General features: G+C 37.1%; 8 protein-coding genes across 12 annotated transcripts in view; 4 read left to right on the top strand and 4 right to left on the bottom strand.

Annotated features, from left to right (window-relative positions):
- The window catches only part of LOC115426667 (homeobox protein MSX-2-like), a 3,325-nt gene extending 681 nt beyond the window's left edge, over positions 1 to 2,644 (top strand). The window contains exon 2 of the mRNA XM_030144802.1: positions 96 to 2,644. Coding sequence (XP_030000662.1) covers positions 96 to 544 — 449 coding nt within the window. The 3' untranslated portion in view covers positions 545 to 2,644. The remainder of the gene's footprint in view (positions 1 to 95) is intronic.
- Positions 2,645 to 25,646: 23,002 nt separating this feature from the next.
- Positions 25,647 to 28,907, bottom strand: LOC115427449 (D(1) dopamine receptor-like). Its single transcript, XM_030146004.1, is given in 3 exon segments — positions 25,647 to 26,847; positions 26,850 to 28,160; positions 28,392 to 28,907. Coding segments are annotated over 2 exon segments (1,116 nt in total). The 5' UTR covers positions 27,796 to 28,160; positions 28,392 to 28,907; the 3' UTR covers positions 25,647 to 26,677.
- A 20,992-nt stretch (positions 28,908 to 49,899) lies between these two features.
- Positions 49,900 to 51,863, top strand: pin4 (protein (peptidylprolyl cis/trans isomerase) NIMA-interacting, 4 (parvulin)). Its single transcript, XM_030146340.1, has 4 exons — positions 49,900 to 50,051; positions 50,284 to 50,351; positions 50,615 to 50,734; positions 51,455 to 51,863. The coding sequence occupies exons 1-4, from the start codon at positions 50,015 to 50,017 to the stop codon at positions 51,611 to 51,613; spliced, it is 384 nt and encodes a 127-aa protein (XP_030002200.1). The 5' UTR covers positions 49,900 to 50,014; the 3' UTR covers positions 51,614 to 51,863.
- A 396-nt stretch (positions 51,864 to 52,259) lies between these two features.
- On the top strand, positions 52,260 to 57,617 carry faf2 (Fas associated factor family member 2). Its single transcript, XM_030146339.1, has 11 exons — positions 52,260 to 52,365; positions 53,263 to 53,331; positions 53,461 to 53,595; positions 53,800 to 53,876; positions 53,977 to 54,115; positions 54,237 to 54,322; positions 54,567 to 54,658; positions 55,158 to 55,335; positions 55,663 to 55,834; positions 55,974 to 56,117; positions 56,358 to 57,617. Exons 1-11 carry the CDS (start codon positions 52,303 to 52,305, stop codon positions 56,538 to 56,540), a joined length of 1,338 nt encoding a protein of 445 aa, XP_030002199.1. The 5' UTR covers positions 52,260 to 52,302; the 3' UTR covers positions 56,541 to 57,617.
- Positions 57,618 to 57,862: 245 nt separating this feature from the next.
- Positions 57,863 to 70,727, bottom strand: rnf44 (ring finger protein 44). Of its 5 annotated transcripts, none has more exons than XM_030146333.1 (11): positions 70,408 to 70,727; positions 66,851 to 67,042; positions 66,282 to 66,504; positions 65,890 to 66,057; positions 65,230 to 65,403; positions 64,887 to 65,048; positions 63,468 to 63,583; positions 63,215 to 63,323; positions 62,105 to 62,226; positions 61,903 to 62,002; positions 57,863 to 61,809 (listed from the first exon to the last, which is right to left on the bottom strand). In XM_030146333.1, the coding sequence occupies exons 2-11, from the start codon at positions 66,955 to 66,957 to the stop codon at positions 61,747 to 61,749; spliced, it is 1,344 nt and encodes a 447-aa protein (XP_030002193.1). In that variant the 5' UTR covers positions 66,958 to 67,042; positions 70,408 to 70,727; the 3' UTR covers positions 57,863 to 61,746. The 5 variants fall into 5 exon arrangements, with proteins under 5 accessions (XP_030002193.1, XP_030002194.1, XP_030002195.1 ...); XM_030146334.1 differs by lacking the exon at positions 70,408 to 70,727 and adding an exon at positions 68,101 to 68,590; XM_030146335.1 differs by lacking the exon at positions 70,408 to 70,727 and adding an exon at positions 68,239 to 68,590.
- A 13,647-nt stretch (positions 70,728 to 84,374) lies between these two features.
- On the top strand, positions 84,375 to 105,129 carry cdhr2 (cadherin related family member 2). Its single transcript, XM_030146331.1, has 31 exons — positions 84,375 to 84,643; positions 85,632 to 85,688; positions 86,864 to 86,923; positions 87,027 to 87,166; positions 87,279 to 87,326; positions 87,407 to 87,496; positions 87,620 to 87,700; positions 87,809 to 87,931; positions 89,239 to 89,385; positions 89,606 to 89,681; positions 89,769 to 89,875; positions 91,662 to 91,868; positions 91,966 to 92,115; positions 92,323 to 92,484; positions 92,566 to 92,627; positions 92,733 to 92,976; positions 95,936 to 96,175; positions 96,269 to 96,338; positions 98,403 to 98,999; positions 99,090 to 99,170; positions 99,441 to 99,490; positions 99,570 to 99,721; positions 99,805 to 99,907; positions 101,836 to 101,924; positions 102,031 to 102,099; positions 102,447 to 102,582; positions 103,279 to 103,400; positions 103,520 to 103,633; positions 103,729 to 103,812; positions 104,114 to 104,177; positions 104,266 to 105,129. Exons 2-31 carry the CDS (start codon positions 85,634 to 85,636, stop codon positions 104,413 to 104,415), a joined length of 3,873 nt encoding a protein of 1,290 aa, XP_030002191.1. The 5' UTR covers positions 84,375 to 84,643; positions 85,632 to 85,633; the 3' UTR covers positions 104,416 to 105,129.
- Positions 105,130 to 105,881: 752 nt separating this feature from the next.
- gprin1 (G protein regulated inducer of neurite outgrowth 1) lies at positions 105,882 to 108,806 on the bottom strand. Its single transcript, XM_030146332.1, has 2 exons — positions 108,642 to 108,806; positions 105,882 to 108,167 (listed from the first exon to the last, which is right to left on the bottom strand). Exon 2 carries the CDS (start codon positions 108,135 to 108,137, stop codon positions 106,011 to 106,013), a length of 2,127 nt encoding a protein of 708 aa, XP_030002192.1. The 5' UTR covers positions 108,138 to 108,167; positions 108,642 to 108,806; the 3' UTR covers positions 105,882 to 106,010.
- Positions 108,807 to 111,879: 3,073 nt separating this feature from the next.
- On the bottom strand, positions 111,880 to 126,174 carry sncb (synuclein, beta). The gene is made up of 6 exons (XM_030145790.1): positions 126,009 to 126,174; positions 124,830 to 124,963; positions 121,816 to 121,845; positions 121,480 to 121,565; positions 114,210 to 114,296; positions 111,880 to 112,674 (listed from the first exon to the last, which is right to left on the bottom strand). Exons 2-6 carry the CDS (start codon positions 124,948 to 124,950, stop codon positions 112,645 to 112,647), a joined length of 354 nt encoding a protein of 117 aa, XP_030001650.1. The 5' UTR covers positions 124,951 to 124,963; positions 126,009 to 126,174; the 3' UTR covers positions 111,880 to 112,644.
- Positions 126,175 to 144,179: the final 18,005 nt, after the last annotated feature.

Below are 144,179 nucleotides of genomic sequence, written 5' to 3'. Positions count from 1 at the left end.
TCAACCAGTTTAGTCCTATCATAGTTTATGAAACCTGAATTAATACAGAGGTACATAAAGAGGTTCATTTTATCTTCACTTTTGTCATATCTTAGGGCAGCTCAGTCCAAACATCTGTTCTTTGAGGAAGCACAAAACCAACCGCAAGCCTCGCACCCCCTTCACCACCACACAGCTCCTGGCCCTGGAGAGGAAGTTTCATCAAAAGCAGTACTTGTCCATCGCGGAGAGGGCTGAGTTCTCCTCCTCACTGTCACTGTCGGAGACCCAGGTCAAGATCTGGTTCCAAAACCGACGAGCCAAAGCCAAGAGGCTGCAGGAGGCAGAGGTGGAGAAAATCAAACTGGCAGCTGGTGTAGGGCCCAAAGCCATGTTCTACTCAGGCTTCTCATCTTTAGGCCTCCCCGTCAGCGTGAACCTGCAGACTGGACCGGCCTCGCTGTATGGACTGGGCTGCTCCTACAGCCGCAGCACCCTGCTCCCAGCTGCACATCTGGCCATGTACGCCTCACCGGTCAGCCGCCGCCTGTTCAACTTCTCCTGAAACAAAGAGCTGTTATACAGACTGAATTCTGGGAAAAGAAGGACAAGACTGTCATAAAATCATGCACCTTGTGAAAGAGTCAATTATGGACGAGAGATGAAGCTGAAAATTAATCTTCAGTGGTCTTGAGAATTTATGAATATTTTTTTTCATGAGTCTGTTGAAGGACAAGGACAGAGCATCCTAAAACCTTCCTTTGCTGTTTGGCAGCGCTGATGCAGTAGGTCAAGATAATTAAGGGAATATTGATCGGACAATGTGTATCTCGTATTGTCTTGAATACCAAATTTCATTTATTTCCTCTTCGACTCTTCTAGTTTCCTAGCAAAGGAAGCATTATTTTTCACTCGATAGCCTCCAATATACCTGAAAGACAAATCCTTCCAAAGTGAAACATATTTATTTTTTAACAGCTGTTTGGTAGCTGGTAGATCAGGTCACTTCATAATGCATAATGTAGCCTACTTTTGAAAAAGTTCATTTGTATGACATTAAATTAAAGCTTTCAGTGAACAAGCTGCATAGTCTTTGGTTGTTTGGGGCTGATGTATCTTAGGCACTTGACAAACTTTCACTTCACTTCAGTCTGGAGGGCATCTGCTTCTGACTTTCAGCTGCTTTTTTTGTCTTGCTTACTCCACAAATAATCAGCACATGTGCTGTTTTGCCAAACTAATGCTTCTAAGACCTCTTCTTATCCAACTTCTACAGAGAACAGAAATGCTCAACGCCCAGTGTACATGCAGTTGATGTGTAGAAGATGATATTTTAAGGCTTTACTTTCTATAGGAGTAACCCCGCCAGACTGACTTTGTCTTTTGTTCAGGAAATGCATCTTTATCCCATCATCATCCCTCACTTCCCATAATCACCTTGAATTATGACCTTGATATAGGTTCATCCGTGAGAATACTGACTGCTCTCTTTGGCCTCCACTGTTGATTTTTACATAAAAAAAATTATGCCAAATACAGGGTTAAATTTAGAGAAAAAAAATATTAGAGCTACTTTTCAGTACATACCATAATTAGCCATAGCAGCCTTAAATATTTAATAGGTAATAAATGTATGTTTGCAGCATTGCAAGCAGTTTTGTCAGTATATCACACTGTTTGTTGGAGCTTAAAGATCAAATTTTATATTGAGGTTTTTCCATTCATTAATCAAGGAACCTTGGATGTAAGGACGCTGTGCATGACGGACCAAATCATATTAGTCAAACCATTATTTAGTATCATAATCTCCTCCAGAGCTTTACACTAAAATGCAACTCATAGGCATGAAGGGGAATGAGGTGTTGTACAGTAAATAAGGGTGGATGTAAAACTGGGTGGCCCAAATGAAGAGGTGTTGTATTCTTTAATAGCTATTTATCCATCCAAATCTCCTCTGAATGTGTGGAATTATGTTCACAGAAAGGAATATTTGGGGCAAATAGCATATCTGGCGTTGGCATAATTGCAAACATGTGTTTCCATATTGCTCTTGGATAATGCAGAGGTTGGGGTTGTATTCATTTGATGTGAGCTCTATCTTTAAACTGTATACTTTAAATGAACTCAGTCGGTTTGTGTGAACTTTGCAATACAGCATAGCAGACTGTCCCTTCACAGTCCCTAGTTTAATTGTCCTTGTTCCTGAATTCTGGTTCCAAAACTCTGTGAAATTATATGTGTAGACTCAGTGATAACACAGCAGTGCGTGGTCTCTCTCTCCCTCTCTCTCTTTCGCCTTCTGTAAACTTGGAAAAAGCTTGTTACCATTAGCACATATTTCACAGGCCATTTGCTCCCCTCCATTTTGAAATTAAACCCGGCATTAAGCTGATAGTGAGGTCTTTAATGGGAATGATTGCCCAATAACCTCAGTTTCTAGTTTCTCATGTTTTAAATGTGAAACCTTAGCAGAGGAAATGACCCTAGCCCAGAAACTCAGCTGACCACTGATTTAGACAAAAAGAGAGGTGAGGTCTAGAGAATCCTTATTTGTCAGTATATTATACTTATATTGTACAACACACATTGAAACTGTACCTCAGCATTTAACTGAACATGCAGGAACACACCACATACTGCAGACTACACTGCAAAAATCAAAATCTTACCAAGTGTATTTTTCTCATTTCTTGTAAAAATATCTCATCGCACTTAAAATAAGACATAATCACCTAAAGAGTAGCTTGCAAGTGAGATATAAGAACTTATTTTCAGACAATAGATCTTGAAAATCTTATTTCAAGAAATCTCACCAAGATAATTTTCACTTGTTACATTGGCAGATTTTTTTGCTTAATTTCAGATTTTTTTGCTTGAATTAAGCAAGCATTACCCATGGAACAAGTGAAAATTATCTTGGTAAGATTTCTTGAAATAAGATTTTCAAGATCTATTAGTTCTTCTATAAGATCTTTAATATTTATAAGTTCTTATATCTCACTTACAAGTTACTCTTTCTGTGATTATGTCTTATTTTAAGTGTGATGAGATATTTTGACTAGAAATGAGAAAAATACACTTGTAGGAGCAGTGGGCTGCCATGTCAGGTGCCCTGGGAACAAATGGGGGGGGTTTACTGCCTTGCTTAAGGGCACATCAGTCAACAGCTTCTCTTCAGTCACAAGCCACTTCACAACCGTTAATGCCACGACGTCTCCTAACTGTCTGACAATTATCCAATAAGTCATGGTGGTGTTATGACCTAGCGTTTTGTTAGCCTCATGGCATGATTGCCTAAGTCCTATTTGTGACAATCTGTGTACATTTACTCTCCTAACACTGTCACTTTATTTTGTGTCATCAACTATGATTTGAAAAAAATATGACTTAGGCAATTATGCTATGAGGCTAATGGTATGTAGGTTTTAGGTTCAACTTTACATAAGTCTATCTATTAATTATGCTCATATATTTATTTAACAGTATTTGGTAGGCAACATGGTGGTGCAGTGGATAGCGCTTGTGCCTCACAGCATGAAGGTCCTGGGTTCAATTCCAACACCAGTCAATGGGGGTAGAACCTTTCTGTGTGGCGTTTTCCCCGAGTCTGCATGGGTTCTCTCCAGGTACTCTGGCTTCCTCCCATCGTCCATAGACATGCACTGATAGGTTAATTCAGGGGTGTCAAACTCATTTTCTTTCAGGGGCCACATTCAGCCCAGTTTGACCTCCAGTGGGCCGAACCAGTCAAATAATAGCATAATAGCCCAGAAATAATGACAACTCCCAATTTTTTATAAAGAAAAAAATAACATTAAATTATAAAATCCTTTACATTTTACAAACTATCCAAACAAAAAAGATGTGAATAACCTGAAAAAATTTAAATTTCTGAAGAAAAATAAGAAATGATTAGAAAAATTTGATCAATATTTATACATGCATCTACCAAGACACAAAACAGACAGAATATTGTTAAAATTGCACTTATTTTTCTTTAGACATTTCAGGTTGGTCATATTTGTTCAGGTTATTGATGTTTTATTATTGAAGGATATCAGAATTTTATGTTCTTTGCAATAAATCAAAGAGAAAAAAAATGGTGTTGCCATTATTAATAGGTATAATGTCATATTCTTTTTTTCACATTAAACCAAGAAGAAAATTTGGAGTCATTATTTCTAGGTTATTATACTGTTACTTTTGAGTTTGACATCCTTGACTGTTAATATCTTCTGCACTTTGCACAGTCATCCTGCGGGCCAGATTGGACCCTTTGGTGGGCTGAATTTGGCCCCCGGGCCGCACATTTGACATCTGTGGGTCAATTGGTTAATCTAAATTGCCCATAGGTGTGAATGTGAGAGTGATTGGTTGGCGACCTGTCCAGGGTGTACCCCACCTTCACCCATAAGTAACTGGGATAGGCTCCAGCGATCCCCACGACCCTAGTGAGAATAAAGCGGGTTCAGATAATGAATGAATGAATGAGTATTTGGTCACTGTAATGAGGTTCAACAGCCTGATTTAGTCACCTTAAATGTTCTGCATCAGATTTTCCCCTTTTAGTAAATATCCTCTCTGTGTGTTTGCTTGGATTTTATGTCCCTTTTGTGCTCCAGTGGAGGAAAAGATGGTACATAGAGTGTATTTACACAAAAGCCAGAGTTTGCTCTGTCAGTGTACATACCAGTAGGAAAGGATTTAATGGTGACTCGTCTCTAAATGTGAACTGATCATTCAAAGGCCTGAGTCTCCATTTGTGTCTGCTATTATATTGTCTGTTCATTCTAATCTCATGCCAATTTGAGTGAAGAATCCTACCTTTTTTATTCATCAAACAGCAAATAGATCCTGCACGTCTTATTTTAATGCATGAGTGTGTTTGCAGTGACTCTTGTTCTTTGCTTAGAGCTCTCGCACTTCTTATCTAAATCCACTAGGTGTAGCAGCCTCCCATCTGTTGCTGTACCCTGGCTCCTTCCGGGCCTTATATAGTATCATGTGCTCTCATATTAATAGACTTATTCTTGGCGTTTAAAGACATTTCAGAACACTTTAGGTAACAACAGATCATCTTGAATCCAGAACTACATGTTACCTTACTTGCAACTTACAGGCTCTTAGATAATGTCTAGTTAATTCATCTTGAGTGCACTGCTGAATAAAAGATGAGACTCTTATGAGTTGGTCCATTGTGCTGGTTGTAAATGGCACGAGTTTGGGAATTAGGGATTTCTGAGGTTCCGTGCTGTGGACCAGAAGCACCTGGGTCCTTAGACATGCATCATTGCAAAACAACATATTGCATTAAGTCTGCTCAGATTGAGAATGAGGCTGATAAAGACCCAAGGTGATAAAAAAGAAGCTGATGTCAGATGGTTTACTGATGTCCTCGATTTTCTATTTGTCAAGAATGCAATAAAAGCAGTCGTCTAAATGCTGTCAGTCTGTTGTTTCATTAAACATGGCAACACAATTTATGAGTCTTTAATTAAAGGCAAAACAAAGCAGTTGTGTTGGACAGAAGGCAAAGCCAGTTTGGAATTTGGTACTGCCCTTCTCCTCTCCTGTCCCAGCCTGTTAGGCCAAACTAAGGTTCAGAGGAACATTTCCCCATCGAACTGCACGCAGGCGCCAAGCTTAGATTAGACATTCGCTCCACTGCACATCAGAAAAACACACATTTGAGGATAACTTCTCACAAGGGTGCCAGTAATGTGAGATATGACAAAAAAAGAAAGAAAAAAAAAAAAAAACAAGAGAGGAGGAGAGTGAGAAGGGATTTTTTTTTTTCCATTTTGCACACCTCGCAGGCCAGAGGTGCAAAGCACAGACATTTGTGTTGTTGAAAGTGCTGTCATTAGAGTACATGCTTTCATCTCCTCTTCAAAGCTGTGAAGCAGGTGTGTTTCCCAGAACAATCCCCACTCTATCCTCCAGCTTTACTTTAGATTTTCAAGTTCTTCATAGACGTGGAAAATATGGTCAGAAATGTTACCAAGATCAAAATTATCCTTGCATTCCTCATCAAAAATCATCGCAGTGAATCTCACATCTTTATTGCTGAAGAAAGCGGTCTTTTACTTGCAGTTTTAAGCCATTATGTATAGTCAGAACATGAAAAAACACTACAATACAATACAGTATTTCATAAATTTAGAGGCAAAAACCTGCCAAATAATTAAAATGAACATGTTATATATTTTTTTTTTCAACATCATAATATGTGTGAGTAAAATTTAGTAAAATAATAATTAACTGAAACATGTTGCAAGTGTTGTAGCTGACAAGTTTAAAGTTTAAATATGTATTTAAATCACAATATTTAATATAATTTTGTGGCAATTTTCTTTATGTAATTATTCATATGATAATCACAACACATGCACCTTGTTTTTCTTAATCTTACCTTGTATATATCATGTACTGCCTGTATATATCCTTATTTGTTGTACATATTTCTCATCTGTAGTATAGTTACAGCTTTTTGTATATTTCAGAAGTTTTTGTAGTATTTTAGTAGTATATGTGTATTTAATATTTTATCTTGTAGCTTTTGTACATTGCTTACATTTTTCAGTATTTTATGTGATATTTTATACAGTCCTTTTTTTTTACACTAATTGTTTTTGCTATGAAACAGAACAGAGTGCTATTCAATTCTATTCTATTCTATTCAGCTAAAATTTGCTTAGAGGTCCTATTTATGTCTTTGTACATAAGAAATCAATATAAGTGAATCCCCAAAGGAACTTTGTGTTGGTAAATGCAAGTTATGCAAATTTACAGGATTTCAGTTCTGTTGCAACATGTTGATGGTCATATGAACTATGTTTTCAGGTTAAAAATGTCCAGTTTCATCACAATTAATGCTATATTTTCATGTCACAAATGGCCAAGTTATATTTTAACTGAATTTACCTGAAAAACAAATATTCTATTCTTTTAGATTCCCCAGTTTTTCTTACAAGATTATGTACTACATATCACATGTTTTATTTTTACAGGTTGCAATATGGAGTATGGTGCTGATCCATCCTGCTTATGTTATGCAAATACATACATTAAGAATGTCACATGTCACTTTTAAATCAACGGTTTTCTAATAATAAGCATTTTTATAAAGAAATAACAATTCTATATTGTTATTTACTCTTTAGTATGATGATAAACTATACAATAAATAATTATGATACTAGTTTTTGCACAGGGATCATTTGTGGAAACGGTGACATGGCTGCCTACATCAGTATGATGGGATCTATAACAACCATGTCACATCCGTCCACTGCCACATTTTGTGTTTTTGTGTCAGCTGTTATTGTTTTAGATCCACAATACTAGCATTTATGGATAAGAGGAGAATTAGCAATAGTAAGTATATAAGTTTATTACTAATAAAGTACTGGTACTGACCAGATCATCATGGGTAATGTCACGTCCGTCCACCAGCAAAAGTTTTCACATACACGTGCTATTCAAAATCCAGTATTTCTGAAAATATAGCTTCCACTGTCAAATAATATCAGTAGTCTGTGCACAAATGTATTAGCATTATTTCAACACAGTTCTATGCGTTTCTTACACCTTTTTTTTTGTGACATAAATGGCCACTCATTTGACACCCTAAGTAAATTCTATTCTATTCTATTCTATTCTATTCTATTCTATTCTATTCTATTGATGGTATTTTCTAGCACCAGTTCTTCACTTTAATATCCCAACTTCTCTTTTTTTTCTGTCTCCGCTTTCTACCATCCTTTGCCACTTGAACAAAACATGTTGCCTTTCTCTCCCTCTTCTTTGGGACCAGTTGTTAATAACAAAAGTAAAGGCTTATTCACAGTCATGATATAATTAGTTCCTGTCCTCGTCCCTGCGGTTAATTTGCAGGAGCACCCTACACAAACTGCTGCAACAGGCTCAGACACAATAACAACTTGACTGACTCCTCACGGAGGGAACTTGATCTTAAGAGCAACACATACACACAGACACACACACACATATATATACACACACAAACATACACAGCAGGCAGTCCTCGTCCTCTGCGAACCCACCTCTAGCAGTTTCTGTCTTTTGTTTACTTCTTTCAGCTGGTTTTCAAGAGATATTTCTCTCAATCAGGTCGGCCGAACAACATGACCCATTTCAACATAAAGACACACCTAAAAGCTTTGGCTTTGAGGTTAAAAGACAGAAAGTATCCTCTGGGGTTGCAGTATTTTTTTTTTTTAAAGATCTGGGGCAGTGGAGGCAATATGAGGGGAACAAGTCATCTAAAAATATGAACAACTCCAGGATATTATTTGTTATACAGTATATATGTTCAGTGGGCTAAAACGAGCAAACGCACACACACACACACACACACACCTACACACACACACACACACACACACACACACACACACACCTCCCTCTTCCCACTCCAAGTGTTTTTCTGTCTCTAACTCTCAAAGCATTTTTTTTCTTTTTTTCATTTCCTAGGCTGTTGTTGTTGGATAACAGATATCATCCCCTGCAATGCATTAGCCTCATATTGTGTATTGTGTGTAACATTACTATATGTGTGTACACTCGTGTGGAGCCATGCTGTTCGTTGGAAGAGCATGAGCACATCTGGGACTCAGTGTTGCTGTTGACCCTTGAGTCTAAAGAACAGCACGGACATGATAGAGTAGTGTTTATTTATATGCAGTACATAGTATCCTTTTTTTTCTTCATTTTTTCTTGAGCCCATGAAGAACCAAATCTTTGAGATTATGGGCCATTTGTGGTCTGAAGTGGCTCTTCAACATAAGACATACCAATGTCATCTGAATTAGCCTCTTGCCGTGACATCCATACATTGCCCTATGGGAGGTTCGTACCCCCCATCTGAGCCTTTTCAGAACACTGCCATCTGTAGCCTTCACCATTGTCTGTGTCTCCTCACAGATCTGTGCGTCCGCTCTGTCTCCTGAGATCCTGTGAGTCATCAATCTCCCCCTTGGCCTCCTTTGTACTCAAGGAGAGCAAGCCCTCCAACACTTTCTGGTAACTTAATAACATACACGCTGACATGAGATATGCACTAATATAGACAGAAATACAAAGACTGTTTCACACATAAGCATGCAATACAGATTAAATTCCACAGATGGTTAGAATACTGAAATCTGAGTTACCGTAATTCTGAAAAGGAGCAATAATATAGTAACTCTTCATAGAGGTTCATACCTGTCCCCACATGTTTGAGAATCTATAGAAGAAATCTGTGATTTATGTCTGCAGGTCAAAACAATAATTTACTATTAGATGCTTCTTTGTCGTGGAATGAATTCACAGAATATCTGACAGGCTTAATTACTGTATATTGCACTTTACAGCCTTTAAGAATCCAGTTTGAAGATGCCATAATCTGATCCCAGTAATACATGAAGACTGAAATATAAGATGTATCAGTAAGTGAATACATTTATCCTCTTGATGAGAAGCCCTGTGATATTCTATATCTTCTTACAGTCAGCAAAAATCCCTGAAAGACACCAAATGAAGGGAGAGCTGATCTAAGCGTATAAAGTTCTAATGTGAGACGAGCCAAAGGCAAACTGAGGAAGTCCAAAAGTAGTAAGAGTCAGAATAAGTCATTGTTTATCTGGGGATTTGGTTACCTAAATCATCATATTACACTTTAATATTAGTATATGTGCCAGAGTAGCTAGTTTCATAAGCCATATAATCCCACAAAAGCAGGCTTGTCCTTCTGTATATTGAATTATTGATTAACAGAAGGTGGGCTTAGCAGGGGTGCAGACTTCCAGATGGGACAATTAAAGAAGATTAACACGGTCCCCAGAAAAACTGTTCATCTTCACTTCCTCTCCTCCCCGCTGATGTTGATATAAACCTGTTACAGACAAATCCTCAGAGCTTCAATTCTACAAGTATGTGTTTTAATACATCGTGTTTGCTTAGATAAGCTTAAAGTTAATCACCATGCATTGCTTTATGCATTCACTGTAAAAAGACTAATAGCAGCCCTTCAGATTAGTTGCCTTATGTTCACATGCAAATGAGGAGAGGTCCGTGCTTTAACTTGCGTCTAAATGAGATTTATGGAGGGCTAAACTGCAGACAATTTCCTTTTCTTGTCATGTCAAGCTTTTACACTGGTGTGATATAGCAGCAGGGTGGAGTAATGAATTGGACAACCAGAGACAAATTTGGGTTCATCCACCTTGCTAATGTGTCCCTTAGCAATTTAACTGGATTTCTACCAGCCGCAAGGAGATTGTTCGGTCGTCGATCCCAGCCTTTGACCTCCGTGCGAAACAACAGACATTCCCTATGGGAGTCCTATTTCATTGTTACATATACCCTAGAGTGGCTTCCAGCAGGTTATATAGGTTAGAGCAGCGTGTGGTCAGCTGGTGATCGTTAATTTATTAAATTTTTTTAGCTCCCTGTTTTATTGCCCATCATGTCGCTGCTGTACAAATAAGCAGAAGGCTAAACTGTCTGCTTTTGGTATTTTAACTTTTGACTAGAATAAAAAGTAGCAGCTTGTCAGATACAGGCCAGTGAAAATTTGTCAGCCTTCATCTCTCGTCTGAGCTTCTCTTTCGCTGATGTCGCTGAAGGTGATAGAAAAGATCTTTCAGCTGACTAGAGTGTGAAATTCACACTGTTATGCAGGGGAAGCAGACGTTGTAATATTATTGTTTGGCGGTCTGACTACAAATGAGAGATCCAAAATTGTATTGAAGTGTTTGTGTGTGTGACTATCTGCTCGTGCTCGTTTGGTCCCATCTGAACTTTCCAGAGGGGAAAACAGGCTCCTGCTGTGCTCCTGTTTGACAAGTGTATAAATAGATCGGTTTGTGTCTGTGATCGGCTCCTATGGAATTGAGAACCAATGCGCCTCCACAGTCCCATCCTGCCGCAATAATGAATGTTTGAGGTGTTTCTATTCCAGGACGCCGTGTGAGTGAAGCAGTTTCTGTCTCCTGTGTTCCCCTGACCCATTTCCCTGGTCAAAACTTTAATTATTACTTCTCAGATGATTCATTCATCGTGTCCATTATCCATTCTAGCTGCGTTTCAAATGATAAAAGAAACTGTCACGATTTGTTCATCTTCTGTATTTAACGCGGTTTTTCATCTTTTTTCAGCTCTGTACTCTCATCATCTGCAGTCCTATCTACACGTCCAGTGGGGATTTCTCTTTTGCAGGGAAAACGTGATTTTGTTCCCAATAAAACACTTTTATATTTATATTATTATGTAAGACAAAGTCATTCATGTAGAATCACAGATGTTGCCGTCTAGAATTTTAGATGGAAAACATTTAAAATTGACTCGTTAATAGGCGACATCAAATCAATCATCAGAATTAGTAAAGAGTTTGCTCGGTTTATATGAAACAAAACTCATATTGCTGAAATGCATTTAAATTTTCAGTGTTTTTACAATCTCTGAAGTGAAAATAAAACCTTTGGAAATATGAAGTCAATTCAAAGAGCTTTAAAATATGTAAACATGACCTAAATGTTAGAACTGTATATATTCATACCAATGGTGTGAATGATTTATGTGACCACTAGAGGGAGTAGTGAGTGACTCTGCTGGAAAACTAACACTACTGGGCCTTCGACCAAAGTGTCAGAAACTAAGATGGGATCAGATAATGGGATCAGAACCATGGAGAAACAAGTTTTACAGGCACAGAAAATGACAAAGTGATAAAATCTAGAGGCACTGTTAAAATAAATGAAAAGAAATGAGTTTGATGATGAGATAGCAGTGTGTCTTTTACGTGGAATGTTTGATTGCAAAGCTTATGAACGTATAAAGTCACTATGATTTTATTATCTTTGCCAAGTTTCCTATTTGTTGATCCATGGTTCAGACTAAACTGTGTCAGTTCTGACCTTGTTTGGACGATTCCAAATAGCTCTTTGGTGCAGCTACTGACAACACAAACTGTATGTAAAACAGGTGATTTGTGGTCTTACTGGGGCTGTTTTCTGTCTAAAAACAGAACTACTGTAACAGAGCTATAATGTAAACTATTGGCTAACGTAGTAACTTGCATGAAGATTCTACGACATTATTTTGATCAACTGTGAAAATAACCAGCTGGGTTTTCTAAGAGGAAAACTTGATGATACAATAATACAGATGTGTGTAAACAATGAGCTTTATACTTTATTCAGTGAGTGATACAGCTTTGATTCAGTCGAGGTTTTGTTAGTCATAATCATGTTCCAGTATACGATTTCTCATTGCTGTTGAGAGACTATACCATGCATAACACCTTTAATCCTCACTTCACAGAGCCCACTCATAACAAAAAGGATAGAATTTGATGTTTCAGAGTTGAGGTATAAACAACAGTCACCAAGCTTAAAATTTAGCCACCCACAGTGAGTCATTCGAATAGGCACACAGTGGAAAATGAAGCATATCATGGAAAATCATCCATGACAAATGCATTTTTCATGCAGTGAGGAGAATATGCTGTAGACAAATGGATGGTCAAGAAGAGTGGAGACCTGCCTTGAGTATATAACTATGGGTTAGCGCATAGCAACCAGAGGCTGGTAGAGGTCAATCATAGCAACCTCTGATGAATGCCAATTTGCAACAAGATATGACTGTGTGGCATAAATATTTAAGTACTAAAGTATGTAGCCTTTAAATCAAATATTCACATTTTTCTACAAGCTGTCTGTAATGTATCTTTAATGTTGTTCAGTTTCATTTGTTTGGTTTTTTTTTAGCTAGCAGCAATTTTTGTAGGTGAGTTTTTACTAAGTAGTGGACTAACTCACTTTGAGATTTAAGAGAATTTCTATCTCACTGTTTACACGCAAAATCAAGCAGAAGCTAGACGGGACAAAACCAGGGGCTAATCTCAGATGTATGTATCTCTGGAGTTAAAGAAAGGGACGAAAAAGGATGCAGAGGAGGAGAATCATCAAGGAAAACTAGTATGGAGGAAATGGAACACAACGATCTACTGGGAGTGAGATGAGAAGCAGATAGAAGCTGTTTTGTTTCTCTGTTATCGTGGGCGATGTAAAATTGCCTGAAAATAAGAAATCCGATTAGGTCAGGTGACAGGGAAGTAGCAAAGAAGGTCCAGAAACGGCTGTCTGTCAAGATAAAGGAGGGAACGAGCCACAGGGGGACGCTGGAGCAAACACTTTGGTAGAAAAATGCTAGTGATATATGCAGGTGCAAGACAATGACCACTGGCAGCCGGTTTGCCAGACAACACCAATGACTTTAACCTGTTCTTCAGCAGTTATGACAAAACCCCCTCCCCCAACCATTTATTCTCACCTCTTCCCTGTCAGCAGAATGTGCCAGTTCATTACCTCAATAATGTTCTCCAATGACCACCAAACCACTTCCTCCCCTCAATTTATCTGCCTGTGCCCCCTAACGTCCTGGACTCAGCTGCATGCGGACTCTACATCATCATCATCATCATCATCATCATCATCATTGTGAACCAAGTTGTAAGAGTTATGAGGGTAAAGGCTCCGTAGATGCTGCACACCTTTGTCTCCCAGCTCTCTGGAGTTTCTCTGAGGACCTTCAACTTGAGCCTCAGTGTCAAGATTTGCATTTATGTTGTTGGTGACATGTGGTCTGGTTCTCGCACCAAAGAAGTCACACTGCAGTGCCCCATCGGACTACAGACCACAAACACTTATCTTCTGAAAGCCTTTGAGAGACTCAAGGTTAGGCAATCACCAAGACTGATAATAAAGGCCTATTTATGCTTAATGTTAAATATACCTACATTTATGGACAGAATGTTCTGTCTGTCCTCTGTCCTCATTTTGTATATATTTCTATCCGTCCTCTGGGAGCTTACGGATGTGTACCGTAACAGACAATATAGAGCAGTACCAACCATGGGGGCATTGTTGTGATTGGAAGAGAATCATTTCCAGAAATGCCAAAACTTTTCAAAGAACGACTGTGTGAGTTGATGAAAAACTAACAACATATTTACAACAACTAACCCTTCTCAATATCAACATTAGTAATACCTCCTCTGTCATCACCATGTTTGTTATAGCTGACTTTCTTCCTCTTTTCCATCTCACAAAAAACTCTTTTCTTCTTCGTGGTATTTGGCCAGTATGTTAATTCAGGGTGGTGCCCTCTGGTGGATTGATTGGCGAATTCTCATTCCAACACAGTGGAATGGTTCGAATCCTGGCTGCGACTGTCCACACGTCGAAGTGTCCTTGGGCAAGACACTGAACCCTAAATTGCTCCCAATAGGGCCATGGCGGCAGTGTGTGCATGAATGGGTGACTGAGGCTTTGTAAAGCACTTTGAGCACCATGAAGGTGTAGAAAAGCGCTATATAAGTGCAGTATAAAGGCAGTGATGTTTACACAGTTTGAAATGGACGTGCCTATTTACGTACATAAAGTGAACATAAATGGGTCTTAACATGTATAAAATAACACCACTACCTGCAGAACCAACAGCCATGTAGACAAAGCAGGAGGAAGAGTGAATCCTGTTCTTTTCCATGGGCTTCAACACAAACCAGACAGTCTAAGCTACAGTTAGTTGCAAGTTATATGCAAGTATATGCAAACACCCTGTCCCATTATCAGGTGACCACTTTGTCCCCTTTTCACTTTGTCCACCACTGAATTCAACTACAACACAAAGTCTTGTCATCTTCAAACATCCCCTGAAAACTTGGAAATTATTGTATGTGTACAAAATGGAAATAACAGAACACCAGAAGGTGGGTCGATCACTTTGTTGACTGGTATGTAGCTACAAGAACTGGCAGTGGATTTGACAAAGTCACGCTCCCCCCTTGTTTTCCTGTTCATTAGGAAGTGGATCTGGAGATCACTTCAGGCTAGAAATGTTTTGGTGTATACCTGGACAGTAAAGTTGTCGTAGTTAAGATCTCAACAGAAATTTATGAAAAGAAGGCTGTCCTTCCTACTTAGGCTCTGGTTATTCAGTCTCTTACATATTGTGGATATTCTGTGGTCCATGATGAGTGTGGGGGGGCTATCTTCATATGACAGAAGAGATGTAAACTGACGGTCGCAGACGCCAAGAGACTCTGTTGCAGGAGAGGAACATGGCACTCAGGGAACTGCGGCACACTGAAGAATACTGTTGAATTTATAGTCTATTATAGATAATGTCAGTCACCCACTCAACAGTGTTGTGTTATACAAACAGCACAATGAGCCGCAAACTAATCAGTCTAAAATCATTCTTCCCTTATGCCTTCAGACTAGAATACTCCTTCCTTTATCACTGCCCCCACAATAATACTATTTAGTTGTTTATATATTTATATTTTTAATCATATTATTGTACTTTATTGTTATATTATTTCATTTTAGTTCTATTAGTTGGAGTTGTTTGGTGCTTTTAAACATTATGATGAGATTTAATAGTTTTAATGTCATGATATTATTAGAGTGTTTATATATTCGTGCAATTGAATCATATGAGATTTCTCCCTGGACCATTAAAGTTCCTGATTCTGTTTCACATAATGGTTATTATGTTTGCCTAAATCCTCCAACGCACAAGAACAGTTATAGAATTTTAACATCTTTTCCGACTGTCTCCAACTGTTGGGCACCATAATATTATTGTACAATAAGAGTGTACCCTAAAGATAGTTTAGAAAATATATAGGTTTTAATATCCTGTCCGATGGTGCTTAGGGATCCTATTGATGTGGAAACACAAAACAGACAACCGTAATGTGATGCTTTCAAGCAGAGTAGATGAAATCTTCCTGTCATAGACCGCTCCCAGTTTCTTCCTAAAATCTCAGTCTTCTTATCCCATCATCCTTATCCCCTTTTCCCCTTCCATTTCCTGCGTTTTCTGTCCCTCTGCTGGGGATGTTTGTTCAGCTTGTCACTCTAACATCATTTCAGTGGGATGAGGACGATACAGTTTACTGTCGCTCTGTTAATCTCCTTTTCAGACACACAAAGCACAATGAAAAGATTTCCCTGTCTTTTAACTATTAATTTAATGCGTCTGTCTTTGAGTTTTACAAATGAAACTATATTTAGCCTACTTATAAATTTAGTGTATGCAGCCAAAACACTATATTTGTGCAGTTCACTGTGAGGTGCATAGCAACATACTAAACATCTTATGTACCGTATAAAAAAAAAAGTTCCTTTACGTAGCATATTTATAGTCACTCCCACACACCATCCTGCTACCAGAAATAACCATGAGAACATTAAATACGTGGGGAAAGCCCCTAAGTAATACACTTTGATTTCTGTTTGGGTGGTTTGCTGAAAAAAAAATTATCATGCACAGATATTTTAGGAGATTGGCATTGCCTTTTACAAAAATTGAAACAACTGATATAAAAAGTCTTCAGCAGCAACACAGGAACTGATCAGCTGGGGAATAAGTGGCACATTACATAAATCATATTAAGAGGTTAACTTTTGTTGATCATGTCATTTTAAAAGTTTTTAGGACATTAGAAAAGTATGAAATAATACCCGCATTATACACAATAGGGTTTTAGTATTATAATTTAGGTCTTATGTGTATAGCAAAGGTTAAAGGTCTCAGCATGTACCCATTCTACTATAAACAGCTTCTTGCAAATTAGCATTAACACTTAGCACCTTAGGAGCAGTGAGCTACCTCTGAAGGCACTTGAAGACCATCTCCAGATGTTCATCAGTAGGGGTTAGTGGTCTGACAGGAGAATTAGTTTATATATACCTGTTATTTTTTTATTGATTTGTTTTTTTATGGCAGAGGATACCAGAGGACCTAGTCAACCAGCACCCAATATATTAGCATTAGCAATAGTATTATTAGAATTTAACTCCAAATGTAAATTCAATCCAAATACCGTATATTTTTTTGGGTAGAATAACAATTAAGATTTATTCCACAAACTCATCTTTAAAGGAGTGATATTTGGCTTTTTTTAAATGGAATTATGCATTTTAAAACATTTCCCTGTGGTCTACATAAACTGTAAATGCTATGCTTGGGTTTGAATTCTTCATTAATTCAACTCCACCCGTCCAACTTCAACCCTATTTCTGAGTAATGACACCAGAAAGGTCATTTTGAGCACTGGCCCTTTAAATGCACGTGATCCCACCCCCTCCAGGTTGTTGGCTGTGCTGCTCTGTCCCGTTCAACCAACAACTGAACACATTAGGTAATCGGCTCAAGATTTGGACATATTTTCAGAATGGACTAAAACTGCTGCTGCTGATGAACAGTTACAGTGTACTTGGAGAAATGTTCGTCGGAAGTCTTGACCTTATACGTGCAAATGTCATGATGTAACTAGTTACAGATGTAACAAAGTGAGAAGGAATTAAAACAGGTTGTAGAAATCCACTCGATTTTTGCCAAAATGAATATAGCACCTGGAGGGTTCAAATTCAAACTTATTGAACTATTAGGGTCCAAATACACAAATAAATGTACCAAAGACTAATAAAAGTTGGTTTAGAAAAATATGACCCCTTAAAAAAATCCCAATTTGCTGTCACTCCAAAATTAAGAACCTCTCTATGAAGTAGGACCAGTGTTGGTTTTTTTTCTCCATGACTTAAGATTGCTATTTTTTTTTCATTTTCTTATCTTTGGTCAGGGACAGCCAAACATTGAACAGTGTATATTGGGCTTTTGGCACCAACAAGCATCTGTTGAAGAATGAGAGCCATTTTGGGATGTGGAATCCAGTTCTAGAAATGCATCCACAACTCAACCCCAGTGATGATGTAAGAGTACACACAGCGTACTCGAGTTCGTACCGTACTTGGTTATGTTCACACTTTTTCCGCAGATGTTGTGTTCACACACGCATACTGGAGCCCGTGCCTGAGTACGAATGGGTGTTACAGGGCTGAAACAGTAGGTGGCGGTGTGGAAGGAAGTCTGTCACTATCCTACAAATGCAGAAGTCAGAATAAGACAAACCCTTACCTATCTGTTAGCCCAGGGGTGTCCAATCCAGGTCCTCAAGAGCTACTATCCTGCATGCTTTAGATGTATCCCTCTTCCAACACACCTGATTCCCATGATAACCCTATCATCAAGCTTGGCAGAAGCCTGATAACGACCATCAGGTGTGCTAGAAGAGGGAAACATCTAAAACATGTAGGATAGTAGATCTCGAGGACCAGGATTGGACACCCCTGTGTTAGCCTGTTTGAGGCAAAGTGAAGCAGAACGACCTTCGTTGTCCTTGATATATTACCGAGTGGTTTGGTTAATAAGGCGACTCCGAGCCGCGCGGATCCAAGGCTTTTTCAGGAGACAACAGGAGCGCCGTCTATGGTCTTGTGATGATTATCCCACTTTTGTTGTCGGAGTGGTGATTAGGTCACTTCTGGACTTGGGCACGGATCGCATTTACATGGCAACATACCGTGCTGGAGTACGGGCTGTCTGGACCCAGAACTACCTTCTCAACTGGACTCAGGCACGGTACTCGAGCACAGAACGATTGCATTCACATGGATAAAATTAAGCGGACTTGGGGATCCAGCATACTCAGATATGGACTCGAGTATGCAGTGTGAAAACGCCCTAACACTAGCTAATAGAATTTTAATCAAAGTGTGAGGGCATGCCTACAAAATGTGGAAAAGTAGCCTAAAGTGCAGAATGAGCTGCTTTTTGATTGGGTTCTGTAATAGATATGAAGGTTTTCTGCAAATTTGTATTGATTCTAAATGAGATACTCAACATTGATATCAAATGAGTTTTACTGTTTCAAGCCAAATTTCCACAGGCTTTAACCTCACTGCAGTACATTTGTAAGCTTTTTCTGTATTGTTTTGCGGATACACTCAGTCCTAAGATGCAGCACCCATCACTTACCTTCAGCCCAGGTGGAAGAGACAGCCTCCTCACATGCTCCTGTACTTGGTAGTCAGTATTTACTCTGTTGCTCAGTCTCTGTCAGTTCCTGCTGCTGATGTTTTGGTCCTAAAGAGATAAGACACATCTGCTCTCCCCCACAAGCTAGCTCACTAGCATTAGCATCTTCACAATTCACCCAGGGGGCATCCTACAAGCAGGAGCATTTACATTGGCATCATTAATAGCATGATCTCCACTCAGAGCCATCTCCCGCAGACAGCACCTCTTTGCTGCAAAGCCGGGGAGTGTGGATGGAGTGGGCATCACCCCTATTGTAAAAACTATTCATCAGACAGCCTCATTTGCAGCCGTCTTATTATTCATTGTATAATCTACTCAGCATTCACGACTTGGCTTAGTGCTCATTTAACATGCTTTAGTAATGTGTTCTCTCCACACAGGCCAGAAATGTGGGTAATAGGAACAATTTTGTGACCAATCAAATCCTGAATTTAGAGGATTTGATCAGGCCAAATTTAGCAACGGTAAAGACGTCATAATGTTTGGTCTGTCTCCAGTAGGGGTCGCTCCATGGCTCTGCTAAACTGCACACTGTAGCAGTTTATGAAGGATTATATCCCCTGATATTTAGCTTAGCTGATTTAGATAAAAATTAAAGAACCCTGGGAAAGTGGAAAACCTGACAAAAATGGCTCCACCTCATTATCATTACTTATTCTCACTCACTCGTATTTCCTGCCAATTACATATGAGCCAGAAATTAGTGAAAAGAATGTGAATAAATTAAGGAGGAGGCATAACAAATGCAGATGATGTCTTAAATTAAACATTGAGCAGAAGCAGTCTCTGTAGGGTTTGATGAAAATTATGTGAATCCTAGTTTTATTTTTCTAATCTTATTTTTTAAATGTCATATGAGTCTTTTGGGTGAATCACATCCCTTTAGTAGAATTCACTGTAGAGATTTTTTCCCATTTTACAGCAACTGCAGCAACCTGTTTTAGTGGATCATTGTGACTATGCATAGTCACAAATACATGTATTTTAACAAGATTGAGTCTGCCCCAGATTAGTGTAATCAAATTTATATTTTCTCTTTTGGAGTAAGTACTGGAAGTCGGGAAGTCTCCAGTTGTCCCATCTCGGCGTCCTCAGTAATAACCCTCCTCCTCCTCAATGAGTCTCCTTTTTCCTCCTTCCCTTGCTCCTTTCCCAGTGGTGGGGTCACGGGGCCTGTCCTCTCCACTGGAGCCAGTTGGAGTGACGAATGGCAACACAGCAATGCCAGCGGCCTGCAGCACAAACAGTAAACACAGTGAGGGTGGAGGAGAGGCAGAGGGGTGTGATAAGACAGGGAAATGAAGAGCAAGAGTAAATAAGGAAGAGGAATAGAGGGCTCGCTGCAAAGGACAAACTCTAAAGGTCAAAAAAATGTGTGGGCGATCTCTGACAAATCAGATCTCTTCCTTAGATCTTACGTTTATCCCATTGCTTTCAAATCTAAAATGAGGGATTGTCTCCTGGATATAAGTGTGCTGCAGGAGTGGGCTATTGTGGGCTTGTCTTCTTTATCTCACCCTGTTCTATCAGTTGAAAATTAATATAGAGCTTCTGTTTACCTCACCTGAGAAGAAGACCAGATGGAAACAAAATGATCGACAGCATTTTTTCAGCATGCAAAGTGCATTCACGTCTGTCAGCATAAAACGACGCTGACGTCACTGCCACACTCTCTCTCAATTATCCTTATCTTAGCTTTGTGTGAGGTATTAAAAATGCATTAGACTCTAGCGCAATTATGATAGCTCTGCCAGTTGTGAATAATACATATTTAATGGCGAGTAATGCAGATTATTGCAAACAGTTTAATTGCTTTTTAATTCCCTTAAGATCCTGCCTGAAGTGAAAGGGTGATCAGGAAATCATTAAGTGCATTAAATATCCACTTGTCACGTGGGCAGGTGTATCCAGCTATTCTAAAACAGCATGTGACCACAAAGGACAGTTTCCTCTGAATGTGATATCAGTGTGACTTTGGAGGGGGTTCTGTGATATTTACAGAGCATCCTTTGAGTGTCTTTTTTTAAAGTTGCCATTGCTTGATACTTACATAAGACACTGTCTCTCCCCTTGCCTCTTCGCTTCTCTCTCTCTCTCTCTCTCTCTCTCTCTCTCTCTCTCTCTGTCTCAGTAAATCATTTCCTCAGGGCCTGTCATTAGCATCATCTGAAGTTGCCATGTCTAACATCACTGCTCCAATGTGCCAATCTGAAAAGACAGTATCACTCTGAGAATTTCACAAGATCCATCTAGAGGAAAAAAGATAGAGGAGGAAACTCATTCCTTGTGTTTACGGAGTGTGGCTGACATTGCAGGGACTGTGGTTTGGGCGCTGTAGCAGGTGATAGCAGTGCCACGCTATATTCACAAACACACTCTTACACATGCACACACACACACACACACACACACACACACACATACACATGCTGTCTTGTCGCCACCTCAGCCATCACTCTGAATGATGTCAGTCAAATTAATTGCTGTTCCCTTCCCGTGGCACGCTTGAGGAGGTTTCACAGAGGCAAGGACAGTCCGGGACCCAAAGAAAGCAGGCTTTAAAGGACAAATTTATATGAGTGTGTGTTTGGGTGTGAGAGAAAAAGCCATCATTTCAAAATTTATAGGTTTTCATATTTCTAATGAGCTCGAACTTCATTTGATTAAAAGATCTGCCGTGTAAATCTTTTGAGACTTGCAGTTTAATGAGATTTGTTTTTTGCTTGTGTAATCGCCTTAAATTGCTCATCTGACAAAACACAGCCGCTGTTTTTAGGCTGAAATTCATCTAATTCAGACTTTTATGCATATGAAGGCTGAGAGGTTCAAGGACTTTATTAAACATAACTTCATTCAGCTTTGTTATTTTATCGTCTGTGTGCAGTGGCCGGTGCGGAAGGAGTGTTCATCTTGGTCACACAAAGTTCAAACCCTTCACATCTGTTCCATCGCTCCCCCTTCTCACATCCACTACTTCACTTCCCCTTTTCACTCCCCATTCAACAATCTGAATAGATCATGGTCGGCAGGCTCGTCTGACAGGTGCAACCGGGGTTTTTCCTGGGTCAGAAGTGATACCTTCAACAGGATCCATTTTTACTAGCAATTTTAGGAGTTGTACTAATTACCCCGCCCCCCGAAGGGGAGGCACGGAGTATTGTTTTTGGTTCTGCTTGTTTGTTTGTTTGTTTGATTGTTAACACTCTAGCAGCAAAACTATTAGCTGAATTCATACCAAATTCAGTTTATAGATTGCCAGTGACCCAGAATAGATGTTATTACATTTTGGGAAAAGTTGGTCAAAGTTTAATTTTTTTTTTTTGCATTTTTTTTAAATCTTTTTTTCCCCATTTACTTACAGTCATGGAAAAAATTATTAGACCATCAAAAGTCATCAAAAACAATGGTTATGCAATCAAGTACTAACTCCTGTGTGTAGCAAGTGACTAAAACAGACAGAAAAGAAAACATGGAATGCCTTAAAGCACTGTTTTAATAGTGCAATGCCATAGCTATTGATGTAAAAACTGAAGTGATTTTGGTTATTATCAAGAAAACCATGGAAAATGGACAGATATCAGCTCTGGAATTAAATTCTTATGAGATATTTATGTTGTTATCATTATATGTGTCAAACAAATGTATCTTTAGTGGTACTAGGTATTAAAATGAACAGGAAATTAAAGAAAACAAGGAGTGGTCTAATAATTTTTTCCATGACTGTGTAATTGGCGAAATTTCAAATGTCTGTAGCAGCAAAACTATTGGTTGAATTCATACCAAACTGGGTTTGTAGATTGCCAGTGACCAAAATAAATATGGTTACATTTTGGGGAAAGTAGGTCAAAGTTAAAATTGTTTTATGAATTTTTAAAATCTGTTTTCTTCCCCCATTTCCTTATAATGGGCGAAATTTTGAAATGTCTATAAAAACATCATTTTTGTCAATTTGCTTAAAACTTGGCACATATATAGAGGCAAGTGATATGCTGACATCAGCACATGCATAGACATGACGACATCAGCTGGATCGATGCCAAAATAAACTACAGTACATGTGAGGGGCGGGGTTTGTTGTGCCTGGCACCACTTGTTATGTCATTGAATTATGTTACTTTGTCATGATGTAAAATCAGTGAATAGACAATCAAGTTACAGTTACTACAGATTTACTGATTAATCTTTTCGCTCCTCAGTGTCAGACAGCAACATCTGAGCATTTTCAACCTTAACCTCCTAAGACCCAGGAAGTGTCAGCAAAGTACAAGCTTTTTTTGTTTTCTATTAAATAAGTGCCTATATTGGAAACATCATGATGCAACACTTTTTCAGATGCAATTTTTAAAATTCTTATGGAATGTCCTTTATGGTGGACAGTTTTCTTTTCTTTTTTTTTTTGTATAAAGCTGTGAAACTCTTGTCCACAAATGTGGACAGAAAACCCATAGCTCGGTCTTGGGAGGTTAATGTTACACCTGAAACAGTAAATCAGTGGGTGAAAGTGTGTCATCAAGCTCAAAAATCCTAATTTTTGCTGCAAAGGGGTTATTGTCCTTGCAATTTAATATTGGTAAGCACGACACTGTTTAGGGGCAAAAAAAAGAAATCTGGAGTTGAATTGTGATAGGATGAGCTGCCATTATATCGTGACACTTTATTGAAATTCATATAGCATACACCTCATTGTACCTTAAACCAGTCACTTTATCATCTCTGCTATACCTACCATATCATAAAGTTAAGTTCTTCAAAACTAAGAGCGGACAAAACTGGATGATTTAATTTAAGTTTTGCTCGTTAGTAAAGAAGGAAGGCACCTGTCAGAGATTTGTTAAGAGCTAGAGGTGGAAAGATATTGGATGTTGGTGGCCTCATAGTTCTTTATGCAAGAAAAACTCTGAAAACTTGAATATATAGCGTCTAAAATGTAGATACCTGTCCTGTTTATGATCTCACAGTCAACTAATGATGGCACCATATCAAGGCTCCAGTCAATCGTGTCGGGGTGAGAATGTCTCAAAGGGAAAAAGGGACAACGGTTCAGATAAAGTGAGGACACTCTGCCTATCCTGCTTTAATATTCAAGGCTATTCTCGACTCCAGATTGAGCCTTTTACTTTCCTAATGACAGCAATACATCACCATATTGGACAGATGCATGACCGTTAATGTAAGAGTGAAATTTTGGCCCATTAGGTTTTACTCTGTGTAGCACTGCATAAAAGGCGCTCAAGGAAGTTTGATGTGCAGAGGTCAAAGATATAAAGCCAATCAATCAAAATATAATAACACAGTGATAAAAATGGACATATATATACACTCTCATTAATCTGTGCAGAGTACGCTTGTGACACGGAGGCAAACACTGCACAGATTAATGAAGTGTCGCTTGTGATTGAATATGCTGTTGAATCCAAAAGAGCATGTATTCAAGGTTTAAATCTCTGTAATTCTATCAGTAATAGAGCGTGTTAAAAATAAATACAGCAAAAGAAGTGAGAGGTAATGATGGCAGTGCATCCTTTTCTACATAATCAGTATAACCACTGTTTACACTGGTACATATATGTTTGCATTGTTTACACTGTTACATTTGCACATTTTTATACTACTTTTATATATATATTTTTTTTAAATTTCACCCTTTCATTCAGTATATCTCTAATTTGCATATTTATTTCTATTGCACACTATTGATATTTGATATTTTTTAATATATGTCTGTAATTTTGTGTTGTTATTTAGCTGTAAGTGCACTGTCGCTGGAAGAGACTACATTCAATTTCATTGCACAACTGGTGTAATGACAATAAAGTCTATTCTATTCTGTTCTATTCTATTCTGTTCTCTTCTATTCTATTCTATTCTATTCTGTAATTACTGAATAACTGCTGTGGATTATTCTGTTCTGAAACCTTGCATCTTAAATACACTGCACTCAAGATTGTTGTAGTAACACCTGAAATGACAAGAAATATAAGTAGACATGATTGCGAAACACGTTTTAAACACCTCAGGCAAACTCACACTTTAAGAGAAAGTGATGATAGAAATATTTACCACGAAAGCAGCAGGTTGTAAACTACATATTGATGTTGGGATGGGCTCAAATCTTTTGACTTCGCAGTTACAGTTTTCGGGATAGATCATGTACTTGTCAGAAATCTAAGCCTCGCAGCATGTGCAAGATTCATCTCCAAAGGGGAGACGTTACTAAAATGCATTTACATTGTCGACCCAGAATGACTTTTCATCCTTTGTAAAGTCTACTTTTTAAAAAAAATTCTTTAAAAATTTTACTAATGCATACTGTGTTAGCATAGTGCGCTGTGTTGAAAGGATAATCATGACACCAAACCATCTGAGAAGTAATGCGAGGAAGCGTTTGTAATTTGACCTGAAAAAACTGAGGTAATTGTAAGGCTTCTTGCTGACTTTGTGACATGCGACTCTTGTTACTTTTCCCTTTTCACTCAGTTGAAAAGAGCAGAGCTTCACTGTTTATTGTGCACCATAAATAAAATTCAGTTTATTTCACTGGATTTGAACAAATTAATTTAGTCTTGGTTTTTATGTACCCAGAGGTGACTTTAATAATCTTACCCTTGCACATTATTACTCTGTCAAATGTCACTGTATTATGACTGTGTAGTTCCCTTTTGTGGTTATAGTGTTTACATAACCACAAAGAAAAAAAATGACCCAAGCAGTAATAAACCAGAAAGATATTTTAATGGTTTTACTTTAATCAATAAATTAAAATGAACGGACTCCAACATAATTAGATGGATTAAAGCTGCGATTCCAGCACAACACTCCAAGACACCACAAGTCAAGCAAACCTTTTTGTTTCAGTCTCTGCTTTTTCCTTAAAAGAGGTCATCAGCTGCTGTTTATGAAAAATACAGGCGGCACAAAGTAATGTGAGACGCATCCATAAAACCACTCTAAGCAGTGATACAGAAATAATTTATCAGGTGTGTGTTGACTAAATTTGAAGTTATGATGATATGACATTGGGATGAACTCCAAAAAAAAAAAAAAAAAATGTCCTGTCTGATGTTTATGCCAGTACACTTCAGTTTCCAAATCTCTAAAATCACAACATTGACAGAAATAAGCCTGAATGTAAAATCAAATTGGTTTCTGTTCTAGCTTTAATGCTAAGTCACTCGTGGATGTGGTTTACCTACAGGTTCATTTGTGTGGAAACATGATTTAGGTCGACGCTATAACTGATCCTTGCACAGGAAGTTAACCTAATGAGTAACGTTTCTATTTGCGGCCATGTCGTTTGCTGTTGTGAGAATGCTGTGTACTGCAGTTACACTGCATTTGGAGGAGCCTGTTTTGACAGTGTTTGTGTTTGTGTACGTGTGTGTGATGCTATTGAAGAGAGCAGTGTCTGACAGCATTAGGGTGCAGGCTGCCCAGTCAGGGGATTATCTATCCCAGGGGCGTGTCAGCACCGCTGTGCTCCCAGCTCCCTGGTACAACAGAAACAGACTTAATCTCAATCCCCAAATCCCCTTGCATCGTCAAGGGAGATCCTTCCATCTGAAGACAGTGTGGAAACCAGGCAAGCTCACACTGAGAGTCAGACAAGGCCACTCGCCTGATGCAAACATGGGTACATATAGCACAAAGAGGAATGTCCTCATTTGGAGTCAATCAGGCCGGCCTCAGCAGGACGGCTTGGACTCTTATTAGGGATGAGTCAGTCCTGTGAGAGAGTCGTGAGTCATTTCTTGTTTAGACTGACCGTCTCCATGTTGTGGCCTCCTGGATACAGTCTGTGGCAGCCCAGCAGGATGGAGAAGGCCTTGCGGAAATCTGCATTGAAGGCATAGATGATGGGGTTGAGAGAGGAATTAGCCCAGCCGAACCAGACGAACACATCAAAGGTGGTGGGCTGATACAGGGGAACGCCTCCCCTCCGCTGGACTTTTCACAGAAGGGCACCATGCAGTTGAGGATGAAAAATGGTAGCCAGCAGCACACGAACACCCCCATGATCACTGACAGTGTCTTCAGCACCTTTGTCTCCCTTTTGAACGTCATTTTAAAAGAGCTCTCGGACTCTGCGATGCTGGACCCTCCGCCCATGCTGTCGTGTCTGTTCTTGGCACTTTCTGCTGCTCGCTCCAGGGCAGAGATCCTCCTGATCTGTCTGTGGGCAATGCGGTAAATCTGGGTGTAGGTGGCCACCATGATGACCACTGGAATGTAAAAGCTTATCAGAGAGGTGGAGATTGCGTAGGTCCTGTTCAGGCTGGAGTCACAGTTTTCTGGGGGGCTGTAGGATGTAGCATTCGATCTCAGAGAGCCAGAGGAGCCAGTGACAGAGGTGTAAGATGTAGTCTGGGCTTTGTGCCAGTTGAGTTGCACCGGAATAAAGGAAATGAGAACAGACAGTGTCCAGGCAACACCGATCATTACGTAGGCCACTTTGGGTGTCATCTTCCTCTCATAGCGGAAGGGGCTTGAGATAGCCCAGTAACGGTCCAGACTTATCACACAAAGATTTAAAATGGACGCTGTGGAGCACATAATGTCAAAAGCCACCCAGGTGTCACAGAAGGAGCCAAAAGGCCAGAACCCAGCGATCTCTGTCACCGCCTTCCACGGCATCACCAAGATGGCAACCAAGAGGTCTGACACTGCCAACGAGATCACGAACAAATTGGTGACTTTAGTTCGCAGATGGCGAAACTTGGTGACAGCAGCACAAACTAGAGTGTTTCCCAACAAGGTGGTGAGAATGAGCAAAGACAGGAAACACCCAGTTAGGACGCGGCTTGATGGTGCCTCATCCAAAAACCCGCTGTCAATGACAGTTGTAAAGTTCATGAGATCCATCCTGGAACATGTGTGGATTTGGGAGCGTGAGGTTATGTCATGCTGAAGGTTAGAGCTACATCGTATCCAGAATAGTAGAATCTAGGAGGCGTCTTTGCTCCAGCATTTCATCTCCTTCTCTTCCTCCATCATTGTATCCTCTGACATGTGATGAAGCTTGAGATGTTTGTTGTGAATTCCCCCTGGGTCAGGCATTTGCCCCCTTGACTTTGTGGATTAGATTTGACATCATCCGGGCTGCAGAGCTGAAGAGGAAGTGGAAATTCCTTAGTGTAATGGCTGAATGTGAGCTCTATCCTGTTTATTTGTCCCAAACTCGGTGATTTCAGGAATCCTCTGTCAGCTTATTAAAGTCATCAGCAGCTCTGGGGAGGAAAGAAATCAATTACATAACATCAGGGATATTTGTATTATTTGTTTCTACCACACCAATACTGATTATACTTTAATTTATTTATTTTTTATCCAAGCTGTGATTATATTTACTTATATGCCAAATAAATATCCAAAATCTCCTTGAGCTAAAAGCATGAGTCTAAACCTATATTTATCAAAATTGTGAGTCTATAACATTCTATTTTAGGCATCTCGCTCACCTTTTAAATAATGAGACACAGTCAGCCGAAGCTTGGTTTTGTTTTATAAGAAAAATTGTCCCGTTGCTTCCATAAAGCTCCATGGCGCAAATTCCAGCCTAAGGGCATCCAGTCTCCGTGTCCGTCAAAAAACAAATCGCACGACAGTCGGACTATGTCAACAGGAGGCTCAACATCACAAATGAATAATAAACGCAACGTGGTTCAGATGTCACTCCATCCAGTGCAGTTCTTGCTCCGTGCGTTCTCAGTGCGCGTCTGTGACCAAATCCCACAGACTGTGCGTTCCGGCGGTTCAGTTTCAGTCCAGTGGGCTGACGTTGTCCCATTCAAGAAAAAGTGAGGTAGGATGGAAAGCATGTGACTGTGGCCCTTTGGCAACCAACTGTGCTGTAGTGTTTAATATACAGCAAAGTATATAGGGAACACTCCAATGCATGGATTAGAGTGCAGATAATAAAGGTAATAACATAATGCAGACTAAACCAAACTGCTATCCTCACCAGAATACATAACCCTTCTTCTTAATTTCAAATAAATCTGTTCTGTGCTGTAGTTTAATTAAACTAAGATGCTTGTTACAGAACTAAATCAGGATACCAGCCAAACATGTTGTGCAAGTGGGTCGCTGAGGCCACCTAATGGAGATAGAGTAGAATTGCATTTGCACTCCAGAGCTGAAGGTGGATAAATAACTGATGGAGGGTTGACACTTGAATGCAGCATATTTTAACCCTTTCATGCATGAATTATGAGACCCTTTGTCAATATTTTTTCTTGAGTGTGTTTATTCCTCTTTAGGCATGAAAAAAGCAATGCAATTGATTTTTTTTTTTTTTTTTTTTTTTTTTAATGAACCTATTTTTCGTGGAGTTACAAAAATGTCCACTCAGCTGGACACCATGCATTTAATTTTTGAAGCAAAGAAACGTGCATTTAAAGCTCATCATTAGAAAGTGATCTACTGTGTGAAAACTATGACATAAAAACATTTTTAATGAGTGCTAATCATATGTTTTCTCCCATTTTTTTCATACTCTAATACTCGTTATTACTCATTTCATGGAGATAATATCCTCCTGAGACCCAGGAAATTGACAATTTTAGCTTTTTTACACCAAAAAATTGTCTTGATTGGAAACTGCATAATGCAACAGTTTTTTCCAGATACATTTTAAAAATAATTTTTATTTATTGATTGAATTTTTTATATGGAATGTCCTTTGCAATGGACAGTATTTTTTAAATTAAATTGTCAAACGTTTGTCCCCTACAGAGGACAAAATGCATTGCTAGGTCTCAGGAGATATGCAAAAAAAAAACATTTTGTTTCAGAAAACTGTTAATTACAGTTTAATAACAATTAGCAATTGATTTACGCTAAAACATGTTACTGCAGATCAGGTTTATCAAGAGCAGCAAAGTTACAATAATTGTATGAATTGCAGTGTTTGGGATGATGCATAAGCTCCACTATGTTGGCTGATATGGAACTAAAACAACAAAACCCATGAATAAACGATAGAACAGCTGTAGAATAACTGTCCATTGTAGTGACCACTATGCAAGAAAGGGTTAATGAAAGAAACAAGGGTTTTGTGAGAGACACATTTATGCCCAGAGGCAGAATTAGAAACCTACATCATTATCCTCCTGCCAGTTTCATATGTAGACCAGTGTCACCTTCAGCTGTAGTAAAACTTCTGTCTGCTTTGACTGATAAATCAAACATTGCTTGTGAAATATTTCTAGCAACATCTGCTGTCAGCATGCTCTCATGTTGTATTCAGTTGAAGTAGGTTTCTTGCAGAGGATGGGTTTGCACGCACAACAGTGACATGCATTTTCTGTTCTGCAACCACAAAACCAGCACTTTTTTTTAATGTCCATCCATGTCTCTTTTATTAACAAGCATTATTCTGAATCTATATTTAAGATGTAAACTGAGTCTTCACATTATTTATATGAAATAGTGATGGTTATTAGACAATCAGTGAGACACCTTATAGTGGTGTAGAATGACAAAAAACCCACACATTTTCATTTACAATCATCCATGCCTGAGTAGTTAAATTAGATTTTTGTCATTATACACTGAATGGAACTTATACAGCCAAAGATTTCTCCAGTTACATACTCTTTATCCCCTTAAATCACAGGTGTCAAACATGTGGCCCGGGGGCCAAAACCAAAGGGTCCAATCTGGCCCCTGGCATGAATTTGTGAAGTACAGAAATTACACTGAAGATATTAGCAGTCAAGGATGTTCAAATAATTTTAGGTCAATTCCACCTAAAGTGGGTCAGACCAGTAAAATACTATCATAATAACCTATAAATAATGAAAACTGCAAAAAAAAAAAAAAAAAAAAAAAAAAAAAAAAAAAAAAAGAAGGAAAATTACACAAATGTGTTTACATTTACAGACTAGAAGCACTCGGAGAGCGCAGACCTCCGCCAAGGCTGATCAGTGGCCCCCCCCCCCGTGGGCCCCCCCACGCCAAGGAGGTTATGTTTTTGCCAGGGTTTGTTTGTCTGTCTGTCTGTCTGTCTGTCTGTCCGTTAGTGTGCAACATAACTCAAAAAGTTATGGACAGATTTTGATGAAATTTTCTGGTCTGTGCCCCCCCCGTGGGCCCCCCCACCCCCGATCACCACCAAAATTTCATCATTTCTTCCTTATCCCATTTCCAACAAACCCTGAAAATTTCATCAAAATCTGTCCATAACTTTTTGAGTTATGTTGCACACTAACGGACAGACAAACAGACAGACAGACAAACAAACAAACCCTGGCAAAAACATAACCTCCTTGGCGGAGGTAATTAGCCTTTTACAAGCAAAATAGGAATAACCTGAATAAATATGAATAACCTCAAATGTCTTAAGAGAAGTATGTGGAATTGTACCAATATTCTGCCTGTTACTAAATGTTTGTGTTTTTGTAGATCCACTGTGATCTGTAAGTTGTAATGCATATGTATAAATGATAAACTAAGGCATAATATTATTAAAATTGCAATTATTTTTCTTAAGAATTTCCAGGTTCGTATTTGTTCATGTTATATTCAAGTACAGTTCATAGATGTAAACATTTTCATTATGGATTTTACTTTTTTTCACTCCAAAACATAGAGAAAACTTTGGAGTTGACAATATTGTTTATATTATTTTACTGGTCCGGCCCACTTTATATCATATCAGGCTGTATGTGGCCCCTGAACTAAAATGAGTTTGGCACCCCTGCACTAAATCATTTATCTAGATTAATGATGGTTTTATTAATACTGACTTATTAGTAAGTATGAACTTTTTAACAAGACGTAAAACACATTGTGATGATTAGTGACATTAAAAACAGAATTCCACAGGCAGGTAAAAAAGATGCAGATATCATGGAGTCCAAAAGAAGAAGATTGGGTTCATGAGGATCACAGAAATACAATCTGCCAGAATAGACACAGTATGAGAGAGGATCAGATGAGCGCCAGGAAAGAGGAAGTCTTCTGACAGAAAGAGTAATAAAGTGTTGCAAGAGGTGCAGAGCAGAAAGAGCAGATATGTAAATGAATTTATAACGCATTAGTTACTGGAGCAGTGATAAGAAATGTCCGACTGTTTATAACCATCAGTGTTGTCGATCCATGTGTGGCGTTCCTTCATCATAACAGGTGTGGTAGGCTATTCGTCCCATCTCCCCGTCTCATTACCTTAACATCAAAGGCGGTGGGGGAAGGCTGTGTCAAGAGTTCAAAGGTCAGAGGTGAGACCAGGCGAGATCAGCTGAGGTGCGCAGTAGGCATACTTCAGAGCGTCTCCCTCCACGTGGTTCCTGCTCTGCTGGTTTTGCACGTTCAAAGGTGCAGCTGCTGCTCCACTAACTCATGTCCCCATGAAGGCTCTGAGTGACACAAGAGATTAACTGCTGCTAATACTGATCCGCTATGGATGTGGGCTTCCAGAGCACACTGACGACCAGATCCCCTGTTCATTTAATTTGTACCTGAACTGCAAGTGGATATATAAGAAAATATATCAGAATACAGTGTAAATTAAGAATAGTAAAGGTTGTAAATGAATGTATACAGCATAAATCCAGAATGTCAATAGCAATGAGTAAATAAATAGGTTCTTGTTCTTCTTTTTTGGATTCTCACTCCGTCACCATGAATTAATGTCTTTTAAAACTGAAATAAAAATTCCATCAGTTTCATATTTGGATGTAATATACTCTCATGTATTAAGAATATTGTGGTATGCTAAATATTTACACTTTCCTCGAGGAACAGCACTTTTTGGTATTTTTCCAAACCTTGAATAACTGCTGTATATTTTTCCTCACTCTGTTATTTTGTCAAAGATGATAAATCCTTTTTTTTTTCCTGAAATGTATTTATTTATTTATTTTATTTTTTATTTATTTAATATTTAGTTCTTATTCACTAATGACATGTTAAAGTGCTTCCTTAGCCCTACAATTTGAGCAGTTATGGTTGCTGCTAAATGAATTTTTAAAAACAGATATGGAATGATTAGTATTGCTGCACTGCTTCCTCACTCCGTTACTCTGCTTGACCAGACCCACAAACACCGATAAATTTCTTTACAATAGCCAGATATTTCAACCATGCACTTATTATTTACACTATACACAATACTTTTCACATTATTGCACTAGAATTTATGCGTAGACCTGCTATCACACATTATCTAAGACAAAATGAACACATCTTAATCTGTACACACCACATCTATCATTATCAAAGGCATATTCAGCTCTACACACATCAGCACTTTCTAATGTCAATCTGTACACATAACACCCATCACACTATTGAGCTCATACCACAAGCTCATTCACACAGCTAAGCTAGATCCAAGTCACTGTGTTACGTGTGGGAGTGGGTGCAGTTCTGATTCGACCAAAGCCAGTTTTTCATCTGAGCTTTAAAAGAGTTCTATGTGGGACATTCTCTCAGAGTTGATGTTGTGCCGTTCCCCCAAGTTTCCACCTCGAACTGACTGAACAGTCTGACCAAATGTAGTGCACCTATGGGGTATCATCAGGTCGCCTCTGCTGGTGGCTCTTGTCGTCCTGTGTGGTTTAATGTTGCACTTAATAAATTCCTTCAGTGAAGGAGGAGCTAAAGAATGGAGTACTTTATATATAAGAGAGGCCGAATTTAGATTAAACATGTTTTAGAAGTTCAGTAACTTTTAGAATATGACAATGATGGTGGGATAACGGTTTTCTGTTGAATATTTTTTAATACTTTTTCATAAAGATCTTCAATAGTTTTGAGAGTTGTAGTGCGAGTGACCAACTAGTTAAACAGTAATCAATATGGGAAATAATCATTGAGAAAAAGAATGTCCTGGCAGCACTCATAGGGAGGTTGTTTTGGATATACTGGAAATTTTGAATGTTAAATTTGACCATGTGTGCCACCTTTTTTATGTGACTTTTGAAAGATGATGTAGGGTCCAAAATTTCCTCAAGATATTTAAATTCTGGTACTACATCCAGCTCTACTCCATTCAGGGATATACCAGATCTAATTTGCCCAAGTTGGCGTTTTGAGAGGTACATACATACTGTCCTTTTGGTGTTCAGAAGGAGACAGATGTCCTTGAGCTAGTTATGTACAGATGTTAAAAGAGTGATATTTTGGGTTTTTTTTTAAATGGAATTATGCATTTTAAAACATTTCCCTGTGGTCTACATAAACTTTAAATGCTATGCTTGGGTCTGAATGCTTCATTAATTCAACTCCACAGGTCCATCTTCAGCCCTATTTCTGAGTAATGACACCAGAAAGGTGGTTTTGAGCGCTGGCCCTTTAAATGCACATGAGCCACTTCAAGCCCCACCCCTTCCAGGTTGTTGGCTGTGCTTCTCTGTCCCGTTCAACCAACAACTGAACATTTTAGGAAATTGGCTCGAAGTTTGGACATATTTTCAGTATGGACTACAACCGCTGCTGCTGATAAACAATTGTGGTGTACATCAAAAGTCTTGACCTTATATGGGCAAATGTCATGATGTAACTAGTTATAGATGTCACAAACTAAGCAGGAATTAAAACAGGTTGTAGAAATCCACTTGATTTTTGCCAAAATGAATATAAAGATAGCTTCACAGCACCTGGAGGGTTCAAATTCAAACTTTGTGAACTATTAGGGTCCAAATACACAAATAAATGAACCAAAGACTAGTAAAAGTGGGTTTAGCAAAATATGACCCTTTTAAAGCAGATGTGAGTTTATCCATAGCTTCCTGAGTGTTTTTGGTTTGAGTGTAGATTATTGCATCAGCCACATACATCTGTGTACTCCAGAGAACTTTTTGTTATCTGATGCATGATGACAGGTACCAAACCATCCGTAAAACACACAAGCACTGTGAGTAAGACAGCTGAGAGCAAAACACAGCTTCCAAGGGTTCTTAAACACTTACAGGGGAGGAAATCTCCAAAATCAATGCACAGATTAAACTGTTTTTGTTGTTGTTGTTATTTTGCATTATTTGTTATCTATAACTTTTTTAGTGTTCATTGTTTTATTACTGTTTTATTACCTGGGACACATTTCACTTTGAGTCATGTTTATAATACTTATATACTGGTAAAAAGATCGGTTATTTTATTCAACTTCCATTTGTTCTTTTCAAGCAGTTGGCCTCCAAGGCTTTCAGAACAGTAGTCATTTGCAAAAAAAACCCTGAGCAAATCTTAACATGTATTGTAACGCTGTTAAAATATACATCATAATACTTCATCCCACTTGGCTAAAGGCCAAAGTAAACAGCAGGAATGCTTCGTTGAACCTGGAGTGACAGACTGGCACAATGCGTAACAATCCTACCAGAGTTTTTGTTGGCTAAGAACCAATACGTGCACCTACAGTCCTGTTTTATTATTCATAGCAAACTGTGAGGTTCCTCTGGACCTCACATAGACAACCACAGGTTTATCAGAAAAGTTGCTGATGCTGCATCTTTTCTTGTGTTTTGTATGTTCATGTGGGTCTATATGTGCTGATAATAATAATAGGCTAATAATCATAGCTAGCGCATTGACCCGTGGGGATTTCCGGGTTCTACATGTGGTAGTTTTTATGCTGTTGTGTATTCGTGCATGCTGTACCCCATTTGTCCAGCAGTCACCGCCAAAGCGTTTTGGCCATAGCAACGTGACTGTAAGGCTATTGTACTCCAAAATTATTAATATCTCCCAAAATATTGGTCCTATCAACTTGCCATTTTTTCTCGTCTCTTTCTTGACCAAAAATACATAAGTACGCTAAACTGCAGCAGTCAGCTCTTTCCGGATTTTGTGTGAATCCCCGGACACACACGTACACACATACACAGAGGCCACTTGGCTTTTATAATATAGATAATAATAATAATGATGATAATAATAATAATGATGATAATAATAACACACTGGTGGCTCTTTCTCATTGTACCACTTTACTTAAGGGTCCGATCAAACGAAGTGAACATCAACATGAAAAAATAAATTTGCACACATCGTTTATCAAGTGGGTTCATTTTTAGCTAAAGATCTCTATTTTATGAAACTGTTATCCTTTTTAAAATACCATTTGTGGAAAAAAAAAAGCCCTCTGAAGCTGACCACTGCAGACTTAACCATACAGGAAGTTCGGAACCTCCTGCTAGGCTGCATTAAATTAACAAAAAGACACTTGGAGAAATTAAAATTCTGAATGATGAAGTTTGTGAATTCATACACTGGTCACATTCTGTGAACTGTTACCGAGAAATGACTCTTTATTTGTAATTAACCATATCAGTATGGACCACCACAAGTTGTAAATAACACTGTGTTAGTATTAAATACATCAAATAAACCATTGTGATTATATCTGACTGGTTGTTTTAAAAAATAAGTGAACGTTTTGGGTGATGCATACAATGATAAAGAGTCGTCCACATGTTACTATGGTAGCCTGTCCACGTGTTACCACATTCTCATGTCAATAAAACAGAAACTTTTCAATATTTTACTCCAAAATTTATTTTCAGCGTAGTTGAACATAATATCTAAAAGGTTTTGTTCTATTTGATATCACTTTCTGTTGAGAACTGCATTTTTTGAATGTTTGCGTCAAGCTTAAAAAATTGATGTCCGTTTCAAGTCCACGTGTTACCACGCCGTAATTTGACATTTTTCACCAAAAAAAATTATCTCCCCAAATTTTGTTATACATAATGTTAAAGTGCTTATAAATACCTACTTAAATATGTATAATACATGTATATAAGTTACTCTACTGACATGACAGAGACTGTTGAACATGAATTGTGTCTATGTGTTACCGCTTGATCGGACCCTTAAACAACATTGAAAGTGGAAAACATTGTAGTTCTGTCTACTCAGTCTACTGTATATATTGTTCTTCACTGTTGTACATTACTGTGGGTTTATTTTTTTGTTGTATTTCAGCTGATTTTTACTGATCATCTTTGAAAATGGTGCTTTTATACAATATTCTTGTCAAGATTCAAGATTGCTTTTATTGTCATTGTATACACAGAGCATGTACAACGAAATTCTGAATTCAGTCAGTAGTCAGGGACTACTTTGAGGTATGGTGCATATTCTTGATAGTTTTTTAATTTTGTTCATATTTCAGATGCACGACAAATCAGTGAGAAAAGAAATATGTTAATAATTAGAGGATTTATTGGATGACAGCAGCATAATATTATATGAAAAAGAATTAAAGATACTTCACAGATGTTTCATACAAAATATCAGAGGACATTGATCATTACATATCAATAAATAAATAAATAAAATTGTGAAATAAATAGACCTTATAAATACATTACTAAAAAGTCCTGGATTCAAACATGATAAAAATGGGCTGTATATCTAATACATTCATTTGTCTGGCATTTGATGGAAATACATTTCAATTCCAACTCAATTCAGTTCCAGATTTTGAACACCAAACAGGGTCCATTCTTCACCTTAACCACGGGCAGGTTCGCTGTAGAGCCTTTTGAGGAAATTAATGTATTGCTGAAAGGGCTTCTTACTGCTAGACAGGCGGTCCGTGGTGCATCTTTCATCCTTTCAGAAGAAAACAATCAGGGATTAGACAAAAAAATAATTTCAGAGAGAGCTAGTGGTATTCAGCAAACCAAAGGTGTTCATGGAGAGGGCACAAACCATTAGAAAAAGACAAAAATCCAAGCACTCACTCGGTTAGAAAATTTAAAAAGCCTTTATTTCATGTGGGCCTGTAGATTAGTTCATAGGGGCTGGAATTACAACACACCAACACGTGTCGGCATGCCAAGTGAGTGCCTGGATTTTTGTCTTTTACCAATGCGGGATTAGAATTACATCTGATCACCAGTCAGTGCTGTATCTTAAGTCCTCAGACGGTCAAATATTTAACTCACCTCCTCTTGTTCAGTTGTTTGCAGCAGATCCAGGTTCTTTGTGATTCCTTTAATGAGGTCCGTCTCCTCAACTATGGTCAAGTTGTTCAGTAAGTGCTTCAGCTCCTTCTTAAAGACATTCACACAGTCGTTCTGCAATGGAAAAATGACACAATCTAGTTATAATATTTCAGTAAACAAATTTCATACTTCATTATGAAATTAAATAAAGCCTGGACAAAATTCAGATCTGGACTTACTGCATTTTCCAGCATATCCATGGACGGGACATTAACATTGTCCCACTGTAAGGAGAGAAAATACATTTTAACTGAACGTACTAAACACAGGTTACTGTTTTAAAAGGTGGATTATGAGATTAACTTTCATCACAAGTGCAGTGTTTGTGGCGTACTTTGACATTACTCCAACACATACGAGTAGTAGTTAAGTACTGTATTGAAAAAACTCACATCGACACATTATACTTACCGATGTGATATTGACTTTGTTGCACTTGTAGAGGCAGTTGAGGTCCATCAGTTTGCGTATGGTCTCTTTGGCCAAAGGAAAAGTTAGGTTTGAGCTGTGGCAGAGAGGCAACAGTACAACAAGCAGGAACAGAGACTTCATCTTGCAGCGTCGTCTCTCTCAGTCTCTCTCTCTCTCTCTCTTCCTTAAACACTTGTTATAGGTGTGAGTACTGATGTGATCTCTGTCTGCTCTTTTTTATACATTGAGGAGGATGAAGTCTTTGATGTCATAATTATGTCATTATTTAACACCTACGTGGAAATACATTTTTTACATAATTAAACCCAATATGCTAATTTGTCAGTAATTTATTCTTTATGTGAAAAGTTGTGGTAAAAGCCACACCGACTGGGTTTTTGCAGAAGTTGTTTCATGATGTTTGATAAGAGCAGCAGCTTGTTTCACTGCATTCTGTAAATGGTGATCTTAGTGAGATAACAGTAGATAATAGTCAATACCTGTTCATATACCACCTGAGGTCTCTGTTACATAAGTAACCACAATGTCTAGGAACTATGATTGTCATTCTCTATAATTCTCAAACTGCACATTAGTTGACATTATATTTATTTTTTATATTATATTTTGGAGCATTGGAGTGTCTTTATTTTTTTTTTTTTGGCTTGCTCTGCTGCTGGTATTATATGGTTGGATTGTTTTTTGACTTTCCCAAAATGTATATTATATTTGGCACATCGTATTCTGCTCTTACATCCTGTAGATCATCACTTACTACTGTAACCTGTGTGTTTGAGCCTGCTGACATGCTTTGATATGCTTATAATGATTAAACATGTAAATTTGAGCTTAGGTTATGAATATGTTATATTTTAGCATAGTTGCAGATTATTGTTAGATATTACACAACACACACATGCTCACACAGTGTGTTGTGGTGTTTTGTCTTGGATTTGACAACTTGAAACTTCACAAATACTGAATATTTCACAGGCCTGTGGTTTATTTAAGATTGTTCACTTCTGTAGGACATAATAGATTGCATTATTTAAACGTTGTGGCAGTGACAGTGACCCAAACACTAACACATTCCATAAAAAGTCGTATTTATCCTAGTCCATGACTCTGTCCACCGTATCGGACCAGTGAACCCATGACCTCAACTGTCAGTTTTAGTATATCTATATCTATATCTATATATTTTACTAGTTTTATCTTATGATTTTTTTTTTACCTACATATTTGTGCAGCACTTTAGGCACTTTACATTGTTGAAAATGTGTTATATAAGTGAACTTGACCTTGACCTTGTAAGAAATAAATGGGGATGAATATGGTGCGTGTTTGACCAGAGGAACCACGATGAAGAGAAAGAAATATCAAGTGCTCAGTACTCACTAAGACCAAGAGAGTGGAGAGAATAAACTTTAAAATTCTCTTGCTAGCATATAAAGCCCTGAATGTTTTAGGCCCAAAATACACCACAGACCTTCTAGTCCAGTATGAACCATCCAGACCACTCAGGTCGTCTGGTGCAGGTCTGCTCTGTGTTCCAAAAGTCAGAACTAAACATGGAGAATTAGCGTTCAGTTTCTATGCTCCATATATCTGGAACAAACTACCAGAAAATATCAGGTCTGCTGAGAGTCTGAGTTCTTTTAAGTCAAGGTTAAAGACTCACCTGTTCACTGCTGCCTTTGACAAAAAGGATTTTTACTTTTTGAGTTTTATATTCTCTTTCGAAACTCTGCACTGCAACTCTTACTTTAATATGTTGGATTTTATGTGTTGTTTTCTTACTTGCTGTTTTTAATCACCTTTTACATGTTTCTTTTATAATGTTTTAAATGTGTTTCTTTTTCCCTGTCGTTGTATTTCAATGTCCTGTGTGAAGCACCTTGAATTGCCTTGTTGCTGAAATGTGCTATATAAATAAACTTGCCTTGCCTTGCCGTGCTACAAGTAACAGGAAGTTAATTCTTGAAGGGCATGACAAACTAAAATCGACAGCTCTTCTGCTTTATTTTTTTCCGACTCCACACCCAAAAATATTCACACCTCATGGTCACTGAAAATAATTATAAACTTGGTGATTTCATAGTTTCAGTCCAGTGATTAAAACTCATGACTCATCGGATATGCCATGGTAGCTGTGAGTGATTGAGAGTGACAGTGGGGGTAATGTGAGGGGAAGTCCCACACAGACTGTGGTCAGTGCTCATATATACCATGCACAGAGGTCATTGACATAGTTTCACCTTAAACTTCCCTCAGTGTATACAAGCAAGATGATTTAAGCGATCATATTAGAGTATGTACAGCAGTGACTTAAATGGATGAACTGCATTATCACAGCACAAATATTCATGATAAACTGTCGCCCATAAAGTTGGAATAATTTTATTTTCAAACACATTCCTCTCTTTATTCCTATTTATACACATCAGTAATCATTTGACCAGCTATAGCGGTGGTTACATACAGAGTCCCATGCAAATGTTATGATAAGCATGTTCAAAGTTTAAAGGCAGATTTTTCACTGAGTGAAAGTTGAAAACAGTTATTTGTTATTCATGGTATAGAATATGCAGAGCTGTTGTAATACTGAAAAAATAAACCCTAAAGACAAATTTAAAATGGATATCTCTATGAATATAATAATGATGATACAAAAGGTGTCAAAATAACAATAATTTTCGTCCTAACACTCAGCCCTACAGTTGTATGATATACTGGTATTTTATTTTATTTTATTTTATTTTATTTTGCTTGTTTACTCACAGACATGCTAACATTTTTAATCTGAGTCTGCCTTGTTTGAAGTTTTTGATAGATTTAAATCTTTTCTTTTTTCTTTTTTTTACCTTTTTTTTTGGCCACTTAGGGTTTCCCAATTTTCCCACAAATGTCACATTTTCATACGATTTACAATCGCCCAAATGTTGTTGCATCATTCATGTAGGAAACTGCATATTTCTAAGAATATAGATGTATAATTATTTAATTTGGTCTTTATACATTTCCTGGAATGAGACAAAATTAGACAACACGTGGAATTAAAAAAAAAAAAAAAAAAAAAAAGCTATTTATGGAAATAACCAAACAATGACCTGAATGGTTAGTTAATTTGAGAATTAATGATTATTCAGAAAAGGAAAACAGCACCTTGATTTGAGAAGATGGATATATTAACAACTTTTTATTTCTTTTCCCGCCAAATACATGAGAAATAGAACATAAAATGCACTTTTCTTCAATGTTAGCGGTAGTGTTACTTTAGATTTTGTAGCCACTGCTTAGTGACTCATAAGTCTTACTAATGTGGGGTTGTAGGTGCAGCATATAACAGCCGTCATCATGAAAGTCACCGCTGTACTTTTGTCTCGACACCATCGGTCGATGAAGAATCAGATAAGGCTGCAGGTGTCAAACTTGAGGATGGTTTAGAGGAACATTAGACTTCTGTGCACAGGAGGGGAATCTTACCAGGGGAAAAATGTAACAGAAAGGTGGCAAATTTACATGTGTCACAATTCCCACTAAGACCAAGTTCAAAGGGGTGATCTAACTGAAATGTGTGTTTATAATAATGGTGAATTTAGAAGTGTTTAGTAGAATATTTTCTTGTATGATACACATGCAAACTTTATGTACAAATCAGTCAGCCCTGCTAGAGGGATCCCTTGTCTGTCAGTCTTCCTGAGGTTTCTTCCATTTTTTTTTTTTACCTGATAATTTTTTTTTTTTTTTTTGAGTTTTTCCTTATTTTAGCGACACTATAATAACTGTAAAACAGCTTGAGGTAAATTTGTGATTTCTCATATAAGGCTTTGTAAAGGCTTGTTTGTTTAATTACATCAGACAAATGTATTTTAGTTAGGTGGATGAATTATCATGAGAAGCACCTGCGCACCAATGGATTCTATCCCCACAAAGTCGACATCTACAAGGTTATCGTGGTGGTTTTCTTGGGTCATCTTCAACTTTATTGAACCCTATACTATCCGACAGAGGCTTAGTAATAAGCTTTTCCACATGCGTGACTTTCTGTTGTTGTGGTAGACACTTTAGACACTTCATAGCGGTGTGTGGCTGAAATTCACACAGAAAAAGTCGTTCATTTTAGGTGATGTTCTCAGTGTGACATAATGGAAATATGAATGTGTATGGGGGGGGCTGTATATTGTATTGCTTGTAAATGAAATGCAAGTGGGTGAACCTGAGACTGCTGAGTAAGTTGTGTGAAAAGCTTTGGCCCAACTCAGAAGAGATTGTGTGCTGATAAAATGTGAATCTAACATTTCCGTCAAGACAACTTTTAATTTTGAGATCGTCGCCATAAATACATCGTTTAATTGAAATGTGTACCTGAGGGTGTAAAGGAAATGTGTTGATGGCAAAGCATAATTCCTGTGAAGTCTGTTTTTCATATTGACTATCTACTGTATCATGAAGTACACACTCACAACTTTGCTGACAAGAGAAACTTATCTGTTAAATCTCTCTCACTCTGTGTGTGTGCATACCCATAGTACCAATTAGTACAAAATCAGAACTTAAGTCTTTAATAACTTTTGAAATTTTGATCACTATATAAAGATAACCACCAGTCTCAGTACAATCCGTTACATACAGAGCCAAACAGGGTTTTTTTTTTTTGTGCAGATCGGTCTGTGGGTGGATTCACAAACAGTTACAGCAATCTTTATGAAACTACGATCGCACATTGATTGAGTGGAATATATAGGTCAGGCCTACTTCCTGTGTGTTCAACCCTCTGAGACCTAAACAACTGCCGGTGAGCAAAAGCTTACAATGTAATCTAAAATGTTTTCAACCGCGGATCCTATCAATATATTGTAATTCATGTAAAATATCTTTTCTCAGCTTATCATCGTCATCAGATATGATCTATTTGTACGATTAGAGGCTCCGTAGCAAATACGGAGCATTGATTCACCAATAAAACCCATATAGTTTGACAAATTACAGTAGCTGTTGACACTTGTTATGTTCAGTTAATGATATATTTGCTTCAGTTTTCTAGGTTTTCTTATAATAACCTTCAAATTTACACAGAGCTTTTATGAGCATCTACATGATCAGTAAATTAAATACAAAAAAAATGCCTGCTTTTTACTGAAAAATGAAAATGCAAGTCACTCAGAAATGGTTTAAAGGAGTAATATTTGGATTTTTAAAATGGATTTATGCATTTTAAAACATTTCCCTGTGGTCTACATAAATTGTAAAAACTATGCTTGGGTCTGAATTCTTCATTAATTCAACTCCACAGGTCCATCTTCAACCCTATTTCTGAGTAATGACACCAGAAAGGTCATTTTGAGCGCTGGCCCTTTAAACGCACATGAGCCACTTCATGCCCTGCCCCTTCCAGGTTGTTGGCTATGCTGCTCTGTCCCATTCAACCAACAACTGAACATTTTAGGTAATCGGCTCGAAGTTTGGACATATTTTCAGTATGGACTACAGCAGTGTTTTTCAACCTTGGGGTCAGGACTTTTCGTGGGGTCACCTGGAAATTAAATGGGGTCACCTGAAATTTCTAATAATTGATAAAAAAAAATAAAAACTTACTAATAAAAAAATATATGGTGAGTTGAGAGAGACAATCCCAATACATAACAGACATGACAAATCCTGAAGCTGAAACTGAAGCACTGTGGTACTGTTTTATCTGTCAAATATTTATTGTGGTCAGTTTCAGATGCTGCAGCTCTTTCATAATTCACAGTTTGAGTTATTGTTTGTTCAGTATTAATTGTCAGCCTTGTAAATACAAGCTGGACTGACTGTACATCACCTGACCAAGGAAAATCAAATTATCACTTTGTACAGTAATCTCAACCTGGTTTTTCTGCCTCTGTCCATAATATACATTACATTGCCAAAATGTCATCTAAAATTAACGTTTATTTGAAACATAGTATCACAAATTATTACATGATCAAACACAAATTAATTTTAGCAAAAAAACCCAAAAAACTCCATTTTGAATGTCTGGGGTTGCCAGAAATTTGAGACTTTAAAATGGGGTCATGAGCCAAAAAAGGTTGGGAACCACTGGACTACAGTGTGGGTTGATGGAAGTACTCTGCCAGAAAAAGACTGAATAGTTCCATTATTCTGTGACAGAATTTCCACTTTCCTTCCTTCTGCTATCTGTGTTTTATCACTTTGAAAATCCCCCCATCACACAAAGGTCAACTAAACCCAGAATATGGCAGGTTTTGTAACACACATCTCTTTATGTGCTGTTTTCTTATTTAGTTAATTTGTCATTTCAATTCCATGAGGTGCTTCCTCAGATGCTCATGTTCCACCCAAACAACTTCTCTTCCAGCTACACCGTACAAATGTCAAGTCGCTGAACGCTACCGAAAAACAAGACAAATGACTCAGATGATTTCACCTCTGCTCCAGACAGTGAAAGTTGTCAAACCTTTCTACAGCATTGGTACATAGACAAACAAAATGTGGAGATTGTCAAGCCTGTCTCCAGACGATAGTCTGGTTTTGTCTGTCTTTTATGTTGTCTGTCATTTCCTGTTTTATTTTGTTAAGTTTCCCTCGTGTGTCATGTCTGGTGTCTTTGCTTCCTGTCCCTGATTGTGTCCACCTGTGTGATTACCTGACTCCACCCTAATTTGTTCCACCTGTGTCTCATTGTCTTCCCTCCCTTTTGTGTATTTTAGCCCTGTGTTTTCCCCTGTTCGTTGCCAGTTTGTATTTTCTCTTGAGATACTTACCAGCGTTTTTGATCCTGTCTGTCTGTCTGCCTTCCTGTGTTTGACCCGGTTTGCCATCTCTGTTTTTTGCCTGTTGCCTTATCCCTGTTGGTTTTGTCTGCCTCATTCTGACCTCCTCGTTTTTGATCTCCTCGCCTGACTTTAACGGTACGTGAGCTAGCCTGATCCCTATGTCCTGTTGCCTGTTTGACTCTCTTCCCATGTATGACCTGGTTCCGCCACTGACCTCCCTCTGCTTCTCCCCAGTTGGGAAACTGACGTGTACTACCGAACTGGACGGTGGGTTTCCGTCTCCGGTCCGGGGCCCTCACCCTGAGAAGATCCCGTCACCATTATCTTCAAGATTTTGTACTGTATCATTTTTACTGAACTGTCAGTGAGCTTGGTGTTTAATAAACACTGAACTTTTCAGTCTGTCTCTGGGTCGTGCATCTGGGTTCAGTTTTCGTACTCTGAGCATTACTGAGATAGGTTTGGCTATGCAAGACGAGAGCCAGTGTGTAAGATTTTGGGGGAATTTTCTGGGGTCTAATTGTGTTTTCATTATTGTTTTATCATACAAAACTAAGAATTGTTGTGTTTTCATTGCCTATATGTACAGATGGACCATGCTGCGCTGCTGTTTTCTACAGCAGCTTGGAATGGACTTCCTTTTCTTTTTTCCACCTTATCTTACATTATATCCAGTGTTAAACTACATAATTGTCATTCAGTAAATCAAAGTGTGGATTAAAAACCACAGAAATGACAAAACAAATTTTAATCATGTTTTTTTCTTTTTAATTCCATTTATTATAGAGGAGGGTGAGATATTAAATATCACATGGAGCCTTTAAGCTTGTAGTTGGGATTTTTGAATTCATTGTCACTTTATCACCTGATTTTCAACACATTTAACAGAGCCTTTTGTCTTGGGCTATGTATGCCTTGAAATAATAAATACATTGATCTATTCTATAAACTTCACTTCTACTCTTCAATACGGTATTTGCAACAGTAACACTGATCTTGTGCTACATTTGTTGTCAAACATTGTACTTCATTGTGACATTTAATTTCAATTCAACATCTTGTTATTCATTATAATCACAGAACTAGTCTCTACAACATATGCTGTGGTGAGAATATGGTTTCGGATCAGTGCTGTGACCTTGTCCATAGATTTTTACGTTATCAGCACTTTACCAGTCACATTTCGATAACTGTTCTTTCATTTTCACACATATTTACACCACTTACAGTTTAACCCATAAAGACCCAGTGCTACTGTTATGGCTGTTCCAAAATAGTTTTTTCTCTACATTTAACTTTTCTTAAGTGATTTATCACCATTCATTATAATATTTTCCTCTGTATTTTGCGTTTTTTCACTGAACATCGTGTATTTTCCTATATTTAATTGACTGAGATTGTAGATCTTCATTAAAACTCAGATTAAAGTTGAGGGTTATTATATCAAAAAAAGAGAAAACTGAAGAAAAAGGGACTTTTTCAGCAAAATATATCATTAGCTGAATATAAAACAAGTGTCTTTATCCACTGTCATTGATCCAACTCCATGGGTTTTACTGGTGAATCGATGTTGTAGAAGATGACAGTGTTTCCATGTTCACTATGGAGTCTCTGAATGTCCAAATATGTCATATCTGATGACCATGAAAAGATGACAAACTGTATTTTACACCAGTTATTTACATGTGTTGATAGAATTAATGGATCAACGGGCATTGAACAGTTTAAATCAGTCGATGGTTTTGGTTGTCAGTGGATGTTTGGGTCTTTATGGGTTAAACTCAAATTGTAAAGACATTGACACACCACAAATAAATGATACCAAAGTAGGAAATTCTCAGAAAGGCCCAGATTATTCATATTCACACTGAGATTGAAATTTGTAACAGTTGCAGCAGTTTTTCCCCAATAAAAGTTTGAATAATCTGAATTTGCACCATGCTGTTCAACAAATAATAAGGATTCAACATTACCTGGGGTCTCATCTGCAGCCAATGTGTTTGAACAGCAATCTCTGTTCCTCTGGCTCCATGTACAGAGTCCAGGTAAAAAGATACATGCTATTATATAGTTTATACTATAGTTAATAGTTAATACTGGTTCACATTTTGTCTTTCACCTCATTATTTTTGTTACTTGTGTGTTTCATATAAAGCAGAATGACATGAATTGAAAAGAGCGATTGTTTTTGTTGTAATATGTTGTCCATTTCACATAAATGATTGGTCGGTGCCATTATTTGTGCTGCAAAATCTCTGAAAATTCAACCTTCCCCAGAAAAAATAAAGCATCACATTTTCACATGGTTTGCATTCCTCATTATTGGTGTAATACATGGAAAAAAAATAGAATTATATGACTTACTGAAATAAAAAGCTTACAAAACAACAACAAAATAGTCACTCACTATCTTTTGCCAATAAAGAGATATTGTTTATTCTTATTAAATTACAAACATATCTGTTAGATTTCGCTCTATTTTTTGAATTTTCATTAGTGATTCATTTCAGGTTTTTGATTCATTCCTTTCCCCGTTTCCTATCTTTCATTGTCGTATCATGTGTTAACCACACATTTCTTCTGAAGGCATGCAGTAATAGTGTAGCTGTAAAATAATAGTTATCCTCTGCTCCATCATAGAAGATAAACCGATTCCGTCTGTTTTTTCCACACTCAACTCATCATTTAAAACACCTCAGAGCTGTAGAGCAGATTACAACACTGAAGCCTTTAATGCGTTATTAACCCATAAAGACCCAAACATCCATCTATGACCAAATGCATCTACTGATCTAAAATGTTTTATACCTGTTGATCCACTAATCCTATCAATACATGTAAATAATGTATGTAAAATGCAGTTTGTCATTTTTTCATGATCATCAGATATGACCCATTTGGATGTTCAGAGGTTCCATAGTGAACGTGAAAACACCATCATCTTCTACAAAATTGATTCACCAGTAAAACCCATGGAGTTGGATCAATGACAGTGGATGGAAGCACTTGGTTTATATTTAGTTAATGATACATTTTACCAAAAAAGTAACTTTTTCTTCAGTTTTCTCTGTTTCTGATATAATAACCCTCAACTTTAATCTAAACTTTTATGAACATCTACATGTTCAGTGAATTGAATATAGAAAAATGCCTGATTTTTGCTGAAAAAACACAGAATACTGAAGATAATATTACAATAAATGGTGATAAATCACTCAAGGAAGGTTAAATAAATTAATTTGGGAACTGCCGCAAAAGTAGCACTGGGTCTTTATAGGTTAACACTGATCATTAACCTCTGCTTCTCTAAAAGAATACTAAAGTGGGAATGACTTCAGCAAAGAGAGAGGAATCTATCTTCAACAAAAACCAACAGAGTCCTAAAAGATCCCTATTAGGTAACAAGTGAAAGCACCTAGTTGTGTCACAATGCATCACAATCACAAGATGTAAAGCTGTAAAGGAGCAGAACTTCTATTTCATCAAGGGCTTTTAGTTGCAATTTATTAGAATAATTAACATGAAATAAAAATTGTAGCCACTTTTTTTTAAATCATGAATTGATAAATGATTTCATCAGTATGAAGATCTATTCTCTGAATATCATATCATATATTTCATGTCAAAGTAACAGTAGTTGGCTGAGAGTTGTGTTGGCTTGATTACCATTGATGACACAACAACTTTAACATATTTTTAATGTCTCATGAAGGACACTGCTACACATGTAGTTGTCTGTGTAGGTTCTCATTTGCCCAGGTCATTGGTTTTCTTGGTAGTTCTTCTTGGTTCAGCTGAGAAATTGAATGCAGTTCAACTGAGAAGAACTACCAAGAAAAAATGCTACACATACAGAATATTAAAGACCATAAAGACCCAAACACCCAAACTGATCTAAAATGTTTAATAACTTCTATGCCACTAAACCTATAAATACGTTGAAATAATTGGTGTTAAATACAGTTTGTCATCTTTTCATGGTCATCAGATATGACCCATTTGGACGTTTGGAGGCTCTGTAGTTACCATGGAAACAGTGTCATCTTCCACAACATTGATTCACCAGTAAAGCCCATGGAGTTGGAGCAATGACAGTGAATGGACACAATGGGTTCATGTCCAGTTAATGAGTGATTATATTAAAAAAGTCACTTTTTCTTCATGTCTCTAATACAATAACCTTCAACTTTAATCTGAGCTTTAATGAACATCTATATGATCAGTAAATGAAATATAAGAAATTACCAGATTTTCACTGAAAATAGTCAAAATACCAAGGTTAATACATAACAAATGAAGACTTAACTTAAGAAGGGTTAAATATGGAGGGGAAAAAAAGGGGAATTGCCACAAAAGTAGCACTGGGTCTTTATGGGTTAATATAATTCCAGTATAACTGTGTGTTGAGACTGGCAAAGCACAAGTTGCTTTACTTCACCAAGATTTTCTGAATGCAATGTGTGTTGAATATCCAACTTCAGATGAGGTGTGTGACCTCTGCTGTTCATGCATGATCTGAAACTCTGCTTCAGTGTGTTAGTGGAATTTCCCATATGTACTGAAACATTGCTTTCCTTGTGCACTGTATGTTACACCAACTTCTTGTTTGTCTTTCATAGTACATTCCTTTTTATTTTTACTCACATTAACATATTGAGCCCTACACTTTTTTCACTTTGTGTTGCTTACAACGCAATTCTTTGTGTATTATATTTTAAAGTCCACTTTTGAGTGGAGACTGTGCGGCGGGTGGCGGTGTCTACATTTACTGAACACAATCGACCATTAAAAAAAATGACGAAGAAGAAACGTTTGTCTCCTCTGCGCAAGTTACTGCGCATGTTGATGTCTGTTTAGCATGGTCTCATGCTAGTATAGTTTTCTTCCTTTATCATTACTTGATTTTTTTTTTAAACAAAACACACTTCCAGTATGCCACCAAAAGGGAAAGGTGGTAAAGGCGGAAAAGGTTAGTTCTAAGTTATTCGTCGTATGTTGAATCGCGCTAACAAATCAATTGCAAACACATTTGGCTAACACCTGCTGCTGTTAAAATCCATGTAGCTAGCATTAAACTCGTCATAATGGTGGTAACAGTGTTGTGGTAATAGTGTTGTGGTAATGTTTAGGATAGTGTTTTAGTAATGTTTAGTTGTTATCAGTCTAACAGCTGTTTTGTTATGCTGGACCTTAATGTGTAGGTGCTGCTTCAGGGAGTGCAGAGGCTGAAAAGAAAGACAAAACGCCCAAAGGAGGCACTGCGGTGAAGGTAACTGCACCAACACACCACAGCAGGGCGCTGTGAAACTCCAGAGTGACACAACTGCAGATTTTAACCGAAAACGACATATGGCTTTCCCTCTCATCAAGTTATTTTTGGAGATGATGACTTAACGTAAAGTAACAGCTGCGTGTGTGGGTTGAACCAGCTGTTGGTCTTAGGCATCATTTATGATTAATAACGGAATTAATGAGGTCGCTGTACTACAAACACTGACTCATGATCTGTGTTTTATTTTCTTTTCCCCTCAGGTTCGTCACATCCTCTGTGAAAAACATGGGAAGTGCATGGAGGCAATGGAAAAACTGAAGGCTGGAGTGCGATTCAGTGAAGTAGCGTCACAATATAGTGAAGACAAAGCAAGACAAGGAGTAAGAGCATGCACTTGAAATTGAGTGTTGTGTTTTTTTCATTTTAGTCTGATTACTGTGTATATAGTAAAAAAAAAAAAAAAAAATCCAAACAGAATTAGCTCTGCTCATTCATTAATGATTCATTCATTTCACTCATTAATGGTCCTATCACAGTCCAAATGCAGGTGTCATCATTTTTAATGTGACAAATTTCACTTTATGGTCAGATGAGGTGCTCTGACTGGCAAGTACTGATTACTTACACTTCCTATAAATTTTACTGAGTTCATGTGGAATTTATTACCAAGAATGTGTTCACTGCTGTGCCTCACCAGAACACCTACACCGATGTATTTTCAGCTGCTGTTGGGATTTTGCTAAGCAATACCACATACATATTTCTGGTATGGATCAAAAAATCTTGTGGTTTTAATTTTCTGTTGTGACACTGTAGTCATCAAACGTGACACTGTATTCATCCATTTCACACAAGAAAGCTTGTATTATGTACTATATCCTTAACTATTGTAAGACTTACTAATTAAAGACAACAGCAGGATTTTTTACAACCCTAGATATACACAGCAGACAAGTGGTATGGCTGCTGTGTGTATACCTGAACCTTCCTTCCTTTGTTGTTGATATTCAATCATATTTTTGTAACCTCTGTAATCAAAAGTATATATCATTAGTTTGCTTTTCTGATCAGTTTCCTCATACCTGTTTCTATCTTAACAGGGTGATCTGGGTTGGATGACAAGAGGATCAATGGTAGGACCTTTCCAGGATGCTGCATTTGCCTTGCCTGTCAGCACCATGGATAAACCTGTGTACACAGATCCCCCTGTCAAGACCAAATTTGGATACCATATTATTATGGTAGAAGGAAAAAAATGACCAGGGCACAGTTTGACACTGGGAAGAAGGACAGACAAACAGGGAAGCGTACAGCACTTCATTATGAAAGTGATGATTTCCTGTTCCTACTTTTCCAATTATCTTTATCTCATCCAAAAGTTTTGTCATGAAAATTGACTTGATTAAGAGGCAATGACACTGGTGAGAACAGTGTCAGGATGTGTGTGGGTATTCAGTATATGAAACTGAAATCATGAATTGTTAAATAAAATGCTTTTTTTCCACAAGATCTGCAGAGTCTGTGTGTGTTGGATAGACAGAAATAACAACACCCATGATTACCGGATGTGCAGCTGTTCAAGGCTCATTTAAGTGTTACTGTAGTCATATAATTTGTTGTGATGACTATTTTGCATTTTCATGTATGTGTGGAAACTGTAAATGGGCAGATTATCAGCTAATGTGAAATATGTAAACCTATCATCAAGTTAAATGTAGCAAATTACTACTGAATACAGCCGCCACTAATGGTTATTTGACATTTTCAATCAATCATTTACTTAAATGGGTAGAGTGCCTTTTGAAAGTCATAGCTTCCTTCACGTGTTTTGTCCAGCTAACATCCACAACGCTAGGGGGCAGCAGTCTGTGGAGGCTGTGAGTCTCAGTCCGCATCAGGAAAAGACAGTTGACGTTGTTACGCCTTGCTAGATGATTGGCGAGGTAAGATGGCGGCGCCAGAGGAGCCAGAATTATCTCAGGCGCAGACTGAAAAACTCCTTCAGTTTCAGGTAAACAGCCCAGATTAACCATTAAAACGAGTCTATGTGTAACATCGCATGTTTATATATCATCGTTGATATTGAATCTCTGTGACGGGATGAAATTGCGTGTTTTAACGCTTTTTGCACTGTCAACTTCGGTAGCGTTACCCCAGCCCCCAAATGATACCAGTCAACTTGAGTCAACGCACTGCTAACGTTAGCACAGCTAGATACAACTAGCTAAGCTAGCTAACAAGTTAACAGAGTTTCAGGGCCAAATGCGGATTTGAATAGATTAACATCGATTACATTTAATATAGAGACATGAATCTAAATCAACTCAACAATTCGCGACACTGATTCTGCAATTTCAAATGTGATTATCGACTTTCCGTTAACTTGGCTAACGTCTGTTACCTGTGACGCTCCCTACTTGCTGAGTTAACATTAGCTCAGCAGACATGGGCGAGCTGTCACTGAAGTTTCCCGTGACACAACTGTTTATATTGATGTTGAGAAAATGAGAGCGATTGAATCGTTTTCCCTCTTAAGTATCCGCCCTGTTTTCTCTGTCATATTTTACTATCAGTAATGCAACCATTTTAATCGCCAGATATTTTTTAAAGCTAGCTACCCCTTAGCGTCGTCTTGCTAGGAGTTAATGCCTTAGTCTTTCTCCCTGTTACCTTTATTTTGTGGTTAAATGATTTAAAAACTAAATGCAAGGGTGTTAACCGGCTAATCATGAGAATAGAGCCAGGCTAGATTCGTGTTCCATTTCCATTTGTTCTTGAAGAACTTGAAAGAATCTTGTAGCCTGTAAACAAAGTGAAACCCGAATTACCTGCATGAAATCGAAACATGTTTTTCTCCCTTTTCTTCGGAGTGGAGGCCTGAGACTTGTTTTCTATACATTTCTGACAGGACCTAACTGGTTTGGAGTCAATGGACCAATGTCGTCGAACATTAGAGCAACATAATTGGAACATAGAGGTAAACTCACAGTGCGAAAAATGTTTACTATTGACTTTTAAGGTGTTTGCGTATTTTGGTCTTACTCTGATTCGTCCAACTTTTGCTTTGGGTTTACTAAAGTATCTGAGTGTGGCGTTTGCTTTTCAGGCTGCAGTACAAGACAGACTTAATGAACAGGAAGGAGTGCCCAGTGTGTTTAACCCTCCACCATCCAGACCATTACAGGTCAATACAGCAGACCATAGAGTATATAGTTACATCGTCTCAAGGCCACAACCAAGGGTAGGTTTGATACCTCTGCAAAGCTGTTGATGTCAAGGATACTGAGCAGATGTCACTCTTAAAGCTTTGTTTATGCTTGACACATCGCCACACTCATTTCTTTATGTTGCTAATGGATTCACAGAAAGACTTTGCAATAAGTCTTCTGTGTTTTACCTTGTGGTATTTAAAATGATAATTTGCTCCATTGGTTCTCTTTTTCAGGGATTACTAGGATGGAGTTACTATTTGATTATGCTACCATTCAGATTTACGTATTACACACTTCTGGACATATTCAGGTGATTTCCGTTCTTTCAGTTTTGGTTGTAGCGGGTGGACATTGGATAATATATCAGTTTAAGTTTTTTTAGTGTTTAATTTCCCCTCTCTTTCCCCAAGGTTTGCTTTGCGATTTATTAGGCCAGATCCTCGTGGTCGTGTGACAGACCCTGTTGGAGATGTTGTGTCCTTCATTCATAGTTTTGAAGAAAAGTATGGTCGGTCACACCCTGTGTTTTACCAGGGAACCTACAGCCAGGTGAGTTTACAGACATTGAGTGAGAAGTTCCACATTAGTTGCCTGATTTGTATTTCTCTCTGTACCAGTTAGAAAAGGGAAACTGGAGCATGTTTTCAATTTCTACCTTTGATTTATGTAGGCACTAAATGATGCCAAGCGGGAGCTCCGCTACTTATTAGTGTACCTTCATGGGGATGATCACCAAGACACTGACGAATTTTGCCGGTATGTTGTCATGTTAATACATGCAGTTCTATGACTTTATTACGTAATGTTACCCGTTGTTGCTCTTTGGGGTTATGCAATTCTTTTTTTTTTTTTTTTTTGAATGAATGAAAAATTATGTAGTTTTTTGTGTTTGTTGTTCAAAAAGTAGTTAGGTTTGACTACACATATTCACTATCTGCACAGGATATTTAGTGTCATAATTTCTGAAATGTTTGTTTTTCATTATTTTATTACTGTCTAGCTCCACGTTATGTACAGAAGAGGTCATAACCTTCCTTAACACACGAATGCTCTTCTGGGCATGCTCGACCAGCAAGCCTGAGGGCTATAGAGGTATGCAGACTTTTCATTTAAGGATGCTATTCAACTGTTTCTAACATAGGTTTCTGTGCTTAAAGTATTTGTTAAAAATAACTAATCCACTTACAAAAAATATTTGTCACATATACTGAGACTACACTGCCATGCAGCATAGATTGTGTGTGTGCTGGTGGTGATCATGTATTTTACAGACAAAATTTGATGCACTTGCCGTCAGTTTGTTTTATTTTCGCTGCAGCTGGCTCATAGGATTATTGTATTCCACACATATATGTAAAGTAGAAACACAGGATTATGAGATTATAGAATGATTCTTCCTAGAAGTCAACACAAAATACAAAGATATTGTATCTTGTTTTAAAACAAAACAAGAAATAATTGATAAAGGTGGTAAAGATGTTTAGGATGTTACAATACTGAGAATGTGTTTGTTAATTATAATAAGTAACATAATAATTAACATAATTCTTCCATCTGAATTTGATACCATGGGCCTGTGTTTGTGTTTCAGTGTCCCAAGCGTTACGGGAGAACACTTACCCATTCCTGGCCATGATAATGCTGAAGGACCGGAAGATGACGGTGGTGGGCAGGCTCGAGGGCCTCATTCAGCCAGAGGACTTCATCAATCAGCTCACCTTCATCATGGATGCCAACCAAACATATCTGATGTCAGAACGTCTTGAAAGGTAGCAGGAATTCCTAATTATGTCAAGCAGCCTAGAGTGTTTTACATTTTATTTTGTTGTCAAAGGCTTATGTTCCGAATGAGAAAAGGAAAGCGCTAATATGGCATAAGACTGCAACTATTTATTCAGAATTCGTCGTTAGCTATTTAGGCAGGTTTTCTATTTTGCATAATCTGTTAACACAAATTCAACTGAAATAGAGATACTGGAGATAAAAATGTAACATGGTAGAGAAAAAGATAGTACCTGCAGATTCATGATGAGGATACAGCTGTGTATATAAACAGACTTTGAACATCACTGTTTTTATCCCACGCTGTCTTAAAGGGAGGAGAGGAACCAGACCCAAGTGCTACGACAGCAGCAAGATGAGGCCTATCTGGCCTCGCTCCGTGCCGATCAGGAGAAGGACCGGAAGAAAAGAGAGGAGCAGGAGCAGAAGAGGCAAGAGGAGGAGAAAGTCCGACAGAGTGCCCTCGCCGAGGAGCGGAGACGACAAGTGAGTTTTATTTCTGAATGAATTCACCGTACATGCCAGGTTACGCTTGGTTAAAGCCACTGAATTTCTAATTAGGCCAGTTGTGTCTTTACATGGTTATTCATCTTTTATGTTCTTTTTTGTTTTTTAATTACTCCAGACACTTGAAGAGGAGAAAGAGAGGAAGTCAGAATGTCTTCCTCCAGAGCCACCTGCAGATGATCCAGAAAGTGTCAAAATAGTGTTTAAGCTGCCCAATGATACGCGAGTAGAGAGACGATTCTTGTTTGGGCAGTCTCTGACGGTGAGGATCACACTTGCAAAGACAGACCCTACCCACACGCCCTGCTGAGATAATGTTAATGGTGCTTTTCAGTATTTTTAACAGTAAGATCTTGCTGATATGGATATGAATCAAGTTCTGTAGTTATTGTTACTTTTAGTTCCACTGACAGATTGTGTGACTTGAAGAGATTGAGATAATCATGTATTGCATTTTTTTAAACCGTGTGCTCACGTGCCTGTTTTTATTCCTCTTTCACAGGTAATACACGACTTCCTTTTCTCCTTGAAAGAAACTCCAGAGAAGTTTCAGATAGTTACAAACTTCCCGCGCCGAGTCTTGCCCTGCCTTCCAACTGAAGAGCAGCCCAACCCACCTACGCTGAAAGAGGCAGGACTCAGCCGCTCCGAGGTCCTTTTTGTTCAGGACCTTACGGACGATTAAGATGACATACCTCCTGTGTGGAAACACAATTTCCTCCAATGCCCACTCACCCTTTTTCTTTTTTTTTTCTTTTTTTTTTTTATTAAATGGCCATTATGCACAAGGGATCATTGCGATAAAATCCTAACCTGGAAAAATTTAAACCACCCTGCATCCAGTCCTTGTTTGGTTGTGTTTACAGGGTTCCCAATAGCCTGGAAAGTCTTGAATTTTATCAAATAAATATTTCTTGAAGTCCATCCTTGAAACTCATCTTTGTATCCACCAGGACTGAGAAGTTTTTTTAATGTCTGTACTAGTTACCAGTTTATTCTCATCCTTCCTTACCAGTAACATGTTGCAGCAACAGATTAATTATGAAATGTACTGAAACAGTAGCATAGCTTTCTGCAAAACCAGAACCATATCCCAACTGAGTTTGTCTGGCAGCTGAGGAAGTCAAGTTGTATGTATGCCTACCGATACCACAGTATAGATGCGTATGGATTTCTGTGATGGTGTGACTGCCTTGGCTTTTGTTTACTTTGTAAGTCAGGCTTGATGTTTGATCCACGTGTCCGAATTCAACGCCTTTTTGCCTTAAGTTTACACATGCTCCCTCCACAGTGACTGATGAGCACAGAGCAGTTGTACATGTCAGGTTTAGTACTGCTGTGATTGTTAATCCATGTGGTGAGGAGAGCAAATGTACTACTTCAGGGAGCAGGTTGGTGGATTTGGACATCAAGGAAATATGGGAACCCTGTTTTAAATGAGCCATTACCTGTACATAAGTTAGATATTTAAGAGACCCAAATTTACCATTCATTTTTATGTTTTTTGACTCATCTGTGTCATAAAATGACCAAATGCAGGTTGGTTACTATGTAAAGCAGACTGCCTCAAGCTCATCAAGTAAAAAAAAAAAAAAATTTAACAGATGCCACAGCTTTTACTTGTGGCATTATCTAGTTCTAGTACGAGTCTGCCCATAGTGTGCCTGTGGTTACTCATAGATGCCTGTTTGCCTGTAACATCTAAATGGGCTCATGTAAAGATGTAATTTTCCAACTATAAATTAAAAACATTTTAAACATGTGGGTTTATTGAGAATATACAACTTTCGCTTGTGGTTACAGGGATGCATCAGACAAGCAGCTTTTCTGTCTGCTACAGTTTTACAAGAACACTGAAAAAGAATTACTGGAACTGAGACAGGTTTCAGATCAAAAATACAAGAATGAAAGCCTTAACATGATAAAACATTTGGAAAGAAATGAGATTAGTGTTGACATTATCCAGTGCTGTATTGTCAGAGCTCCAGTCAAATAAAGCAAGTGTGATATTGGTATACATCGTACATTTATTAGTGAACAACCCTCTCAAATCAGCCACAACAATTAAAAAAAAATATGATTGCACTACTTGGTAAAGCATAACTAGCAACTTTCATTTAAAAAAAGTACAAATCTTAAAAATTTCAAACAGTATACAGATGTATATATAATACACTAACTAGTTATGTTAAATGCTACAAACAATATGATTCCAATGGAATGAAAAATTATAACATTAATAAGAACCATTTCCTATATATAATATATATTAGTTGTTTTCTCCCCCCACCCCCCAATACAAACATGGAAAAAATGAGGTAACTGTAAATGTGCAAGTACCAAAGCAAAATATCTGCCTAACACAGAACACATGCCCCTGGCTCTGTTGGCGGGTGGGTAGTCTGGTGTTCAGGCAAGGCCCCCTAGTGGCCAGGGAGAGTAAGAACAGTAAACCACTATCCCACCACAGCAATAAATCATTGGTAAACAATAAATGGCATCTACGGAGCAATCAATCACAAATCCTAAATAAATTTTAGCTGCTTATTGGAACACATTTTTGCACCACACAAGCTGTGAGATTATTCAGTAACTCTTAACAGAAAGACTACAAGACTCTATTCTCAGTTGTCATTAAAAAATACCTCATTACCTAGGCCTTAATGGGAGGTTCTCTTTTTATTTAATAGGGTTGCTGGATATTGTCAATTAAATATTTACTTCAAAAATAATAGTGCTAACATTAACATGAATTAAGGTATCTATATGTGAACAATACATTTTAAGATATTGATACACTGAGAGCAAGAGCCTGATAGGCAGGTACAGTACTACACTGAAATAAGTATGACAACACTTTATTTTTTTAAATCCCTTAAACTATATTGATTTTCACTGACATTGTTTCAGGGTATTAGTATAACATGCTTTAAGAATACATGGGATCCATGACAAACTATTGCATTCACGCAAGTGAGATTTCATACCTAAAAGCAGAACACCTAGCACCTTTTCACTATGGCTTTTGATAAACTACAGTAGTTTCAGAGCATGTAACTTTCAGTCGTTAGGGCAATAACAGTAACACAATGTATGTAAGAATTTCTGGATTCAAGACCAGTATTTTTTTTCTCCTATAAAATGAAGTTAGCGCAATAAAATCTTGTAGTCATTCAGTTCTATTACAAATGTGTGCAGTACAATGCATGGCAGTTATCAGCTGAGCATTAAGATCCAAACCCCAGAACCCAAAGCCAACTAGAGCTAAAAATCAGTTGGGATCTGGTTGACAAGCATGCATATTGTGCACCATTAAATAGGTCCCCACCAGATTTTGAGATATCCTCCACTATAACACACTTGTTTTTCTTTTTTTTTTAAGTCATGCAAACACCTCTGAAGTAGATTTGGGAGTAAATTAGGTAGGATAGTGTGCACTGTGGCACATTTAGAAATGGGATCACGACTGCTATGTCTGAACATATGGTTTGAGTACAAGAACAAAAGTCAAACAGGTTTGAATAATACACTTGTAATGAGCTGCAGTGCCTCTTTTCAGTGAATATTAATAATATATTTACTGATCTTTTTTCTTGCATGCCTGTCTTTAAATGATGTATTATCTACTATTTCAGACAAAACAGAATATTATAATTGATTACATTAAATTATTTGTGGTCTGAGGAAAACGACCAAACTAAATTCAGATATACCCTTTTCATGGCATCCTTTCCATCTGAAATGGACTGTTATCCTTTGTTTTTATATACCGAGAGGCCCTGAGTGATTTTTTTTTTTAAACTTACAATATATGCCAGCGAATAGATATGTACACATAGGTTAATTCTCAAAGCTGTGGGTTTAACTCATTAAATGGCTTCTTTTTTTTCTCTTGAAGGTGGCACACACGTCAAAGACTCACATTCACTTAAGAAACAAAAGTCAAAGTAAAAAGGCAAGATCCCTTTACACGTCAAAGCAAAGGTTACAACTGCCTGTTAGTGCTTACTGGGGCAGTTAAGAGACAAGAGTGAATCCAAAGCAAAAGTTCATTTGTGGCTCTTCCCTCCCCACCCCAAATGTATCCTGTTTGTTTTTTGTTTGTTTTTTTAGTGTGAACTAGAAGTCTAACAGTGTTTCTACACTACTGAACACTCCAGCTGTGTCATTTCAACCCTGTTCTGATCACTGTGGGGGATATAGACAGCTGGCGTAACGTGGAGTGTCACCAGTGACTTCTACAAGGGTTTTCAACATTCTTCTGTCTTCAAACGTTTATCTAAAAGCATTCACGCTGACTCTATACATACAGTTGCTCATTTACAATACCATTACCATGGCCTAAGACAATGACCTGACCAAGTTACCAGAATATAACACATACCAAACACAAACATAGTTAGTGCTCCAACTGTTTCCTTCAATGTATTTTCTCTAGAAGATAAAACCAATAAATAAACCTTTTAAAAACGGCATACTTTTAAAACAAGTGGAACTGACTTTTTTTTTTTTTTTTTTTTTTCAGGATTAGTAATAGGTTTGTGCTTGTCAAGGTCATTAGAAGGCAGATCTGAAATCTTGAACAGTAGGCTATATCTGTATATTGGATTTGGCTCACAAACAAAAAAATAAAAAGCCCAGTCTTCCTGAAAGAGGAAGAAAAGTGTTCGTTTAAAACTCGCCACTCACTGCACATATTGCTTTCTGCACAGGCCTCCACAACTCTATGGCATCAGCATAGCCTTCAGACGAGGGCTCCCTTCCTTAAATGCAGTCGGGGTGGAACCACATGCTAGTTTTCCCTCATGGCGCTTTCTGAATAAGCAAGCAGTTCTTTTTGTATGCTTCTTTGTCGCTTCTTTTTCTTTAAATTTGATAATTTTGGTGGCAATGCTTGATTAAAATATTGCTAGTCTGAATCAACAGTTCATGCAAATCCTAGCATGCTGCCCTGTATCCAGTGGTTACACAATGCATTGGCTCTGTGAACAGGACAAACATACACACAATATGCACACACGCGTACACACTTGCCAGAGGAACACTGCTGACGTGGAGGATGGATGTAGCACTTGTGCAGTTTTGCCGGATGACCTCGAAAAGACGCAGTCCATTAATTCATTACTGCTTTTGTACAGATCTGTGTTCCAGAGTAGATTATCTGGGGTAGAGGATACCCCACAGTTGCATGTCCCACCGCTTGCAGTCCATAACCTCGGGCTTAACAGAATCTGCATTTAACCACAGCAAGTCACACTTTCACAATAGCATTGGCAAATCTAAAACATAAGGGGTAAAACTGTTGAAATAATCAATACATTATTGCAGAACATACATTATTAACAAGTCACTTGTCCAACACCTACACAAACATGCATCTATGATGGTCAGGCGGTGCCTCCAAACACAGATACCCACGTCGAAGTATCACTATTCTTTTTCTGCTAATTGCACAAGGTGTCCAGCCTACCATCCTCCATGCTCCTGACTCGCCTCTTCCAATGCAGGACTCCAACTGTTCATGAACACCACAATCAAATCCACTAAATAGAAATGAAACCCTGTAAACAAAAGCAGCAAATAATGCATTGTAGGGAAAATCTTTGGAATCTGCAACAAGGGGGCAGAGAAAGAACTGGCTGGCGATCCCAGAACTCTGGCTATAGGCTGCAATAGGCAGTGGGTTTCATGAGACTCAGACAATGAAGCACAGCAGAGGTACAACAGGCTCCAGAAACAATTCCTGGATTGCTTATTATTTAGGAAGGGGCAGGAGTAGTGGGTTGGTAAGCTATATTTACTGGAGGACGCAGGTTAGGTGGCAGGTGTCCCCAGCCCTGGGACAGACTCTGGTGTGTGCAGCTTTCCAGTTCAGCACTCAGAGACAGTTCTCACTCCACCTCCCGGTGTACGTCCGAGGCATCGGCTCGGCAGATAGGACAAGTGCGATTGGTCTGAAAGTGGAAACGACATGACAAGGACATTAAAAACTACTGAACGATTCATACAAAAGAGCTACAGCAGTGTTAAAAGTGGCACCAACCTACCTTTAACCACTTATCCACACACTTGGCGTGGAATTCATGGTTACAAGGTAATACCCGAAGTAGCTGCCTACACTCAAAGTCACTAAAGCACACAACACACCTAAACAAAATAAAGAAAGAAAGACAGGGGTTAGCGTAATGCACACAAAACAATATGGCCTGAATATGTACAGTATGCAGTATGGTGTAGTGAGAGGCTCACAGCGTTTGTTCAGATAGATGATTCTCTGAGTTGAATCTGTAGGACGGAAGCTGCTCTATATCTGCCTTTGTGAGTCCACGAGGTTTTGCTTCTCCCAACCTCTCTGCCAGATTCAGTAATGCCTGCAGAGAGAGGATAGTGATAATGATAAAAGATTTGTGAAATATCTATTAAAAACATACTCCACAGAGTTTGGTTTTCAGTCAATACTATGAACTCAGATAAAATATAGCGAGAAAACTTTCCTTAATTAAGTACAGAGACATTTTTAGTTACCAGAAGTTTTCATACCAAGTCTCAACAAGTTAAATGCAAGACCTTAAGATAATTATGAATGCAATTTAAGACTTATTTCACACCTCAGCAAGCTGCTCCTGATGTGAATACAGAACAACACTCTGTGGCATTTGCTGGTGGCTGCTTACAGTGACTTTGTTTGTGACTTCCCATTCGACTCTAATGCCTTTCTTTATACTCTGATTTTTAATATGAACGTTTTCTTGTTTATATTTTCAACATGTTTCAAACATACATACATTTTCAGACCTATGAAAATAGTAACCAGGCTGTCCACTCATTTATGGTTGTAAAATTCAGATTAGTCAGGGTTTGCATTAGGATCTAGAGAGCTTTGGTGCTGCAATAGCTTTTTTTGTTGATATTGGACTAATAACTATGCAGCCTTGCAAAATTTGGCATCTACTTCACTAAAATAGTTAAACAACTCATGAACAAAACACATTGATGGGGTCAACATCCACTTCCAATTTAACAAGTAAGTAGTAAAAAAAAAAAAAAAAAAAAAAGCCTATATCCAGTACAAAAAAAAAAAAAACAGCGGAAGAAATAATCTCAGCAGTTTGTTTTTATGTACTTTATGGAAAGGCAGAGAAAACCATTTTATTATATTGTATTACACTTTTTATTAAAAGCCCTGTATCCCTAGGTCCATAAGAACTTAATCATAAAGGTGAAGCTACACTTTAAATTATGTTTGTTGAATTAATGGATGAGAAATATAATACTTAAATGCCATTAAAAATAAACACATTTTAAGGTTTTAAGTCTACCATCTGCTCATGTTCCTTCTTCAAACAGCATCACACTAACCTCATAGTTTTCCATCTCCACATCATCCACATCCAGGTCTAGACTGATGGCCGGGCCTACTGCTGTTGGAGGCACAGGAAGCATCGACCTAAGCAGAGGGAGAGAGAACCTGTTGAGCAAATATTCAGATAATCACATATTTTTCGTTTTTGAACAGAGTACACCCTAAACTCTATTGTAGTTTAATGATGCCTAAAATCACCAATGACTGAGACAAATACGTTGATACTGTGTTCACACCGTTTGTACTCACAGAAAGTAAGGGAGGAAGCCTGGGTAGTAAGATGGAGGGGGTGGTGGAGGGGGTAAAGGTTGCTGTAACCGGTATCTCTGTCCACTCACTCGCCGGGGCAGCATGTGGGGATATGGCTGTGAAGAAAAAAATGAAAATTAAAAAGGAACTTTTGCAAGTCCCACAAATGTCTGACCATATCTGAAGGTCACTGACTTGACATGAATGATTAGAGTAAATTCTTATAGATGTAAATTTAACGTTTCAAGTGTCTTTTGAAAACAATATTATGTGAAAACTTGGTGGCCCTTGCTCTCTGCAAGATGTGACTTATTTGTAATGTCCTTAGTGTGTTTACACCCCCTTATATCAGTTCACTATTGTCTTTTTATCAGAACTTCTCATACACAACCATATGAGTGCATTATGTAGCAGATGGAGGTCATTTTCACCAAGAATGTAAAGGGAAAAAAATCTAATTTTAATTACTGTACACGTTCAACTGTGATTTTAGAAAGACTCTGAACTCACTTCATTTGGTCCTTGTAATTTTTTTGATTCCATCATATTTTACTGCTTTTGTATTGCATGATTCATTTGATTTGTATTTTAACAGCTCCAATTATTCTTATTCATTACTGTTTTACTATTTTAATGAATTACCTTTTTATTATTTTTACTGTGTGTTGTATTGCATATCTTACACTGGAGTGTGCTGTAAGATAGTCTGTCACCTCAACAGGGATGCTCAGTGTATTGAATTATTAAGATTAATCTAGTTTTTTGTCATGAAAAACATGGAAAATGCCTAAACTGCAGAATTGCTATTTGTGGTTCTAATGCTAACTACTAATGCTAAGTGCTGTGTGTGTATTAGAATAGGTAAAATGCATGGACCTTTAACTTAAAATCATTTTTAACAAAAAATGTACCAAAGCAAATTCTGTTTTTTTGTTTGTTTCTTTTTTGCTGATGTTGTGGTTTATTGATACTACACATATACATGTGTAAAAATTCAGGAAAGAAAATTTTTGAGTCATGTTTTATCTTGTGTACATGTAGACAGAGAAAAACAGAATGATATCATGAACCATCTATACCCCTAAAAAAAAAATAGTACAGTTTTTGGTCACATCATCGAGCCCTAATTAAGTGAATGAATTTCTGTATATTCATTATGTTCACTCCTTTACAATGCTGTTACCATACAGATTGTGAATAACTGGGTTAAGAACCATCCCTGTCCTTAAAATCCCTTGGTGCCTTTGAGCATGTTCGTTTCTGTGGGCAGTCAGACTGCTGCAGTGGAGCTGCTAAGCACACTGGGCAGCCTCCAGCTGTGAATGTGTCAGTGTGAACAGATGTGAACTAGGTCAAGCTAAAATAGCCCTACTTTGTTCTGTCAATTTCTCCTGGAGTTAAAACGCCCGAGAGGCTCACCACTCCAAAGGGAAGCTCTTGATGCAGAGGCTCTTGAGGAAGATACTGTAGGGGCAGAGAAGGAGGCAGCGCTGGTGGGTGATGTGATGGAGGGTAGGAGAAGGTCCCTAATGGGTGCTGGTCCCCTCTTAGGTCAACTTCATTTTCTACCCTCTGTAGAGGCTGAGAGGAGAGTAAAACATGACACTAAGGCAAGGCAAGGAAGATTTATTTGTATAGCACAATTCATACACAGGGCAATCCACAGTGCTAAAAAGGCTGCCATTAGAATGAACTTACACTCTGATCACATTCAACTCTGAACTTTAGTGAATTTGCCACATGTGAACCGCAGCCTACTCACCATGCGTGGGTGCTGAGGCTGTAAAGGGACGAACTGGCTCAAAGGAGTAAGGTGCGGCGGCTGGTGGGGGGGTACAGATGGGGTCGGGTGCAATACAAAATGTTCGCTGGAGATCAGGGGTGGAAAGGCTTGATAAGACACTGGCATATGCTGCATGGTACATGCCTGTATGAGCTAAATAGACACAAGAAAACACAGGGCAGGACATTAGTTTAGGAAAGTCCATTTTACTTTCAATAAAAAACATGACTTAAGCAGTCTGACTAAAGACAACTGGCTCCTCATATCTACAGTTAGGCAGTTATAATGACAGCATGTTGTAAGCACTAATGAACAAAAGCAATGCATTACATAAATCACAGCACGGACAGCATTGCCACATCACAAGCCGGTCAATAAACTTGTCAGAAATGTTCCAGTACCATCAGACATTATTTAGAGTTCTACTTGTTTCCATGAATAACAAGTTGAATTTACTACATACTGAATTTTTATGTTGCTGAAGTGTTTTGCTAATTGTGCAAACAGCGAGTAACCACAAATCTTGTACAATAACAGCAGCAGCTCATTAGTTAGTCATGAACAGTGACAGATTGCATGGCTGGTATGGTGTGCTACATGGATGCCACTGACATTTGGGCTCTTCCTTTTCAAACTCACAGGAGGAGGAAGGCAGCAGAGCAGAGAGAGCTGTCCGCTGAACATTACCGAGCATGCTGGGAGCTGCTGAGTGTTGCACCCTGGAAGGGGCTGCCCGGTGTGGATGGGAAATCCGTGGGTCGTCACCGTCGTAACAGTGTATGATATCGGAACTGATCCCTGGTGCATCTTGTAAGAAAAGAAGTGGGGAGGATATGGTGATTCAATTATCTGTGTAAAGCAGAACCCTCCCAAACAAAGTATAGAACAATATATAAAAAAAAAAAGACCTCTTGCATGAATCATATCTGTAAGTGACTGAAGAAAACATGTCAGACAAAATATAACAGCACTATTAGCAGTTTAATAGTGGATGTTACAGTTAAAACCAATACGTGCTCTTGTTTTGTTACCTGTTCGTGTAGATCCACCATGATTGGGCTCTGCTGAGGAAGGTGAGCAGCAGGGTGAAGCATGCGTGGTGGTGTGCTGGTATGGCTGTATTGTCTGGACTCATCTAAAGGAACCTGTTGGTGATGTTGGGAGAAAAGCAAATGATGCAAGTTCTCATCCTGAACCAAGGAAGTGTGCAGTACAGGTCTGTCTCGTCTCCCCCACTGGCGTCTCACTGGTGGGCTGTTGAAAAAAAATTAATAAAATGTAAGAAAAATGTTCAAGACCAGTTTTTCTGCAAAAATACTGAGATACTCGTTAGAGCACAGATCCTAAAACTAATGAAAACATGCAGAAAATTATACAAATGTATCAGCACTCCTCTGATTGCTTTTTTGCTTTGATTTAGTCACTTTGCATCAGTCTGAATAAATATTCAATCATATTTTTAAAATATTCTAATCAAGAGGATTTGTGCAATTTTATAATCAAAATTTTTTCCCAAGTCGCACACAAATATTTGCACAGTGTAGCGTAATATAATTCTATGTCATTTAAAATACACTCTATATATAAATCTAGGTTTTACCTTCTCCTGAGATGCACTGGGGTGTTACAGGGCTCTCCAAGGAACCTCCTCGGGTTAAAGGGGGCTGTTGGTGGCAGCCTATTTACTGCTATTTCCCATGGTCGCATTGGTGACGTCGTGCAGACGAGTCACACTCTGGGAATGGAAACTGTACAGTGGAGGCACTTTATTTTGCCTCTGATTGTCTTAACCCTGCAAAAACACAACAAATGATAAATTAACATCTGCAGAAATATAATCACTTAGTCAAAACTCTATTTTGTCAAGAATATCACTAGTTTCTGTTCTAACACGCCCAAGTGGGATCAGTTATCATAATAATAAGTCTATATATGGATATGTTTTAAGTTGCAAAGATTGAAAGATCACAAGATTGAGCATTTAGGGGGAAAAAAATGCTGCATAGCTTTTATGGTCAATGAGGCAAGTTCTCAACCTCGATTTGGAAGTAACTCCTTCAGCAATACACCTTTAGGTAAATTTAACAGAATATCCCTAACCTAAAATTAGAAATGCAATGAGAAGATATATTTGAGGATGATGTGTGACTTATTAACACATGCGATTGCGACTAGAATAATATGACTTTTTTAAAGGGAGTCAAATACAGGTCATTTCACATATACTCATTTTCATGTATGTTTTAAACCGGTCCATAATTCCTTACGCGAGATAAGACTGCGATGAATTTCGACAATAACCACGTATTAACCGAGAGCGCAATTAATTAATGTCGTGTAAACGGGGACAAAATAAATAGGGGTCGCTGTAGCGTGCCTGAACAAAAACATGGAAAGCCATGTGCTCATAAGACAAAGCAACAACAAAGACATGGTAGGCAAGCGGGACTGTTCGCCCCCACGCAGCTGAAGATGCACTTTACTATTACAATGTTCTTTACAAGTGTAATGTAAAGCCCCATATGTATGTTATTAATAAGAGAAACACGATTGTTGCGACACTTAGTTCCTTTTTGACAGGACAAATTCGACCTCCCCTGTTGAAGGAGAGAAGCTAACTTTAGCTTAGCTCAGCTAGCTGACGCTTTGTCCTGCATAGCAGAACTCAGCAGCTGCAAAAGCTAAGGGGAGATATTTAGCCACCATGCTAACACACGGTTTGTGGATTTTCTCAGTGGGAACTGCAAATGTAACTAGTATAATATTGTAAACCACACAGAATGACCATCTATTGTAAGACAGGCTTAGCTCGCTATGTGAGTTGACCAACAACACAGCACACAGCTTACTTTTTTAGCTAGTTTGGTTGCTCAGTGAGAAGGAGAGGTGGCTGGTGTTTCAGCTTCCAGAATGTCGTGTCCTATAAAGTTATCCTTCCACGGAACCGCCTCTGGCCGACTACCGTTACCCGTTCCAAACTAACGTTACCTGACTATCAATCGACTGCTTCTTCCTCCGATTTTTGACAATGTCCCCGACGGTGCTGCTTTTAGCTTGCTAATGCTAGCCAGCTAACACACGCCTCCAACTGCTGCATAGGTAATCCGTTCACTCCGAGAGTCATACAATTTTTTGCCCGTTTACTACTGCGTTTACCTGAGCGGAAAATACCGTTAAACCTGTGACAGTGTAACGTTAACTGGACACCGATAAAAACATTCCTTGGCGCGTGTATGTTCCTTGAAATGCATTGTTATGACAAAACCACGCCCCCGTCTCCACACGACCAATCATCGTGCAGCAAACACAGACAGCAGACACCCAGACGAGCACGGCTACGATGCATCCAAACAAGCAAGTCCTGTTGATCCCTGCAGCTTACAGACACAAACAACAACAATATATATGTAAAACACGCTGCAAAGAGGCTGCGGAGTGGACACATTAGAGCCAGTCTTACTGGGAAAAGTAGTCTAAATAAAATAATAATAGCAGACCTAGATAGAGGACAAATAAGTAGGCACTTTGGATGTGCTTTAATAAAGTGGCAGGAAGTATTGTCTGTTCTCTAATCTATCCCTTTCATGTATAGTGGTCACTCCAGTGGACAGATATTCTCTAGCTGTTCTCTTATATATTCATGGATTTTTGTTGTTTTAGTTCCATATCAGCCAACACAGTGGACACTTATGCGCATCTCATAGACTGACATTCATACCATTACTGTAACAGTGCTGTTCTAGATAAGCCTGATCTGCAGTAACATGTCTGAGTGTAAATCAATTGCAAATTGTTATTAGACTGTAATTAACAGCTTTTTTTTTAAGCAAAAATGATTTTTTATATATTATCTTCATGAAGTGAGTAATAACTAGTATTAGAATATGTTAAAATGTGAGAAAACATCAGATTAGCAGCATTAAAAATATTTTAATTTGATTGTTTTCATATCACTTTCTAAGATTGGGTTTTAAATACAAGGTTCTTTGCTTTAAAAATTAAATGCATGGTGTAGATGAGTGGACATTTTTGTAACTCCATGAAAAAAAAAGAAAGAAAAGTCGATCGCATTGTTTTATTTCATGCCTAAGTAGGAAAAGAAACACCCTTGACTAAGGTTCTCATAAGTGATGCATGTAAGGGCTATTCTAAGGTAATATCTACATAACAGATTAAGATGGTAAACATGATCAGTTTATAAAATACAACAAAGCACGTTATATCCATTTGTTTGTTTGCTGCATATGCATATAACATGTACACAACACATATCTAACACATTATTAAGCTTATACTGATATTTGGGAGCAATTATGCAGTGACTAATTTTACCTTTATACTTTACAGTTTGTTTGCACATGTATGTCTTTTTATGAATTATAAATGCAGAACCTACTTTCTTGATTAATTTACCTGGGGTCCCCTACCTGACAATTTAATAACATTTTAAGGCAGTTGCAAAGTGACTCCTTTAACAGCCAAACATTAATATGGATCAAATGGTTTAATAGTGAATCTGAATTTATTCAATCCACTCCACTGAGGACACGCGGTAGCCTATTTCTTTTGCAGAACACGCTGCTCTAAGTTTGTAGCCTAACTCCATTGGCCCACAGTCTCATCTGACTCTCATTGGAGGCCACCGTGTCCTGCTGTACACTACCCAGCAGGTTATGTAATATTGCACTTGCATGATCAAGTCTTTCTTCAGCTATTGAACGAATGCAGGCCAGGGGAATGCAGAAACCAAAACATTCCGCATGATGTTCCACCAGTGGATTATCATACATTATTATTAGGCCGTGTAAATGGGCTACCTATCAGGCCCAATTTGTCCAGGAAGAGTTAATAAATAATGTCTTCGTCTGTTGTTGTTGCTTCCGTGCAAAGCGTTAGGGTATTTCTAGTCTTATGAATGCATCCTAAACTATGCACCAAATAAAAAAAGCCGCCAGAGGACAGTATCGTGGATATGCAACATAGACAAAATGTAAACATTACAACATCGCTCTCGGTAGCAGCAAAACAAGGAGGGGCTGGAGGTTGAGCTGGATGACAGCCCTGATAACCCGTCTGAAACATCTGCCGTAAACACGCGTCGTAAACCTCCTCCATTCAGCCCAAACAAAGCAACAACAAAAGGAGCAGTGCAGTTACCTGATTGTTAATATGCAAACATTTGATCACAGATATTTTCCTTGTAATGTTCACATCTCGTCAGGCTAAGTGCGGCATCCTACGGTCAGCTGTTCCCGTGTGGAACATTCCGTGGATTTCACCACTGCTGTAAAAAAGGTGCTAAACATAAACGTCCTGTTGTTTGGAGCGCATTCCGCCCGTGCACAGCTCTGTTTTATGGCTTTGAAACCCCACAGATCAAGTCCATAAACGACACTTTTAAGTTTTGGAAAAGACAATCCGGCCTCTCGGTTGTTTTGGTTTTCCACAGTTCTCTGTTACACCCCCATTTTTGCGTATTTCCAGAGCGGAGAATACAAGCCATGCTGCCATTTTTACCGTAATAGACCGAAAAAGACAGTCAATCTGCCACTGAAGTTTAGGATGGTACGGGGTTTTTTGTTTTTGTTTGTTTGTTTGTTTGTTTTTTGGGAATGTTATATTTATTTTATTGTCTCATTCATTCATTCATTCATTCTTTTTTTTATTTGAACAATTAACATTGAACAGTAAAAATACATAATAGTATACAACAACAAGGGTAGAAAGTTCCATAATTCACAAAATCTTTTACATTATATAGAGAAATACATGTAAGTAAAAACATTAGGAAAAAATAAATAAATAAATAAATAAATAATAATAGTAAAATAAATAAATAAAAATATGTAATTAAAAATAATTTTAAAAAATGCTCGAGGAATAAATAGAAATTATACAAATTGAATAAGATTATACATTTGACATATTTTTTTTTTGTTTTGTTTGTTTTATTTGCTTTAGAATTTATACTGTTTCTCAAATTGTCTACGTAATTGGAAAAAAGGGCTCTGAAAACAGTGATGTTTGGACGTTGATGCGCAAATTTGGAGCAATGAATGTGAAATTTGGCAAAAATAATCAAAAGGTCGATAATAGATCTTTTTTCTGGAGTTATTTTATCAATGTGTGATAGGCCAAATAAAATGTGTTGAAAGTTCAATTTACACAAAGAGTAAATTTTTGTGTTTATAAAATTATTTAAATCAATCCAAAATATATGTGTGTAGGTGCAATAGGATGGTACGGTTTAATTCTTGAAATGTTGTAAAAATGACTTTAAACACCTCAGGGATGTTTAGAAGAATGAATAGTGAACTTTTACAAATTATAAACCTAACAATAAGTGTAAAGTATTTAACCCTTTCATGCATAGTGGTCACTACAGTGGACAGTTGTTCAAAGCTGTTCTCTTGTATATTCATGGATTTTGTTGTTTTAGTTCCATATCCGCCAACACAGTGGACGCTTATGCACCATCCCATAACACTGACATTCATACCATTACTGTAACTTTGCTGTTCTAGATAAACCTGATCTGCACTGACATGTTTGAGTGTAAAAAAAACCCCCTGCAAATTATTAGACTGTAATTAACAAGTTTTTTGTTGTTGCTTTTTTCAACAAAAAGTTTTTTTTTTTGCATATTATCTCCATGAAGTGAGTAATAACTAGTATTAGAGTGTGTTAAAATGTGAGAAAACATCAGATTAGCAGCAGAAAACATGTTTTTATTTCATAGTTTTCACACAGTATATCAGTAAATACATGTTTTTTTGTTTCTAAAATTAAACATATTGTGTCCAGGTGAGTGGACATTTTTGTAACTTCATGAAAAATAGGTTCATACAAAAAAATTCAATCGCATTGTATTTTGGGGGGGGATCATGCCCTAAGAGGAATGAAAATCACCTGGGGAAAAAAAATCTTGATTAAGGTTCTTATAATTCATGCATGAAAGGGTTAAATATTTTAAGTCAACAGAAAAGAAGATTGTTCCTAATGTTTTACTGTTCAGTTTGGTGTTGTGCCTGCTCCACTTTAATATTCCTCTATTAATAAGGACATTTACATTTTTATTGGCCAGGAGGCTTATATTGTTAACCCTTTCATGCATAGTGCTCACTACAGTGGACAGTTATTATACAGCTGTTCTCTCATATATTCATGGATTTTGTTGTTTTAGTTTTATATCAGCCGACACATTGGATCCTTTTGCTTCATCCCATACACTGACATTAATGACATTACAGTAACTTTGCTGTTCTTGATAAATCTGATTTGTACTAACATGTTTAAGTGTAAATCAATTGCTTGTTATTGTTATTAGACTGTAATTAACAACAGATTTTTTTTTTTTTTTTGCATATTATCTCCATAAATTGAGTAATGACTAGTATTAGAGTATGTTAAAATGTAAGAAAACATCAGATTAGCAGCATTAAAATATTGGTATTTCATAGTTTTTACACAGTATATCAGTAAATACATGCTTCTTTGCTTCAAAAATTAAACGCATGCACTGTAGAAAAAAAAAAAAAAAAAAAAAAGATAATAATAAGTTGACTGAACTTAATTAAGTGAAGTCATCTTGTTGCTGTGACTGAGTTAATTTCAGTCAACTTGTAGTGTCAAGTTTATTACACTTTAAAACACAAGTTGATGCAACATGCAGTCTGTTGACTCAGCTTCCTGTATCAAGTAAGTTGAATTTGAAAATATTATTTGAGATAACTTTAAGAGATGTTGGTTGAATTTATTTTATCAAGTTCTTACAACCTAGAATCAAGTTGGCTCAACATGGAATACATAACTGATAAAACTTGCAATTTGTTGACTGAACTTGCTGTGTAATAAGGTAATGAGTAATGAAGTAATGAGGACTTCAAAATATTACTTAAGAGAACTAAAAAAAGATGCTGCTTGAACTTATTTTATCAAGTTACGGCAACATTCTTTTTGTTTTGCTCATGCTCTTTTGCCAATCTAGTAGGTGGTGTCATGTCATTGTGTCCAGCTTTGTGTACATTTTTGCAAGTACAAGAAATATAGCTTCATTAAAAAATTTCAATCGCATTGTTTTTTTCATGCCTAAAGAGTAATAAAACCACTCAGGGAAAAAAAATCTTGCTTAGGGTTCTTACATTTCATGCATGAAAGGGTTAAAGTGGACATCCTCATCTCCACCAACCTTCTCAAAATGGATCAAGGAGGTGCTCTATTTTCTCAACCTGGATTTTTTATTTATTTATTTATTTTTTAAATTTTCTCTAACACATTTGAAAAGACATGGACTCCTTTTCTGATCTATGTTAATTGTTTCTCTTGACTATTATACAGTATTGGTGTGCCTTACAGTTTTCACTTATCATTACTATTATTTTTATTTTTAATTTATTATTTAGTTGGTAAATTTTTAACCCGTGAAGAGTGTGTTACTTTTGTGGCAGTTTCAAAATGGTTTTTTCCTCCATATTTAACTTTTCTTAAGTGATTGATCACCATTCATTATAATATTATCCTCTGTATTTTGTGTCTTTTCAGTGTAAATCATTTTTTTTCCCCTATGTTTAATTCACTGATCATGTAGATGTTCATAAAAGCCCAGGTTAAAGCTGAGGGTAATTATATAAAAAAACTGAGAAAACTGTAGAAAAAGTGACTATTTAGGCAAAAGATATCATTATTCGAAAATAAACCCAGTGTGTCCATCCACTGTCATTGATCCAACTCCATGGGTTTTACTGGTGAATCAGTGTTGTAGAAGATGACAGTGTTTCCATGTTCACTACAGAGCCTCTGCACGTTCAAATGGGTCATATCTGATAACCATGAAAAGATGACAAACTGCATTTTACACCAATTATTGACATGTATTGATAGGATTAGTGGATCAACAGGTATTAAACAGTTTAGATCAGTAGATGGTTTTGGTTGCCAGTGGCTGTTTGGGTCTTTATGGGTTAATGTGACAATTTTGTACTAACATTTTGTTTTTATTTATTTATTTTTGTGTTTCCTGTAATCTGGAGGGGATGTGTGCCGTGGGAGGGGGGTTGTTCCGCATATTTTTTGTCTATTTGTTTGACTTTTGGATCAAACAATGGAACTATGACCTTTGTTTTTATAAGTGAAAAAACCCCAATAAACAGGATGTTTAAAATATATATTTTAACTCACATTAAATCACGAAAACTGTTCTAGAGTGAATATAGAGGCGTTTACAGACTGATGTTTTCATAGAATTTCGATAACTGAATAAGTTACATATTCATAGCATAGTACTTTAGTGTGAACAGTTATGTGCTGGGTATTTTAATCTATACGTACCAGTCATTTTAATGTCTTCCATCCTCCTAATCTGTAACTAGTAGGTACAGTTGTATTGTGTTGTATGTAAGAATAGTGCTGAAGTATACCTACTGCATGAATCTGTCTCTTTTGTTTTGTTATACTTACACAAAATCAGATAAATTCTAGAGTATTTGTTCTCACCAGACTGCCAGGGCTGTTGTCTGTTTCCTTTGTCTTCACTGGTTCCACATACAGAATATAATCTCCATGTTAGACTCATCTCTTTATGGAAAAGGTTGCTACTCTTTTTTTTTTTTTTTTTTTTCCTTTGAGTTATCTTTTTTTTAATTATTTATGTTTATTTAAATAGTATGAACTGCTGACCAGTCAGCACAAGATGGGCTTCAGTGTGTTAATAAAAAACACAAAGGATGGGGGTACTGCACAGATAGTGAATAAACTTTTTATTTTTTTTTAATTTTCTTTTCTTCATGATATACCCTACTAATATTAAAAGAAAAGTGATTAACCCTTTCATGCATGAATTATGAGAACCTTAATGGGTCAAGACACAGTAATGTCCCATCAGAGAACAAATTTTAATTAATTGCCATTCCAACATTTATTTCAGTATAAAGTAGCTCCTTGTTTTGGATAATCCCTTATGGTCCAACGAAAGCAAAAACAAATTTAAAAGTAAAAATGTGGGTCAGATTGTCTCTAAAATGTCCCGTCAGAGAGATTTTGAATACTGTTTTTTGACTCTAATCAAGATATTTTTTCGGAGTGTTTTTATTCCTCTTTAGGCATGAAAAAAACAATGCAACTGAAATTTTTTTTATGAAGCTATTTTTCATAGAGTTGCAAAAATATCCACTCAGCTCGACACCATGCATTTAATTTTTGAAGCAAAGAATCATGTATTTACTGATATACTGTGTGAAAACTATAAAATATAAGTTTTTAATGCTGCTAATCTGATGTTTTGTCACATTTTAACATACGCTAATATGAGCTATTACTCACTTTATGGAGATAATATGCCAAAAAACATTTTTGTTTAAGAAAATTGGTTAATTACAGTCTATTAACAATAACAAGCAATTGATTTACACTCAAACATATGACTGCAGATCAGATTTATCAAGAACAGCAAAGTTACAGGAATGGTATGAATGTCAGTGTATGGGATGATGCATAAGCGTCCATTGTGTTGGCTGATATGGAACTAAAACAATAAAATCCATGAATATACAAGAGAACAGCTGTAGAATAACTGTCTACTGTAGTGACCACTATGCATGAAAGAGTTAAAGCACTGGTCTTTTTGATAAAACAATATCTGAAAGTGAGTTAGCTTTAGACTAAGACTTTCTCTTTCTGTTTAACAGTCTCAGGGCTGACCTGAAAATCATAAAAATGTCTTGTGTCTGCTTAAAATAATCATTTGTTCTTCTTGTGAGAATCAAATGACAAAAGTACTGGTTAGCTGATGTTTCAATGCATATGATAAAATGTTATTCACCATATATATTGATTTAAGTGCATTTATAAATAGATTTATAAATCTTCCATGAGAGAGCCTGAAATGTGAATGTATTGTAATGTTCAGACAGTGTTTTGAAGCAGATCTGGTAGCTCTGAGACAAACATTCCTTTTGAGTAAAACATATTCTCTCATGAATTCTCTGAATTTCACAGTTTGACCCAAGACTGTATCTTGGAAACTACAGCCAACCAGCATTTTTGACTTAATTTTTTCTTAATTAGGGAGTTAAACATGGTGAAGTTTCATCACCTTTATTCTGTAATTGTTGTTTTTTTCTTGTGGACTGGTGTGATTGGTCATCTGATGCCAGTTCCACCTCTTTATCTGAACTGAAAACCCAGCTCAGTCCTGAGTTCCCAGTTCAAACCAGAGAACACAGACGTCACACTGGAAATACATGTAGTTAGTTATCACCACTGCTGCTCTGAACTATAAATCTAACAGACACCCATTATTACAATACTATACAATGCCTAGTATCAGGGAAGTATGACTCACATAATAGGAACCTCACAGCCTCCTTTATTTGTGTTTTACTCAAGAAGCAAAAAAAATATCAGGGTGTGAAGTAGTCTCTGTAGGTTAGTTTGTATATTGATGAGACTGTTTTTGATTTTTTTTTCTCCAGTGTGTTAAACAAATAAACCGTAATACAATTTACACTCAAATACAAATATTTCCTCCCAAAATGCAATAATAACAATAATAACAACAACAACAATAATAATAATAATAATAATAATAATAATAATAATAATAATAATAATAATAATAATAATAATAATACAGTATTATTATTATTATTATATATACATTTTATTCAAAAGGGACAATGCCTCAAATACTGGACAAAACAATGTTAATTAAATAGAATAGCGACACATATTTGTTATTAGTACTTGTGTGAGATCTTCCAGCTTGCTGATGTGTTGGCAGATGTAGATTGTTATTTGTTACATTTTGATTACATACTTCTGTTGTAATCTTACAATTAGGTTCATTAATTCAACTATCATCATGTACAAAGATAACACCTAAACTAACCCTAAATTATCCATCCACTTTTTTTTTTTTTTTAAGGTTATGTGTCTTTACTGGAATTGCTTTGGCAGCACTTCATTTTGGATCTATATGATTGTGTTGTGGCGTCAGAGCAAATAATAAGATAAAGTGTATTTGGATAAGATTACAGGAAGAGTTTTCCAGGATGTCTGTTGGGAATATAAACCCTTGCATACATTGATTTTTGTTTACACCTTCAATAAAAGGGGTAATTAAAAACATTCTAATCCAATCCACCAAGTAACAACTGAGTAATAAAAAATATTGGGCTTTCATTTGACAACTTATGTCCAATTCAGAGGTCACTCTTAAAATCTAAAATGTCACGTCAAAGTAAAGAGTCACTTCAAAGTAAATAGGATTCAGTTTTGGAGAACAAATGTCTGATTATGAGTGAAAATGACCAATTTACACAAATAGAGTAGCAGTATGAACACTGATTACCCAGTATGGGACTGGGCCATGCAGTCCTGGTCTATATAATGATATTTTAACTTGTTTTATTTATTTGATTTTATTGTTTCTTATAGCTTTTATTAATTTTTTATTGTGCTTTTAGTCTTCTGTACAGCACTTTGGTCCACTGTGGTTGTTTTAAAGTGCTTTATAAATGAAGTTGGATTGGATTACTATTATCTGAACATTTTATAAGTAAGTTAATCATTCATATTTACAACTGTAAGATCATCTCTAGGATTAAAAGGAGCAACAAGTCTCATCCATACGTCAGTAAAGAAGGAAGTCCTTAAGCAACAACCTCATATGGTAAGTCTGTCTTCTGTATTTTACTGATTTTACTTATCAAACAGTTGTGGGAAAAGAACAAATGTAGTTATTTCATAGTGGATTATTTGTGTACAAGTTAGGATTTACAATAAATACAGAAAAATTGTTTGTACATCTGTTTTTCTTTACTGTTTAGAACTGCAGGACCTATTATCTATCCGTGTAAAAGTATGTACTGTATTGTACCTTCATGACAGTTATTGGATGAATAATTTCAAGAATTATAAAAAAGATAATCACACTGTTGCCCATAAATTAATGTATTCCTATTTACACACATCAGTGATGACGTTTGACAGGGTGTGATGTTTACATACTGAGTCCCACTTACACTTTATCTACCAAGAATAAATCACATCGTCATCACTTCATGAGAAGAGGTAAAAATATTTTCCTCTAACTTTATTAAACAAGAGTGTAATATATAGTCTACTGGTAAACCCCTGCTCGTATCAAACTATTTATGTCAGTTTGTACTAGGAAAACACACTTATCCTAACAAATGAGTATACATGTATAATTGTGAGGATTAAAAAGGTATTGTCTTAGATCAGGGGTGTCAAACTCATTTTAGTTCAGGGGCCACATTAAGCCAAATTTGATCTGAAGTGGGCCGGACCAGTAAAATAATAACATAATAATATATAAATAATGTCAACTCCAAACTTTCCTTACATGATGAAAAAGTTTACATCTACAAACTGCCTTTTAAAACAATGTGAATAACATGAACAACCTAAAATTTGTTAAGAAAAATAAGTGCAATTTTAGCAATATTCTGCCTCAGTTTATCATTGACGTCATGTACATTACAACTTACAGATCACAGGGGATCTACAAATACACTAAATATTCAGTAACAGGCCGAATATTATTAAAATTACGCTGACATTTCTTACAACATTTCAGGTTTTTCATATTTGTTCAGGATATTTACATTTTCTGTGAAATTATAGTTTGTTTTAGTGTAAATACAGGAAAATTACATGAAAATATTTACATTTACAAAAAGAAAAATTGGAGTTTTAAGAATTTATAGGTTATTATGATGATATTTTTCCCAGTCTGTATGTGGAACCTAAACCAAAATTTTCTGTGATCATCTAAAGTGTAATTTTTACATTTTACAATTTCATCCTGCGGGCTGAATTGGAACCTTTGGCGGGCCATATTTGGCCCCCGGGCCGCATGTTTGACACCCCTGTCTTAGATAATGAGTTCACACAGTAGTTTAAAAATGGTGTGTTAAATATGAGTATGTTGTTTAAGGATGATGTCTTCATGTCATTTGATCAGGTTAGACAGGAGTTTGCTCTACCAGCTCAAAATTTTTTCAGACACCTACAAGTCAGACATTTTATACAGAATCACTTTAATCAATTTCCTTCTCTACCTCGGACATCATCTCTTGATTCAATCCTAGAAATTCAGCTTGAGGTCAGGGGAACCATATCAAAGCTGTACGCAAATATATTTGACATGGAATGTTCCTCTTTGACAATAATAGAAGAAAACTGGGAGAAGGATATGGGCACAAATATTACTGGTGATCAGTGGTTAAGCATACTTCAAAGAATCAACTCCACTTCTATTTGTGCAAGGCATAGTCTTATTCAGTTTAAGATTGTACACCGACTTCACATGTCTGAAGTTAAGTGATCCAAAATGTACCCAGGGGTTAATCCTATTTGTGACAGATGTAGACAAGCACCTGTTACTTTCTTTCACACTTTTTTCTTGTCATGTTCAAGTCTAATGGTATTCTGGACTTCGATATTTGAAGCGTATTAAGCAATTTCAGGTCTGACCATTGACCCCTGCCCTTTTATCAGACTTTTTGGTGTACCATTAGAAGATCTCCCTCTACAATTATTTCTTGCACTTCAAAAATTCTATGCATAATCAAATATTTTAATGTGCGCTGTTTTTATATTTATTTTTATTTTATTGTATTTCTAATCAAATCTTAATGTATTTTAATATTGTATTTTTTCAATCAATGTGAAGCACTTTGGGCTACAATTTCTGTATGAAAGATGCTATACAAATAAAGTTTATTATTATTATTATTATTATTATTATTATTATTATTATTATTATTATTATTATTATTATTATTATTATTATTATTACAAAGGTCACAGTTAAATAGTATAGCCTACTCCTCCCTTTTAACACGGTGACTCATTCTTTTAAATTGGAAGAATGACAAACCCTCCTCCTTTGGCAGATGGATATGTGATGTCATGTTTTTCCTTAAAATTGAAAAGATTAGATACACATTGAATGGATCAATGGGGACGTTTAATGTGGTATTACATCCTTTTATTTCTTATGTAGAACAGCTGACAATGCATCTTGACTCTGGATAATGTGTGCCGTGTTCAAAGTGATTGGGTAATTACATAGTGAAACCCTTTAATTTTTTATTTGTTTGTTTGTTTGGGGGTTTTTTGGGGGTTTTTTTTGTGGTGTCTTATACCTCTGCTATATGTCTCAGTGTTTGTCTTACTTTTTTTGTATGTTTGAAAGAAAAAATGTATTTTTTCCTGGAATCTGCATATATCTACATCTATGTCTGTTGCGACACCCAAGTGGGTCAGATCTGATACTGATAAGACATATAATAAGTATATATTGTATTTATATGTTTTGAGGTGAGTTCGACTATATAGAGTAAGGGTGTCAAACATGTGGCCCGGGGGCCAAAACCGGCCAGCCAAAGGGTCCAATCCGGCCCGTGGGATGAATTAGTGAAATACAAAACTTACACTGAAGTAATTCACAATCAAGGATGTTAAAATAATTATAGGTCAATTCAATCTAAAGTGGGTCAGAGCAGTAAAATACTATCATAATAAACTATAAATAATGAAAACCACAAATTTTTCTCTTTTTTATTGTAAAAAAAAAACGTAAAATTACACAAAAAAATTTATATTTACAGACTAGCCTTTTACTAAAAATGTGAACCACCTGAACAAATATGAACAATCTGAAATGTCTGAAGAAAATTAAGTGTAATTGCACTAATATTCTGCTTGTTATTAAATGTTTTGTGTATTTGTAGATCCACTGTGATCTGTAATTTGTAATGAACATGTGAAAATGAGAAGCTGAGGCCAAATAATGGCATAAATTGTTACAATTGCACTTTTTTTTCTTAATAAATGTCATTTTGTTCATGGTTGTTTATGTTTTTCACATATTTTTTAAAGAATAGTTTGTAGATGTAAACATTTTGATAATATAATTTTCCTTTTTTTCCACTCTAAAACATAGAAGTTAGACATACACATTTTGGAATTGACATTATTTATATACTCTTATGTTATTATTTTAATGATCCGGCCCACTTCAGGTCATATTGGGCTGTATGTGGCACCTGAACAAATATGACTTTGACACCCCTGATGAAGAGACTAAATGATTATCACATCCAAACAGCCCCCACAGTGGAGTGTTTTGGGTCTTGTCTTAAGACCCACTTTTATTCTCTGGCTTTAACGTTATGTGAGTTATGTCGTCCTCAGTGTCTTTTATTTATTTTATTACTTTTAACTATTTAAATTTATTGTTTTATTCATAGCATTGTTGTAGTTTCATGTACTCATTTATTGTTTTTAGTGTGTTTTCTTTTATTTCTTTTATTGTTTTTATGATTCTGTGTAAAGCACTCTGGAAACATTCTTATTGTTTAAATGTGCTATTTAAATAAAGTGGATTGGATTGGATTATAACACAAACCAAACAATGAAAAAATCTATTCCCCTAAAATTAGAAATATAAGGTGATGTATTTGTAGCTTAATGCTTCACTTAAGCATAAATTAAGCATGAGAAAATCATTTAACAATGCTTACACAGAGATGAAATAATTTCCCTGCAACATTTCAGCTCAGCATTACATCCTTCTCACCTCGTCATCATGGGATGTTCCTCCAGAACCTATTTGCGTCATTACTTATCAGCCCTTTATCATCTTGTGGAAAGACAACACCTCAGCTGATTATCCAAGTCTGGCATTTCCTCAGACTTTTTGGGGACAGACATTTTCCAGAATTGACTCATGATTACATCACCCTGATTATTACAGTTTGTAGATGCTATTAGTGTTGGATTCTAAACCTGTTCATCCTAAATAATCTAGTCTTTTTAAAAAATACATCATTGTAAATAGTGAAAATAATATTCTCTTTTAGCACTATTACTGCTTGTTATGTAACTTTGAAACTTGTAACTTGTTTCTTTGTTTTGTTTTTACTGTTTTATCTGCCTGTTATGCTGCCTCTTGGCCAGGTCGTCATTATAAATTAGAAATGGTTCTCAATTAACCAACTGGTTAAATAAAGGTTGAATTAATCAAAAATAAATAAATAAATAAATAAATAAATAAACAATCTTAACCTATAAAGACCCAAATTTGCTAATGAATATTTCTACATAGTTACTCCTTCTTAAGTGATTTATCACTGTTTATTGTAATATTATACTCTTTGTTTTGTGTTTCTTCAGTAAATATCAGGGTTTTTTTTTTTTTTTTTACATTTAATTAGCAGGTCATGTAGATGTTCATAAAAGCTCAGAGTAAATTCAAAGGTTTTTATATCAGACACAGAGAAAACTGAAGAAAAAGTGACTTTTTCAGCAAAATATATCAATAACTGAACACAAACCATGTGCCTCTAGCCACTGTCATTGATCCAACTCCATGGGTTTTATTGGTGAATCATTGTTGTGGAAGATGACAGTGTCTCCACGGTAACCATAGAGCCTCTGAATGTCCAAATGGGTCATATCTAATGACCACGAAAAGATGACAAACTGCATTTTACACCAATTATTGACCTGTATTGATAGGATTAATGGGCCAACAGGTATTAAACATCTTACATCAGTTGATGATTTTGGCTGATGATGGATGTTTGGGTCTTTATGGGTTAATATCCCACTTATTAGCATTCAGAAAATGAATGGTAGAAAGAGTGGCATAATCTGAATAAACTAAAACATTTAAAAGTTAGTAGTTTCTCCAACAGCTTAGTTATTAAACTTATTACCACACGGAAATATTGTCCTTTCTCACTGGATGTCAGCAGCAGTGACAGTTTGATGGACCCTGAATGAAGGGAGTGATTCATGACAGACTGATATGACACGTCAAAATCATATCAGAGACTCCACTGTCCTAAAATGAACATGGAGCAGGGTACAGGACACTGTATTGTTGTTTTATTATACATGCAGTGAAGTACTACATACTGCATATGTAACAGATGTGCACTTGTGATACAGCACAAATATACACTTTATAGCAAACTGCTGATCTAAGTTATGTTTTTGTGTTTTTAATGTTTCTGTTTACTGGAACTGCTTCGTCAGAGTTTTATTATTTCTCCACCCGTTTATATGATTGTGTTGCAGTAAGTCAGTGTTGTAAGTTATAAACCAAAGTCTAATTGGATAAGATTACAGGAACTGATTTCTGGGATACCTGTCATGAATATAAATCGAAAATATGTCTTTTAATGTCATCCACTGACATATAACTCAATTTCACAAATATCTTGCACAGTGATACTATAAAAATCCTCAAGTCAGATCCACTATGACTATTTTTTTACTCATCACAGGACACATCAGTTAATTAGCATTAAAATTCAGGTAAATTGTGATTTTTCTTGGTTTGGCATTACAGTGGATTTTTTATGTTTTGTTGAAAACTTATACACAAGATGATCCATTTGATACCTCAAATATGACTTTTACTGTTATTTAATCTATTTAGCTATAGTACATTATATTATAATTAACCCAAAAGTGTTGTTAAGACATATACACCTAATGAAATTCCTCTGAAGAAGGAAGTGTAATATATTTTATACACTCAAGTACCTATTATCTCTATTTTTCACTGATGTGAATACAGGTTTGTTGTGGCATCAGTAGTTTGTCTATCAAAATAAGAAAAAAAAACAAACCCTCTCATCCTGAGTTAAATCCACTTAGCTTGAAGCAAATGTCTGATAATGAATCAGCCCAGTATGAGGTCACGAGAGATGATCTATTGTTGAATGCCCAGCAGGCCAACAGAGAGGCAGGAGGGGCTCACTGGGAAGAAGAGCTCATTAGGAGGGTGCATGGATGGATCTGTGGTCTCTGATGAAAGGCATTCTCTGTGCACTGATTGGTTCTGACTAGACTGGTATTTGTAAGGCCTCTGACCAAGTTGTGTTTTCTCGATGGGGGCAAAGAGACGACTGTTGTTGCCATGACAACAGAGGCACTCATTCAAACAAATAAGCAGCTCAGATGATGCTGGGTTACTGGTGTGGACACTAGTCACCCAGTATGGCACTGTGCCATGGGATCCTGGTTGGGGGGAGGGGGGGTGGCCAGAGGGGTGAATGAGGGGGACGAGGACTGTACTGGATCAGGTCTTCCATCTCTTAAACAGCCATGATGTAGAGTCCATTAGTTTTGCTGAATAAGTTGGGATAATCTTTTCCTTCCTTGTGAAATAATTTTTTATGCTATTTTAGGCAAACTCAATCACGTAAGACATTTAATGCTGTGTTATTTGCTGTGCATTTGGTATGTGTGTTAATCATTCATGTTTACAACCGCAAGATAATCTCTGGGAGGAACAGGAGTCAAAGGTCTCATCGACATCAGTAAAGGAAGGAGTACTACGTGAACGTCGTTGGTAAGTCTGACTTCTCCATTTTACATTTGTCTTATATTTAATGTTCATTTTGTTGTTTTATATTGCTTGTCATACAGTGAGGTAAAAGTAAAATGTTGTTCCTTCTAGAGTTTGTCTACAAGAATAGAGAATAAATACAGAATAAACACATTATTGTCTTGCTCTTCAGTACTTTAAGACATATTAGATCCTATACACCTCATGATTAACTACTCCTTACATCAGGTTTAATACCCTCACAGTGTCTAAAACTATTCATATAAAACTTATAGTAAGAAGAAACAGTGAGACTAGAGGTAAAAACCCTTGGAGAAAACATTTAGTAAAGGTTTTGAGTTTTATCAAATCTTTTCTCATAATTTAGATGGAAATAAAATGCAAATTTTAAATGGGTTTTTGGATCACATCACAGACATAAAAGAAACTGAAGGCCATAAGTTGTTCAGTGACTACCAGCTGCTACATTTTTCTATCCAACACAAAACTACAGCAAAGGTTATTTGTGTTTTACTTCAGATCAAAGATCGTCTGTGATCTCTGTTATATCTTGACAATATTGTTGAGAATATCAGTGAAGTTAAGATTGTTCACATATAGAGTTTGACATAAAGTGAGTCTCCCTGCTGAATCTTTTCAATGTTTTATGACTCTACATTCATCTCAGTGATCAAACGGCAGGTGTTTTTACCCATTTTCTCTCTCTCTCTCTCTCTCTTTCTCTCTATCACATACACACACACAAGCAGATCACCTGATTAAAGTGAGATATTAGGAATTGAATGCTTGATAAATTAATGTTGTTAGATTTTAACCCTGTGGAAATCAGGGCAAGAGCACTTTACTGCCCTACATGAAGGAAGAGGCAATAAAGGACGGAATAATAAGGAAATATGTTATATGATGTTGGTGTTTTAGCTGTAGAGAAATAAAATGTTTCAATTTCATTCACCTCATGAGATTTACATTGTGTCTCTATTTCCCTTTGCAGACATGGGGAGGATCCCACAAAGCATACTGCTTTTGTGCCTCATTAGTTTATGTAAAGGTCAGTAATGTATTGTATAGTATTGTTGTTTAGTTGTGTGTTTGTGTGTGTGTGTGTGTGTGTGTATATATACACAGGGTGGGGAAGCAAAATTTACAATATTTTGAGGCAGGGATTGAATGACAGTGTATGACCAATTAGTTTATTGAAAGTCATGAGAATTTATTTGCCACAAGAAAATTTACATAATAGAAAATGTTTTTATTCGATGTCCTCCTTCTTTCTCAATAACTGCCTTCACACGCTTCCTGAAACTTGCGCAAGTGTTCCTCAAATATTCGGGTGACAACTTCTCCCATTCTTCTTTAATAGTATCTTCCAGACTTTCTCGTAATAGTTTTGCTCATAGTCATTCTCTTCTTTCCATTATAAACAGTCTTTATGGACACTCCAACTATTTTTGAAATCTCCTTTGGTGTGACGAGTGCATTCAGCAAATCACACACTCTTTGACGTTTGCTTTCCTGATTACTCATATGGGCAAAAGTTTCTGAAAAGGTATGGATAATAGTGTTAGGTATGATTATGACATCAATATATGTTTGGTTTCAAAACAATTGACGTAGTGCCTGCTGAGAAAAAACAACTAAATGTTCATTGTAAATTTTGCTTCCCCACCCTATGTACATATATATATATATATATATATATATATATATATATATATATATATACACACACACACACACGCACGCACGCACGCACGCACACACACACACAGTCGTGGAAAAAAATATTAGACCACCCTTGTTTTCTTCAATTTCTTGTTCATTTTAATGCCTGGTACAATTGAAGGTACATTTGTTTGGACAAATATAATGACAACAACAATAATAGCTCATAAGAGTTTCATTTCAGAGCTGATATCTAGTCATTTTCCATGGTTTTCTTGATAATAACCAAAATCACTTCAGTTCTTACATCAATATCTATGGCATTGTACTGACAAAAACAGTGCTTCTAGGCATTCCATGTTTTCTTTTGTGTCTGTTTTAGTTACATGATATGTATGATATGTACATATATATATATATATATATATATATATATATATATATATATATATATATATATATATATATATATATATATATATATATATATATAATTTTATAGTTGTTCTGTGTTCATGTCTTTATAAAATGGTTTAACATGACCGTACTGTGTTTCTACAGCGAATCGCAGTCCTGAAATCTTGGCATTGGTTTATGCTACATGTGAAGACACCCCAACAGGTATGTATATGTGTGTATTTTGCTTAATTTCACATTTGTGGTGTTAAGCTTTAATAAATACTCCACAAAAAGAAAATGTGCTCCTCTGGTTATGTTTTCACAGGTGCCCTTGCATTCACCATAGAAGCATCAGATCCAGAAAATGACCCTCTAACTTTTTCAATCAGTGGGGTCGATGTCAGATACTTCAGGGTAGAAGAACATACTGGCCGAGTATTTGTCGAGAGGCCACTGAACGATGGGGTATGGTCTGCTGAACAAGAGTCCAGACTTATCACCATGTTTTTCCCCTGTGCTTTCTTAATGAGCCGTTGATCTGTGCTGATGCTAAAGCCATTTGTTTCTGGTATTTTAGAGTGTTACAATGGCCCTCACCGTAACTGTCTCTGATGGTGCAAATCCAGTAAGTGACATTTATGTAATAATTATTTCAGAGCCACAGCACCTTGTTCATCCTGTTCTGTGTTCGTCATTCGCTTTCAGACAACAAAAGACATTGTTATTATATTAAACAACGCCAATGACAACAGACCCCTGTTTGATGAGCTTTCATACGATAAAGATGTCCCAGAAGTAAGTCTTGTATTCTTTGGTGTTTTGTTATGTTAGATTTGTACCTCAACATATCTCTTTTTTTTTTTTTTTTTTACCGTTAATATAATTTCTAATGTTTTTTTCTCTTATGCAAACCACCAGAATACCCCTGTGAATGAGAATCTGTTTAAGGTTCGCGCTACTGATGCAGACGGTGGTTCTATTACATACAGCATTGATGAAGTAGGTTTGCTTGTTTCCATTATTCATTTTTTTATAAATTATGTGCTCATTTGATGTTATGTATAATAAATTATTTGTATTATAGCACATGCACTTTATACTTTTAAGGTCAACCCAAGTGATGGATTTAGTCTCTTTACTATTATAAGCAACACCGGTCAAGTCAAACTGGCTGGACGTCTAAATTACACATCACTGGGCACGTTGTATCGACTGAAGATCAACGCAAGTGTGAGTAATATTATTTTATAAGGTATATTAGTCACAGAGTGCTTTGTCAAATCACAGTGTTTGAAGAAATCCTGGTAATTTGACATTATTTGCATAAATAATATTCCATATTATAAGCACATAATTTTTATAATATAACGGTTTTTGCACACTTATTTATGTATATTTCTTTTAATTATCATACTGATAATATATTGTCAAGTAGATATTGTACAAATTGCTGTTCTTTTCCAGCTACTTTTTATTATACCTGAATGGAGCAACTGTAACATACGCAATTTCCCCCTGGGATTAATAAAGTATTCTGATAAAATTATATATATGTTGTAACTTTATTTCCATTATTTCAGATTTATTATACAGGGTGTCTAAAAAAATGGATGATTAAATTATATATTTATGTTTGTAAAAGAAGATCCTATAAAAATAAATACATAGCAGCATATGTAGAGTGGTATGAATCTATGGTGTTATTTAAAAAGGGGATTTCTCAGTCATTTTTGAAGGGGAGGGGGGCATCAAAATGTGACCCCCTCCTTTATTACAGCTAGTGATGGGTTGTTCTTTTTTTCTTTTTTCAAACAGTTTTTGTCATTTCTTGATACAAAACACACTGATTATTGGCTAGAATAGATCACATTCAACAGGAAATAGCTCAAACCAGATTTTTTTTTTTTAGCCTACCTGTTGAGCACATTTTGCTTTATTGGTCATTTTCTGTTTTCTGTTGCCTGTACAGTTGGAATAAAATGTTCTTACCTCTTCTTATGAAACAATTGTGACCATGTGATTTATTCTTGATAAACATTAACTAGCACTCAGTATGTAATCATTTCACAGGTCAAAGGTGATTACTGATGTGTATAAATAGGAATAAACAGAGGAATGTGTCTGAAAACAAAATTATTCCAACTTTATGGGCAATAGTGTAGAATAAGAAATTAATTATTGTTACTTGTGTGCAGTTGCAAAATGGAGAGGAGTTTTATAGGTGACACCTGTGATACATACCCTCTACATGATGCATGTTACTTGGTTTTCTAGATACATGAAATTAACTGGAGCCTTCCATGTTTTTTGTTATACTATCACTAGACTGGAAAAAAATTGTAGCCAGAATTTTTTTATTTTTATTTTTTTTATAAAGAAGCAGAATGAATACTCTGAAACTGAGCATTCCCTTTATTATTTAATTACTAATAATATATAAAATCATAATGACTTGGAAGTCTATTACAGTCTGTTATTAAAAGATAATCTAAGATGTATGTGTGGTTCAGTTCTGACATTATGTCTGTCATTATCAGGATGATGGAGGCCGCTGTTATTTTGATGAGATTGTGTACCGCTCAAGTACAGTTTATTCCTTTATTACGGTTGTGGATGTCCCAGACCTCGACCCACAGTTCATTGGAATTCCATACTTTGCAACAATTCCAGAAAATTCTAATCTGGTGAGTGCTCATATCTCTATTTAGGATACAGTGTTGGAAAATGTGCCTTTTAAATTCAGTGATACTACTACTACTACTACTACTACTACTACTACTACTAGATTATTATTTTCAGCCTTTTTGTGACAGTACCATTACCCCTACTGTAGTGTGATACAACATACAGCCTGCTTATTATGTAAATGATGGCTTCAGGTGTTTTTTTTTTTTTCTTTGCCAGGATGAGTTTGTGTTAAAAGTAGCAGCCGTAGACCGTGACACAGGAGTGAACGATCGTATCATCTACAGCATTGAAGGTGAGCTCCATTAACTCAATTTGTTGTAAACAATTGACTTTTGCCAGCCAGTTAGTCTGTAGAAAGTATTTTCCGATTATTTTACAGATTCCCAAGTCTCTGGCCTCTTCAAAATTGGAGAAGACGGTGTAATATCTGTAAATGCACCAATCGACAGAGAGACAGTTGGCGACACTGTGACCCTGACTGTAAAGGTACAGTATCATCTTTAATATTTTGACAGTAACTGTTACTTTCATTTTTCCTCTGATAAGTAATTTATTTTGAACACTGGTATGCTTTACAGACCTTAACCCTTTCATCCATGAAATATGATAACTTTAGACAATATTTTTTCTTTAGTGATTTTATTCCTCTTTAGGCATGACAAAACAATGCAACAGATTTTTTTTTTTTTTATGAACCTGTTTTTCATGAAGTTACAAAAATGTCCACTTAGCTGGACACCATACATTTAATTTTTGAAGGAAAGAAACATGTAGTTAAAACCCATCATCAGAAAGTGATATACTGTGAATGAATGAATGAATGAATGAATGAATGAATGAATGAATTTATTTTGGTTTTACATTAATCATTGCACTTAGTACATTAATCGTAATAAACATTAAAACCAAACTAGAAGCACTCGGAGAGCGCATGACCTCCGCCAAGGCTGATCAGTGGCCCCCCCCCGTGGGCCCCCCCACGCCAAGGAGGTTATGTTTTTGCCAGGGTTTGTTTGTTTGTCTGTTTGTCTGTCCGTTAGTGTGCAACATAACTCAAAAAGTTATGGACAGATTTTGATGAAATTTTCTGGTCTGCGCCCCCCGCGTGGGCCCCTCCACCCCCGATCACCACCAAAATTTAATCATTTCTTCCTTATCCCATTTCCAACAAACCCTGAAAATTTCATCAAAATCTGTCCATAACTTTTTGAGTTATGTTGCACACTAATGGACAGACAAACAGACAAACAAACAAACAAACCCTGGCAAAAACATAACCTCCTTGGCGGAGGTAAAAAGGAATAGGCTAGAAGCAAAAGCTTATTTTTTTGCCTATCCTTTTCACCTAATACACTGCATACATCAACTTAAATGTTTACAGCATTGAGCATTCACACCATAAATAAATTTTAAAAAATCAACAACAAAAACATATCTACCGTCTCAATTCAATATTTCTAAATAATTTTAATCTTAAGGCATTTTTTAACTTCTATACTGTGAGAAAACTATGATATAAAAACATTTTTAATGCAGTTAATCTGATGTTTTCTCATATTTTATTATACTCTGATACTAGTTATTACTCACTTCATGGAGATAATATGCAACAAAAAAAAAACTTTTTGTTTAAGAAAACTGTTAATTACAGTCTAATAACAATAAGCAATTGATTTACATAAAAACATGTTACTGCAAATCAGGTTAATCAAGAACAGCAAAGTTACAGTAATGGTATGAATTGCAGTGTTTGGGATGATGCACAAGTGTCCACTGTGTTGGCTGATATGAAACTAAAACAACAAAACTCATGAATATACAAGAGAACAGCTGGAGAAGAACTGTCCACTGTAGTGACCACTATGCATGAAAGGGTTAAATAGCACCAGTAATTATAAAAATAAAAAATCCATTTAGTAACTTACTGTAACATACAAGATCATGTTAACAGTTAGCATTTTAGTGACTATTACAGTGACAAAACACTTAAGATTTTGCTTTCTATTCCTTGGACATTATTCATTAATAATAATGTGGAAATTATGTTGGTCAGTCTGTACGGATATGACTCCTTGAGATGAGAAGTGAGGATGGAAGGAAGACAAAAAGGGTTAGGTGGACAGTCAAGCTATTCAGATGAACAAATATAATAAGAAAGATACTCAGTTTTATAAAAGTTGATCAAATTATGTAAAATGCAAATTGTAGTAAATCAACCATTTTCTTACCTTGTACCTCCATTGTTAAAGTTGAAGGTTTCTCTCTGTTTTAGGCCACTGAGTCTCAACCAAATATCCATGAGGTCTTTGCCAGCACTACTACAGAAGTACAGATCACCATCATTGATGACAATGACAACAAGCCATTGTTCTACAAGTGTGGAGGGTCCTGTGAGGAGGCCAGCCAGTTCACAGGAGAAGTGTTTGAGCACTCATTAGCAATTGTTCCCATCAACATGACAGTCAGAGATTTAGATAAAGTAAGAAAAAAAAGAACAAAAAAGAAAGCGTTTGTCAGGTTTAAGAATAAAAAGACATTAGATCAAATGTACTTTTTTTTGTCTTGGATTACCACAGAATGCCAAAATTGAGCTTTCTCTGGATGGTCCAGACAAGGACCTGTTCTTTGTGGAACCTCAGTTAATCATATCAGAGGGCAGTGTTCAGCTCCAGGTCAAGCAGCCGGAAAATGTGGATTTTGAAAAAAAACATGAAGCTAATCTACAGGTATGGAAATATGAGTTATATGTGTAAAACAATACTTCTATTTGGATGAACCAGATTTACAAAGACAACACAGGACAGGAGACCCTCTGAGGATGAGCAAAACACCACCCAAAGGACTTGTGTAGAGTGGAAAAACTGACACTGGTTTCATTCTGTCACATCTGTGATTTTTACCAGTTTGCTTTATTTCTTTTTGTCATGGTGCAGGTGGTTGCTGTGGATCAGGAAAAAACCACCTTTCGCTCCACTGCTGAAGTTACTATCAAGATCATCGATACCAATGACCACAGCCCTCAGTTCCCACAGAGCACATACAAGCTGAACGTATCTGAGCATTCCCCTGAAGGGACAGTGTTGGCCATCATTACAGTGAGCCCTTTACTGTCTTTATGTCTCATTCACTGTGTGAGTTCATGTATGACACAGACACTGTATTTTTTTTGTCCACAGGCAGAGGACCCTGATACAATGGATCAAGGCAATATCACCTACAGACTTCTTCCAGAAAGCATGTGCGTATAATTACAGTCTGGTTAAGTGGAGATCATATTACTGTTTTACTGTTTTCATGTTACTTTACTGAAACACTGAACAGTCTGTGTATCTGTTTGTTCCAGACTACCATATTTTGATGTGGAGCCACATACTGGAGAAGTTTATGTGAAAGATGAATCTCCCCTGGACCGTGAGCTCAGATCTCTGTTCATAGTAACCCTTCAAGCTGTAGACTCCGATGGCAAACCGGGCACTACAGTCCTGGAGATCACTGTGACCGACATTAATGACCAGCGTCCAGTCCCAAACAGAGACTCATACCTGGTATTTGTGAAGGAGGGAGAAAACTTCGAAGAGCAGATACAGGTAGCCATTGAGGAATATACTAAGAACCCCTCTGGTTTTCCAATAGTGGAAAGTAATAGTTTTTAACCTTATTTTTAGGAAGGCAACATATTCAAAGCTTTAAAAACCTACAGACTGATTCTTGGAATTCTGTAATTCAGATTCAGAAAACTTTATTTATCCCATACATTTACAGCTTACCACAGACATCAGCCCACATCCAAAGTGAAATGTGACAAACATAAATAAATCAGTGCACAAATACAGGACTATTGAAAGCAACTATGAATAAATGCATCTAAATAATCAATAAAAAATAATCAATAAATACCAATGCAGACTAAAAGACCCTATTTGTTCCGCTAATATTTAAAAGAAAAAAAAAAAGAGAAAAAAACAAAAACAACAACAACAACAAAATCATATAAAATGACTAAAATGGCTTCTTCTTCAATATGATTGAAGGGCAGGGCCATGGTGCTATTTTTAACTGCAAGTTCTCAGCTGATGGTCAGTATTTTGCTTGCGCTGTAATGATGATGGCTAATGCTGTCCACTTTATGAGTAAGAATCACAGACTCATTATGATACTATCATGATACATAGTCCTTGATAATACAATCACAATCCAGCAATTCTATGATGCTTGAACCAATGTTAGACAACCATCCACAATATGTCAGTGTTTCACTGACGCTGAGATGAAACAAAGTACAAATAGTATTATCAGTATTGACACTGACCATGACTTCACTTAATAATAATAATAATAATAATAATAATAATAATAATAATAATAATAATAATAATAATAATGGATTAGATTTTTATAGCGCTTTTCAAGGCAGCCAAAGCACTTTACACTATTGATCTACTATTCATTCACTCTCACACTCCCCCTCTGGTGGTGGTAAACTACGTTTGTATCCACAGCTGCCCTGGGGCAGACTGATGGAAGCGTGACTGCCAATTCATACAAAACGGCCCCTCTGACCACCACTGAACATTCATACACATTCATACACCAGTGTGAGTGACACTGGAGGCAAGGAGAGTGAAGTGTCTCGCCGAAGGACACAACAGACTAGGACAGAGCAGGATTCGAACCACCAACCCTTTGGTTATTGGACGACCTGCTCCACCTCCTGAGCCCGATTAAATTTGTTTGACTTCATTTGTTTTATTTCCTCTATATTCTTTGCTAGTTTGGCCAACTGGCAGCAAAATCCCTTTAGAGCCCATGGTTTAATTAAATATTAGTATTAGGTATTTGGCACCAGTGTATCATATCACAACAGCCTAACAATTCAGTGTATTCCCGTGTTGTTATATTGTGCAGGAATACACTGATACTGAAATTGTTGGCCAAGAGCAATGTTTTCATTGCTTTATTAATTTGTTTTCATGTGGTTTGGGTGCTAACTATTAGCATGCTAACCACTAGCATGCACATGATTAGAAGGCCAGACTTGCATCAATGAACATCACTGAACCAGGCTTTAAATGAACTATTGTTTAATATCCAAACTCAGCATCAATATGGCCACGTAAGATTTAGACAACATTTGTGTCTATATTTTGGAATATCTTGTATAAATTTTTTTTAAGTGTTTCATATAGTGTTTTAAAATTAAAAAACAATATATATTTATTTGTAGCTTATTGTATTATTTTATGCTAATTATATGATTTATTCATCATTACACTGTTGCCCATAAAGCTGGAATAGCGCATTTTTACCTTTTTTCATAAAATGATTGAGACAATGTGATTTATTCTCCATATGGGCAACAGTGTATTAGTTGAATTTCTCCCTGGGGATCAATAAACTCCATATATATGTGTATATCCATTGAACTAAACCTAACACTATTGAAACAGTTGAATAAAGTACAGCTGTAGACTAATGCTGTGGCTGGGCTTTAATGCATTCTTTTGGCCACTATTGCCTATAAAGGTGGAATATCTTTTTTTTTTTTTTTTTTTTTTTAGCTCTTCTCATGTGACAATGTGATTTATTCTTGATAGATAAAATGGAACTGGCATTCAGTATGCAATCATTGCACCTAGTCAAAGGTGATTACCGATGTGTATAAATAGTGCCTTTTCAGAAGTTAACCCTAAAAGACCCAAACAGCCACTGGTGACCAAAACCGCAGACTGACCTAAACTGTTTAATACCTGTTGATCCACTAATCCTATTAATATATGTGAAAATAATTGGTGTAAAATGCAGTTTTTCATCTTTTCATGGTTATCAGATATGACCCATTTGGATGTTTACAGGCTTCTCAGTGAACGTGGAAACACCATCATCTTCTACAACATTGATTCACCAGTAAAACCCACTGAGTTTGATAAATGACAGTGGATGGAGACACTTGATTTATGTTCAATTAATGACAGATTTTACCAAATAAGTCACCTTTTCTTCACTTTTCACTGTTTGTAATATAATAACCCTCCACTTTAATCTGAGCTTTTATGAACATATACATGACCAGTAATTAGATATAGGAAAATATTTGAGTTACATTGGAAAAAATGCAAAATATAATGGATAATATAAGAATAAATGGTAATAAATCACTCAGGAAAGGTTAAATAGAGAGAAATTTTTATTTGGGAACTGACACAGATGTAGCACTGGGTCTTTATGGGTTAAGAAATAAAGACTTTAAATGAAACTTCCTTGTCTTATTAAAAGAGAAAATATACCATTATGCAGGGTACACACAGTTAATAGCGACCCCCTATCAATACACTATGCACAGCCATGTGTAGGATTTATTGAGGTGAAAAAAGTTAAATAATTTGTTTATAAAGGCATGTTATTATTAATGACACTTATACTGAAGAATGAAAGATTAGTACCCTAATGGGAAAACTATACCATTACCTTATTATTAAGCTGTCAGTGCACTGTGTTAGAGTCTGTGTATTTACTTGCCATTTTTTTCATTGTGTTTCATTTTGACAGGCTACTGATGCCGATGAGCCTAACACACCGAACAGCCAGATAGTATACAGCATAATACCCAGTGAGTACAGTAATAACTTCACCATTGACCCTAACACCGGTGTGTTGAGAAACAAAGGTGAACTGGACCGTGAAGCCCTGGACCCACAGCTGGACGGCATCATTGAGCTGACAGTAAAGATCTCTGATAAAGGCACCCCTCCTCTGTCTGACCTGGTCAACGTTACCATCAATTTGGAGGTAAGTCATGAGCAGTGGAAGGTATGGCACAAATTCAGCTTGAGTTCATGATGAGGATGATCACTGTCACTGTCATCTCTTGATGCTGACCAGGATATAAATGACAACGGTCCAGAATTTGAGGCCCCTTCTTACAGTTTCTCTGTCAAAGAAGGGGAAAAAGGTCAGTATTTTTTCAGCTATTTTTCTTCAACTTCTTTACAAGCCCAGCCAGCATGTCCATGTGGGCCCCAGAAGGGTTACAATTGGGTTGCATATAAGGGTCCCATGTGGGTTCGTCCACAGTTTCCATGGTGGCCCCACATATGTTTGCCCATATCAGAATCAGAGATCTGAATATCTTATATTATTTATTCTTCACACTATTTATCGCATGATATTTATCTTTCATGTCATTTGCACTACTTCTAATGTTATTTGCACTACTTTAATTCTATGTTGTACAAATATCTTAGTTTGCAATACTTTTAATTTTTTTAATGTAAATATCTGTGCCTTTTACTGATATTTGTTGTTTTACTGATGTTTGTTGTTGTTTTACTGATATTTGTTGTCTGTCTGTACCAAGGTTCTAATAGTTTTGGATTTTTCATTATAGTTTAGTTTCATTTAGTTTTGACCTTTTTTTCTCTAATTCAGTTAGTTTTAGTTTGTTTTTAGAGCAGGTTTGCTAGTTTTTAGCTTACCGGCCGACAGGCTGTAAGTTACTGTCGTCATGCGTCGTCCGGTGTCGTCGTCTGTCATCATCTGTCGTCCGTTACAAAAATTTCAATCGTCTTCTTCTCCGAAAGTACAATTCCGATTGACTTCAAACTTGGTATACAGCTTCTTTATGATGATGTCAACAAAAGTTAGTGAAATTATTTGGATCCAGATCTGATTCTGGATTTGGTTTGACTTTGAAAAATTTCCCCATTATAAGAGATAGGAAGTGGATCGATGCTATAACTCAGTAAATATAAATGATATCCAGTGTAAATTTCTATAGTACAGCCCTGATGGGGAGATGACCAAAACATAAGGGCCACATACTGATCAGTTTCTTCTTCTGGATCCGGGAACTTACGAAAATTTAACATGGGCTCTTATGGGGAACACATTTCAATCATCTTTTTCTCCCAAACTCCAGTTCTGATTGACTTCAGACTTGGTATACAGCTTCTTTATGATGATGTCAACACAAGGTATTGAAATTATTTCGATCCAGATCTGATTCTGGATTTGGTGCGACTTTGACAAATTTTCCCGTTAGAAGAGATAGGAAGTGGATTGATCCAATAAATCAGTAAGTATCAATGATATCAAGTTGGAATTTGAATTTTTTACAGATCTGATTGGAATATGACCAAAACATGGGCTATTTCTGTAATATAATAAATACACAGAACTGGGTGATAATAAATGGCATCTGGATACATTTCCCAAAGCTTTGAATTCGGCCTGTAAGCTACAGGACCATTGGTCCTATTTTTATTAGTTTTTGTTATTTTCTAAATGCTTAGTTTTAGTATTAGTTTTAGTTTTTTCATATCTTTTCTCCTCTTCTCCGTCGTATTCAAAGAAATCCCAGACAGGACTCTGCTGCTTTCTCCCAACTTTAGTCTCCATGTTTCCAGGTAGAGTGGGGACCAGAACACGACTCTAAACGACAAGTGACGAAAAGCGACGGACTGTTAAATATCATATAGTGCCGCTAGCTAAAATTGCTCAAGTGAAATAAATCAATTTCATATCAACCCGACATTGACGAAAACAAAGGGAATTTTATCCATCATTTTTATCCGTTTTAGTTCGTTTTGTAAGCACACAATACAGTTTCAGTTAGTTATTGTTTTTTTCTTTTAATTATAGTTTACAACACATATCAGTAAAAGGCACAGTTATTTACATTAAAAAATAAAAAGTATTGCAGACTAAGATATTTGTACAACATAGAATTTAAGTAGTGTAAATAACATGAGAAGTAGTGCAAATGACATGAAAGATAAATATCATGGGATAAATAGTGTGAAGAATAAATAATATAAGATATTCAGATCTCTGATTCTGATATGGGCAAACATATGTGAGGTCACCATGGAAACTGTGGACAAACCCAAATAGAGCCCTTATATGCAGTCCAGTTGTAACCCTTCTGGGGCCCACATGGACATGCTGGCTGGGAGGGTTCACCAGAAGTATCCTCAGCTGTGTTTTTGGATTACAACGAGTATTTTCTTTCAAACAGGTGGATTTGTGGGTTCTGTTTTTGCTGTGGATAAGGACCAAACATCAGGCTTTAACCGCATATCCTTCAGTATCGTTAATGGAGGCTTTGGTAGTTTCATCATTCGCACCTATCAAGCAGAAAACTTACAGAACGGTTACATGGGCAACATCACAGTGGACCCGGATATTGAGCTGGACTATGAGAGCTCCAACAAGCAATTCACACTTAAGGTAGAGGCTGCAGACCTGGGGCAGAAAAAAGCTGAACTGACGGTGGATGTGAAGGTACTGGATGTGAACGACGAGAGGCCTGAGTTCATACCATCTGAGGTTGTTAGTGTGGAGGAGAACATGAGTGATCCAGACTATGTGGTCGGAACATTCACAGCAAAGGATAAAGATGGAAACCACTCACTCGTCTTTGAGCTGGAATCCATGAAATGCAGATGCAACGGAACTGTAACGTCCTGCAACTCGTTTATCTTGGAGCCAACAGGGGAAGTGAAAATCAACCCAGCGAACCCGGTGGATTATGAAGAATGTGATGAGGTTCGGGTGGAGGCTCAGGTGGTGGACGAGTACACAGAGAAAGGAGCGAACAACAGCCTCCAAACAGGTCAGTACGCAGTGGGCGGATCACAGATTATGAAATACAAGAACATCACACACACAGGTTGCATCATTGTTTTTCTTTCCATTTTTTCAGACGAGATGTTAATCAAAATAATAGATGTCAATGACAACTACCCACAGTTTATTACTTCAGATGTTGACTCGAATGTATTTGGTGAGTATAATTTTTTATCATTAACATTTAATTGCATTCAGTTCAGATCTGCATTGTTTCTTTTAAGCTTAAAGTTTTTTTTATCTGTTTTATCTATTTATCTTATTCCTCATGCCTATACTTTTTAATTGCTTCCCTGCTGTAATGCTTTTAATATTTTACGTAAAGCACTTTGAATTATCTTGTACATTAAATGTGCTATATAAATAAACCTGCCTTGCATTTATCATATCCATCCTGATCACTGATTTCTCTTTTGTTGAACCTAAGTCGTGGTGTCAGAAAGTGCAGTTAAGGGGACGTCAGTTGCCAGTGTTACTGTGAGTATGAAATAAAAAAAATATCAACTTGCTTGATATTTTGTTGATGAGAAACATGACACAGTACCTTGGATTTCAGGCTACAGACCGGGATTCTGGAACATATGGCCAGATCAAATTCGAAGTAAAACACGTTACATTTGAACACACCAATAGGCTTATAAAGGAGACGGACCTGCTGTTCAGTGCTGTAACCACACAAGACAAGAACATTTATTCCGGACTTATTCAGTGAGTATTAAGCCATCCATCACTATACTACTAGTATTTGTTTTTCTGTTTTTGTTGTATTCATGTGATTCATCTCCGCACAGGTGTACTTCAAAGCTTGACGCAACACTGAAAGGGAAGTATTTAGTAACAGTAGCTGCAATAGATGATGATGGCAAAGGCCTCTCCGACAGTACTGTACTGGAGGTGAGACATTGTACATTGTGGATTTGGATTCATAACCTAATCACACAGACAGACAGACAGACTACAACACAGGTGTCAAACATGCGGCCTGGGGGCCAAATCTAGCCTGCTAAAGGGTCCAATCCAACCTGTGGGATGAATTTGTGAAATGCAAAAATTACACTGAAGATATTAACAATCAATGGTGTCAAAATCATTTTAATTCAGGTTCCACATACAGACACATACAGTACAATTAGATTTCAAGTGGGTCAGACCAGTAAAATATTATCATAATAACCTATAAATAATGACAACCCCAAATTTTCTCTTTGTTTTTTTAAGGTGTAAAAAAAGTAAACTTACATGAAAATTTTTACGTTACCAAACTATACTTTTACAAAAACATGAATAACCTGAACAAATATGAACAAACTGAAATGTCTTAAGAAAAGTAAATGCAATTTTACCAATATTCTGCCTGTTACGAAATGTTTTGTTCGATTGTAATGCACATGTGTAAATGATAAACTGATAAACCGAGGCAGAATATTGTTAAAATTCCACTTGTTTTTCTTAAGACAATTCAAGTTGGTCATGTTATTCAGATTTTTAAGGAAACTTTGTAGATGTAAACCTGATCATAATATAATTTTACTTTTTTCACTGTTATTATTTTACTGGTTCAGCCCACTTGAGATCAAATTGGGGTGAATGTGGCCCCTGAACTAAAATGAGTTTGACACCCCTGGACTACAACAAAGTTTCAGGTTTCAGGTTTATGTTTATTTATTTTTGTTTATAAAGTTTATTTGATAGGGACAATGCAAATGACATAGTATAACTTCTACCTGTTAAAAACAAGCTGCAGTAACTGATGATTGACATAAAGATATTATAGCTGTTGCTAGTTTCCATATCCAGTCCCTAGTCAGGCTTTTAAAAGAAAGAAAGAAAGAAAGAAAGAAAGAAAGCATATGAGTATATGTTAAATATTTACATCAAAGTTACGTAAAATTACCGTAAAATCAGAATCGTTAAAAATGCTTGCATCTCCGATTTTGCTTTAGCCAGCCTTTGACACTTTTGTTAAAAGTTTTTATGTCTTCTATTAATTTATTTCTGTGGGCAGTGTGTTCTACATTTGAGAGCCCTTTATAGAGAACACTTGTTTTTGTTCTTTTTTCTATTATTTGATTTTTTATTTTTGTATTGTTTATTGTTATTATTATTATTTTTCTTCTGTATGTTTTTATATTAAGTTTGTGTCTGAACTAAACTAAACTAAATTAAACTAAACTAAACTAAACTAAACTAAACTAAACTAAACTAAATTAAACTAAACTAAACTAAACTAAACTAAACTAAACTAAATTAAACTAAACTAAACTAAACTAAACTAAACTAAACTAAACTAAACTAAACTAAACTAAACACTGACTGCCCCATGGAGGTCTTTTGATATATGATTTTGGAATTACCACTGGTTACACCCCTGGTGTTCCTGACATTAATTTGTCTCATGATAAATCTGCATAAAAAATTATTTAGTCGTCAACCATAATACAGAAAATACAAACAATGAGACTAATTTTAAGTCAACCAAATGTGAATTATGCTGAGACTGAATAAGCTTAGGCAGAAGCTAAATGCTTATATGCACCTCGCCTATATTCAAATCTAAACCAGTTTTATTCTACCAATAAAAACAGCAAAAATCATTCCTTTGTGTATCCCTTGAAAATATCTTTCCAAGCCAATGTTTTGAAAACCATTAATGAACTGTACGTCTTTAAATTTATATTTGTCATTTCATAATTTCACCCCAGTAACAGAAATACATCTTCATCTTATGCATTTAATGGCCTTTTCTACAGTAAACAAACAGACACCTCTGAAATCATACCTGCTTTTCCCGTATTGAAACAACATTTGCTTTCAATTTGCAGATCTTCACCGTTGATGAGTCATTCAGAATTGAACTTAGATTTAAATCTCCCTTGGAAGAAGTAGAAAAAAACGAAGATAATATCAAGAGGTACTTTTTTCTAAGTCATACAGCTTTCTAATAATATAACAAAGACATGCTTTTGAAAATCTGCTTTATGTCTGTGTCTGATCCCTTTATATCTCCACATTTCCAGAGATCTTATGGCTGCGACCAAAGCGACAGTTCACATTGTTGCACTTACTACTGAAAAAGAGGAAGCCAGGCAAGTTTTCTTTTCACACCCCCTCTAACTATAACTGACTGCACATTTACATACATTCCTAGGGTTTACTTTGACAGTCAGTGCTGCTACAGCTGATAAATCACTGTTTGGTGTTGACAGGAACTAAAATGACTCTTGCCTTGTCTTCATGTGCTTATATTAGTTTTGTCCACTAGGTGGTGCCAGTGGCCCTATAATCAGTCATGCATTGAGGATAATCTATATACCTACACTGATATGACTTGCTAATTGCAGTAACAAATAATCTTTTATAGTCTAGATTTGACACAGCTCAGAGTTGGTATTTAAAGTTAGTTTTGACTGAGTGATACCTTCTCTGCTCTCAGGGCCCCAGGCGACACAATCATGGAGACATATTTTGTTAACCGCAATGGGACAGCTCTTACATCTAATCAAGTAGAAGACATGCTCTCGGAGCCTGAATATTTTCTTAAACTGGCAGAATATGGCCTCTCATACATAGTAAGTACAAGTGGTTTATTTTCTGACCCTCTGAGCCCTCTCTTGCATATATGCTATTCAAGCTGCGTTTGTCTTTATACAGTTTAAAAGCTTCTTGTGACCTTTGTAATTATCTTTCAGTATTTTTTTTCATTTTCTTTTCCCACTTCTGCTGCATAATTTTCAATTGGTAGGAGTCACTGGCACAGCTTCACCTCCTTCCAAGACGCATGGAGAATGGAAAATACAGATAACAAGTCAAAGCTCCAGTAATGCTGGGGGTATTTAGAACTTATTAAAATAGCACCAGCTTGTTGCCCTGTCTGGGTCCCCATGAAAGACATTACAAGCATCTTTTAAGCAAGGTAGTAATGAGTGGGTCTAATATATAATGAGGTTGTTCAAAGTACTTCATGTGCTGCTGGAGGTTTGACCTGTTATCAGTTTTTTTCAACAAGTGGAAGAAATGTTTTTAAGGGATGTCAAATTACATCTGTAGGACTTCTGTTAATTCCAGCCTTTTCCTGTCTGCAGCACTAGTTTGGAAACTTTGGAGTTTCGATTAGTAACATGTCATTTAGCCCAAGGTTTATGACTTGAGCATCACCCCTGGTGTGCAAACAAACACAAGGAATGAACTGAATTAAAACAGACCTACAGACACCACAGTCTTTGCACTTTGCAGGTCTGCACATACCAACATTGTACTTTTTTTAGGGGACTGTTGATGTGGAAGAACCAAAGGTAAACGTTCTGCAGTTCGTCATGGTGGGCATGATAGGGGGGCTCATCATTGTTCTGACTGTCCTTACAACATCACTGGTGTGCACACGCAGAAAGTAAGAAGAGATCTGGCGAGAGATTGTCGTTGTATACTAATTATAACAGTTTCAAATCTAAACACAACTATGAGTAAACCGACTCCTGTTTTTCTAATCCAACACACTTCTAACTACAGCTACAGGAGAAAACTAAAGGCCGCCAAAGCCATGAACACTGCTTCCATGGTGACTTCTGACAACCAGAAAAGTGGTCCTGTATTACCCGGAACCAACAAGTACACCATGGAGGGGTGAGCAGACAACGTCATCTGCAGGACAGGATATTTAACACAAATGAGTAAGTCTTAAAATATGGGCTGGTTTGACTGTGCTCGTCTTTCTATAGGGCTAACCCTGTACTCAACCTCAACATTGATGCAGCCATGATCCTGGACATAGATGCACAGAGCTCAGATGCTGACAAAGTCAGGTAAAGATATCACTGGCTTCACCATCTGTTGTTCGCGCTTATTTGCTCAGTCACCGCAGTTGACGAGGCGGTTGATCACAGTGACATATGACCTCACTCTCCTCTCTGTAGTCGTGCTGGGTAACAATCTGGGATCTTTTCCAGGTGAACATTATGTCACAGTGTGCTCACTACAGCACACTGACTCTCAGACAAGACCACATGATCTTTATTCTTTTAAAAGCACATTTTCCATCTAAAAGCAACAGAATCCTTATCAGCTTTTTGATTGTGTTCATGGGGATCATATTTCTTTCATTAGCCTCAGTTCCCTGGACTACAGCGATGACATGATAATGTCTGAGAAGGACACAAATCCTATCATGGTGAGTTAACATTCTCAAGTCAATCATAATTTGTAGTTATGAATAATCTAACATGTACTAATTTTAAAACTTTTCTGGCGCTCATTAGCAGAGGATCCAGGAGGAGGAGGAGGACGAGAGGCTACCAGAGTACAGTGAGCCCCTGGGTGCAGCACTGGCCCATCACGGCCAAAAGAAAGGCTCCAGAAATCACAATGAGGAGTTCACTAACCCTGCATTCAGCACCACAGACCTCTGAGGGAAATAAAGAAAAGAAGGCAGATGTAGAGCAAAGCCACAGATGTACATATGTTGCTTCTCTGTAACCAAATTGTTGATAAAACATTTTGATGACCAAATTTTTCTGATATCAGATGCAGACTTTGTGTTGTTTTTACTTTACTGTGTTATTAAGTAAGTGGAATAGCTTTTGCGCAAGTATTGCGTAAGCCCTGATGGATTGGTTTTATTTAAATATTTGATTCAAGTAAAAACAAAAGAACCAAAAAGAGTGAGAAAGTATTCCCTGATGACACCGTAATGATACCAGATATTTATTTAGTTGCCTTATGAGCTCTTGTCTTTACATGACCATCAAATAAACAACAAAAACTGCAAAATCTGTGGAAAAGCAAGACATTTTTATTGCACATGTGAATGATTTTATTTCTGTTAATATATTAATGCAGCAGTTTTGAGAATTTGTTGTAGCTGATGCTACTCAAAAAACTGAAATGCAAAAAAAGAAGTCAGAATGTCAATGTATAAACCTATAATTTAATGGCTGCATGTCAGCCAAAACCTTATGCATATTTCATTTGTCAGTGTTAGTTTTGTGCTTTGAAATACTTCATGCAGTGTGACTTTGTGAGAAGCAACAAATTGTAATGGTTATTCTCCATACACTGATGTTAAATGAATGTATCACAAGTGCAATTAAGTAAATAAAATTAATGTCTCTGAAGTGCTCCTTTAAACCAGAGTTTATGAAGTTAATGTAACACCAACACCACTAACACTGCAACAACCTCTGAATTAAACACAGGTAAAGTAATTCCATCACATAAATTTACAACTAAATCACTAAATATTGGTTGAAATTACAATTAGCAGTAAAGACTCTTATCAGGTGCCATTACTTATTTCAAATGATCATGATTGTGCTCATTTTTATGTTTTTCACCACAAACAAGTCAAAAATGTTATGCCAAATCTAAAAGCAGAAAAGAAGACACACAGAAGTGTAGGAACTCATCTAACACACACACGTCAAGGCAACATTTAGATCAAATTCAGTTTAAATACATCTAAAATTAAAGGACCTCGATAATGTGCCGATTGACCACAGGGTCATAAGTCACAATCAAAAACTGTTTCAAAGCCATTTTTTCCCCAGTCAAAGCTCTGTGAAGGTTGTTAGCAACCAGAAGAAGGGACACTGGTTGTCATGGCTTCATATTATCTGAGGTGCATTAAAAAAGAAAAGCAGCTGAAATGGCTCAGTGGACAGTTCAATAATCTGGGTGAAACACAATGAAGCAAAAGATGACGTTGATGTATCACCCTCATTTCTCTGTGAAAGGTATCCATTCATTTGTCAGTCTGCAGTTGAAATCTGTGAAAAAGAGTAATCCAGAAAAAGAAGAAAAAAGAAAAACACTTCATATGGCTGCTTATCAGTGTTACATGACTGAAGCGGCGTATTGAATGCTTCTGTGCTTTTTGTGCCTTATGTGAGGAAGTTAACAGCTTCTCACACTTAAGACAATGTGACTTGTGAATAAATCAGTGAATTCACTGCACACAGCCACATGTATCCGAGCTGTCGTGTTATTTTCTTTCCAAAACGTCATGTCACTCTGTGGTATGAGCTCTGGAGCAACAGTGTGGCTGCTGCATGTTCTCCATCATCTGGCGAAAAGGGTTCCGTCTGCGTCGGCTGACTTTCCCATCTCCCCCTGCTCCTCTTTTACCTGCTCTGCCCTTACCCGAGCCTCGCTGGGATGACTCAGAGGTGTGGGGCGTGGCTGAAGGGTTCAGTGGAGGAGGTGGAGGCATGGACGGCTGCCTTTTCTGCTTCTTCACCTGTTTTTCCAGGTGTTTCTGGATAGCCGAGCCCAGAACGGACACCTCCACCACCGCCCCGTACACCTCCCATGTCATCCCTTTCTCATCCCAGCTCACCTCCTGCACCGGCTCCTCACATTTCTCCTCCTTGCAGTTCATTTCCTCCCTTTGTTCCTCATCAGCTTCTTCATTCTTTTGCTCCTGAGTTGATTTCTCGTCCTCTTTTTCTGCAGCTGCCTCCTCATTATTTTCCCCTTCCTCCTCAATTATCTTCTCCTCTATGCTTGTTTCCTTCATGATCTCAGGGAAAGTTGTGGCGATGGGTGTTCTTGGGGTCATGGGTGCTGTAGCAACAGAGCGAAACTCCACCTGTCGCCCTACCTGCATCTCAGCGTCTTTAGTATCTGTACCCACAGACTCTCTTTTTCCCAAAGAGCTTGGGAAGTAGAAGGCTTGGTCTCCCTCTGGAGGGGTCATGGGGCTGGTAGCTACAGACTGACACTGCACCACCTCCAGGCTCACCTGCGTCCGGATGTTGTGGCAGCCAAAAGGAGCTGGAGACTCAGGGACTGCAGATTTTGACAGGGATAACTCCTCACTATCGCAGCGATCTGTCTTTTCCTTTGAATGATCAGATTTTACTTCAGATTTTGGTTGTTCATGAGCAGAAATAGAGGATTCTTCAGTTGCGATTATATTTGAAGATCCCTGTATCTGATCAAAGTTAGAGGTCTTTTCCTTTCCATTCTCTTTTTTCATATCACTGTTGTCTTCTTCGACTTCATCTATTTTGACCATGTCTGCCTCAATGGGACAAATGGAGGACTCGCTTTCTCCTTTGTCCTCTTCCTCCTCAGTATTGCCATGTTGGGTTACTAGGATTGTAATGTCTTGATCCATACTCCCCACCCTCTGCTGCTTATACTGGTGATCGCTACCCTCCTGAGCTTCTTGTGAATCTTTTAACTTAGTGGCAGAGCTCTCTTGAGAAGTATTGCAGCTGACATCTTCAGTCAGCTCCTTTGGCGTGGTACTTTTCAAAGCATCGGTTATCTCTGACTCAGCCTCTGCTGGATGTTTTGTGACAGAAGGGGAACTTTCATGTTGGCTACTCTGACCCTGATCCTCTGTCTTTTTTGTTTTCTCCACCTTCTGCACCGTTTCTCTGCCGATAAGCTCTGGGAAAGCAGTGGTATACGGCGTCTTTGGGGTCATGGGAGATGTGGCAACAGAGCAGAACTGCACCTGTGTACCAACCTGCAGCTCAGCGTCTTTAGTGTCTGCATCCATAGCTCCAGATCCCCCAAAGGAGCGTGGGGGGAAAAAGAAGGAATGACCACCCTCAGGAGGTGTCATGGGACTGGTCGCTGCAGAGTGACACTGTACCACTTCCAGGCTGACCTGTGTACGCATGTGGTGCTGCCCAAAAGGAGCTGGGGAACGAGGGTCGGTGGGGTCTGGAGTTCCTGGCACAGCCACTGAGATACTCTTAGTTTCTGGCTGTTGTTGTCTGTCAAGATCCATGTTTTCTTCAGCAGATTCACACTTATTAGAAATCTCATTAGAAACTGATTGCGTGGAGGTTGTTGTGTCAGCTGTTGTTGTTGTCTCAGCTTTGCTTTGTTGTGTCAGAGGGATGGTGTCAGAGAGCTTACTGTCTTTAGAGTCTGTTTGGTCACTGTTGTCACAAACTTCTCCTGTAAATTCCCCGTTGCTCTCCTCGACGTGGCTCGTATTCATGAGCAGTTTTGGCTCGTAGTCCTCTTGTGTTGTTGACTTTTGACTGGTGTTTATCTGAGGTCCCTCAGTCACAGCGCAGCCATCTGAGCTTCCTGGATGCTCTCCATCATCTGCCTTCTCGCAGAGCTGGCGGTCCTCACTGAGACCTCTCATCTCATCCTTAAGACTTCCCATTCTGTCTTTGGATTAAACTGGTTGAAGTACCTGCAGGGCATAACACAGTGCTGACAGTTTGTGCAACATGTAATTGGTAACTAAAAACAGCCTAGGTATGAGTGCAGAATGAAACGCTTTTGTGGGGTAAAAATACTCTGACTTGATAACGATGTCAAGTGTCCAAACACTGACATGTTACAGTTACATCATTACCATTAGAAATTATTCACATGCTTATTTTTCTAACCAGGAGTTTCATAACCAGTAGTTTTCTCTCCTGAAACATTTCAGTAAACTGTATTTATATGTTAAATCTTGGAACATTTTGGTTCAATTTTACCTCTCATTATACCTTTCAATGCTAAAAATATATGCATGTAGTTTATAGTCAAGTTCTGTTATAGCTTAGAATTGCCTGCAAACAAAAGCCTGCGCAGGAAATCCAGAGTGCTTGCCAAATTTTAACTATGAAGACAAACATTATGAAAACAAATTGCAGGAAATTACGCGTCATAGACATACCTCAGAAGTCCGAGTCACACTGAAGTCTCTCCATTGCTCTCTCCCAAATTTAGGTCAAACATTGTAAATCTCATTGCTGATCAAGACCCACAAGTGTCCGTATATTTCCCGTGTTGACTGATACTGATTGCAGTGGCTACAGGTTTGTCTCTAGAAGAATCTATCTTAGGCAATCCTCTCTCTTTAAGCTGTGGCTGTGTCTATTGAAAAGCTTCAGATTTCCAGTTTCCCTGGAAACCACGGTCGGGCTCTGGCAGTGAGTGGTAATGTAATGACAAAATCTCTCTTCAGCTCTCTAATCACCACTAAATCATAGTAATTAACTCCAGGTTCTCATAGCAACACAATGGCAACTGTGCACAGAGAAATAAACCTGTAAATTGGCGCTCTGGTTTTGCTGAAGAAATGTTTGAGATTGGTGATAAGATCTTTGATGTCACTTAAAGTCATCAGAATAAGGACTTCTGAAGGCGGAGTAAAGTATGCAGAAGAGGGATTTCTTTCTTTGACGATGCATTACTGCTCCTCAGACATGAAATGGTGTGTGTGCGTAGGCCACTTTTACTTGGTGTCTTCACTATAAAGAAATCACTGACTAATTGTAGTAAAAGAGCAGACTGAAGATGCAAAAAAGGCACTGCTGCTAAATCGTCCTTTTTTTCTGGTTTTAGTTTTAGGCGCCTTTTTAACATCTAGTCAAAGACAACAGATGAAAACCTTTCTTGTTAGACACTGTAATACTGGCTCATTTACAGTTCTTATGCTTTTTGTTTTTTTAACCACTGAACTGTCAAATGAATCAATAAATGAAATGAACACAGTCTATCAACAGGTTCCGGGGGTGGGGATGGGGAGGGCATACAATGGAAAAAACAGGTCTGGTTTTGATGGATATAGGCTTTTTGTGAAATATAAGTGCAAGAGTGTTGTGCTTTAACTGTAAAAGTACATGAGGCAAACTGAAGGAGCCTGGAGGAAGCAGATCTGTGCCTCCCACACAGACAAACACTTGTAAACCACCACATCTTTCATGCTCACCCCCAAACTCTCTGTGATGCGACACATATTTCTCTAGAGCCACTATAATTCTGCTCGCCTCGAGTAATTGTGTGAGACCAAGGATGTTTATATTTCAGTCATTTTGACAATCTTCCCTTTCTTGTTTTACTGTAGCAGTGGGCTGTAGCTTGGCCAGAACACCATGTACTGACAGAAGTATTCTCACTATTAATTCAAAGGCCTCCACCAATCCCTGGCCGCCACTGAGTTCTGTTGCCTAGCAACCTGTAGTGTGATAGAGAAGGGAGGTGTGCTGGTAAGGGCCAAGGTAGACAGCCCCGATCACATTCTCATCAGGAGCCATCATCCTGCCAAAGGCCATCTTCTCAGCAATGTGTTGGTAATAATGGCCACGGTTATTCATTGATAAGCGCTCTCCACAGCATAAAACAGGATACTTCACAGATACAGCACTTCTACTGCTACAAACAGTGTTATCTGGGCTGTGTGTGGCAGAATATCACATTTTGAAAGCACAAGAAACAAGTTAGTATCTCTTTTTATTTCTCAAAATAATCACATATAATGAAAGCTATAATAAAGAAAAAAAACACAAATGCAACGACAATTTATGAAGATTTCCTTTGGAATGTGAGCTGTGTTTGGAGATATATACTGTAAATATTTTCTTTCAGGTCTTCGGATGCCAACAAACCTCTATCCATTGTTATTTTATCTAAATCCTACGGATGATCAGACAAGTTGGCTCCAGCTTCAGCTATAATTGTTCATATTTTAGGAATCATTTGGTCTCCAGTTTCTGTCCAAACTCCTTGATAGTGTCTGTGGCCTTGTCAGCAGCTTTTCCTATGGCTGCTTGAGTCTGTTTGCTGGCCTCCTGGGCAGCTTTGGAGAAAAAAAAAAAACAAATAAAACATTGATTATAAAACACAAAACAAAACAAAAAAACAAGTTGTTAGAACCTTATTTCGAGCTAATATGAGGATTATATTTATTTCTTTATTGAATTATACATTTATTTAACACAGACACCTGATCACCCTTCACAAAGTATGTTTTTTTTGTAAAATAAACTATAGAAAGTTAAACCTATATAATGACAATGATGTTTTTTGTTTGTTTGTTTTTGTGAAAGAACACAGTATTAAGTGCAAGTCATTAAAAGATCAGATTAATACTGAAGTGAATGTTTTCAGTTCACATGCACCTCTGTACAAAACGTCACACATATCCATTTACGAGACAAATGTCATTTGTTTGTTGTCAGTTTATCATTTATTTGAACTGAAGGAGTTCACCTCCACTTTCAGCAAAGCTTTTTTTTTTCTGCACTGCCATACCACATACAACATTGGAAAAATCTAAAATGTTATTCAGATATAAAACACTTCTTCATGTTATTTAAGCTCTGTGAGATCAGAAGAATTTGTTTGTAATGATGTACTTTTTCCAGATTTACAAGTTTCTGAAACCAAGCTAACGTCCATTCTTGAACATAATCCATTCATTTACTGATGACATTTACTGTACCTGTGCTGACTGTATCCTTGGAGGAGTCTGCCACCTGCTGCACAGCATCCTGCGCTGCCTGCACTAAAAACACACCAGAAGGACTCACTGTACAGTCACAGACCTCAGGGATAAAAAAAAAAAAAAAAAAAAAAAAAGCTGTTTCACAAGAAAGAAGGGTGAAAAGGGCTTTCTCTGTCTACCACAGCTCACAGCTTAATGCTATACCTGTGGAGTCTGTGACTCCTTTTGCTGCTGAGTGGCTCGTGCCTTTCAGGCTCTCAAAGGACTTCTTGAATGAGGCCATGGCTCCTGTCTTTGTCCCTGCAGTGTCCGCACATCATCTGAGGCGACAGAGGCAGCGGCGGCTGTTTAATACCCTCTGTTTGGGGCCGACAGCACAGAGCCGGCACGTTCCAGCTGGATTAACCCAAACAAAACCCACTCAAAGAAGCGCGACCAGACTGGCATCCCAACTATGGCAATGTCCTGCCAAGGGCCAGAGCCCGCTCAGCAGATTCTACACATCCTGTAATCAAACCCCCAGACATAGCCAGCAAAAAGAGAAACATGTGAGGATGAAGCAAAAGTCCGTACAAAAATGAACCAACAGGAAGAAAAAAGAGAATCAGATAAAAATGGTTCATAATGTAATGAGTGACCAAGGCCAAAATGATTTAAAATATTATCAATCAACAAGTAGTTTTCTTTTTTTACTTTTTATTTACAGAGGATTTGTATGTCTGGCTTAACACATAAACCTTTATATTGACAAGTCCTGCAATTTAAAGCACATAGTGATATGACAACCATTATGATTTCAAGACATAATATATTGACTTTAACTTGATAAAATCTTCAGTACACACAAACACACCCACACACAAACATGTATACTCTGTCCATTTCTAACAGATAATTTACTGGAATGATTTCACAAGCAACTATAAAGATACAATGTAAAAAACTCTTACTTCAAAAACAGTAAATAAATTTTTCCAAAGAAATGCAAAAGAAAAACCCACAAACAGGCATTGTCGACACTTAAGAGGATATTATTGTATTCATATCTGCTTGCAACCGGACATATTTATTTTTTCCACTCCCAATGTTTCATTGGAAGATGATGAACATCTATTGCACATTTCTAAATACAGATACACACAAGTACAAATTCACAAGCCCTGGCTCTGGTCTCATTTCATTGGGAGGGATTCAAGGAAATGAGACAGAGAGGACAATCCTACATCTCAATAAATACCTACACCCAACACATTACATTAATAACATGACATTTACAATATATAATAATAAAAGATTTGTCTTGAAGGAAGAACATTTTTCAGTGGGAATGCTTGTCTTTTTAGTTGTTTTTTGCAACAGGGGTATAATTGGAATTGGTTCAGCATTTGTCCTTGTTATTATTAGAAATATTATTGTGCTGCTGGTTGGATGGTGGCTCGGAATGATGCTTTTACGCTTCTGGCTCGTAGTCCTGGCTCTCCTGGGAAAAGAACAGATTTTTTTAGAGACAGACAGGTCACATTTGCAGCACAGGAAGTCTTCAGGTTAAATTAAACTCTGAGACTTTAATTAAAACTTAAGCAAATGAAATATAACTTCAGTCAGTGTAAGTATAGAGTATATGACCGGGGGCTTATAGTGAAACAGAATGGCTCTGTGCTGATGATAGTGATGTCACTCCATCATGGTTCATCTGCTGGTTCAATGGCCCTGTCAGGCCTGCAGAGGGCAGCATAAGCCTACAGCAGCTTCAAGGACGTGTCGTGAGCACATTCCATCATCCTTGTAACCCTGCACACACCTCCTCCACACACACATGATCGTAGACAAAATGAAACAGCCTCCAGGATTGTGCTGTGCACTTATGTCATCTGCTGTATTTACAAAAAATCTGCACACTGGATGGGATGGGTTTTATTCTCCAAATCCTCTTTGACAAGGCTTGGTACATGTTTGCACTGCAGCACTGAGACTCCATATTTACAGCAATGCAGGGAGACCCTGACATTTACCCACAATGCACAGAGGCAGAGAGCGTCATCACCACACCCATTCAGACAGGGCACGCACATCGCTGTTGTAGCAATAGATGGGGGAGGGGAAAGAGATGCGGAGGAGTGGGAGAGAAGGATGGAGGACATGGATGGAATGAGATACTGCCTCTGAGAAATTCATTTTTAATTTGCATCTCACTTTTAATTTGCATCCATTTCTTAAATGAATAATTCAGTAATCCACTAATTTCTATTATAACTGACAACAACATAAAATCAACCAAATGTACCTAATAAATTGAACATTATTACAGATCCTGCACATCCTCAAACTGAAGCTGAATAACATTAATATTCACAAAGAGGCCAAGTCGACAGGAATAAAAAGGTTTTCTGGCTATAAACAAAACACATTCAAGTGATATATTTCACTAAAACTATACTTTAAATCTAATATTCATTGTGTGGTATTTTTATTCAAGAATATCTATTTTAAATGTCTTTCCAAAGCTGTAGTTTCTGCACACTTTGTCTTATTCTTCACAGCCAAAATCCAAAAATAGCCATCTGTGTCAGACTCCCTTCTCCATGCACACACAGAGACACACACCCAGTCCTCGGTGTAGGTAGGTGGTGCTATATTCACTGTACTCACTAGGTGGCAATTGGTTTGTTAAGCCCTCTGTGTTCATTTCCAGAGAGAATCGTGTTTGTGTGGGACAGAAGTGGAGGGCAAATGTGGAGTGCTATTGAAATGCAATACGGCAAAAACATGTAACTGTGCGGAGCTGCTGAATACAAATGAGCCTCTGCTGCGAGTGAATGGACTAATTCCAGTCTCCAGTCCGAGTTTTTTTTTTTTTATTATTATTATTTTTTTTTTTTACAATCTGATGCTCTTTTAAATCTCGATATAGGAAAAAATTACTGAAACTCTATTACCATAAAATAATGCACAATTTGTTGGGGTTCTTATGCAGAGCAGTGATGTGTTTCAGTCTGTGTAGTGTAGTCTGATTACCTGCTGGGTCTCATCATATGTCTCCCCTTCTGGCTCCAGCATGGCCTCTCCCTGGCCCTCCATGGCCTCCTGCCCATACTCTTCAGGCTGCAAGGAGAGCGAGGCACAGAGATGAACATGTAACATGTGCATATGATGCCATGCTATTGTAAATTCTCATAAAACCAACAATGTGTTCATCTGTTTTACAGTACTTTCCCTGTGGAAGTCTTTGAAATAAGGCTACAAATATATGTAAATGAGTGTTGAGTAGCTCTTCTGAAACAACAGGAGCAGATTTTAGACATGTTAAAAGTGCAGATGTGTATTTAGAACACCACGATGTGTGGATGATTCAAAACTATTTACAGTGTCCGGCATTCAGTCGCCCATGCAATAGTGTGGTTAACTTCCTTTGGTGGAAAGATGCGACTATGACGCTACTTGGCACAGGATCAGCAGAGGATTGGTTGGTTTTTCCTTGCACTTCAAAGAGCTGCACTATAAACATAGCTCCACTAGAAAGAAGCCAAATATTTTTAAGTATTACTAATGTTTTGTGTTAAATAGCCAAATTACTTGAAACTAGAATACAAGTTTAGCCACTGAAAAACAAACTACAAAAATAAAAAGAGAGAAAAGGAGAAAAGGCTATTATTTAAGCAAGCTGTGCTTATTACCAGTAATGAAAATACAATTACTTAAAACAGACTTAATACTGCTAAATTAAGAAGTTGTATCAGTTGTCTCAGTCTTGAAGTAAAGAAAACAATCTTGTTCCTTTGCAGGGTTATTATATAATCCAGTGTTTTGGCTTGTAACTGTAATTTAGCTCAGTACTGGCTGCATTCTATCAAGATAAAAGAAATGATTGTCTTGATGATAGAAATTACGATAGTTTTCTAATGCATGTGATTATATACCTTTAAGTAACAATTTTTTTACTCTGTTTTTGCAGTGCATTGCTTAGAGCAGGGGTGTCAAACTCATTTTGGTTTAGGGGCCATATTTAGCCCAATTTGATCTCAAGTGGGCCAGATCAGTAAAATAATGACTTCATAATCCATAAATAATGACAAATCCAAGTTTTCTTTTTGTTGTAGTACAAAAAAAAAAACAACAAAAATTTAAATTATGAAAATATTTACATTTTGCAAACAAGATGTGAATAACCTGAAAAAACAGAAATTTCATTTGAAAAAATTAGTGCAATTTTAACAATATTATGCCTCAACTTATTTTTTATACATGTACATTTACACACAATGTTACATAAACATTTGGTAACAGGCAGAATATTGTTAAAATTTTGGAGTTCGGAACTAAAATTTGAACAATTTCTACAATATTCCATCTCTTATTATTAACACAACTACAGATCACAGTGGATCCATAAATGCACCAAACATTTAGTAACAGGCAAAATATTGTTAAAACTGCACATTTCGGGTTGTTCATCTTTGATTTTATTTATGTATTTATTTGCGTTTTATTGTGAAAGAATAGTTTTGTAAATGTAAATATTTTCATAGTGTAATGTTATTTTTTTCACTTAAATTTTTTCCACATAATTTTTCAAGAAGAAAATTTGTATTTGTCATTATTTATGGGTTATTGTGTTATTATTTTTACTGTAGATCACATTGGTCTGTATGTGGAACCTGAACCAAAATGATTTGGACAACCTGAACTGTTCAGGTTAATTTTTGTACTTTCATCCCACGGGCTGGAATAGAACCTTCGGTGGGCCAGATTTGGCCCCCGGGCCACATGTTTGACACCTCTGTCTTAGAGGCTAGAAGTTGGTCAGTTCATCTCCTCCTGCTCTTCTTTATTTACCAGTGAGTTACAGAGTAGACTGTAAATTCTCATTACTGCTGTACAAAGCTCTATGTGGACCATCTTCAGAGTTCTTTGCAGAGTTGTTGAGCATTCAGTTCAGGTTCATTCAGTAAATTTCTATGATCTATACTCATTCATAAAGGGTTTTGTGGGGCACCCTGGTCACTTGATAAAGTGCCTATGACAGGGGCCAGGGCCTTATTTCAGAGACCTGGGTTTGATTCTGGACCTTACTCATCTATCTCTAAAGTCTCTAATAAAAGCCAAAGACCCAATAAAGGTCTTTATGTCTTGTGAGCTGTGATGCTATTTGTGATGTCTTAAAACCCATCTTTCATTTAAAGGAGTAATATTTGGCTTTTTTTTTTTTTTTTAAGAAATTCTGCATTTTAAAACATTTCTCTGTGGTCTACATAAACTGTAAATGCTATGCTTGGGTCTGAATTCTGCATTAATTCAACTCCACAGGTCCATCTTTAACCCTATTTCTGAGTAATGACATCAGAAAGGTTGTTTTGAGCGCTGGCCCTTTAAATGCAAATGAGCCACTTCATTACCCACCCCCTCCAGGTTGTTGACCATGCTTTCTATCCCGTTCAGCCACTTGTGTTTGTTAATACAACCAACAACTGAACATTTTAGGTAATCGGCTCGAAGTTTGAACATTTTTTCAGTATGGACTACAACCGCTGCAGCTGATAAACAATTATGTCGTACTCTGAGAAGTGTTCATTGGAAGTCTTGACCTTATATGTACAAATGTCATGACGTAACTAGTTAGAAAACGTAACAAATTAAGCAGAAATTTAAACAGGTTGTAGAAATCCACTTCATTTTTGCTGGAATGAATATAAAGATAGCTTTGCAGCACCTGGAGGGTTCAAATTCTAACTTTTTTACTTTTTAACTTCAACTTTTTGAACTATTAGGGTCCAAATACACAAATAAATGTACCAAAGACGAATACAAGTGGGTTTAGCAAAATATGACCTCTTTAAAAAAAAAGTGTTGTTAGGAAGTTATTAATTGTATCTAATATGTTTTCTTATGTATTTTGCTTCTAACAGAAACCAACCTTTATACCAAAATCAACTTTACTGGATAATTTTTTTTTTTTTTTCTAATATGGCCTCTCTTTTACGATGACTCTTGTTTGTGCATTTTTTTTAAACTGAAATTTGTTTCAAACATGTAAAAAAGTGGAAGAAAACAAGAACACTGCAAAAATCTAAATCTTACCAAGTGTATTTTTCTCATTTCTAGTCAAAATATCTCATCACACTTAAAATAAGACATAATCACCTAAAGAGTAACTTTTCAGTGAGATATAAGAACTTATTTTTATACAATAGATCTTGAAAATCTTATTTCAAGAAATCTCACTAAGATAATTTTCATTCGTTCCATTGGCAGATTTTTTTTGCTTAATTCAAGATTATTTTGTTTAATTCAAGCAAAAAAAAAAAAAAAAAAAAAAATCTGCCAATGGAACAACTGAAAATTATCTTGGCAAGATTTCTTGAAAAAAGATTTTCAAGATCTATTGTCTAAAAATAAGTTCTTATATCTCACTGAAAAGTTCCTCTTTAGGTGGTTACATCTGATTATGTCTTTTTTTTAAGTGTGATGAGATATTTTGACTAGAAATGAGAAAGTACACTTGATAAGATTTTTGCAGTGAATACACTAAAGACTAAAGTTTAAATGTAGAGAAAAAAATACAGCATTTTACATCCTGTGGAAAATAAACTGTCAATGGCATTTTATTTTATTTTACACATTGGAAGGTGAGTGGGAGAAAGTTAAAACTTATTTATTCCAACTGTTTTCCATAAGTTTTTCCAGCTTCCTATGATGAAAATGGTCATTTGGTTCCACTGTGCAGTCATAGCCAAACGTTTAGGCATTTGTCAGTAACAGTCTTTGAAATCTGAATATTGTTCGTAATTGTTCTTCAATGTACACCAGAAAAAAAAAAGTTAGGCCGTACATTTAATAAAAAGAAAAAAAGACTTGACTATACTCTCCGCCTTGTGAAGCACAGGACCATAAATATAACGTTACCTCACATCTTTACTTAATAATCGAGGAAACACTGAAAATCCTTCATCTAATTTGATGTCTTGATGCGGTGCACTAGGTGTCCAGATGCTATATCCCGCTTTGAGAGGTTTATGAAGCAGACAAACTCATCATCGCTGCACCTGCCACTACAAAAACAAAGCTAGTGGGTCACCACTTATTTTTAACGCTGCACTAATCAAGTCAATTAGGTCAGAGAAGAAGAGACTATAATCCTGTGTGTATCTAGCCGGTGTGATTGCTGTAAGCCCACCAACATGATTAGCATGGTCTTACAGTCTGCACAATGAAGAAACAACACACAACTTATCAGACAGATCACAGCCTCAGAAAAAAAGTCAGCATGAAAGGGGCGCTTCATGCGAGAAACATGCATTGTATTGTTTAAAGTGAAGAGGATTTTGGTTCAAACTGTGTAATTTCAGGTCAGTCTTAAGAGTTTTTCTTATTTTTTCATGTAACGATACAAATAATGGATGTCTGACCCAGTGTTTGCTGTAAGTGAATAAAAAATCCAACTGCACATGTGATAAGAGTGTCAGCAGTTTAACAGTCTGTTGTCAGGGTGTTGAAATGAGTAGTTTTATCGCTCAGATAGTGCCTTCAAGAAGCCTATTACAGCGGGCTGTCAGATTTACTAGATTAGTGAGTCAGTGGAGAGGGTCCAAGTCTGCAGGATGAAGGCTTAGGACCGGGCGAGGACCTCTATGTTTTACCGACAGTCTGACAGTGACAACTCGCTGACAACACAGGAACACATCACTAAAGGCAAAGAACAGGTGGGCAAGTCTCAGCAACAGTCTATGAATAAAATGTGTGTCACTCAAAAGCCTAAGCTGGGCTTTAAAGATGCTTTTTCTACATTCTGTCTGTTTGCACTACTTATGTCCCATCAACTCCACAGTCACAGTGTGTGTATGAATGAATGGAAAGCAGTGACATTCTCTGAGGTCATTGCAAGGATAAAGACAGGAGTAATAATGGAAAAGTCATGTGTTGAAGAAAGCTGATAGTCCCACAGTGAGATTGTTTGGGTCAGTGAAAGCGGCCTGTGAAGTGAGGCCGTCTTCTGGAGTGAGGACAGATCTGTGAGGAGCTGCCGTCAATCCTCCGGAAACATTTATCCGGTGGGTCATGTGAACTAGAAGGCTTTTGTTGTTTTTCTAGATGTAAAACGCCAGTTAAAACCTGACATTTTGTACTCTCTTGATTGTGGAATGTGAAGTGTTAAGTACACTAAATGTGAGAGCAGAGGGAAAAAAAAACAGATAAAATATTAACTTGTAACTGTTTTGTGCGACATGCAAATTCATCAGCTCATGTTTATCCCTGCTGTCTAAATCTGGCTCTCCACAGTCCTGTCCAGACTTTAATGATCACAACTTACAACGAGATGCCAACTGTAAGTGAGACTTGGATTTGGAACAGAGTTTTATTTCCCTCTTTCTCTGTGTGACTTGTTCTGAGGCATGTGTGCAAACGCAAAACTAGGACTGTTTAGATGTTGCCATTTTAACGTGCATGTACCATTATTAAATGATATACATTAATTAGGCCTGGGTTTAGAAAAAAGATCTTGATTGGAAGCATTGAGTCAAAATGAATAAAATCCTGAAATCGATTTTTTTAAATTACGTTTCCTATTCTTAGTAGGAGGTGACGTAAGACTGTGCTAATGAGAGCACTTATTGGACTTCATTTGTCAAGTTGAATAAGAAGTACATCAGTGTAACTGCTTTCAGGTCAATTATTAGTCTGAGGATGTCCTTCAGGAGAAAGCAACATTAGAAACTGAAATAGTCTAAACTGATCAGAAGTGAATTGAATCAAATCAGAAATCAAGTTGTATAAGAGCCTTGTGAATCAGAACTGAAATGATTCTGGAAACCGTTGAAATTTAATCAATTGATCCCTGATGTCCCATGAGTCTTAGTTTTTCAGTGAAATATAAGCTCATATTTACATTTTAGACTCTTTCTCGGGTAAATAAATAAGATGATGTCTATTTTTCATTATCTTTTGAATGTTTTATGCAAATACAAATGAAAATTAACCCATAAAGACCCAGTGGTACTTCTGTGGCTGCTCCTAAATTATTTTTTCTCTATTTAACCTTTCTTAAGGGATTTATCATCATTTATTATTATATTATCTTCTGTAATTTTTTTAAGTTTTTTTTTTACAGTGAAAATCAGGCTTTTTCCTATTTTTATTCCACTGATCATGTAGACGTTCATTAAAGTTCAGAGTGAATTCAAAGGTTATTATGTCAAAACAGAGAAAACTAAAGAAAAAGGGACTTTTTCAGCAAATATACAAATAACTGAACATTAACCAAGTGTCTCCATCCACTGTCATTTATGAAACTCCATGGGTTTTACTGGTGAATCAATGTTGTAGAAGATGATAGTGTTTCCACGGTAACTACAGAGCTTCTGAACATCCAAATGGCTCATATCCAATGACCATGAAAAATGACAAACTGCATTTTACCTGAAATATTTCAACATATTGATCGGTTTAGTGTTTCAGAAGATATTGACCATTTTAGATGATTTTGGTCACCAGTGGCTGTTTGGGTCTTTATGGGTTAAACTATATTCTGCTTCATCTTTATTTTTTCTCAATATTCACTTGTATACAGTCATGGAAAAAATTATTAGACCATCACAAGTCATCAAAAACAATGGTTATGCAATCAAGTACTAACTCCTGTGTGTATCATGTGACTAAAACAGACAGAAAAGAAAACATGGAATGTCTAAAAGCACTGTTTTTGGCAGTACAATGCCATAGCTACTGATGTTAGAATGGATATGATTTTGGTTATTTTCAAGAAAACCATGGAAAATTGCTAAATATCAGCTCTGAAATTAAACTCTTATGAACTATTTTTTTTAGTTATCATTATATTTGTCCAAACAAATGTACCTTTAGTTGTACCAGGCATTCAAATGAGCAAGAAAATGTAGAAAACAAAGGTGGTCTGATCATTTTTTCTCTGACTGTAGTTTGTAAATACCTTGTCTAGCTGTTTTATTTTCTTATTTAGTAGTTTTTTTGTGATCCGCCTATGGTTTTTGTAATCTAATTTAATTTACTTATATCTACATGTAAATATTACTGAGCTGATTTGGTGTGAATACTGATTGTGTAGTGGTGAGTATGAGATTTCTGTTATATACATATATAGCTGTAATATATTGAGCCTAATAGGATGTCAAATTCCAAATATAAAAAAAAAACAACAACTTGTATTCTTTAGGATGTATTCTCATAAACAACACTGAGGAGTCAAGTCTGGTTAGTATACACATGATTTCAGTGAATTGAGTGACACTGTTAGTGGCGGTCATGGTGTACATACATTCATGTCAGTAGGGAACTCGTCCTTCTTCACCAAACCAGTGGCAGCGACGATGTTTCCAACAGCTCCAGTGGTCTTCTCAGCCACTGTGGAAACACACAAACATCATGTCCACACACACAAGTAACAGTATCTCCACTGATTCTGCAGGCTGATTAAAAGTACTTTAGCCTCTTTAGCTTCTCAATTGATTATTGCACATAATGACCACTCACACACAGCCCCCACCCCCACCACTCTAATACATTTCCAGCTTTCTCTCTGCAATAATGTAGCAATGAAAACGCTTTTACTCCTCCGATAATGTACATACTGGTAAATAAAGCAGAAACTCACCTGTACCCACGCTGTCTTTAGCCTTGCTTCCTGTATAAACAGTAAAGACAATTAGAAATCTTGCGCTTTTACTGATGTTACAGGTCAAACATTGTCTATTTACAGCCTCATCTTGTTCATAACTAATCGCATTACAACTGTGAACAATCACTACTCACTAATTGGCTTTTACACAAGAAAAACAATGTCAGTGTTGTTTATAGCTCATGTCTGTCACTGCAAGAAAACAATCACAGCTGGTGTAATTGCGCTTCTTGGTTCTGTTCTTGGGGAAGTTGTTAAACTTAGTTGCTGCTTTAAATCTCAACCTCTGCTTTGTTCTCTGATCTTTGACAGATCTCATCCATCCACAGTGCAGTACATGGGGTGATTTAGACAGTCTACTGTGTGCCCACTGGTCTGATCACTCAGACCATGTCATCCTCTCTATTGTGCAGCAGTCACACGCCTTATTGGTCCCCCGAGGTCCCCTAAAAGCCACCTGAGGGGAGCCGAAATGATGATGAAGCACAGAATTGTTTCTACAAAAGGCGAGCCTCAAAGCAAAGAGATGCATCCATTTGAGAATTGTTTTCGGTGAAGTACTGGAGCAACTCAGCATCTTCATTATGACAAATGCACAAATTCAGTGGGTGTGAAAGTTTAGAGAAATAAGATACGTGAGATTTGCAAATGATGTTTGCTATTTTTAAGCTATAGAAGATCTTTTTTCTCTAAGCATCAAACAATAATTAGCATATTTTCTGTCTCTTTAAAGTCTCTGTGGTTGTTAAAATCCTGTAGAGATCGTTATATTGTAGAATCTGTCTTTATTTAAAATTTCATCTAATGCACTGAATGCTTCATAGGTGTTATTTCTCTAAATGACACCTTCTAGAAACACAGCTAAACACAAATCTGTTATTTTTGACTCTAGCTTTATTGATGCAACTTCTCTTTTACTGATTATTTGAAACCTTCACAGAAAAATTTTGTTGAACCTGAGCATCAAAGTGATATACAGATTTTATACAATATTAGAAAGTAATTCTTAGGTATAGCTAAACAACAATAACTGAGTGAATTCATGGTATTGAATTATCTAAGAGGGAATGTTGTGACTGAAGTATAGATGCTGCTTGGATTAAATGTTTTGATTTCAAAAGGCATTTGTAAATCAGGATTTTCTCATTTCCTCCACTCTTTCCTGTTCTCCTCAGGCTGACTGCTCAGCTCAGCTGGGTGGGCGGTCTGCAGCAGTAGCAGCTGTCAAAAGGTGGGTCACAGACCTATCAGATCACTCTTGCCCCTCCTCCAACAGGGACCTTCAAGCAAATCATACGCAGCTTTCTAGGGCACTGCCATGCTCAACAAGCGATGTACACAAGCATTGAAACGCTTCTATCCTCTCTGTGTACCACACAGATGTAACACAGAGAAGCCACACGTTACCACTGCTGCCTGACACGTTTCATTCCACCAAGGAGGAGTGACAGCGACACGGCGCTAAATATGTAGGGTAATTGGATTCCACCTCATTCCAGACACATCTGACAACTTCTGCTGGAGTACCCGGCATCTCTACGACGCATCCAAAACACACTGTCACACAATGGGACGAACTGGTGAATGCAGAGATACCAGCAAGGGTGCCACTGGAAATTTGGGTCCCCTGACAGCAACTCCACAACTGACAAAAGAAATATCTGTAATATGTGACAGGTTCCAGCTCTGGTCCCCTGAGTCATCCAGTCCTCCCTCCTTCACCCCGACGAGAGCAAATGTAGGGTAACAAGCAGAGCCGGCCAATAACGGAAGAAATGATTTAACACAAACCTCATGGGGACATTCAGGAGAGTCTAATTACATGGGTGTAAAATTATAATAATTGAAATAAAACATGTGATGCTCATGACACATAATTGCATGGTACAGGAGAAATTAAAACCAAAACCATGTATTAATTATCACAACAATATAGCTTCTCATATTTGGTAACATGACAAGCAGTTTTCATTGTACTATAATGATTTGACAAGATTAAAGATTAATTCTTAATTAATACCCAAACTGAACCTGAAAGCTGTCAAAGAGACTGTTGCTTTTAACACTTTTTGTCATAAGGCATTTACTCAGACAATCTGAAAACAAAACATGCTCTCTGCCCCTTCTCTTGCAACTTTAATCTGTGTAGCCATCTCCCATAGTGTCTATTACAAATTAGACTCCACCGAAAAGGACAAAAGCGCAGGCCTTTCGCCTATTTGTCTCCAGGAGGTGACCGCAGGCTGGGACTGCTGTACAATCTGCTACCATCCAATGCACGGACATGTGGTGAGAGCTGCTCCCACCATCCTGCTGCCCCACCCCCATCCCTTGCTCCTATCTCCTGCCTGTAGCCCAGTCAAGTGAGGCGAAAGGGAAAAGGACACTCACAAGCTCTAATCACATGCTTTACATTAAAATAGTCCCTTACCAAATGATGTCATAATTAGTTACTTTCAGGAGTAAAAAGTACAAAAATAGCATGACATTGACAAAACTGCTGATTCAAATGCTGTATTGGTGTGAGAAAAAAACAAAGCTATTGATTAACTGACATAATGACTGATAGTCTGATTAATTAGATGACTGCTGTTATAATAAACAACAGACTGTTAACCAAAGGGGAGTTCTGATGTGTATTATATCATACTCTTCAGCCATTTCAGCTTAGATCCTACAGGTACCCCGATAAAACACATTATGCAATCTGCACAGGAAACAGTGATTAAAAATAATGTAAGTGATTAATATACTCCGCTGGGTTCTTTAATGTGTGAGGGGAGCAGAAATGAGCTTTTCAAATGAGTCAATAACAAATCAAGCATTTGTCTCAAGACATATGGGAATGGTGTTGAGGCTACATCATATAATATTCACTGAGCTGATGTATTGCCTGATTCTGCATAAACCAGGCACACTGTCAGTCTCAGAGGGCCTGTGTATGATGTGCATGTCAATTATCTGCAAACACAGATTTGGGATCATCTTACCTACAAACATGACTCCTTCTTTAGTCTTTTCAGCCGCCACCGCAACACCTTCCTTGGTCTTCTCTGCGGCCACAGCCATCCCCTCTTTTGCTTTAGACAAACCCTTCATAAACACATCCATCTTGGCCGAGTTACTGTAGAGAGATGGAGCACAACTGCTGTCAGTCACCATCACTGCTGTCAGCACCTCACCATGTACATTAGAGCTCATTTATATGTACAGTTGGCATTATGTAGCTCATACTATTAATAATAAATGTAATTATTCTATTGCAATTCATTTTTGAAGATTTTCTTCTAATGTAAGACCATGCACTGTGCGTTATTGTAAAAGAGGGTAGCGACGCCTCCTGTGGTAAATCCTGACAGCTGCAGCTCAACCATCAGGCTGTAGTAAAAACCCTCTGTTCACTCATGCATTCAAGCCCTTTTCACATCCTCGTCAATGCATAAAATATTCAGAAGCAAAAAGATTTCAATGAAATGGTTAATTGTGGAGGTGCTCATTAATTATTGCTGGCCTGTAATGCTACTCTCAGCTGCAGAGAGATGACAGGACTGCGCCTGGGGAAAAGCACAGGCCTTTAAAAAAAAAAAAAGAAAAGAAAAAAAACTACAGAGCACATAGTAGAAAGGTGGCATTTTATTGCAAGAGCTACTCTACGTTGCTGGGGGAAGGGATGCACGATGTACAATGTGATATCTGCACGCATCACGGTTTAAGCGTAGAATTATGTAGATGTAATCCGAGACTGTGCGATCACACGCAGAGAAAGACTCTGATAAAAGACACCAAGCTGCGGTCCACGACTTGGCTGCTATTCCTGCATAAGACACCGACATTCAAGTCTCATCCAGGATATAACAGGTCAAACCTTTCATTACTACACGCACCAATATATGTCGACCGACTCTCAGGTTTGCATCGGTGCCTGGCATCTCTATTTGCATTTACAAAAACGCAGCCCATACTGGCAATAAATACACCGACATGAAATCCAACAGTATTTGTACATTATGCATGAATTGAGCTTTGAGTTATTTCCATCCGCGGTGCACACCAGTGTCTTCTATCTATCGACGCTTCCATGCATGGTCCATCAAATGGTGGTGACCTCTATACGCGTAAAAAAAAAAGAACATTAACGTGCCAAATCGAGGAATAAACACAGCTCTTACCTATTTACAAATAGCCTGCGACTTGTCCCCTTATGATTCCCTGGCGCACCCGGTTCAAACTATCGTCTAAATGGATGATATCTTCAGATGATAACTGGATGGGCCTTCCTCGGACTGATCTCCACCAACAGGGACGGCCCCCTTCACAGTGCGGCTGAGACTATCACGTACCCCCCTCCTCCCTCCCTCCCTCCCTCAGTCTCCTCTCCTCCTCCTCTCCTCTCCCCTCCCCTCCTGTCCCCTCTCTTCCCACCATCACCGGCTCCCTCTCCTATATTGATCACCCCCAGATGTCAACTGGTACACCGTGGAAAACCAGTTTAACAGAGCCACACCACGTCATCTTGTCCTTCTTGATTTTCTATAATGCGGCAACCGGACCTAGAATCATGCCATATTACACACAACACCACCATTCCCACTGCAGTATCCATCTTATTTAAGGCCAAATACACTTATTGATATTCAGCCTGTATGCGCTTTAACCCTTTCATGCATAGGTCACTACAGTAGACAGTTATTCTCCAACTGTTCTCTTGTATATTAATGGGTTTTGTTGTTTTAGTTCCATATCAGCCAACACTGATGCTTCTGCACCATCCCATACACTGACATTCATACAATTACTGTAACTGTGCTGTTCTTGATAAACCTGATCTGCACTAACATGTATGAGTGTAAAACAATTGTTATTTGTTAGACAAAAAGTTTTTTTTTTTTGCATATTATCTCCATGAAGTGAGTAATTACTACCATTAGAATATGTTAAAATGCGAGAAGACATCAGATTAGCAGCATTAAAAATGTTTTTATTTCATTGTTTTCATATCACTTTCTGATATTGGGTTTTAAACACGTTTCTTTACTTCAAAAATTAAAAACATGAATATTTTTCTAATTCCACAGAAAAAAATAACTCAATCGCATTGTTCTTTTCATGCCAAAGGAGGAACAAAAACACTCAAGAAAAAAATCTTGACAAAGGCTCTCAAAATTCATGCATTAAAGGGTTAATGAGAGTGTATATGAGTTTCATGGTTGTATAATCTTTATGACAAATTTCTATCATGCATCTTTACGCATACTGTGACTATAAAACAACCTTTGAGTACAATATATGGAATACCCCTACTATTTCTGTGCTATTACATTTTTCTTTGTGTGCATTTGCCCACTCCTGCCTTTCCTAATGTGTTCTTCTGGACCCCACCTGGAATTATATATTGGTACTGTCAGCCCCATAGCCCACAAAAGCAGGCGGCTCACTTTATTGGATATCAATATTCCAACAAAGCAAGAAAGTACAAGTGCTACAGTCTTATACTTTATTTTTAACTGCCCCCAATTAGCTTTTTAACAAGCCTTTACAGTCAGGAGGTAAAGGCATTAAAAGACAAGCCAGTCATCCTGTTTAGTGTACCAGTAGTGACAGGTTAAGAACAGCATGGACCAAGGAAGACGGTGATACCATTTCATGTAAGAAGAGGGGGTGAGTCATTTAGAATTGACACAAGAACATGCACTTATACACATATTTTTTTTCTTTATATTTTTTTTTTCAGTGTGAATTCATTGTTAAAATATCTCAATTCATTTTTATGTCATAATATTATTAAAGCAAAAAAATAAAAATAAAAAATAACAAATTAACCCTTTAAACGTCGTCTGTGTGATTTATGATTTATCAGTTTAGCCGAAGTAGTAATGGTCACGAGCTGTATTTTCCAACCGCAACGAGTGTATCTCTTGACCAATCAGAGCAGAGCACGAGCTTCCATCGGATCACGCAGCGTTGTATCGAGCGTCCGTGCAGTTATTGGAGCCTCCCTGTAGACTGAAGTGAAACACAAGCAGGAAAACAGATCAGATTGAACCCGCGTTGAATCTGCGCTAATGATGCTGTTTTGTGGATTCAACACGCTTTCCCATAATTCCTCTGCGGTTTAAAAAGCCGGGAGAGGGGTTAAACGCCACCCCTTTGCCCCCCCCCCCCAATCTGACGTACGTGGCGCAACGTCATCTTTGATGTAGTGGGCGAGTGATTGCGAAATCCTCCCTCTATCCCCCCGTCCCCCGCCGCCCCTTCAGTTTGAGGAAATCCCAGATAGCTGCCTCTCCTTGGTTTGTCCTGTCTCATCTGGACTCTGTAAGCATGAGTAGGCAAGACAGGAGCGACCAGGGACCAGGTCCACTGTCCCACAAAGGAAAACACAGGTTGGATAGAGACTACAGTACAGCAGAATAGAATAGAATAGAATAGATACTTTATTGTCATTATACAAAATGTACAATGAAATTTAGGTGCACTGTCTGGATGCAGGCTTATAAATAGTAATAGTAATAAAGAGTAATAATAACTATAAAAATATATAATAAAAAACAAAATATACATCACTCACATGTCAACATTCATTCAGTTATCACACAGCAATATACGTCACACACACATCATAGCCAATGTATGCAGTGCAATGTATGAAATAGTGCAAATAGAATAGAATAGAATAGAATAGAATAGAATAGAATAGAATAGAATAGAATAGAATAGAATAGACTTGGGACACACTAACCAGTTATAGGGCACTCACAAATACTCTGAAATTCAAAGTTTCAACCATAGTGTGTTATTGGAGGACATAACAAGACTTTATTACTTTTGTGAAATTTTTCAAAATGTTTTATTGTTATGTAGAAAATCAAGGCTAATATAAGGAAATATAATAATGGAGAGGAAAAAGAAGAACAAACGCAAACCATATCAAGAGAAACTTAACGAAGATGCCAGGGATCAGTACTTTGTTAAATTGGCCTCTATAAACAACATTGATCTGTATAACCTGGAAAAAAAACAAACAAACATCTCGACAGCACACAGCACTGCTGCCTCCGACCTCTTCCATAGACATTATCTGGTTTACGGCATAAGTGCTCATATTTTTCAATAGTTTAAAAATTACAAATCTCTTGAGGCTCATGGACACTTCTCCAAAGACTGGTGCAGGATCTTTACTCATTTCAACCAGAGTATTGAGCAAACACAGTCATCACAGCAAAGGTAAGAAAACCTAGTCTGTGTATCACCTGTAAACAGTGATAACATTTTGTTTTTTTTCCCACATTCCTATTAAAATATCTTTAAGTATATGTTCACATGGAAGATATGGTCCAAAAATAACAAGTCAGTGTTATTTTATATCACACAAGAAACAATCCTTAACTCTCTCATCCGATCTCTGACATGTAGCTTTGTTTTTCACTTTACCCTTCAAAATGGCAACAACTACCCAGAATGCAGCAGTTTTTTGTGAGTGTGGTCAGGTCAGGTGTCAAAGACTGAAAATATATTTTGTAGTTTTTGTGTATGTGTGTGTGTGTATATATATATATATATATATATATATATACACACATACTGTATATATATACTGTATATATAGCGAGTTGAATGTACTATTACATCCCTAATCGGTACCATTACTTCCTCGTACCTAACAAAGCAGTTACATTCACTGTTCATGCAGAGGTGGACCTTACAGACCCTGTAGACCACATCAGACCTGAGATTGTTGCCTCACTGTCCTCAGTGGAACTGTTGTCGTCACTGTCTTTTAATGTATTTGGGAATTACCAAAAATAGTCACTTGCCTGATAAAGGGTTAATGTAGCTTCAGTACAAAGAATGCAACTGATCAACATGTTAATACTACAACATACAACACAAACTGGACCCTGCACGTTACCCAACATGTTGCACTTTAACTTGTCTTTATTAACTTGTTTTATTATGTATTTATCACTACACTAGTCCTGGGAGACACTTTTTGTTCCTCCATGTTTTTTTTTGTTTCTCTTTATGTTTTGTTCCCAAATGTGTTTGAATGATAATAAAAGGATTCTGATTCAATAATATACATATACACAATTGTATGACAAACACTAAAACTTCATTTCACAGTACACCAAAATACATACCACACAAACAGAACCGCATAGCATTAACTATAACACCCTACAAGTCCAATACAATCTCCATCGAGACACAAAAGTTTAGTTTTATTATTGCATGTACAGTGCTTCACCTGATGAGGTGATAAACTGGAATTGTCCCTCCAAATACCCATAATCCCTCCATCTGTAATCAATGAAACTTTTTTTTTTTTTTACTATCTTATATGTATTATATGCATTTATATACCGGTATTATGATGTCCTTTTCTCTCTCTGTGTGTTGTGGATCTGCCCTGGCCTCAGCACTGAGCCTCATTCAGTCCTAGTCCAGACACTGTCCATGGTGCTGAAGTGTCTCTGTGTGTGTGTGTCTCTGTCCATGGTCCTGATCCGCCTCATTCACTGTACACAGCCCTGCCAGGCAAAGTCATGGCAATGTTTTCTCCATCAACACATTGCAAGAATACATTACATAAGAGCATCCAGTTGTCTTTAAAACACGCTCTTTGCTCAGAGGCACACACTGTGGTCTTTATATTTTCTCTCTGGCTGTGAGTAACCTAGTTCTTGCTTGTACTTTTGAGCTGCTTCTGCCCTCTGGTGGTAAGTTAGAGCACAGCATTCATGTTTTTTTTCTCACTGAAATTACACATATTACAGCTAGAAATGTACAGATATTTCAATTCATTCAAAACAATAAACAATAAATAAACAATAAACATTAAAAAAAAAAAATCATTGATGAAATGATGATTTTGAATTTTTTTTTATCTTTTAGAGACAATGTAGTCAGAATTGTTCTAAGAAAAGCATGAAAATCAGTTTCCTGCAAAATTTCAACTCATCTTTCTTTTTACAAGTTAAGGTAAGATAAGATACAATAAGATGAGACTTTATTGATTCCACAGAGGGTAAATTCAAGTCACAGTACTGTAATAAAATATGAAGAATATAAAAATAAAAATATCAGTATATAATAGTAAAAAAATCTACACATTAGAGACCAGGATGAAAAACAATAGCACATGACCCAGATAGATAAATAGTTTCTTGAGCTGTAGCAAACTATAGTGATGTGTTGTACAGTCTGATGGCTGTTGGGGAAAAAACAGTCCTTCCCTTACCGTCTGTACATTTTCTGCAGTTTACACACAGTTGTTCAAAGTATGCAGTTTTCCTTTAACCACAATACACCCAACAACCACAGCACAATAATAAACATAGTGCCATAGTACAAATGGCTGAAATGGCTACAGCCAGTTTGTTTTATTAAGCCAGCAACTTTGGAAAGAGTATGTCTGCATTAATATGTGCACAAACGATTTAAGTTATGATGTTTATTTTCAATATATGCTCCATCTAGGTCAATACACACAGCTTTTGAGTCCTTCTGTGTAAAACTGAGGGCCATGCATATTAAATCATGTCAAAACTATGTTCTTTTCCCAAAAAACTTTTTAAAGCCTCTTTGTTTGTAGTTTTACCACTAAAACTACAGTGTCAGTAAAAGTAAACCTTTAACCAATAAAGATCCAAACCTCCACCACTGACCAAAAGCCTCTACTGATGTAAACTGTTTAATACCTGTTGATCCACTAATCCTATCAATACATGTAAATAATTGGTGTAAAATCCAGTTTGTCGTCTTTTCATGGTCATCAGATATGACCCATTTGGACGTTCAGAGGCTCTGTAGTGAACGTGGAAACACCATCATCGTCTATAACATTGATTCACCAGTAAAACCCATGGGGTTGGATCAATGACAGTGGATGGAGATACATGGATTATGTTCAGTTTGTTATATCTTTGATGCAAAACTTACATTTTCTTAATTTTTTTCTATTTTGATATCATAACCTTTGAATTTATTCTGAGTTTTCATGAATATCTAAATCAATTATGGGAAATTAAATATAGAAAAATACATGATTCACAGTGAAAAATGTAAAATACAGAGGATATTATAATAGATGGTGATAAATCACTTAAGAAAGGATAAAGAGAAAAAAATCATCTGGGAACTGCTACTAGAGTAGCACTAGATCTTTATGGGTTAAACACAGTGAAGAGTTTTAACAGGATGGATTAGCTTTTCATTGTCAGATGGAGGTTTATACTGCCTACCATCTCATGTAACTGGGGAATCAGTAATCTTCAAGACATGTAAAAGAGGGACATTCAATTAACCCTGTAAAACCATTTGTATCATATTTGCTATGCCAGGTCCTGAGACCTTTATCTTATCACCAAGATCAGTACTTCCCTTAAAAACCTGTGGTATATGACACAATATGTGTTTTCTGCCCCCTGGTGGATTGTCATCCCACTACAGCCAGTGGAGAGCCTTTTTTTTGTGTGGCCCTTTTCAATACGGCCGCTAACGTTAAATCATTCAACACATTTTGTAGAAAAGTCTTTGGTAATTTTCAAAAGGTCATATTCGGAAGAACTTGAAAAATATTGAAATTAGAGAAAGTAAAAAGCTTTATGTAAAAAAAAAACTCCTTGAAATGCTTAAATGTTCTATATTTTCAAAATGTTACTGGTAAATTCTTTTTGTATCTAAAGTTAACACTGTTGTTAGTAAAAAGTTGCCAAAAATGCCCAGTGTATCAAATGTGATACAAAAAATTTATCATAAACAAAATGATATGGCAAACTTTTTGTTTAGATTATGTTAAAAGTGGCTAATAAACATTTCAATTCCAAAAAAATGGAATTTTGTGGCTAGTTTTTAATGGGTTAGGTTTTACAGGGTTAATGATACTCTAATAAATATAATTTGGTTAAAGGTATCATCCTCATATTTTGACCATATGTTAAATATGTTGATATTTTATGGTATACCTTGTCATACATGAATTCAATGCAGGTGTGATTTTTTTCTTTAATCATTTTTAATGCTATATAAATGAAGAAAGTCACGTTTCTCTTGCAAAAAATTAACAGTCATGACAATAGTGCTACAAAGAGAATTCTGACTTTTTCTCAGAATAATAATGAAAAAAATACACCTTTTTTAATTTTTTTTTTTTTTTCCCAGTGGCCCTAATCCTCTTCTGTAGAAAACAATATAGCAATCAGCTATAAAACTGTAATCTCTGACTGGTAAAGTGATTATATAATGTTGATTATTTACTTACGATGTCACATCTCAGTAGGTGGGATATTGAGGTTTTGCGCATACGTCACATGATCACGTGGTTTTCTGTTGACGACGCCATATTGGTAGGCAAGCTTTCCTTGGATCGTACAACGTGTTAAACGATGGACTTGTTAAACTCCTGTGTGCCGTTTATTACTTAGCTTTCACCAAATATAAGTTAGTCATACAGACCGCTCAGTTCCATTGGTGGCAGCGGTGGTTCTGTTCTGCCCACCGCTGTTTATAGTTATTACCGCAGTTAGCTTAGCTTCTCAGTATAGTTAGCCTGCATGCCTGTTGGCTTAGCGGCGTGGAAAAACAGAATTTTCATCATGTGGTACGGTGATGAAGACCCCTTTAAACCTACCAGGAGGACTTCCCCTGACCTATCACCCTAGAGAGAGAGAGAGAGAGGGATTGTGGATCTACCTGCTCCCTTTGACTTTCCTCAGATGGAAGTGGCAGTCGGAGCTACAGCGGGCGACACCGGTGAGTTCAGTGGGGAGCTGGGGACAATACTCCCCACCCGTCTGTGCAAGTCTGCTTTTCTACTATGGGATAGCCTTCCCGATATGGTCAAGTCAAATTATGCGACCATGAAAGAGAACATGGCTTTTGGACAGAGACAGTTTATGGTCCGTTTTAGAGCTAACATATCGGCTAGTTTACGAGTTCCGGGGCAGAGCCTGGAGGTGCACGCGGCTGATGTGAGCCGGCTGATACTAGTGTTTTTGCCTCCGAGTTGCGCGTGCATCACTGTTGTGAGTAAACAGTGAAACTCATCTATGGTGCCTTTATCACAAGCAGACATACAAATAACAAAACACGTGAACACGAGTCCAAAGCAAAACACGATATACTGCAACAGTTCTGAATCTCTAGATCCAGATAGCGTGCCTACCAATATAGCGGTATAAACAACAATCACATGAGCAGTGACGTCAGCTGCAAGTCCTCAATACTAGGTGAGTTCCTTTGTTTCGAGAAAAAAAAAAAAAAAAAAGAGTTCCTTTGTTTCGTAGATCGCCTCTGCTAAGCCCTATCCACTGTGGATCTGCACACCCAACTGGACCTGCAGTTGTGGGAGTACTCTGAATGAATCATCTAATTATTCTTACTTTATCCCTGTCAGAGTCAGTAAACCCCTTAAACTTGTCTCTTTTGCTACTTTAATACACCATCTCTTGACTAAACATTGACTTGCTGCCCAAAGTGTCCTACACAGCAAGTAGTTGTAATATTATAGCTCAGGGGTGTCAAATTTACGGCCTGCGGGCCAAAACCGGCCCTCCAAAGGGTTCAATCCAGCCCGCGGGATGAATTTGCAAAGTTGTATTGATCATAAAGTTAAATTCTGTATTTTTCAGTTCCAGATGCCTGTTACTTAACGTTTTGTACCTGTCTAGATCCACTGAGATGGTTAAGTCATAATATACATGTGTAAATAATAGGCAGAGGCATAATATTATTAACCCGTGAGGATCCAGTGAGACTTTTGTGGCAGTTCCCAAATTAATTTTTCTCTCTATTTAACCTTTCCTAATTGATTTATCACCATTTATTATAATATTATCCTTTAAATTCAACATTTTTTCCAGTAAAAATCATCTGTTTTCCTATGTTTAATTTACTGATCATGTAGATGTTCATAAAAGCTCAGAGTAAATTCAAAGGTTATTATCTAAAAACAGAAAAAAAACTGAAGAAAAAGTGACTTTTTCAGTAAAATCTATCATTAACTGACTATAAAACAAGTGTGTCCATCCATTGTCATTGATCCAACTCCATGGGTTTTACTGGTATACCAATGTTGTAGAAGATGATGGTGTTTCCACATTCACTACGGAGCCTCTGATGACCATGAAAAGATGACAAACTGCATTTTACACCAATTATTTACATGTATTGATAGGATTAGTGGATCAACAGTTTAGATCAGCAGATGCTTGTGGTCGACGGTGGATGTTTGGGTCTTTATGGCTTAAAATTCCGCTTATTTTATTAAGAAATTTCAGGTTGTTCATGGAAGCTCAGGTTATTCATATTTTTTGTTTAAGGGTAGTTTATAAACATAAACATTTTCATACTGTAATTTAACTTCTTTGCACTAAAACAAAGACAGAAATTAGGAGTTGTCATTATTTTGAAGTTGTAATGCTATTATTTGAATCATCCAGTCCACTTGAGGTCCTATTAGGCTGAATGTGGCCCCTGAACTAGAATGAGTTTGACACCCCTGGTATAGCTGATTGGTATATATATATCTATATATCCATCTATATCTATATCTATATTTATGTATCTATCTATCTATCTATCTAGATAGATAGATAGATAGATACACATTCGTCCATTATTTTTCATTCAATTTTCAAGGAAAAGATTTTCTGAAAATGTTCTGACTATAAAAGAACAGAGAGCACATATCTCTGCCCAGACCCATTAGTCCACACTTACACTGGCACTACATTAAGCATAAAATTACGTTTGACCTTTGCTCTTCTTCTTTGTGTTAGCTGATGCTTCTGATTTGTTTAACTGTTATCATTGTACTAAAGGGATTAACTTCTCATTTATCAGTTGGTGGTTAGTTTTATGTCTGTTGATTTTTAAGATTCAGTGTGAAAAATTAGGGAGATGTAGATAGACCTCAGTACAGAAAGGAAATCTAACATGTATTAATGTGTTTTCAGTTTGTGTAAACTCACATGGAAAGTAAAATGTTTTTGCATTATTTGGGTCCACCATATTTCTACTTTCCATGTCTTTACATTTTTTCATGTCATAGTATTTTTTGTGGTTTCTGTTCGGAGTTGGTTGGACTCTGCATCTTCATCAGATGGCACTAAATAGCACACACGATCTAAAAGACTGATATTTTGCCTTTTTTTAAATGGAATTATGCATTTTAAAACATTTCCCTGTGGTCTACATAAACTGTAAATGCTATGCTTGGGTCTGAATTCTACATTAATTCAACTCCACAGGTCCATCTTCAACCCTATTTCTGAGTAATGACATCAGAAAGGTCGTTTTGAGTGCTGGCCCTTTTACATGCACATGAGCCACTTCATGCCCCACCCCCTCCAGGTTGTTGTCCATGCTGCTCTGTCCAGTTCAACCAACAACTGAACATTTTAGGTAATTGGCTCGAAGTTTGGACATAGTTTCAGTATGGACTACAACTGCTGCTTCTGACAAACAATTATGGCGTACTCGGAGAAATGTTCGTCTGAAGTGTTGACCTTATATGTGCAAATGTTGTGACGTAACTAGTTATAGATTAGTGTTACAGTGACTTAGTTGATGTAATCGACTATGAAAATTAGTCGACAGCAATTTTTTTAGTCAACACGTTTTACTATTGACCGCCTATTTATTTTTGGCTATGGCACCTGGGGAATTCATGCCAGCATTGGCAGCCATACCTCAGAGAGAGAGAGACCCCCATTTTATAAGCGTCTTAAGTTGTATTCCCCCCACTCTTACAGTTCATTCCCCTCCTTACCGGTCCGCAGATCCATGCATACCTCATTCATTCTTACGGTTCACCAGCCCCTTCAACCCATCTTTGACATAGACTTCGACAAATCAGAAGCACTTTTATGCAGGTACTGTACTTCATGTTTCAACAAGGAAGCTTCACTTTTCATTAATAGCCTGAAACAGCAGGTTGTCTGTTTATATTATTCTTTTGTTTTGGACTGAGAGGAGACAACTGCAGAAGGAAGTTCTGTTGTTTTTAACCCTGATTTTGGGTCCTGCAGCTTTAACAAACAATTTTTTTTACTCAGTACATTCATATGGTTGAATTAGTTAAATTAGTTCCAATTAAAAAGAGTTGAGTAAACAAATTAACTTTAATAAATTATGTTCTTTTAGCAAATTATACCTTAAAATTATTTACATAAGGTAATAAATTGTTATTTTGAAGCTGACTCGTTTCATGTAATACAGTTAAAATTTGTGAGAAATTATGAGTAGTTTATGACTGATCTTTCACTTATTAGTTTTTGTTTTGAAATGTGTTTTAATATGAAAAACTCATCTCTTTATATCAAAACCATATTAAGGTAGTAATAAGGGATCATCATTATTATACACAATTGTTTAGTTAAGACAGTTTGGAAAATGCAGATTCAAAAGAAAGGCACTGATATTAAAATGTAACTTGTATTTCATTGTAGTCAGTATCATCACATCAAATGTCACGCTTTATCTGGAAAACAAACTAAACTAACTAAGAATACATTCATTTGTGACATTTAGGCTGCAACACAGACAGGGCACAGGGAAACAGGTGACTGTAAGAACGATTGGGTCGGTGTGTCTTTTGGTAATTGGATTTTCTTTTCAGAAACAAAAAAGCTAGTGGTTAATTGGTTTTCATTTTAAAATAGAAGCATTAAAATTGAATTTCAAGGTGTTTTTCTTTTTCAGTGTCAAAACAGATAAACCAAATTTAAAAAACGGACTGACTTTCATTTCCTCTTTCTAATAACAAAAAATAAAGTTACTACCTGACAGAAATGGAAAAATAGACCAAAAACACCATTTCTTTCTTCATTTTCTAAGACCCGATGTTGTCATTTTCAAACAAAGAGTGCTAATGCCGAGGTCACAAAGATTCTTACAAACAATGGGTTTATATGAATCTTCCAGTTCGTATGAAATCTGGAGTTCGTAGACATTCGTGGATGGAGCATAAGTTTCTTATAGCTGTATTATGAAGTCGGTACAGCTGCTGTTCACTTCACAAGAGCATCTTGAGGCCTCTGTGAAAATATGGCTTGATTTTGTGTTGTACAAAGACCATACAGTTGTCCTGTTCTTCATAAGGGTGGCTTGGGACCTTCCTACAAGATACCTACAGCCACTTCATGAATTTTTTTGTTGTAAGGTGGATGTACAGCATCTCTATGTGCAACTCACTGCACTCTCAAGTTGATGGTAGGAAGATCTTATGCTTTTTCAGAATATTTAGATTGGTATATAAACAGTGGCCGTGTAGTCTCTTAAAAATCCTGTGTCGTGATCGTTGCATTCAAAATGGCAATAATGCCCACAAGACTGAAACTTCTACAGCTACAAGATGAAGAAGAGGAAGATCAGGGGGTTGTGGCCGCTGTTTTAGTCCAACAGCAGCAGAAGAAGATGGACATTCTAAAATGCTTTACATAAAAAAAACCTAATGCTCCCTCCACAAATGTCTACAAACTCCAGATTTCATACGAATCTTACAGTTCGTATAAACCCGTTGTTTGTAAGAATCTTTGTGACCGAGACATTAGCGCTCTTTCCTTGAAAATGACAACATCTGGTCTCAGACAAAAAAAAAAAAAAGCCAGCTGTTTTTGGTCCGTTTTCCATTTCTGTTAGGTAGTAATTTTCTTTTCTGTTATTAGAAAGAGAAAGCGAAAATCAATGTTTTTTTTTTTTTTTTTTGGTTTATCTGTTTTGACACTGAAAAAGAAAAACGTTTTGAAATTAAATTTTAATTCTTCTATTTTAAAGCAAAAATCAATTAACCACTTGTTTTTATTTTGTTTTTGAAGAGAAAATCCAATAACCAAAAGATACACTGACAGATTTGGAACAAAACCAGAGCAAACAAATTTTACAAGTGAAAACATAATAAGACAAAGCAAAATCGCATTCTGCAAGGTTTACAAAGGAGGAGAAGAGGGTGTGAGTGCTGTAATATGTGATGCACTGTGGGATGGAAAATGGAACAATGCAGACCCTGCATCATTCCACACCAGGGGTTGAAATTACACTTGAAACTTGTTGTCATCAGTCCTTAAACGTTTATTAAATTCAGTGTCAACAAATGGCATCATTACAAAGGGGTAAAGACTGTATTGTCCTAACTTTTTCTTGAAAGTGTTGTAGCTTGAATGTGAGAAATGGATGTGTTCAATTCCGTTCAGTTCAGTTCACTTTATTTCGAATATGCAGTAAAGCAAAGTAATTCTTCTTAGTCCTTCGAAATAAAACAGATTGCAAGAAAACATAAAAAAGCATATACATGTAGACGAAAACAAAGTATGACTTCATTCGCACATTTGAAAAGGATTGGGAGGAGGTTGAACTTAATCCCACCCCTTTAGCTTCCTATCAGCATAATATATGAAAAATCTAAATAGTTAACCACACTTCTCATCTTCACATACACACACACACACCTACAATGACATACCAGATACGTAAATAAATAAATACATACATACATTCTTGAAGGCAACACAAAATGAATACACAGTAAAGTAAACAATAAGACAAAGTGAACAACAGCAATCAAACAAAACATAACAAATCAACAAACACACTAGGGCATTAACAGAAAAGTCGGTTTGCCGACACGTTGAAGTCTGTGGCACAAGTCGACGTTACTTTAGAGGAGTCGACTAGTCGTGTGTTATTCTCTCTCTCCCTTCCATCACCTGATAGCGGGCGAGCTTTCATTCAACACATGTCGATACTCTCATCTTTCTACATGAAAACATGGAGTGCAAGGTAGTGATGCGCAGATCAGCGGACCCGGGTCAAGATGGTGTGGGTCCAAAAAATGCCACTGTATTTGTGGGGCGGGTCAGATAATTCCACAAAAGCAGGTTGAAAAAAAAAAAAAAAAAATGACCTGTGCATCTCTAGTGCAAGGCCAAGACTGAAGGAAGAAGACGACTCAGAGTAGGATTACTAAACTGACTGCGATCTAGAAAAACTATGGTCTAAGTAATGTTCTGTGAACCATGCAAGCACAACCAACACTGAATATTAATTTTGACAGCCAGTGTTTTTGGATTATTCTGTTTATTGATTTCATGAAGTCAGTGCACTCTTTTCTCTAACATGCTGTGCATTTTGGCTGCCGTGGTCTTAACCTTTTCCCACTTTATGTTGTCCACTTAAATTTAGAAGAAAATTCAAGATATTAGCATGTGTTTTGTAACTTCAGTACAAGTTGCTCATTGTTGAACGGCTGTGTGTCTGTGTTGTTCCTCTGCTGTCAATGTGATGACATCCTCATACGACTCGTCAACTCGACTTTGAGTTTATTGACAAACTAGAAAAGCTGCCCCCCCCCCCCCCCCCCCCGATCAACACCAAAATTTAATCATTTGTTCCTTGTGCCAGTATCAACATTTCATGAAAATTTCATCGAAATCCATCCATAGCTTTTTGAGTCTATCTTACTGACAGACAAACAAACCCTAATGAAAACATACCCTTCCTTGGTAGAGGGAATAAGTTGATCTGAAAAAATCTGAAGTCACTAATGCCCTAAAACACACACAAAAAAACAAAAACACACACAGTAACCATCTGGTAATACTCAAACACCCTCTTCAGTTTTATACTGTGTAAAAGCCACCTCTTTAAACCTCTTTTTAAATTGGCTGATGTTTGAACATTGTTTGAGCTCCACCTTCAATCTGTTCCATAATTTGACTCCACAAATTGAAACACAAAAAAAACATCTCCTTGTCGTTCTCACTTTTAAAGTTTTGAAATTATGTTGTCCTCTTAATTCATAACCCCCTTCCTTTTCTATGAATAGTTTTGGAATATTACCTGGTGGTAATGTGTTTTTTGCTTTGAATAATATCTGAGCTGTCTGGAACTCTACAATATCATTAAATTTTTAACAATTTTGACTGTAAGAATAATGGGTTTGTGTGATCTCTGTAACCTGCCCTGTTGATGACTCCTATTGCCTTCGTTTTTTGTGAAATTACTAGCGGATGTGTTGTAGTCATGTAGTTATTACACCAAACCTCTTCACAATATTGTAGATATGGAAGAACAACTGAAATGTACAACATAAAGAGTTATTTGTGACCCAAGACCTGCTTTGCTTTGTTTAACACTGCAATGCTTTTCGATACTTTGGTTTGTACATGCTTGAGCTGTGATTTCCAACTGATTTGGTTGTCGATTGTCACGGCTAGAAATTTGACTTCACTAACCTCCTCAATATTTTCCCCATCCATCTGAATCCCTGCTTGCAGTTCACTCCTGGAGCTTGTTTTGTTCAGGTTTGATGATAATTTATTTCTGTCAAACCATACCTTCAGTTTATTCAGTTCTGTATTTATGTGTCCTGGAACAAAAAAATGTGTGTCGTCAGCAAATAAGACCAGCTTCAACACTTGTATGTGTATTAACTAATGAAAATGAAGCAGACCAGACACAGCATAAAATATGTCCATTATGTTTATAATGAAAAACATCCAACTCAATTTTAACATTTTTTATCATTGCATACTTTTTTAAATCTACATTTTCCACACCATTCCAAGTTTTTTCTATCTGGGGTTGTATTTTCAACTGTTTTATTCTGTATATTCAACAAGTGTGTTTAATCCCCAACACAATATTAAATGCCTTACTGTGTATTTCAGTTTCATTTTATGTGTGTTTAAACATGGCGTCTCTTATGGTATGGTTATACACTACCACAACCCAAATTAGGTGCCACTGAACTCTGTCTTGAAAAGTAATGAATTGATATTTCAAAGTTGATCATAATCAAATTAGACTGCAAATGTTTTAGTTCTAATTAATAAAGTCTCTCTAGCTTAAAACAACTTGAATTTATCAGACCAATTCCCGTTAACAGCGCTTTAATGAGCAGCACTTTGTAAGACGTCTCCCTCTGTCTCTCTGCAGGTTTACCTTATTTTAATTAGAGGCGCTTGTTGTTTGCTACTAATAAAGGTCCAGTTTTCTGCTTTTGAGGACTTGCTTTTCCAATCCATTTAACATAAGCTCTTCTGCTACACTACATTTACTGCACAACACATGGAAGACAACTACTCTCACACCTCAGCGGCAGTATATCCGAATTCAAAAATCATGAAAATTTAATAATATCTGCTGCTTAACCTCCCGTTTTGTAAAAGATGTGCTCGGTGGCTGACAGCAGCACATTATGACCGTGCAGTCTGGTGCCCAGTTGTTAAAGAAGGAATGAAGTAGACTGTGCAAGTTCGACTGTCTCAGTGTGCCAAAAATAAAGATGATTCACCATGCGTTATATTCTGGGAAATAAATTGTGAAGTAAAATGTTCCCTGTGTGCAATTCTAAAAGCGCTAGCATAGTTGGATTTCTGAGGCTCAGTTGGTAGTGGTCCTCTCAGCCCCCAGTGAACCCACCTTTATCTATCATGGCTTCTTTATGACCTGAGCTCCTGCATGATGCTATTCCTTTTACAGGTCCATTGAGTGGAGCCAGTCAGTCACAGCATGCATTATATAATTCCAATCAATCTGAGTTATAAAATCTTGACATAGGCTGAGGCTGCGCTACAGCTGAAATTTACAGCTGTTTAGATTGCAAGTCATTTCCCCGTGGCGTGTGCATACACACTGCATCTGCCTTCTGGAAGTGACTGCAAATAAAACCCTGTCTGTGAGAGATTCTGAATCTTGAGTTTTACCCCATCCTTAAAACAATCATGAATGATTGGGTACATTTATTGCATCAAATTGCATTAATATTATTTAGTATGCCTTAGCTGTGAGAAAACAGGGGGAGGGGAGAGGGGAGAGGGGAGGGGGTGTCTGCTGCAGGGCTTTCAGTAGGAAAGATTTCTGACGTTTTTAAGAATGAGTCAAGCAACAAACGTGACAAAGCCATTCAAACCTGTAGGTGGCAGCAGAGACCGTTTATCTCCTTGAGCTGTGTGATTACTATTCATAGCACTAACCAGGGTGCATATCAACCCAGGACATACATGGATCGATTCACTTTAATGTATACCAATGGTTGCACTAAATGAAATATTTACATCCGTGTGACACTTCTGTGGGCTTGAGTGTGGCTGTTTTTAGACATAGTGGGATGCTGGTCTCATCACCGTGACTAGTCTTAGCTCAATATATGTCTTTACAGCAAGTTTAGCCTCAGAGAAGAATCTCGTTACAACAGAGAATGTGATGGGAAAGTAACTATCGATGTAGACCCATTATTTGGCTCAGAAAGAGACTGTTTTAATCACACATTCTGTAATCTAATCTGTCATACAAAATGTGCCATATGAACCGGGTAAGGCTGCTTGTCTAATTGATGTTTTTAGCACTCTTCTGTATTTGTCATAAAGACTGCAGCTGTGACCTTTCTGTATCTCTTGAGAATAAACCAACGCTTTTGATAATGTGTGTTAATCTATGTAACATCTGTTAGCATATTTGTTTTAGTGATCCTTTATCTACTGTATACATAATACATACTGCAAACACGTCTATAGTCTGCTGATCGAACTATCCTTTGGGTATAATAAGGGATGTACTGAAATTAAAGGCATTATGCAAATTGTACATACAAAGTGCTTGAAGCTATTCTCCATCTTCTTTATGCATGCACGCTTAATTCAATGAATCTTTGTGAGAGCACTTTCACCAATGATTGAACTCGATATACAGCACCTGAATGTTAGCCAAGCTATACAGATTAACAATGTGACATACTGGAAGCAATATTACAATTGTGTTATGGCAATTTGTTAAACTGTCTCAATGAGCAGACTGATAACTTATGGTCTCTGTGCAACTGCATATGTGTGTGTGTTTGTCAATTTGCTCCTTACAGGAAAGGTTGCCCATTTTTCTTTTATTTGTCAAATTTTGGCAGTTATATAAACCTTTTGCAGCTGGCTGGTTGCCTGCACAATTGCCTGCTATTAATGTTGATGCATAATTGCATTACATAATGTGTTGTGCTGTGTTTTAGGGGAGTCAACAGCTGTGGCGATTGGCTGTTGCTGTTGTGCACAGAGTCAAGCACTCTGCTAGCACACAGGCAGACAAAAGTCTAATCATTGATGTGTGCTGGCGTGGGTCATTGTCAGTTTGAAGCTATATCAGTGAGGCTTCTGTAAGAGTTACAACGCTTCAATATTCTCATCAATGAATAGTAAGATTTTAAATCCAGGGAGATTCAATTCATTTATATTCTTTTATCAGTCCTCTGCTAATTTAAACACAGCAGTCGTACAATGTCATCAGTGACAGACAGAGAAATCAATCTCTGTTATAGAGAAAGAGAGAGAGAAAGAGAGATAGGACGAAGT

Source organism: Sphaeramia orbicularis, chromosome 10, assembly GCF_902148855.1.
Source record: "Sphaeramia orbicularis chromosome 10, fSphaOr1.1, whole genome shotgun sequence".
NCBI classification, from domain to species: Eukaryota; Metazoa; Chordata; class Actinopteri; order Kurtiformes; family Apogonidae; genus Sphaeramia; species Sphaeramia orbicularis.
The sequence above is the reverse complement of the archived record's forward strand: the minus strand, read 5'-3'. Positions and strand labels throughout refer to the sequence as shown.

What these genes read in the sequence shown, in the direction of transcription:
- faf2 (XM_030146339.1), top strand. Translation starts at nt 52,303, where the DNA reads ATGGCGGCGCCAGAGGAGCCAGAATTATCTCAGGCGCAGACTGAAAAA. An exon ending in AACATAATTGGAACATAGAG is followed by an intron (nt 53,332 to 53,460) that starts GTAAACTCACAG and finishes TTTGCTTTTCAG; the next exon opens with GCTGCAGTACAAGACAGACT. An exon ending in CCGAGGAGCGGAGACGACAA is followed by an intron (nt 55,835 to 55,973) that starts GTGAGTTTTATT and finishes TAATTACTCCAG; the next exon opens with ACACTTGAAGAGGAGAAAGA.
- rnf44 (XM_030146333.1), bottom strand. Translation starts at nt 66,957, where the DNA reads ATGCGACCATGGGAAATAGCAGTAAATAGGCTGCCACCAACAGCCCCC. An exon ending in TGGTGGATCTACACGAACAG is followed by an intron (nt 66,058 to 66,281) that starts GTAACAAAACAA and finishes TTTTCTTACAAG; the next exon opens with ATGCACCAGGGATCAGTTCC. An exon ending in CATCTATCTGAACAAACGCT is followed by an intron (nt 62,003 to 62,104) that starts GTGAGCCTCTCA and finishes TATTTTGTTTAG; the next exon opens with GTGTGTTGTGTGCTTTAGTG.
- pin4 (XM_030146340.1), top strand. Translation starts at nt 50,015, where the DNA reads ATGCCACCAAAAGGGAAAGGTGGTAAAGGCGGAAAAG. An exon ending in AGGTGGTAAAGGCGGAAAAG is followed by an intron (nt 50,052 to 50,283) that starts GTTAGTTCTAAG and finishes CTTAATGTGTAG; the next exon opens with GTGCTGCTTCAGGGAGTGCA. An exon ending in AAGGAGGCACTGCGGTGAAG is followed by an intron (nt 50,352 to 50,614) that starts GTAACTGCACCA and finishes TTTTCCCCTCAG; the next exon opens with GTTCGTCACATCCTCTGTGA.
- cdhr2 (XM_030146331.1), top strand. Translation starts at nt 85,634, where the DNA reads ATGGGGAGGATCCCACAAAGCATACTGCTTTTGTGCCTCATTAGTTTA. An exon ending in ACGATAAAGATGTCCCAGAA is followed by an intron (nt 87,497 to 87,619) that starts GTAAGTCTTGTA and finishes GCAAACCACCAG; the next exon opens with AATACCCCTGTGAATGAGAA. An exon ending in TCAGATGCTGACAAAGTCAG is followed by an intron (nt 103,813 to 104,113) that starts GTAAAGATATCA and finishes TTCTTTCATTAG; the next exon opens with CCTCAGTTCCCTGGACTACA.
- sncb (XM_030145790.1), bottom strand. Translation starts at nt 124,950, where the DNA reads ATGGATGTGTTTATGAAGGGTTTGTCTAAAGCAAAAGAGGGGATGGCT. An exon ending in AGAAGGAGTCATGTTTGTAG is followed by an intron (nt 121,846 to 124,829) that starts GTAAGATGATCC and finishes CTGTTTATACAG; the next exon opens with GAAGCAAGGCTAAAGACAGC. An exon ending in CATATGATGAGACCCAGCAG is followed by an intron (nt 112,675 to 114,209) that starts GTAATCAGACTA and finishes TTCTTTTCCCAG; the next exon opens with GAGAGCCAGGACTACGAGCC.
- gprin1 (XM_030146332.1), bottom strand. Translation starts at nt 108,137, where the DNA reads ATGGGAAGTCTTAAGGATGAGATGAGAGGTCTCAGTGAGGACCGCCAG.